Below are 144,179 nucleotides of genomic sequence, written 5' to 3' on the forward strand. Positions count from 1 at the left end.
TCTCTCTCTCCCCACCCAAAAGCAAACTCAGGGAAACAGCAAACATGGTGATGATAAGAACTCTCAGATTCTATTTGTTTAGCGTGATCACTCACCCAAACACCCTACCGCCTGTGTCCTTTTCACTTACATGAAAGTGAAGTCGCTCCATCATATCCAACTCTGCAACCCCATGCACTGTGGTCCACCAGGTTCCTCCATCCATGGAATTTTCTAGACAAGAGGATTGGAGTGGGTTGCCATTTCCTTCTCCATCTGTCAGAAAAACCAAGTGAAATGCCAGACTGGTTATAAAAGTAGGGACCACAGTTGAAGGCAGGGGAGGAACAGTTGGAGCAGGTGGGCACTCTTGCCTGAGTCGGGACAGGTATGAAGGGAGGGCCCTGGGGACCAGCGCCTGACGATCCCACCCAAAAGGCAGGCCTGACCTGTGTATAAGGAGCTCTGGGCCTCCTCTTCACCTCTTGATGGAGAGGCAGCCAGGAGAGGGGGTGGGGCTCCCCTTAAGGATTGTAGGGCAGTGCCTGGCAGGGGCACTAGGAACTGGGCATATTCTAAGGCAAATACTTGAGTGAGCCAGGGGGACAGTGCGCAGTGGGAGGCTAAGAGAAAGAGGGAGAGGCCAGACCAAGGGCCCGGAGGTAGCCAGCGGCTACCATGGATGGATGGAAGCCAAACAGTGCCTTGTCTAGACAGACGGCTCTTGAGCAATTCTGACCCTCCATAGGCAGGTCCCCTGGTCAGGCCACAGCAATAAGAAGAACTAGAAAACAGAGAAAATGACTTTCACCACCTCACCTTCCTCCATTCCCCTGCCCAAATACCTAGGCTTCAAGGACCCAGTGCCATGAGTGGGTAGAGCCCCACCGGCCCCTCCCGTAGAGGGTGGCCACAGGCTCTGCATCAGCGCATGTGACAGGGGATCCAGACTGGTGGACTACAGTCCACAGGGTGGCAAAGAGTCAGAGACGACAGGTGAGTAGGCACGCACACACATATACGTATAACTGATTCACTTCGCTGTTCAGCAGAAACTAACACAACATTATAAATCAACTGTATTCCAATAACAATTTTTAAAAAAGAGCAGTAGCAAACCCAAGCCTAAAGCCAAACCCTTTCCTTTACCGAGAATGGTAGCCTTCCCAGCAGTCCTTCAGGGGCACATTTTTATTGGCAATCTCCTCCCAGTTTGGCGTCCGCTAGAGGCCCTGGCAGAGTATCCAGTGAGCTCCTGATACAATCAGTTCACAGGCCAGGGGGCATCAGTCTAGCATCAGCAGGCTGTCCTGGGGGCAGTTCTCAGGCCACTGGTTCCCTCCCTGACCCCTCCCCACTTCTCTAGGACAGGCTGATTTCCAACTCCAAGAGCTAACTCTGATCTGTCCCCAAGCTACGGGAAAAAGTCCAGAAACCAGCAGGCAGTCCGGGCTGTCCTGGAAATCTTTGCACAGGAGCCAGAGTGCAGGAAACCACAGAGCCCCGGGCTGCCATTGGCGTGCGCGTAGGAGTGCACATTGGAGGGGCTGGTGTGCGGTCTGTGTCCAAGGTTGTGCCCACCACGGCAGGTGGTGGGTGGATGAACCAAAATGTTTACTGTCAGGGATGCCCCTCTGGGCTTTAGTGACCTTCTGTAGAGGAACAGCAGCAGCTAACAGGTTAGGAGACTCAGCAGGCAGCCGTGGGGGATGCCTGGCCAGAGGTAAATGTACAGTCACAGCCTCTATTTTTATCCTCTCACTCCTCTCACCTGCTGTTGTCTCTGTGTCCTGGAGCCCTTTCGGTGACCAGCTTACCCATCCATGGCCACATTCCCTCCTGGGATCAGAGACCAGCCAACCGCTGCCTGTTTTCCCCACACAGTGAGGTTTCTGTATCATTCATCCGATGGACCTCATCCCTTCTCCCTCCCAACAGACTGTGTAATCAGGCCCTCCCTGGCAGTCCTGTGGTTACGACTCCATTCAATCCTCAGTTGGGGAACTAAGATTCCACGTGCCTCCCAGTATAGTCAAAATAAATAAATAGAATACTTTTAAAGAGAGACTGATTACATCAAACTCTCTTGTTCACCAATGAACTACACAGGGAGGAATTAGGGTCTGTGGCATTCCCCCATCACCATCTCTGTAACCATGTCAATCCTGCCCCAGTTCAGGAAGATGCCGTACGTTAGGAATTCAGTCAGTTCAGTTGCTCACTCATATCCGACTCTTTGTGACCTCATGGACTGCAGCGCGCCAGGGTTCCCTGTCCATCACCAACTCCTGGAGCTTGCCCAAACTCATGTCCATTGAGTCAGTGATGCCATCCAACCATCTCATCCTCTGTCATTGCCTTCTCCCCCTGCCTTCAATCTTTCCCAGCATCAGGGTCTTTTCCAATGAGTCAGTTCTTCACACTAAGTGGCCAAAGTATTGGAGTTTCAGCTGCAACATCAGACCTTCCAATGAATATTCAGGACCGATTTCCTTTAGGATGGACTGGTTGGATTTCCTTGCAGTTCAAGGGACTCTAAAGAGTCTTCAAAACCACAGTTCAAAAGCATTCATTTATGGGACTCAGCTTTCTTCATAGTCCAACTCTCACATCACATTAGGAGTTATTTGATCTTAAACTCTATGACATTAGAAATTATGTGATTCTTAAACTCTAGCTCACGGCTTGAAGCTCAACTCCAATGTCATGTTCTCCCTTTTCTTCTCTCTGTATCCATCCTCACGCTGCCAGGCAAGTCCCAGCCCATCTTCTCTTCTTCACGCCCTTCTTGCAAAGAAGTGCACTGAATTAAAACCATCTCTTGACCTGACCATGCCTTGCTTATTGCATGCAGAGCCTTGGAGGAAGAGGTTAAATTACACCATGCTCTTCTCTTGCCCCACTCGAGTATATGTTGGACTGTGTTTTATGGACAGTGGCTGGTACCAAGGAAATTGCAAACTATTTCATTTCTCAGGACTCAAAGGCTAATGTTGGGCTCAGTGTGCAAGAAACAGGGCCAGAGGTGGCAGGGGAACAAGGGAAGGTGGCAGGGGCCTGAGTGTGTGGGTGGGATACATCAGACCCCAGACAAACACAGAGAAAACAGCCTCTGCCCCCACCAAAGGGGCTTCCCTGGGGTCAGAATCTGCCAGCAATGTGGGACACCTGAGTTTGATCCCTGGGTCAGGAAGATCCCCTGGAGAAGGAAATGGCATCCCACTCCAGTATTCTTGCTTGGAGAATTCCATGGACAGAGGAGCCTGGAGGGCTACAGTCCATGAGGTTGCAGAGTCGGACATGACTGAGCCCCCTGAGAGGGTGACGGACCCACAGAAGGTGGGCAGTGGGCAGCAGCTGGGAGGAAGGGAGGGTGTGGCATGCTTGCAGCCTGCCAGTCCTGAGCCTGGGACCAGGGGTGCTGACAGCTGAACAAAGTCATGGGGCCTGGGAGCCACCCTGTCTTGCCTACCGGATTCACCCTCAGTGGGAGAGAGAAGATGAAGGGCAGAGACTTCTGGGTAAAGGAGGACCACTTGGCAACTGTTTCCTCCAGACCTGTGAGACCAGGGTGGTGGGAGCCTGAGAGTCCCTGGGAGGAGAAACTAGACATCCACCATAGGCACGCGCTGGGACCCAGGGGCAGGAAAGAGTCTGCGAGGCCTGGGTCGGAGGTCAGCTTCATACCACTCTCTGAAGCATCTGTCTGGCTCCCTTACCTTCTAATTTCTGAATCTGGGGGCCTTGACCAGAGAGAGATGAGGAGCGAAGGCCTGAGAGAGACTTAGGGGGAGGCAAAGATAGTGCAATCATGGCTGCCTCCATTGCTGAGATGCCTGTGCCTCCACGTGTGTGCTGCCGTGTCACGGTCCCCATCATGGCAGGCAGACAAGTCAGAAGTCATCAGCGGAACTTCCCTGGTGGTCCAGGGGTTAAGAATCCTCCTGCCAATGCAGTGGACATGGGTTCAATGCCCGGTCCAGGAAGATTCCACATGCCACTGGGCAACAAAGCCCATGCACCACAGCTACAGAGCCTGAGCTCTAGAGCCCCAGGGGATGAAACAAGGGAAGCACTGCAATGAGAAGCCGACCCACCACGACTGGAGAAAGCCCTCATGCAACAGTGAAGACCAAGCGCAGCCCAAAGTTAAAGTCAATAAAGAAGCCATCAGCTAGCCCCATGGTGGAGTGGGCCCCTGAGACTGGGTTTTGACCTGCACCCATCACCCTGCAGGGGCTCTGGCTCTCCCCTGGGGATGAGGAAGTCGGCAGAGGACAGTGGAATGGCCCTAGGTTAGCTCAGAACCTAAGGCAGGCTGGCCCTGGTCAATGGAGGTGGAGGTGGTGGGGGGCAGGGAGGCAGCAGAGGTGGTGTTTCTTGGAGGAAACTTGTGCTGGTCCCACTCAGTCGACTCCAGCGCTTGATCAGGGAGGGGTCAGGCAAGCAACAAGCAGGAGGAAGAGAAGCAACCACTGGCACCTGTGTGCACGTGGCAGACCCCTCCTCAGATGCCCGCCACACTGCACAGGTGAGTGGGACCCCCACCTAGGCCCCACCCTGGACAGCAGCCTGACCTCGCACAGCCCCACTCTGGCCCCACGGGCAGCTCCTCGGTGCCACGGACAACAGAGAAGTGGTACAGGCCACAGGAGACCGGTGTGTCCAGTCCCGCCCAGGCGGCTCCCTCCTGGCTGCCCTCCTGGGGGCAGAGAGAGGGGCCCCTTGACCCAAGCTCCCTGTCGATGTGACACCACTCAGTGTGTCAAGGACTTCTTTCCTGGCACATTGTCATATTTTTTATGAGCCTTAAGGAACTGCAGATGGAGACTACAGCCGTGAAATTAAAAGACGCTTACTTCTTGGAAGGAAAGTTATGACCACCCTTGACAGCATATTAAAAAGCAGAGACATTACTTGGTCAACAAAGGTCCGTCTAGTCAAGGCTATGGTTTTTCCAGTGGTTATGTATGGATGTGAGAGTTGGACTATAAAGAAAGCTGAGCGCTGAAGAATTGATGTTTTTGAACTGTGGTGTTGGAGAAGACTGTTGGGAGTCCCTTGGACTGCAAGGAAATCCAATCAGTCTATCCTAAAGGAAATCAGTCCTGAATATTCATTGGATATGTTGAAGCTGAAACTCCAATAATTTGGCCACCTCATATGAAGAGCTGACTCATTTGAAAAGACCCTGATGCTGGGAGGGATTGATGGCAGGAGGAAAAGGGGATGACAGAGGATGAGACAACCGTTGGCATCACTGACTTGATGGACATGAGTTTGAGTAAACTTTGGGAGTTGGTGATGGACAGGGAGGCCTGGTGTGCTGCAGTCCATGGGGTTGCAAAGTCGGATACGACTGACTGACTGAACTGAACTGAACAGAAACAGGTGGGCCCAGCCCTGAGAGGCCAATGGTGCTAGCTCCCATGCCAAAGTCAAGGCGTTTTCTCCAATTTCGTGGAGTGATCTCGAGGCAGGAGGGCCCTTGTGTGCTGCCCCCTGTGCCTCTGATCTGTGCTCACAGGGCCCACAGAGGCAGCCCAGCATGGGGGTGGGAAGCCTGGCCCCTGCCCACTCTTCTCTGGCTGCAGGCAGAGTCCTTCCCCAGGGTTGTGCCACCATGTCACCAGAACTCAGAACCCTGTTAATCAAATACTTAGCAAACAGCTGAGAGGTGATGCGTTTTTTAAATCCAGAGCTACCTGTCCTCCCATCAGCTGCCTGCCTTTGGCAGGTCAGGTGCATGGGAGCCAGACTGTTCCACTCCTCTATTCAGGGCAGGGGGAGAGAAGGAGGGACACGGTGAGTGTTTGTGGGGGGACCCGAAGACTTCCCAAAGCAGGGACCCTGGTATTTCCTTTCCTCTGTCCCCCCAGCTGGTCCAGTCTCTGCAGTCTCTGTAGCCCATGAGGCTGGCAGCATCACCCCATCGTGTTGGGTCCAAAACACTCCTTTAACCCTCCAGCACCCAGGGGATTCTCTTATCGCATCTGTCTTGCTGCACAGTGATGCCTGGGTGTCTCTCTTTTCATGTCATACTTGGGCTCCTACAGGCAGATGCAGAAGCTCATAGAATAGAATCCCATAGATGTAGAATCTCAAGAATCTCATGCCTTGACTACTTCTTACAGCGGGTACCACGTGCCTCGGGTTTCCCAACCTTTGCCTCAGAGCGTTGCTTCTGGAATCCTTCCCTCTTTTTCTCCTTCTTCACAATATTCCACATCCCCTGCTTTCCCCCGCTCCCTTTGTCTTTCTTTGTCTGTCTCTTGAACACACGAAAGTATATATAAGCAGGGAAAATTTCCCAGTGATGACTGATGTTAGCATTTTTTTTTAATCCTTTGCAATGTGCTTCCACCCCTATGATGTCTTTAACTATTACAATCCTACACAAAGGCCAGTATTTTTCTCTCTACTACCCTTGACAGGTGAAAGAAATATCTGAAATATGTCCATAGAAGAACTTAGAATAAAAACAGGTCACTCATTCATAGATTTGATTAATGAATATTTATTACAGACTACATTGTACCAGAAATTATGCCAAGCACTGGGAACACAATACTTAATAATATGGGCATTACATTCTCCTCTGTGGAGCTTACAGTCTATTAAGGAAAAGATTAAAAAAATGAGCACCCAAAGTTCAGGATGTATAATGAAAAGAAAATATAGGTGGCTTGGAAATTGAACAGGCAGACTCCAATCTAGCCTCTGAGCCAGTCTCCCATGCTCACCCCCTGCCCACCAACACACACACACACAAACACAGTATACAATTGTTGAGACTCATAGGAGGACCAGAAGTTACAAAGATGGAAGGGAGGATGGGTGTAGAGAAGTAGAAAGATCCAGAAACTGTGAATGCTGAAAAGGAGGAAAGAAGAGGAGGAACCAATAATGATTATCATGATGAAAGAGAGGCCCAGAGAAGACAAGGGTGAAGAGGCTAGGGAGGTTGCCAGGTGTCAGCTCAGGGAAGGGCTTCCAGACCACAGGTTGAGGCAAGACTTGCATCTGACAAAGATCAGTGTAGCTCCAGTGTGGATGGTGGAGTGGAAAAAACCAAGACTGCAGTGGGAAAAAACAAGATTACAGGAACCCACTCCTGGAAGGCAGTGGGGAGACCACAGGGGCCTGTTTCGGAAGATTAGCAAAAGGGTAGAGACAAGTGCAACAGTCTTCAAAGAAGTGAAAAAAGCAAGAACTGTTCTTTTTTTACTACATTGTACTATATTGCATGTGTTTTTAAAGGCATGTATACATAAGAATACTGGAGTGGATGGCTATTCCCTTCTCTAGGGGATCTTCCCAACCCAAGGATCAAACCCAAGTTGCCTGTATTACAGGCAGATTCTTTACCTTCTGAGCTAGCAGGAAAGCCCATACATAGGTAGGCTTGGACATGCATAAAGTATTTTTGGAAGGATAAAGAACAAACGTACTACTGACTATCCCTGAGGAGGTGGATACCTGAGGGGCTGGACTAGAGGCAGGAATGCTCTTTTCTCTGTATATCTTATGTGCTCTTTGAATCTCGGGCCATGGGATGTATCGTCTACTCAAAAGTTATTCTTTTTCAAATGAGATGTTTTAGGGAGTAGAATCCACCAGACCGGAGACTGACTGCAGATGAGAGTTGAGATGGGTGTGTGGAGGAAGACGCCTCGGTTTGGGGCTTAGGCAACTTCACCTGCTTTTATCGGATTGGAAATGCTGGTGGAGGAGCAGGTTTGGTGAGGAAGAAAAGCTGTTCAGTTTGGGACATGTCGAGTTCCAGATATCTGTCAAATATCCAGGTAGAGTTGTCGAATGGAGAGGCATCTGAGCTGTCTCCTGGGGCTCAGGAGACAGAACTAAAGCCAAGATAAGAAGTCTTGAATCACAGACGTGTGTGTCAATATCATCCATGGAGGCAGCAGGAACTTCCCAGGTGGTGAGGAAAACAGAGAGCTTCATGGACCAAAACTATTTAAGAGATGGGGAGAAGAGAAGCAGGCAGAGTGGGAGGCGAGCAAGGCACTAGGGGCGTGCTGAGAGGGGGTGAGTGGTCCAGTGGTATTGAACCCTACAGAGTTTGCGCAAGACTCAGATGGTTCAACGGGGTCAGCTACGGGGAGATGACCTTGATGACAGTCCTGTCAGTAGCTGGAGGGGGAAGGTCAAACCACAATGGGGTGGGGACACACTGTGAGTTCAGCAGACAACAGTCTCCTTTTAAGAAGTTTGGCCCTGAAAAGGGAGTAAAAATATAGGGCAGGAGTCCAAAGGAGAAATTGGAAGGCGAAGGAAGGCAATTATAATCTCTTTGAGGATAGGAAAGAGCAGAGCGTGGTTATTTGCTGACTAGCATCGCCTGGGGAGAGAGAGAGGTTGAAGTTAGAATAATGAGAGGAGTTGGAGGATACAGTGGTGGACAGATCTGCCTGAAGAGAAAGAAAACTGTATCTGGAATACAGATGGGAGTTTAGTTTTACACAGGAGAGGGAGAGCTTCCATTGTGAATGAAGATAGGAGCAATCATGCTGACTGAGCACATTTAGAAACTATACCACCTGTGAACCTCTGTGTGTGTGTGTGAGTTATCCTGTGCATGTGTGTGTGTGTGAGAAAGAGTTATCCCTCACCATTCCACACTCACCTGGGCCTTGCGTGTGTATCTGGATGAACCTAGGGGCAGTTTCACAAATCCCACTTACCTTTTTGCTCTTCCAGATCACAGTCCTCTTAAAAAGTTGCTACGGCTTTGTGGTGAGGGTGTTGACAGGGCTGGGATGAGAAGGGCTGGAGACAGAAGCGAGGCTGTGATGGGTACCCCAGACACCTAGTTTCCAATTTCCTTCCTGGAAAGGGATGGCCCATGCTCTGTGATTGCTGTCCACCCCACACCTCAGTGCAGGGGCAACGGAGCTGGGGCAGAGGGGAGCTGTTGCAGGAAACATAGCTGGAAGCCTGCTACCTCCAGACACAAGGATGAACAGCTACTAACAGGCAACCTGAGCGACAAGCCAGGGATGGTCCCATAAAATAATTGATGGGGCCATCCACGCAGAGAGAGGAATACTTTACCATCCATATTTAAAACACACCAGGATGCAAATAAGATACACTTTAGACTCTAAGTCTCAAAACACAAGGATAAGACAACTGAAAAATAGCAACCCCCAAGCCCCCAAAACAAACTGGACAAAGGACTTGAAAAAACATTTCCCCAAGAAAAAAAGATATACAAATGCCAGTGAGCCCTGAAAAGATGCTCAATGTTGTTACTCATTGAAAGTGAAAGTGAAAGTCGCTCAGTCATGTCCAGCTCTTTGCGACCCCGTGGACTGTATAGTCCATGGAATTCTCCAGGCCAGAATACTGGAGGGGGTAGCCCAGGGTCTCCTGTATTGCAGGTGGATTCTTTACCAACTGAGCTACCAGGAAAGCCCTGTTATTGGGGAAATGCACAAAACCACAATGAGATACCATTGCATAATAAAAAGATGGCTACTATAAATTTTTTAAAAAATCAGAAAGTCACGTTGGTGAGGATGTGGACAAACTGGAATCCTGTGCATTCCTTCAGGAAATGTAAACCAGTACAGCTGCTGCCGGAAACAGGATGGTAGTCCCTCAAAAAGTTTAATAAAGACGTGCCATAAGATCTAGCCATTCCACTTCTAGAGAACTGCTAGAAGTTTCACAAAACTGCTTTCACTTATCTTTTAATTGACGGTTTTCTCTTTCCTACTCACCCACATTCCTCCCACCATCACGCCCCCACACAAGCCCTGCTGCTCCAAATCCTCAATGTGCAGCCCTTTGGGTCTCTATCCCAGTTTATCCTCCGCCTCCCTCCACTTCCCTTCATTTGATCCTTAGATGATCAACCGAAGTTTGGAAGTTTTCAGTATCCAAAGAAACTAAAAGCAGGAACTTGGAAAGATAATTGTACACCAATGTTCACAGCAGTATGACAACAGCCAAAGGTGGAACAACCCAACTGTCCATCAGTGGAGGGATGGATAAACACAAAGTGATCTAAACATACAATGAGATATTATATTTGACCTTTCAAAGGAATGAAATTCTGACTCACGCTATAGGATGGATGAATCTTGAAAACCTTATGCTACATCAAATAAGCCAGGCACAATGGGACTAATGTTGGATAATTCCACTTTTACAAGGTAACTAGAAAACTTAAAATCATAGACAGAAAGTAGGATATTGGTTATCAGGGACTATGGGGAAGGAATGATGAGGAGTTCGTGTTTAATGGGTATACGATTTTTGGTTTAAAAAATTCCCTGCATGAATAGTGGTGATGGTTGCCCAGCAATGTGAATGAACTTAATACCACTGAACGGTACAGCTAAAAAAAGCTTAAAATGGTAAATTTTATGTTCTGCATATCATCATACATTTTTTTAATAAAGGAAGGATAAATAACCGTTCTTGTAGTTTTCTAGTGTGGGTTTGGCTGTGAGGTGGGGAGGGGGTCCTATGAGGTACAGGAAGAGGTGAGGCTTACAACCTCAGGGCCACGCCCGGCTCGTGCTTCCTGAATCCCTGGGAGACGTCACGGCTCAGTCTAGTGCCCCGTGGGGCAGAAAAGGAGATGATGACCCAGGCTTTGGCCTAGCATCCCTACCTGGCGTCTTTCGTTGCCAAGCCTAACTCTGCTTGAACAGATACCCTCTTTTCCCAAGATGTGGGACTTCCAAGAAGCCAGAAGGTACTCATTCCTGGGAATGCTGAGGTGACAGGTGAGGTATGGATGGCCTGGGAGAATTCTTCTGTCCAGCCCTCACAGGGTTAACAGGCAGGAAGGGAGGATGCTTCACAAGCAGTGTCTCTCTCTCTCTCTCTCTGCCTTCACCCAGGCCCACCTGGAGTCAGGACGAGAGTAACAAGGGTCCTGATCATAACTGATAAACCCGATCCTCTCCCTCCCCCTCCCCAAGGTCCAGTCCGAGATTCACGTGTCCCAGGGTGTTGCGACGAATGATCTCCCAGCCTCGGTGACTGCCGCTGCTTCGAGAGGTGGTCCGGGACAGGGAAGGGGTCGGGGGGGCCAGGGAGGCTCTGGCTAGAAGCCCGCTTTCAGTCACCGAGGGCCGTTTCTCAGGGGGATGCCCTTGTCCTTCCTCCTTGTCTGAGCCCTTGAAAGCTTCCACGTAGCGACGCGCTCGCAAAGTATTCTGGTCTTGGTTGGTCTCAACTCTGAGGAGGTGAAAAGGGAGAAAGGCTCAGCTGACCTGGGGAGAGACCGGGCCATGTGGAGAAGCCAAAGTGAACGCGGCACAGGTAGGAACCGGCAATGAGAGGAGAGCGGGAAGAAGCGAGCAGCGTTGAAGCCGGAAGATCTGCTAGGATCAAATGAAGGGAAGTGGAGGATAAACTGGGAGCGAGACCGGAAGTGCTGCGCCTTCAGGATTTGGAGGGTAGTAGGGCCTGTGGTGGGGTGGGGGGGCGGTGATGGCGATGGGAATGTGGGTGAGTATGAAAGAGAAAGCAGCCAATTAAAAAATAAGCGTGTCATAAGGATGAGGAGATGCAAGTCAGGTAATACATGAGAGAGGCAAGCCACGTCAGGAGGTTGAAGGCAGGGTATGAAGGAGCAGCTTAGCTTCCAGGCTAGACTAGAAGCTCTAAAAATACACTAGAGGGCTTCCCCGGTGGCTCAACGGTAAAGAATCCACCGGCCAACGCAGGAGACACGGGTTTGATCCCTGGTCCGGGAAGAATCCCCAGTGCCACGGCACAACGAAGCCCGTGTGCCACAACTACTGAGCCTGCTCTAGAGGCCGGGGGGCGCAGCTACGGACGCACACACACCCTAGAGCCCGTGCTCCGAAACAAGAGACGCCCCCGCAGTGCGAAGCCCTTGCACTAGAGTAGCCCCCTGCTTGCCGAAACTAGAGGAAAGCCCACCAGCAATGAAGACCCAGCACAGCCAGAAAAAAATTAATTAATTAATTTTTAAAAATCTACTGGAAGCGGGGGTCAGGTGGGAACAAGACTAGACCCGTTTGAGGGACCCATGCCCACAGTGGAGCGTGAATATGCGTTTGCCGCGGTTCACACATCACTGCCCTTCAGACCTCACGGCTGGCGCTACCTCTTCGCAACCCTCCCCTAAACAGGCTAACACAGTCTCACTTCAAGGGGTGATGACTTCCCCTTCGGGTCCAATTTGGGATCCCGAGAATGGAGAGGAGGGTCATACGTGCAGAACCGGGCACCCTGGTTCCCACGGCCTCGCATGGGTGGACAGTCCACAGGTCTTCATGGTCACTCACCGCAGGAACCAGCGGTCCCCCAGCCCGTACTTGTACCCACAGATGCCAGAGCGCGGCCACAGGGTGCGAGGCATCTTCCTCTCTAGCATCACCGTGGTGGCCACAACCTAGGAGGAGATGAGAGACAGGGGAAGAACCCAGAAAGAGCCATGAGGCTGAGCGGACCCTGGGGCTACTGACAGAGGGACGCCAGAGGGGAAGGAGGGCACCAGATCAGAAGGGATGCGTGACAGCCACCATCCACCCCCTTGCCCGTGTGAGGTGCTGTGCTGCTTCCTTCCTCATCACTCACTGCAAAAGGAGAGACTATTTTATGAGAGTTTTCAATCTGAATTACCATTCAGATTCATGGAAAATGAGCCATCCCATCCAAACTAATATCTTTTCCTTTTTCATAGGAAATCCATAGACCAATTATTTGGATTTAAATAAAATGATTAAACAGAATTTCTGTGATCTTGGGGATAAAACGATAACTGCTGATACTGAGGGAATCTGCAGTGAAATTAAAAATACACCCATATCTTAAGAAGGAAAATAGTGGGTTAATGACTCCAAACTTGGCAAGGAAAATTCTAGTGGCATGGCATGAGTCCTGTCCTTTACCTAGCCCTCATTAATAACTTAGATGAGACATAAGACAAGATTATCAAATATGCCTGTGAACCAAAACTGGGAGTGATATGTAATAAGCACGATGACAAAGCAATATAAAAATGATCTTACCAGATTGGAAGGCTGGTCAAAAACCACTAATGTGAAGTTTAAGTAAACCCAATGCAAGGTCCTACATTTATAGGACTAAAGTGTCAGTGTTAAGCACAGGAAAATCTGGTAAAGGGGCTTAGTCAAATCAATCATGTAACAAAGTGAGGGTTCTATTTGATCATGAGCCAATTGCATGTTTGATAACAGCCAACTGCATATTTACAAAAAGACCTGACTCCATTTTAGGTGCTATTTATAGTTTAGTGTTCAAAGCCAGAAAAGGGATAATCCCTCTTTATGTTGCTTTCCTCCAATCACATCAAGATCGTTCTAGCTTTGAAAGGCTCAGGATCAAGGATCTAGGTCTGAACAGAGGATCATTCAGGATGGATTGGGTCCAGAAAGCTTGACTGATGGAACAAACTAGGAATCCCTCAAATAACTTAGTTCTCTACTTCATCTTCTGCTCCCATCTTTCTCAGCACTCCATGATTTTCTTGGTCTTCTCTCTGCTCCTGAGTTGTGCCACATTCCCCCCACCCTCAGGACTTTCAATCATTCTATTTCCTTTCCCTAGATAGTGCTTTTTCTTTATCTTGAAAGGGACACTTATTCTTTCTTCCTGCACCATCATTCAGCCTCCCCATCTTCTTCTGGGAACAGAGCCCATCTGATGTTTAGGAAATCACTTCTTCTCTACTGTCAGACTGGACCTCACACAGTCCTGGTTGATTCATCTATTCTCCCCAAAACTCTAACCACCACCACCAGTTCTCCAGTCCTTGGCCTTAGGCTTAAATGGAAGGATCCACCTATGATCAAACTTGTTGCAATGAAACGGGTTCAGCGGACAGAAGGCTACAGAGCCACAGCATCAGGAATCACCTAGAATACAGTAAGAAAGGAGCCCCTTGAGACTTTCCTGGTGGTCCAGTGGTTGAGAATCTGCTTTCCAGTGCAGGAGACTGAGGTTGGATGCCTGGTCAGGAAAGTAAGATCCTGCATGCTGCAGAACAACTAAGGTCACTGCAAATACTGTACCTTGGAGCTCTAGAACCCTTGCTCTGGCAACTAAAGAGGCCCCCATGCACCACAACTAGAGGAAGCCCCCATGCCAGAACAAAAATCCAGTGTAGCAAAAAAGAATAAATAAAAAGAGTGGGGCCACTGGAATGGGCGTATCTACTCCCTCCTTTGTCAGTTTAGAGCTTCTGTAAGCTATCTCAGCAACATGATGCAAGAGACTGACTTAGAGGAGTCAGGACAAAAGAGAACAACAGAGAAACTCATGTATCGGGTGAGATGGAGTTCTTAAATGTTCCAGTTAGGATCAACACATCTTCCCACTGTCTTTTTTCTCAAGTCTATTTGAGTTTGGTTTTCTGTCCCCATAGCCAAGTGTCCCGATGGATAAAAATTCTAACACCCATTTTCTCCCCATATTCTTTTTTAAAAGAATATTTACTTGACTGCACTAGGTTTTAGTTTTGGTGTGTGGGATCTAGTTCCTTGACCAGGTATCTAACCCTGGCCCTCTGCACTGGGATCCCAGAGTCTTAGCTACTGGACCACCCAGGAAGTACTCCCTTATTCTTCATAATTGATGAATTATTACCCATGTTTAGAGGCTCATCTTAAATGTCAGTCTATCAGGAAAGCACTTTCTAACTTTCCAGTCCAACTCTTCTCTTGCCTCCTGTTCTTAGCATCTTCATTTCTCTACAACACATTTGATCTTCTAATTACATGGCTTTCTATGAAGTTTTAATGTCTGTCTTTCCAGCCAGCCTGTAAGCCCCATGAGGGCACAGACTACATCATCTTGCTCGTGCCGCCAGATCCCAGATATTTCCCAGCACAGGAGAAGCCTCCAAATAATTAGTGCTAATGAATGGAAAGTCTGAGGGGACAAACAATGTCTCTCTTCAAATATTTTAAGGGTGCACGGAAGGGAGAATGTGTTGTGCATTATATAAGAGGAAAACACGGGGGCCAAAGAGTGGCCCGGTTTTTCTATCTTATAGAAAGATAGGTTTCAGCTCAATACAGTATGGACTTTTCTAATAACAAAAACTTTTGAAATATGAAAAAGCTCTCTCCTCCCAACCTCTACCCAAATCCACATGATAATAAGGTCTTACTTAGCATTAAAGAAGACACTGAATTACCCTCTGACCAATAAATGAGTATACAAGTATATGCTGGGTAGGAGCTCAACTAGAAAACCACTAAAGACACTATCAACTCTAAGATTTTATTAGGCTATGGTGATATAAAGAAAAGATAATAGAAAAACAGTTATAAAAGCAAATACAAGATAAGGTTCAAATGAAAAACTAGAATAGATAAGGACAAGAAAGTTAAAAGGTGAAAGATTTATATGATCTGAAGAGAAATCAGAGTATAGAATACATAAGAAGAAAGTTTCTAGTTGCCTCTGGAGTCAAGGATGACTCTTGAATCTACCCTGCTCCTGTGGTCAACACACAGTTCCTGGGTGTTGATCCTAACCCTATGCTACCATCTTATCAACTTCTTCTCCTCCATCTATTCAAAAATTCCTCTGTTGAGGTGACCACCCCCATTGGGTTGTTCCATAACTCTCCTAAGTGTCATCTACCATGACATATTCTACTTTGATTTTTCTCTCCAGCCCCTGACCCTCAGTAAGACTGACACTAACAAACTTACCTGGGCCCTCCAGAGCTCGTCCTGTTCGTGGGCCACCCGCCAGTGTGTGTCGCCCATCATGGCGACCAACAGGTTGATCATAAGCAATGTGGCGATGATGGCGAAGGCAAAGTAGACAATGCTGTACATGAAGGGCAAGTCCACGTCATAGTTGGCAGGCCCATCAATGATGGTGAGGAAAAGCTCAAAGGTGCTGAACAACGCCATGGGATAGTCATAGAATTCCCCCAGAGCGGATGGGTCCTCTGTCTGGAAAATGATATAGAACGCTGCTCCGCCCAGGAAGAGGGCATGGAGATCAGGAAACAGGGAGTTATCACAATAAGCCTGGGCCTGGTCAGTATTCATTCTACCACCAATATATATCTCCATACAATTACACACACGCACATGCATGCATGTGTGTGCATGCTTGCTCAATTGCTCAGTCATGTCCAACTCTTTGCAACCCCATGGACTGAAGCCGGCCAGGCTCCTATGTTCATGAAATTTCCCAGGCAAGAATACTGGAGTGGGTTGCCATTTCCTACTCCAGAGAATCTTCCCCACCCAGGGGTCGAACCCATGTCTTCTACATTGGCAGGTGGATTCTTTACCACCTGGGAAGGCCACATACATGCACACACACATACACAAATGTAGATGTATAAATTATACATATTATATAAGTCGCAATTTCCCTGTGTACTTGGCTAACCCTGAGACTATGACCAAGTTTATCACTCTGGATAATGGCAATACTCAGAATTTAGCTAACATCTATCATCTATCTATCTATAAATAGATATATATATAGTATATGTCACCTAACTGGTTTTTACATTTTTAGAACCAAATATTTAAAAGGGAAATTGTTACAAGAATGCATGAAATCTCCAACAGCTTTCAAGAACTGAGCACATGAGAAGTCTAAAAGAAAAGAACCTAAGACAGAAAAATCTCAGTGTTCTCTAGATAATCATCCATTACCCTGAGATTTCCTGAGTGTTCTGGACCACTGCAAAAAATGTGATGTGTAGACTACTGGATGGTATTAGGCATCCTGGAAACTTTACTACAACATCAGAACCTCTGAAAGCCTCATCCCTGTGTGGGGAATGGAGATCTAAATAAAGGGACCCCGAGAGCAGAGCTAGGGTCTATGACAAAGCACGGTTTTGCAAGAACCAAGAACAGACGCCTCGGGAGGTCTGTAGAAAATGGCTCTGCTACATCCCCTCATTCTGCATACACACAGATGAGGGGGGGGGAGGAAGGGAACATGAGGAACCCTCCAAACGGACAAAGTTTTACCCTCTCAGAGTTCCCAGCTTGGTGTAGTTTTTCCGTCTACTGTTTTCTGGGAACCCCCATTAAGCAAGGGGATGCCTAAGACAGGAATGGCATCCTTTGTACTAAAAGCCCAGGGTTGGGGTCTTCACACGTCACCCTGTACATCCACCTGCCTTCCAGGGGTTCAGCCGCAGACATGGAGAACTGGATTAGAGGCCCCAGTGTTTGCTTTTCCTTCCTCTCTGCCTTCTCCAAAGAGCTTTCTTCTCCTTGTTCACTTGTGCTCTCCCTCCCTCGCTCTGTCTCATCTACCCTGTTCTGGATGTTTCCTCTCCTCCTTTCCCTGCTCCTTGGGCCACGACTGGGTCCCCACTGGCCCTTGTGCTTCAAGCCTCTCTTCACAACCGTTTCCTCCCTCATTCTTCAAACCCTCCAAACCCTTTTGTTGTATCTCCTTCTCCAAATTCCTTTCTTTTCTTTAACCTTTGACTACATAAATGAAAAAAAAAGGGGGGGGCACTTGATGTATTATTGAATGCTTTTCATTTATTCTTCTGAAGTGTCAACATAGAAGAATTAAATAGTGAACTTTTTGCCTATGGCACCTTTCACAACTGGCCCGTCTTTCCTGTTTCATATCCGTCTCTCTTCAAGCCCTTTATTTATCTCTCCTTTAAAGATGCTGCAGGGCAGTTAGTCAACACAAACATGATTGACCCAGAACTTTAGAGCACATGAGTTCATGCTCTAGGCCAACCTTAGTGACCCTGATCCTAAGCATATGAGCATGTTTTCAACTCACTTTCCACTAGGAGGGGAAAAAAAGCAAAAGGGAGTACAAACAAGAAATAAGTGAGAGCAAGATGAGAGAGAACCTTCTGGAGAACTGAATCCCACGCTCTGGGGGAGAAGAGAGTGACGTCCTCACCTGAGGCAAATCCCACGATAACCACAGCCATCAGCCAGCAGAAACGCAACAGGTCTCCAAAAATCATCTACAGAGAACAGAGAGGGGAGGGAGGATGGGGGACTGTATCTCCACCTGCCTTTTAGCAGCTACTGCTGCTAGATGGCAAGTCGCCAGAGTTCCACCAGATCTAGTAGGAGCCTCATTTTTTGTTGTTGTTGTTGTTGTTGCTCCTACTCCCTCCCTTGGTCTGGAAAAGTCCAATGTCTGAAAGTAGAAACTGTGCAGAAAGCACTTTTTTTTTTTTTTTCAATTTTTGCTCCCACTCCCTCCCTTGGTCTGGGAAAAGTCTGATGTCTGAAAGCAAGAGAAACTGGAGAAAGCTCTGACCTTCTGGATCATGATGGTGAAGGGGCCCAGCATCTGGAATCCTCGCGCAAAGTACATGACGCTGCACCAGCCCAGCACCAGGGCGAAGGACATGGGTACCACCTCCCCGCTGGTGTTGGTGAGCCGCATCACCATTGTCACCAGCACCAGGAAGGAATAGGTGATGCTGGGAGGAGAGAGGGGAGGGGGCCATGAGAGGAGGGACTGGGAATATTCTAGGTCCTTTCTAGCATGGCGCTGCCTTGCCCAGAACCCACCACACAACCTCCTAAACACATACACAATCACACCCACAAACCCACTGGAGAGAAGTCCCTGGAGTCGAGGGTCCCAGAGAGGGGTAGGGAGACCTGAAATGCTTCTGGAAAGGGAAGGCAGGGGCCCAGAAGGAAGAACACTCACGTGATGACGTGGAATGGCCCCCCAAGGACAGTTTGTCCAAAATAGCGGGAGAAACCGACCCTGAAGATATCCGGGATCTGGAAAAAGGCCGGGCAGGGAAAGAAAACTGTAGACTTCAGTTCAATAAATCACAGCAACATCTTTTTAAATCCATTTCCCAGAATAATCGAAATTAAAGCAAAAATAAACAAGTGGGGCCTATTTAAACTCAAAAACTTTTGCAGAGAAAAGGAAACAAAAAACAGACAATCCATAGATTGGGAGGAAATATTTGCAAATGATGTGATTGATAAGGGATTAGTCTTGAAAATTTACAATCAGCTTATGATACTTAGTAGCATCAAAACAGAGAAGGAAATGGCAACCCACCCCAGTATTCTTGCCTGGGGAATACCAAGGACAGAGGAGCCTGGTGGGCTACCATCTATGGGGTCGCACAGAGTCGGACACGACAGAAGCGACTTAGCAGCAGCAGCATCAAAACAAACAACTCACTCAAAAAATGGGCAGAAGACCTGAATAGACATTTCTCTAAAAAGGACAATAGGCATGTGAAAAGATGTTCGACATAGCTATCTATTAGAGAAACGCAAATCAAAACTACAATGAGATATAATCTCACACTGATCAGAATGGCTATCATCAAAAAATCCACAAACAATAAATGCTGGAGAGGGTATGGAGAAAAGGGAACCCTCCTGCACTGTTGGTGGGAATGTAAACTGGTCCAGCCACTGTGGAGAAAAGTGTGGAGGTTCCTTAAAAAAACAAAAACGGAACTACCATATGACCCTGCAATCCCACTCCTGGGCATATATCCAGAGAACAACAGGATCTGAAGGGATACATGTACCTCATTGTTCATTGCAGCACTGTTTACAATGGCCAAGACACAGAAGCAACCTAAAAGTCTGTCAACAGAGGAATGGATAAAGAAGATGCGGTGTATATATATAAACACACACACAATGGAATATCACTCAGACATTAAAAAGAATGAAATGAGGCCATTTGTGGCAACATGGATGGACCTAGAGAGTGTCATTCTGAGTGAAGTGAGTCAGATGGAGGAAGAGAACTATCATATGACATCCTCTATATGTGGAATCCAAAAAGAAATGATACAAATGAGCTTACTTGCAAAACAGAGATCCACAGACTATGGTCACTGTGGGTGGAGGGGTGGTTGGGGACTTCAGGAAGGTCATGTATGCACTGCTGTGTTTAGAGTGGATAACCAATAGGAATCTATTGGACAGCACAAGGAACTCTGCTCAAGGTTATGTGCCAGCCTGGATGGGAGGGGAGTTTGGGGAAGAATGGATACATGTCTATGTATGGCTGAGTCCCTTTGCTATTCACCTGAAACTACAACATTGTTAATTGGTTATGCTGCTGCTGCTAAGTCGCTTCAGTCGTATCTGACTCTGTGCGACCCCATAGATGGCAGCCCACCAGGCTCCCCTGTCCCTGGGATCCTCCAGGCAAGAATACTGGAGTGGGTTGCCATTTCCTTCTCCAATGCATGAAAGTGAAAAGTGAAAGTGAAGTCACTCAGTCATGCCCGACTCGTAGTGACCCCATGGACTGCAGCCTACCAGGCTCCTCTGTCCATGGGATTTGCCAGGCAATAGTACTGGACTGGGTTGCCATTGCCTTCTCTATAGTTAATTGGCTATACCCCAATACAAAATGTTTTTGGTGTTTTAAAAAAAAAGATAAAAGACTTCAGTCTGACGGCTCAGCTGCACCTCACCTCTAGGAATAGGATGATTGCTGACCCGAGGACTGTCATCAGCTCCCCCACCAGCCGGATTTTATCCTGCTGAGTCACGTAGGCTTCCTGTGGTGAGATATTCAGGATCAGAAGTGCTTTCTGATGGACTGAGAGGCAAATCTTTTTGAGTAAGTGGTCTAAAGGGACTCAACTCTATCCGAGATGAATAAGAGCTCCCCTTACCACCACCGTTACCACCATCACCACCCACCCCCACTGTATTTGTCATTGCAGCTCAGTCTGTGACCAAGGCATGAGTCTAAGTAAACCAAGATGCAATATACTGGGCCGGCCAAAAATACATTTGGGTTTTTCCATACCACCTTATGGAAAATCTGAATGAACTTTCTGGTCAACCCAATACAATATATATGTTCCATATGCCAACAACTTGAGTTACCACCTAACAACTCACTTCTTATGCTGTTGAATTATAACTAACGATGATGTGTGTACTGAGGGGCTGAGGTCACATTTACGTACATCAAGTTAAGAAAGTTAAGTTATTAGTGGCTTGGGCTAGTTTCAGGTATGCTGAAAGGCCAGCTTTTCCAAACTTGCTGTGGTTCCCAGCAGGTAGAATATAAACACACCACAGAACTCGGGTTCTGGGATGGACCTCCAGACCCTGCTAGCTCCAGTGAGACCTTGAATCAGTCACTAAAACTCCCTGAGCTTGGGATGTCTCATCTGTAAAATGGAGACTATAATGGTTACCTCCTAGGGTTATTGTGAAGACCAAATCAGATAATGTATTTGGACGTATTATAAGCCACAGAGCACTATAGATATATTCATGCTTTGTGCTAAGTCACTTGAGTCATGTCTGACTCTTTGTGACCCCTGGGACTGTAGCCCACCAGGCTCCTCTGTCCATGGGACTCTCCAGGAAAGAATACTGGAGTGGGTTGCCATGCCCTCCTCCAGAGGATCTTTCTGATCCAGGGATCAAACATGTGTCTTTTATATCTCCGGTGTTGACAGGTGGGTTCTTTACCACTAGTGCCACCTGAGAAGCCCCATAGGTAAATTCATTGTGGTTTTATTATGATTTGGCAATATAGAAAAGGGCTAGAGACACTCTATGGTTTTCAGTTCTAAGAAAGAACTCTGTCTTATCCTGGATGGTAGGTGTCAAAGGTATAGGCCTAAAGTCAACACAAATAAAAAACATCCTCCTCTGCACTCCTTACTTCACAGTTAAAACCTTGCAGTGTTACCCAGATGCAGCAATCAAATTCTACAATAATGCTCCTTAACTTTTTTGAAGTAATGAGCCCATCTGAGAATATCATGAAGACCACAGGCCCTCTTTCTGGAAAACTGATCACATACATATAACCTCCAGATGAAATTAAACAAATAACTTCAACACATGCGAGTACCCCTTAGACTTTTGGGAATTCTGTTCTCCAAGGTCATGTCTTTGAATTGTGCACTCAAGATAGGACTTGAGAGTCCCTGGGGATGATCTCTGCTGAAAAGGATGGGATCCCTCGTTAGGCATGAGAATCACCAGTCATCTCTGTTCTACTGATAAACAGAACCTCTATGGGCTACTTCGGTAGTGTACTCACTAGTCCAATGAGAGGCATAGCTTTTGAAACAGGAAGAGATGCTATGTAGTAGGGAGGTGCTCATGGCTCAGTCAGTAAAGAATCTGCCTGCGGTGCAGGAGACCTGGGTTCCATCCTTGGGTCAGGAAGACTCCCTGGAGAAGGAAATGGCAACCCAGTCCAGTACTCTTGCTTGGAGAATTCAGCCTGGACAGCTAGTCAGTGGGGGGGGGGGTCACAAGAATCAGATACAACTTAGCAACTAAATCACCACCTCAGGAGGTGCTCTAGGTATAAAGAAGGCACCCATCGAGTATCCTGTGGCCTCTAAGAGGGTGTGTATCAGCTCAGAAGAAGCCAAGGATATAGTCTTTAGGGAAGAGTAGAACCAGAGTTACTAAGAGATGGTAGAAATGTTTCAGAAAAATCGTATGGGACCAGGGAAGAACAGGAAGGAACTGGTGACTATGTACCTCTAGTAAACAATGTTCTCTAACAATCTGTGACTAGACTTCAGTTCTTTTGCCTTTGCTGTTCCTTAAAGAACTGATGTCCTGCCAACTTTTCTGATGTTTACTTTTCTTGAGAAACTGGACAATTTTATTTTATCATATAGTGAGTGGTTTCCCTTTTGCTTTGCTTCCAAGGAAGCTCAGAGTTCTTTCTTTCTTTTTTTTTAATCTCCAGCTCTAGCAACTGTCTTTGAATACCCTCTCTTCCATCCAAAGATTCAGATCATAGATCTTGTTCTTTTTCTTTATCTTAATGTTCCTGTTGCATCTGACTTTCACTGTAAAACAGGCCAACTCCTTTGGAGAATCAGGTGGTAGGATAAATAATAAGTTTGTTAATTGTAGGGACAAAATAACACTAGATATAGAAATGAAATAATGGCATCTGTGCCATGTATGTGTCTATACACAATTTTTAAGAAAACTTTGGACCTTGGTTGCATGAAATTGAAGTTGCTCAGTCGTGTCTGACTCTGTGACCCTATGGACTATAGCCCACCAGGCTCCTCCATGCATGGGAATTTCCAGGCAAGAATACTGGAGCGGGTTGCTCTTTCCTTCTCCAGGGGATCTTCCCAACCCAGGGGGTAGAACTCGAGTCTCCCACATTGTGGGCAGACTCTTTATCATCTGAGCCACCAGCGAATCCAGGACCTTGGTTGCATACAGCTAGAAAATTGCCACCAACTTTTTCTTTGGCTCTACTAAGAAGAGGAGGATACCTGTTGGCCAGGAGCTTTGTGGGGATTAGAGTGCCTCTAGAGGACAGCAGGAGAATGGTATCAACACTCTTGGGATGAAAATGTAAAAATCCAACTAATGAAGAACACTGGGAACAATTTTGTTTACCATATACTCCTCCTGGGTCTGCCCTTCATGAGCATCGCTTTGCTTGTTCAACAGATTCCTTTCCGAGCAGGAGTTACCCTGCTCAAGTTCACTAGTAACAAAGGTGTCCAGAGATGCCAAGCTTTGGCCTCTGTTCCACTTGGTTTGGGGTTTCCCTGGTGGCTCATCGGTAAAGAATCCACCTGCAATAAAGGAGACCTGGGAAATGTGGGTTTGATCCCTTGGTTAGGAAGATCCTCTGAAGAAGGAAATAGCAACACATGCCAATACTCTTGAATGGAAAAATCCCATGGACAGAGGAGCCTGGTGAGCTACAGTCCATGTGGTTGCAAGAGTCGGACATGACTCAGCGACTGAACACACACACGCACTTGATGTCCGACTGCCCTAAAGTAGCTGTCTCCACCTCTCTGTCACTTAAAGTAGCCTGCAGAGCACCACACTATCCTGCAAGCCCTCTTCCTTGCTGCTCTCCAAGACCACCACACAGACCCTTTCATAAGGTGTGTTTTTTTTTTTTTTTAATAAAACCACTCTCTCTGGAAAACAAAGAGTAACATGCATGTGTGAAAGTTGGAATGAAAAGAATAGCAGTTTGTACAACTCAGCAGCAAAAAAAAACAAACAATCCAATTAAAAGCTGGACAGAGCACCTGAACAGACCTTTTTTCCCAGAGAAGACATACAAAGGGCTGACATTTGTATGCCAAAGGTACAGAAAAGATACTCCGCATCGCTAATCATCAGGGAAATGCAAATCAAAGCCACAGTGAAATATCACCTCAGACTGACTAGGATGGCTATTATCAAAAAGACAAGAAATCACAATTGTTGACAAGGATGCAGAGAAGAAGGAACCCTTGCATACTACTGTACACTACGTAAATTTGTGCAGCCACTGTAGAACACAGAAGGGAGGCCCCTCAAAAAGTTAAAGTGGAATTACTACATGATCCAGCTTCTAGGTATATATCCAAAGGAACTGCATCATAAAGCAATTATCCTCCAATTAAAAATAAATTAAAAAATAAAGGAAACAAAAACAGAATCTGGAAGAGATATCTGCACTTCTGTGTAAATTGCAACATTAGTCACAGTAGCAAAGCTCTAGGAACAACCTAAGTGTCCATCAATCAACAATGGATAAAGATGTGATATATATATTACACACACACACACATATGGGCTTCTCAGATGGTGTGAGTGGACAAGAACCCGCCTGCCAATGCAGGAGACATGAGAGATGCAGATTTGATCCCTGGTTTGTGAAGATCCCCTGGAGTAGGAAATGGCAACCCACTCCAGTATTCCTGCCTGAAGAATCCCATGGACAGAGGAGCCTGGTGGGCTACAGTCCATAGGGTCGCAAAGAGTCCAACACGACTGAAGTGACTTAGCATGCATATACATACAGGTACACATATATATGTGTGTATATATGTACATACACACGCCAGAATATTATTCACCTATGAGAAAAGAGGAAATCTTGTCGTTCTCAACAATATGGATGACTTGACGGCATTAAGTTAAGTGAAATAAGCCCATCAGATTAAGACAAATACTTCATGGTATCACTTACATGTGGAATAAAAAAAAAAAAAGGCAAACTCCTAGAAAAAGAGAGTAGAAAAGTGATTGCCAAGGGCTGGGGGCATAGACAAAATAAGGGGAGATTGGTAACAGGATGCAAAATTTCAGCTATAAGAGGAATAAGGTCTGATGGTAAAACAAGATGATTATAGTTAATTACACTGCATTATACAACTGAAATTTGCTAGGAGAGCAGAACTTAATTATTCTCACAAAAATAAATAAACATGTGAGGTGATGAATGTGTTAATAGATGAGAGGAATCCTTTCACAATGTATATCAAATCCCTGCGATGAACACTTTAAATACCTTACAATATCAATATCAATTGTCAATTATATCACAGTAAAGCTGAAAAATAATGATAGTAGTGAACTTTTAAAACATTTTCCTTTCTTTGATTTCTAGAGGAATTCTAGTATTTCACACTCATGTGTAATATTGGCTCTTGTTTGGAAGAAATACTCTTTTACAAAGTGGAGAAAGGTTTTAGTGTTTTAAAAATGGACAGGGGCACTGAATTATAATGAATGACTTTCTGAGGTCTGTTAAACTAACAATCAGAATCTCCTTTTCATCAACCACCCTTGCACTTCTAGAATTAAACCCTAAACTCAAAGTGGTAATAAGTTTTTCTTTGAATTTTTCAGAATTTTACTCTTTGGGGATTGCATTCAAGATTTCCTATCTACAAGGAAAGACCCATCTGCAGCTCTCTAGATTTGTGGTGCTTATGAAAAGGTTTGGGGACCAAGGGTATGTTTAGCAAAGTGAATTAACTGTAAATTCACTTTACTAAAGTCCTGTTCATTTAGCCTCCCAAATTCTCTCAAATGCTCCGCTGGCTCTCAATCCATAGCACCACTGCCTTAAAGCAAACCCATGGCGCCCTGTACCCACTGCCCACTCATTCAACCCACTCCTTACCTGGTTTTTGCATATATCACGACCTGGTTTCTCTGCTTAATACCTTTCCTAGTTCCAGCATGTCTTTGGAATAAAAATGAGGGGGGGAGATGGGAGTGATGAGTATCTCTAAATCTGTATCATAGTAGAAATTCAGTAGCTAATGTCTAAATTTAGTTAATGAATAGAGATAGAAGTGTATTATTCAGTGGTACAGAGGTAACAACAGGGACCCTAAAGAGGTAACAACTGGTTGCCTCCAAGAAGTAAGGCATGAGTGAGGTGGGCAGGCCAGTGCGCTGGTGGTCTTCATTATACTTGCCACTGGATTTTTTAAGTCATGGGCATGTATTCTTTACTTAGAAGTGCTCACTGTGAAACAGAAATGAAAAATATTCAGACTACCAAGCGTGATGCCCAGAACCCTTGCTGGGGTTGCACATGTGTTCTTTTAGTTAGAACTGTGCTTTGTGAGATAAGAATAAAAACTGAGGAACTTTGCTGCAGGTTTAGTGGTTGAGACTCTGCACTTCCATTGCAGGGGGCGCAGGTTCAATCCCTGGTCTGGGAGCCAAGATCCCACATGCCATGAGGTGAGGCCAAAAAAGAGAAAACAAAGTTTCCTCTTTTTCCTCTATTTTTAAAACATAAGGCTCAGCACAATGGTTTTGCTTGTCTGGTTCCTGCCCTGGGCCCTCATATTCTGTGTCAGCTCCAGCCATGTTGATTACTAGGGTCCTCAACTGGTAAGACAGGTCTCCATATGAACTGTGCCCTATTCTCAGAATGCCTTCCTCCACCAGAGTTTTCTGATTCACCGTTAACCTTAAGACCCAGGTCACAGCATTCCACCTGGGTCTCCTTCCCTGCCCGTCTGCCCAGATCAGCTGTCTCCCTGCAGGAACACGATGTCAGCCTCCGGTCATAGCCCTTCCCCAGCACACTGGAGTCATCTGGACGTTTTCTTTCTCGCCAGGAATCTTAGAGTTCCCTTAAAGCAGGGGCCTCTAACTCCTTCTTTTTATCCAAAATGCACACACAGTAGATGCTGCATTCACAAGGAAGGAAGGAGAGAAGGAAGCAGGTAAACAGACAGGCGCTTGCTGAGCATGATCTAAGAGCTGGAGGGAGGCAGAGGGGAACCAGGAAGCAAGAGCAGGGAGGTAAAGGGAGAAAGGATGATGACGAACTGGGCTCGCCTGGAATTTCCAGATTCCTAGCTCAAGGTCACCTAAGCAGGCTTAGTTAATAATGCACTGAAAAAATTCTCCCCCCAGCTCCTTTAAAAAAATAAGCGTCTTTCAACAATGACTAGAGTTCTTAACCTCTTTGTATGGCTTAGAATTTCAGGAGTTGTCAATGGCCAGAGCCCCTTGGAGGCTGACCAGCCTTACTTTGTTAAGAATCTGCTTACAGAGAGTGTCCCGCTCACCAGCTGGTTGAGCTCATTGTCTTGAAGGAAATGCCCAGAGAAGGGTGGGCCTAGCAGGGCCCAGGTACCACTGTGTGGAAGGGTGGGGAGCAAATGCAACCACTAGGAGGGGGAAGGCACTGGAAACAGTTGTCAGACCCCATCTGAGACCCTCTCCTTCTCCCCAAGATTCTTGCAGAGGAATGAAGCTCCCAGAAAGAGACATGCTTGGTCATCATTCATACAGTCATTCCTCTCATCTTCTAAACTGTGCGGGGATTCCTAACCAGGTTACCCACCAGAATCAGCTGCGGGGGGGTGGTGGTACTTGTGATCTAGGGGGTGAGACTCCACGCTCCCAATGCAGGGAGTCCAGGTTCGATCCCTGGTTGGGAAACTAAGCAACTGCACACGTGCTGCAACTACTAAGCCCACACCTGCTCACTGCAAAACTAGAAAAGCCTGGGCGCGACAGTGAAGACTCGGTGCAGCCAAACATACACACCTACACCTACACATACATACACACACACACACATACATTCACACACAAACACATACATACACACATACATACATACACATACATTCACACACAAACATGCATACACACATACACATATACATACATACATACATACATACATACAAGAATTGACTGGGAAGCTTTGTCACAACACATATGCCTGGGCCAAACCTGGAGACTCTAATTTGGTGTAAGAATCAAGCATCTTTTTTTTTTTTTAAGATGCAGATCCCCATGTGAGAACCACTGGGCCAAAAAGGGAGGAAGATCTCATGGTTACCTTATAAGTCCACCTTCCAGGGGCTTATTTTGTGTCCTAATCTCTGTGTTTTTTCAGGAAGATTAACCCAGCAGATGTCTTCTCTCTACAGAGACATCCTTATCCATTCCCACAGAAGCAGGATTTACCCTAGCCACCAAAAGGTTAATCACATAAAAACTGGGGCCCATGTTGATCAACAACAAGCTGAAGAATTGATGCTTTTGAACTGTGGTTCTGGAGAAGACTCTTCAGAGTCCCTTGGACTGTAAGGCGATCAAACCAGTCAATCCTAAAGAAGATCAGTCCTGAATATTCATTGGAAGGACTGATGCTGAAGCTGAAACTCCAATACTTTGGCCATCTGATGTGAAGAATTGACTCATTGGAAAAGACCCTGATGCTGGGAAAGATTGAAGGCTGGAGGAGAAGGGGATGACAGAGGATGAGATGGTTGGATGGCATCACCGACTAAATGGACATGAGTGTGAGCAAGCTCTGGGAATTGGTGATGGACAGGGAAGCTTGGTATGCTGCAGTGCATGGGGTCACAAAGAGTCGGACACGACTGAGTGCCTGAACTGAACTGAACTGAACTGATGATCAACACTAGAGCATAGGCAGTACCTCAATGGCTAGAGGTCAGAGGCAACTCCATGTCTGACTGACTCCCAACTCCTGCACTCCAGCACAGCACCTCTTATCTTGCGGGGGAAATATCAGGTGTGCCCAGGTACAGGTGAGTGTGGCAGGAGCTGGTTACTTATCGAAGCCTGGAAACAGGAGTTCCTCAAGCAGCGGGTCCCTCTGAGGAAGAAACCTGGAATTCAGCATATTTCTCTGGAGGGAGAAATGACCTGACCTGGCTTTGAATTAAAGTTGAAGCTTCTGAAGTGAAGCAGACCGGAAGCCCAACCAGCACTGCCCTTACTAGCTGAGCATCTTTACCCAAGTACTTAACCTCTCATGACTTCAGATTCACCATCTTTAAAATGGTTATGAGAATTTCACTTACTTATGAGGGCATCTATGAGGATCACCCAGTAAAATACTTTAGCAACCAAAATGCGGTCCACAGAGTCACACCACCAGCCTCACCCAGCAGCGAGTCAGAAACGCAGAAACTCAGGGCCTACATCAGCTTTCCTCTCCGAATCTGCCCTTTCCCAAGATCTCAGAAGCACCAGCAAACGCATGGCAAGTGCTCAAAGCCAGCTCCCGACAGATGTTATTTTTACCTCCTGGGCTCTCTGCTTCTCCCACCTCAATCTTCTCTTTAATTTGCTGTACTTGTTCCAAAGGGAGTTGGGTAGGACCCCCAAGTAAAACAGTGTCGAGCTGGCGTACAGCTGGGTTTCAAATAACTCTGGTACTTTGAATAGTGGAGTTTGTGAGGAATTGTGACATGTAGGAAAAGCAGTCTCCCTGACCATGACAGCTAGAGAATGATTTCAGATAAAAAGAACCCATGAGTCGCTCCGGCCACGCCCTCTCCCTGACTACCTACATCCCATCCATTGTATAGTAGTGACGATTCTACCTTCAGGAAGTGCCCTGATGCCAGCCCTTTCTCTCAAGTCTCCCCACCACACCTTAAGGCCAATCCACCACTACTGTCTTCCTTCACTGAACTGTAATAGCCTCTTAGCTGGTCCCCCACATCTTCCCTGGCCCCCTCAAACCTGTTCTCTACCCTACAAACAGAGACATTGTTCTGAAACAAAAATATTATCAAGTGTCTCCCCTGTTTAAAATCCTGAGCCTCCCATTAACTTTAGGATAAAAAGTAAAATCCTTGGAATGGCCAGCAACGTCCTATATGATTGGGGAAAGATCTGCCTGGACAGCCTAATCTGGAGGCTCCTGCCCCAGCTCCTTCTATTCTAGCCAGCCTTCTTTCGGTTCCTAGACATTCACAAGACTCTTCCTGCCCCAGGGCCTTTGGATATGCATTGTCTCTGCCTTGAATTCACTTTCCACCTTGAATTCACCAGTGCATGCATGCTCAGTTGTGTCTGACTCTTTGTGACTCAATGGACTATAGCCTGCCAGGCTCCTCTGTCCATGGAAATTTCCAGGCAAGAATACTGTAGCAGGTTGCCATTTCCTCCTTCAAGGAGTCTCTCAGCATCCTGTCTTCTGATCATAAAAAAAACTCATGCGAATTGTTAACAATCAGTTTGCATTGAAATATATATTCATTTTGGAAAAGGCAGTGACACCCCACTCCAGTACTCTTGCCTGGAAAATCCCATGGATGGAGAAGCCTGGAAGGCTGCAGTCCATGGGGGTCGCTGAGGGTTGGACATGACTGAGCGACTTCACTTTCACTTTTCACTTTCATGCACTGGAGAAGGCAATGGCAACCCACTCCAGTGTTCTTGCCTGGAGAATCCCAGGGACCAGGGAGCCTGGTGGGCTGCTGTCTATGGGGTCGCACAGAGTCAGATATGGCTGAAGGAACTTAGCAGCAGCAGCAGCATCTATTCATTTAATTAATGTCAATGAGTCTGCAAATGCCAAAGGGCAGAGGTGAAGTGTGTTTTGCTCAGACCAGGTTGAGTTTCCAGTACCTACAATAATGCTTGGGGCACCCTAAGGCTCTCGGTAGTGGTTTGTTTAACGAATGAATTAGCAAAGTAATTTGAAGCAAAGGGCATTGGAGAGATCAAGGAAAATCATCAAAATGCAGAAAGGAAATCTGATGATAGGAGATCAATACCCTCTTGCTGAACAGCAAATCAGGGGTCTAAACAATCAGAGTGATCGGTTTCACCTTAGAAAGCTTAGCAGATCTCAAGCCAAGCTGAGTATGAGAATCAATCAAGGAATTTCTTTAAAATACCACTGCCAGGGGCCACTATTTCAGACATTCTAATGCCTCAGGTATGAGGCAGCTTAGGGATCCATAATTTTTTTTTTAACCAGATTTCCGTGTTTCTAATGTGTCAGTGTTGTTTAGTCACTAAGCTGTGTCCCACTCTTTGTGACCCCAGGGACTGTAGCCCATCAGACTCCTCTGTCCATGGGATTTCCTAGGGAAAAGTACTGGAGTGGGTTGCCATTTCCTTCTCCAGGGGGTCATCCCAACCCAGGGATCAAACCTGCATCTCCCACATTGGCAGGCAGTTTCTTTAGCACCGAGCCACCAAGGAAGCCTTAATAACTAGTCTTGGTTAAAAAACTACTGATCTAGCAAGACATAGGATCTGCTCAAGTCAAACAGCTATTTGGTTTTAGAGTTAGGGCTTAAATCTAAGCCACCAAATCCCAGACTTCGAACTTTCTGCTCACTTGGCAGTCTAGGAGAACTAGGATTATAATGCACTTTGTTCTGCCTAAACCAAGTAAACATTGAATGAAGGCAAGAAATTAAGTCATTAATTTAGAGAGTTCTTGGGAAGTCTGGGAATAGCATAAATTTTATGGCTGAGCAATGGAGCATCCTAGAGTGAAGACATTTCTTAGAATATCTCCAAAACTCCACCCTTTCCCATGACTGCTTTTGCCTAGTTTATGCCACCTTGTATAAATAAAGGAGTATTTTCTTTCCTTTCCAGTGTTTTGAGATGGTGCTCTGGGCTACTGTTGTGAAGTCCAGTGACTTTTCTAGATCCCATGAGACCCACAGAGAAAATCCTACAGTGACTGAGGGCTCTGTGTGTCCAGATTTATTAAATACAAAAGTACTCATTTATCTGAGAAAAAGCTCTGTAGGCTAATTAATATGGCAACAACTGCATTAATCAAGTCAAGACCCTATGTTGGTACATTTTCATATTTCTAAGACTCTCAAGTAATAGAAATGTAGAAAAAAAGAATTCCATATTATTCAATAAATGTGGTGCATCATGAAAGCAGAATCTTTCAAGTCATGGTGATAAGTTTGGGAGCTCCTGATCTAATCCGAATTGACTTCCTACTAAGAGGAACATATGGGCCCCATCAGCTCAGGACCAAGGCCCAAGGGCTCATGCCGAAAAAACACAGACCTTTGCTGATGCTCTTCCCCATTCAAACTGCTCACAGCTGCTTTCTTAAGCCCCACCTACCCAACCAAGAAAAGAATATTTGAAAGTCATGAGTCTTCTATTTGGGCTAATGCAGATTTTATCAAAGTGAGCAAAAGGGTAAAAATGCTGAAGGGGGAAAAGAGAAGAAAAAGAGAGAAGATGGAAAGAAAGTTAGAGCACTTAGCTATAATTATGCTTCATCTAGTCCTGAGGCAAGGGGAAGTAGCTGCTAATAATTTAGACTATCTGGGTCAAAGGAACATTATGTTCACAGGGACATAACTAGTCCTCCCCCAGAGAGAAAGAGACACGGTGGTAAGAAGAAGGTAAGAAAGAAGAAGGAGTCTTGATGATAATCAGTTGCTCAGCATCACCCAACTTTTTGGCTAGAAGGCTATCTACATTCTGGATCTGCATTCTAGATCCAGAAAATCCCCCCAGTCAGCCTGAAACAAAGGAAGGCTGGCAAAGAGTGCATCTGAGGAATCAGAGTCAGGAACACTGGAAATGTCCAGCCACCCCCATGTTTATCCATTTCCTTCATTGTTATTGCTGGCCCATCTCAGTTGGCCAGCCCTTCCATGTCCTTATTTCCTGGTGTATGGTCTCCATACCAGGGACAATCTTCATGTCCCATTTGAGATGCAGGGAACCCAGCTTCCCCCGAATGCACCTATGCCCACCTCGAACAAGGCAGCCCCACCATACTCAGCCTTGTGTTCTGCAGGCAGCAAACCCTGCTTTGTGACAGTCAGAGGCCCTGGACAAATGGGCACACTGTATATACACCAAGAAGTAATTCTAAAAGCTTAGAGTGATTTGACCTACTTCAGCATTTAGTAAGGCTCTTTGCCCTGTCCTTTCTTTGAGTATCCACTGCCTTTGAGCTAACTCGACTCAGGTTATTTGATCCTTAACTCCTCTAAACTGCCCCTCTCCAAGTCCAGGTTGAGCTATTCCTGTAGGGGACCCATTCTGCATTGAGCATAAATCTCTAGCCATTGAGCTCTTACTTGCCTGGCAAAATTGTTCCCCCTGTGTCTTTTGCTTTCTGCCCACATGCCTGCACTCCCTTTTAGGTATTTTCAGGTCACTAGGACAAGAATTTTGGTTACCTATTAAATGAACCCAGTGTTGAATGTATATGCCTAGAAGCACTCATGAGAGCCTGCTCATTCTGTCACACCAAGGAGTCTCCTCCTTTCAACAGCAGACCTGGACATCTACTCCACATCTCTATCCAGCTGTCCTCACCCCAGGTCTCTGAAGGTGACTCACAGAATGGCAAGCTAACCAGAGTAAAAGGGACCCCAGAGACTATTTCCTTCTAACTGCTACCCAATCTAGGCATTCTCTGCAGCACATTTGACAGGTGGTCAGACAGCTGATACCTCACTTTCAATGCACTCATATTGACTGTGTTCAGAAGTGAATGCAGGTCAGAAGAATGTCTGTGTTACCCTAACAGATTACGGGCACACTCAGAAAATGGACCTGGAGCACACTCTTCCTCCCTTTAGAACAACAAAGCTTCTGTTGAAGGTCATATTTATAAAGTTCTGGTCTACAGACCTTTGTGAGTAACAAGGGATTTTACAAAGGTACAGGTAAACTAAGCATTCTTCCAAAGTTTACAAGAGAGCCATCACTCCCTGGACAAGTCCACTTGTATTCATTAAGCCCCAGCTTTGGTCCCCTTAACTCCTGCCTAATTTCTGTCCAAGTGATCAGGAGCCTGCCCTTGCCAGAGTCAAGGGACTGGCATATTTCCTGGGCAGCGTGGCTCTGGTTTCCAGAGCCATCACCCCATGCTATCAGCCCCTCTTATCCCCTTATCCCCTCTAAGAGTCACCTGGAGCAGCTTCTGCTGGAATATGGTGATGTCTCGGGAATCTGTGCGGTTGCCACTACGGGCCTTGAGAGGACGGTGGATGCAGCACATGGTGAAGCAGATCATATAGAGCACATACAAGGCCCCCAGGATGCAGAAGTAAGGCCGCCCGTACTTCCTCCACTTGAAGTTCACCAGCTGCTTCACTGGGGTCTGCTCCAGGATCTGACGAGCCTGCGGTAGAAGAAGAGGGCAGCAGGGGATGACCAACATAGTGAGTTGCAGCACCAGGTTCCCCACAGGGTCCCAGACAGGCAGCGTCATGATCAGCACAAGTGTCATTCATTCAGTTCATCTTTTCATTCATTTCTTTTACAGACGACTAGTCAGTTTTTACTGTATGCGGTGCCTCATGCTAGTGCTGCAGATAAACCATGGCAGAAGTAAATACCAGGACCTCTGAGCTCCTCAGAGACTCTGAAGGATGAGACATAGATGGGCGAGATAGCTGAGTGAATGGAGAATTAGGCAAGTTCTTTTATAAAGTAGCAGCAGTTGCCAAGGCAGGAAGAGGTGAGAAGACATTGGCACATGAGGGGGATATGGCAGAATCTTTTGGAGGGCGCAGGGATTATCCTGTATGAAGCGGCTGAGGGCCAGATCATGGTACCTCATGAATGCCAAGCTAAGGAGTTGGACTTTATTTTCTGAATGCAATGGAAAACAATTGGAAGGTTCAAGCAAGCAGGTAGTCAGATTCGCTCTACAAGTATTATGGACATGAGAGGAGCAACAGAGGACTCGGAGAGTCGGGTGTGGCCATAATCTAAGCTGGGTGGGTTAATGCTCAGATCTAAGTAGCCAATGAGACATTAAAGATGCTCCTGAAAGAGGATGATAGATGGCATGATGCATCTAAGAAAGTAGGAAAAGGCAAAGTCAGAGTTTAGCTAGAGGGATTTCCCACGAGCAGAAAAAGTACCTTTTCCCATCGAGCCTACAGAGTAGGAGAGAGATGGGTGGTGGGGGTGGGGGGGCAGTTTCTAGACCTGCTGGGCAGAACAAGGCAGGAAGCTGAAGAAGCTCCAGTGAGGGAGCCTCTATTTTCATCATAATGAACAAATCTTGGTTGCCCGATAGAACTGAAGGTGAAGGCTGGGCTTCCAATCCCTAAGAAATCCTGCTCTGAAGAAGTTCATACCAACCAGCCACTTTGTTCATCAGATCCTCTGATAAACCAGATCCCCTGTTTGTTAGTACCAGCGATCATCTGAGTTTTGTGGCTATTAAGTGAAGTGAAGTGAAGTTGCTCAGTTGTGTCCGACTCTTTGTGACTTTGTGGCTCTAGAGGGTTCCTAGGAAATTGTCAGGTGGCAGATAAACAATAAGAACTGTATTTTGCCACCATCTTGGAGGTTCTAGAAAGCATCAGTATTTTCTTCTCTTTATAAATCTTCAACAAACTTCCCTTTCCCTCATATCACCCAATCTCATACTGTCTGAATGATCCATGTGTTTTTCCCTCTCTGGAAAGCTCTCTTTTTCCTCATCTGCCTGGTGATTCCCAATTCCTCCTAGAAGCCCCAGCTCAAGCACATCTCCTGTGACATCTTTTCTGGTCCATCCAAGCCAACATAAACCAACCTCCATTCTGTTGCACCATTATGTACCATTCATAGTATAGACCCCAATGTTTATCTTGAAGGCTATTACAGTTACTGAGAACAGGGATGGAAAATTGACAAAGCTGTCTGCAAGGAACTGTTTTTTAATTTATTTCTGTTTTCTCAGTTCTTGGTACAGTGTCAAGGACCCAGCAAGAAGCTCAATATGCTGAACAAATAAGTGATAGGAAGCAACATCTATCTGCAGGACTCCTCATATGCAGTGTTAGTATGAGAAAGGTAAGCAGAAGGGACCAAAGCTAAGCAGAGAGAGCAGAGTTAGGGAAGGGGTATTGATCAGCATTTTCTCCCAAAGTCCCAGGAGTCTATCCTCACCCTCATCTATTACAGGGAAGCCTCTGGAGCCAAGGATCTTGGTAAATAGATGGGCTCTGCACAGACGCCTGACAGCCCCTAATCCTCCCTGTTGCCCATACCTCCCGTTTCTTGGAGGAGACCACAAGCTCTAGAAAGGACACGTCTTCTCCCCAGGAGTCGATCTCTGTGAGGTCGTAGAGAGTGGAGGTCAGTGGCCCGCATGTCCACTGGATGTACTTCCGCTTCTGCATCAGGTGTTGGAACATCTGGGTGGACACAGGAGTGAGACGGAGGTCAGCATGTAAGGAGCAGGTCAAGGGCAGCAGCACGGTTGCTTACTCGTTGGATCTGATGGACAGCTGGGAACTGACAAGCCTCTGTTGACCTGAACCTTTTAATCTGAGGCTGTCTTTCCTTCCCACAAATCCTATAAATATCTGAAAGGAGAGAATAGGCAAGGGGAGTGGAACTTTGGGTTACCATAGCAGATATTCTCAGGTAAGATTCTGTAATCCCCCTGAGTCAGAAATTCCTGATGCTGAGGACTTTAGTGATGGAGATGAAGGTAAGGGACCACCACCTTTTTGGGGAGGTTGGGAAGAAGGATCAGGAGAAGGACCCCCGTGGGGTTGAGGACGGGTCCCTCACCACAGTGTTGCCCTCCACTCCGGCCAGCTTGAAGGGGGTGAGGCCCTGGTGATTGAGCATGAGGTCCAGGGACTGCAGGTGGTCCCCTCGCCTGTCGTAGGACAGCAGCAGGTTGTACATCTGGCAGGCAAAGGTTTTGTTGGGCTGGAGGACGAGGATGTGCAACACTGTGTTTCCTGGGAGAGGACACGGGGTGTCACATGACCCCTGGGACCAGAGTCCCTGCTGTTCCCCAGGACCACCCCCCACCCCGAGGGGGCCTGAGGGCGGTCCCAGCCCCTCCCCTCTCCCCTGCCACCCCCAGCCTGCCAGCGCCCGCTCCAGGCCAGCTCTTACCCAGGGAGTCCTGGGCCCGGATGTCAGCGCCGTGCTCAATGAGCAGCCTCACAATCTCCTCGCTGCCCATGCAGGCGGCAAAGGACAGAGGGTGCTCCCCTGGGGAGGCAGAGGCCCAGGCGGGTGGGCGTGAGATGCAGGCAGGGAGGGGCAGTGTCTCCAAGCAACCGCCTCTCCTTCCCCCATCTCCGCTCTGGGCCTGGGGACCCTTGTCAGCAGGACCAGAGGCAGGGATGCTGGAGGGGGCCCTGGGGTGGGGCTGGAGGCTTGGCTCTGGCCGCCCCAGGCACGGGGCCTCCTCAGCCCGCCCTGCCTTGACTGGTGCCCCCCTCCTCATCCTCCCAGCCCCGGGCCTGCTCTCACCAAAGTAGATGAGGTTGTGAGGAGTGAGGTGGAAGGCAGAGCCTATGGCCCTCGCAGAGACGCTGGCCCCGTGGGCAAGCAGGGCTTTCACCAGGTTCACGTTCCGGTTCATGACCGCTATGTGCAGGGCCGTCTGACCTGGACAAGAGAGCGCTCCGTCAGGGTGTCTGTTCCCAGCTCTCTCGGAGACACGGCATCCCCCCTGGCTTCCAGGAGATCCCTGACATCCTTGCATGGATTTCCTCCCTTGACTCAGCAGAATGGTGTGAGACTGACCCCAGATGTCCCCCAGGCAGCTTCACTTAGCTGTCGGGGCCTCTTGACTACTGGGGATGGCATACAAAGATAATCACTCTAGTGCAGCTATGAAAGAGAGAGAGTTCTGCTCTTCACGGAACATGAAAGGAGTTGAAGGGAAATAACAAGTGGCTAAAGCAGGTCCCAGACACTCACAGCCAAGACCAGGACCTCTGCCTTCCTCCCACACTCCTGAGCACCCATCACTCCTTCCCCGACCTACTCTCAGAGGCTCATTGTAAGAGGTGACCTCAGACTCTCCCCTGCTTGGGTCCGCCTTGCAAAACCGTGGAGATGCCTCACCTACAAATGGCTCACAGATGGCGGGCTCCTTGACCAGCTCGGGGGCAGCCTCCATCAGCACCATGGCGGCCTCCAGGTTGTCATAGAGGGCGGCCACGTGCAGTGCCGTCTCCCCGACGGCCCCTGGAGCGGAGGAGATAGGGGCATCAACATTTCCCAGAGACACGCTCCACCGCCCCTCAGCAGAATCCCTCAGAGTGCCTTGCGGGGCATGGCCGGGGCCTCTGCCCCATCTCCAACACTTCAAATTCTGGTCCCACCTCGTTGGCGGAAATCACAGTTTCGGTCCAGCAGAAGTTTCTTCAGGACACACAGGTCGTTGTCCTTGGCTGCCCGAAGCAGAGGAGACTCTCGAATCCTGGAAGAGGATGAACGGGAGTCAGGCAGAGACAGAATGGGAGAGAGGCCAAGAGCAGAGAGGAAGAAAGTCCTTGTCCGCCTGGACAGACAGCGGCCACATGGAATGCATGCTGACACGTTGCAGTGTTGTCTTCTGGACTCTAGCTTGGGGTCAGATGGGGGCAGGAGTCTGGCTCAGGGTCCCCGTGGGGTGGCATCGCTACCTCTTCCCACCGGTGGTGGGGGGACTCCTGGCTCAGCTGACTAAGCGGCAGAGTGCCTGAGGGAGGGGCCCCAGGGGAGGGAATGGATGGTCCTGGTGGGCCTGGCCAAGTCATTCTAGCTGAGTCCATGTTTCAGGAACTTGGGAATCAGGAGTGGGTGGAGGAGAGGGAATTTCTGCCTGGTTTCATCCCTGCTCCCAGGCCTGCTGAACTGGCTCTCTTTAGCCAAGAGGAGCTGGAGAGACCGGGAGGGGGCTGAGAGAGAGGCCAGCTATTGTTCTGACTCCCTGGGGGCTGTCCAGATGCACATTCCTGCTGCAGGGAGGGAGAGTTCTGAGATGGACTATGAAGGATCCATCCCTCCCTAAGTGTCACCCTTCGACTCAAGAGTCTGAACGCGCTGTCTGCTGTCACAGCGTGGCTGTGAGCTTCTCTGAGTGTGTGCATCTCAGAGCGGGTGGGAGGAGCCCCACGGAGATACACCTCCTGTGGTACCTCTGCGGGTTAATCTTTGTCTCTCCCCTGCCTGGGTGAGCCAGACAAGAGATAACGCCGAAGCCGGTTCCTGCTGGGCAAGTATGTGTTGGCTCTGAAGGTGGACACACGGATAGCAGGTTGAGGGGCAGGAGGGGAGAGGTGAAAGGCTGGTAAACAGACTGATGGCGGGCAGTTCCCGTGATGACCCCTAGCCCCCAGTTCCTCTCTTCCAATGGTCCCCCCCAGCCAAGGGAAAGAAGCTTTTTATCTGAAGAAGCTTGTGATTTCAAGGTAGGGCTCAGGTCCGCCCCTCACTGAAGTTCTCTCCAGAGAGAATGGGTAAAGTGGTAACAAGCCTGCTGCCCATCTCACCCAGATCCTCCGTGTGAGTGCACCCAGCTCAGGGCAACTAAGCCAGGACTGCAGAGTCCAGAGGCCCTGCACGCAGCCTCCGTGCTCCGGCCTCTGGCCTGGAGAAGCCACTGCTCGTGAGTCTAGCCCTGGCTGCCAGCTCAGATCTGCTAATGGCAGCTCTCTGATGGGAGCCAAGTCCCCCAAACACCCCGAGGGAGAAGCCTGCCTTCAGGATGGGTCCCTGCCCCCATTGGTCTCCCGGGGGTCTAGACCTCAGGGCTGACCATGAAATGCTCAGCTCCTCGGAGTCACCAATCCCAGCGGAGGTGTGCCAGGGCTGACCATGAAATGCTCTGCTCCTCGGAGTCACCAGTCCCAGCTGAGGTGTGCCAGGACAGGCTCAGCCTCACTGTCTGCTCCGGATCTAGTACAGCCTGCGCACAGGAGACTCAGGAAACGCAGATGGGCTCTAGGAGTTCCCACTGGGACTCCTCAGGGTCCCCTGGTTTCCACAGTCAGCTGGTCAGTTCCAGCTGTTGCACAAACCAGAGCTGTCCCGTTGCCAGGCCATCAATTTCATTCTCATTAACAGTAACTCCTCACTCTTTCTTCACCCAATGAGTGTCCTAAAACCCACAGGATCTGAACCCTCCCCCAGCACCCCGTTCCCCACCAGCCTGTACCCGCCCTGCCCCACTCACCCCTGTCATACATGCTGGCTTCTCCTGTCTGGTATCTTTGGGTCCCCAGCACCACCACCCCGCCCTCCCCCCCCCCCCCCGCCCCCCGCCCACCTTCACTAGGTGAGAGCCCAAGCATCACCCTGCCCCAGCCTTCCCAGGACCCAATGCCACACCCCTCCTCCACTGCTGACACAGGAGCTCGGCTTCCATAACAGATGCACGGGCCCATCCCAGCACTGGGCACTGAACTCTGGGGTGCTCTGGTGGGCAGGACAGACTGACCCTAGTGGGCTGAGGGCCTGAGGCTCGGGCAGAGGGGGGCAGCCTACTTCTTCTGCTGCAACATGTACATCTCGTCCAGACGCTGATCCCAGTCTTGCTGTCCCACCAGCCAGGAGGTCAGCAGTTTCTGGAGTTGGATCGAGAGACCCCTGGCCTTGGACGGAGGCGCTCCCATGTCTTCTCCTTTCGGGCAGTGGCCAGTCGCGAGGAGGAGGTGTTTCAAGGGAGCAGGGCTAGGACTCAGCCGGCAGCTGAAGCGGAGACGAGGCGGAGGGATGGGTCGCAAGTGGATCTGGCGTGGTGCTGTGCGGGGCTTGCACGTGCACGGAGGGGACTGGGGGCCCTGCCAGGAGAGAGAGACTTTACCTGGAGGGGAGGAGCTCTTTCTAGAGAAAGCCCCTGGGGCACACAGCCTGCCTCGGAGCCAGCGGGGGGAGGGAGCTCTTTCCTATCAGTGAGCTAGGGCGGCTGAGACCGGGCCAGGGGAGGGGTGGGGCCCAGGAATCTGACCTGGGAGCCGGGATAGAGCCCAAAGGTGGGTCCTACAAGCCCGCTGAGCGATTACCTCAGATGCAGGACAGTAGAGAAGCAAAGCCCTCCAGCTCTGCAGTCAGGCAGGTCTGGGTTTGAATCCTGGGTTTCAGTCCTTGCAGGTCAGTTAGGTGAGCGTTCTGTGCCTCAGTCTTCTCATCTGTAAAATTGGGGTGATACTTACATGCTCTCACAGCAGAGTCTGTAAAGCATAGTCATAACAGCTCGAGGACAGTTGATTCTTCTTCCACAAAGGGGGCTCAAAACCCCCCAGAACGGCTTGCTCTGCCTAGTACCCCACAGCCCCGCATCCAGCAGGTCTCTGGCTGCCCCTCCTCCTGGAGAAGCCCAGGGCCTCCTCTTCCATTCCAGCTCCTCCCTTCCAGGCAGAGGAGACCCCAGTGAGCCCTGAACGTCCACAGAGGCTGGGCAGCAGGGACTGAGCGGCGGTGGAGGAAAGCACAGGACTCCCTCCAAGAGTGAGTCAACAGGAGGAGCAGGGGTAAAGATAAGACAGTGGTAAATCATTTTATGGTGTAACAGTTTCCAGTTTTCTTCCTGATTGTTTTCAAAGAGATATATTCAGATATATCCCCTGAACCATGGTCATTCAAGAGATCCCCACGTTCCCTGGGTGCAGGCCGAAGCTTCTCTAGCTCCTAAGTGAGAAGATGGAGCAGAGAGAGATGCGTGTGACTCCCAACAGTCGGTGAGAGGCAAAACTGGAGCTGGCTTGCCAGGTGGAACCTCAGGTCCAAGTCACCCATCAGACCTCACTGCTCCTTAGGAACCTTCTGCTTATAACAATGAGAGGCGTGGGTGGAGATAGGCTGGGGACCCTCCGCCTTGGGGGTCTTCCGGGGCAGGGACCCCTCACTTCCTTTGCTGTAGAGAGAGCGCTTCTCTAGAGACTGAAGGATGGGCAAAACCACCTTTCGAGAAGGATGAGAACTGGAAGGAAAATAAGTAAGGAAAGAAAGAGGAGGTGCCCGAGACAGCAGGAAGCATGGGCTCCCCCAAGGAGGGGGCAGATGCCGGCTGGGAAGGGGGAGGGGTCACCTTGCGGGACATTTTTCTGCTTTGCTGGGGGTGGGGCAGTGTGGGGCTGTAATGATCTCCAAGCCTTGAGACTTCCAGTCTAAGGAGATGGAGGGAGCGATAAGGGTGAGGTGGGGGTGTAGATATGCTGATAAGCAGGGCTGCAGAGGAAAGGAGCGCCTGCCTAGTAATACTCAGCCTATAATGCTAGTCCTGGAGGGAGTGGGGGCGGGAGGGCCCGGTCCAATCCGCACAGAGCAGGTGTGCAGGCTGCCACCAAGGGCACTATCCTTGGGTGCCGGAGGAGGGAAGGGGCCCTCCACCTCTGGGTCTTCCCTTCCTACTTGCACACGCCTTTGTCTGGACTGTTCTTTTCAGTGGAGGGGTGGGGAGAACAGGAACAAGCCTCCTGAAGGAGACCAAACTGTCCCCTCATCCCACCCGGCAAGCTGGAGATTTAGAAATGACTTTCTGATCTTTGGGCTTCCCTGGTGGTTCAGCTGGTAAAGAATCCGCCTGCAATGCAGGAGACCTGGGTTCGATCCCTGGGTTGGGAAGATCCCCTGGAGAAGGGAAAGGCTACCCACTCCAGTATTCTGGCCTGGAGAATTCCATGGACTGTATAGTCCATGGGGTCGCAGAGTCGGACACAACTGAACGACTCTCACTTTGCTTCCTTCTCTTCGGGGAGCCCTCTCCTCTTCTGTCCTCTGGCTTCTCTCCCCAGTCCTCCATTCCCTTTGTCAGGTCCTGCACGGCCACCCTCCCCTCCCTTCCCTCACCAGTCTTCACCCTCCGAGAGCTTTCTGCAAACCAGGAGTCCTACAACCTCCCTCCCGCAGGCAGATGCTTCCCTTCACGAGGGTGATGCCCCAGGGTCTCGCGAGAGTAGATGAGAGCTGGTCCAGGGCCCCTGATAAAACCTCACTGTTTTATCTCAGAGCCCATTGGCATCAAAGGCACCAGACCTCTTATTCTGATATGATAAGGAGCAAAGTGTGAGTCACTCAGTTGTTTCCGACTCTTTGCATCCCTATGGACTGTAGCCTGCCAAGCTCCTCTGTCCATGGAATTTTCCAGGCTATACGTACTAGAGTGGGTAGCCATTCCCTTCTCCAGGGGATCTTCCCGACCCAGGAACTGGACCCAGGTGTACCTCACTGCAGGTGGATTCTTTACCGTCTGAGTCCAGAAAGGAGGAGCCCAGAAGAAAGGAGCCCGGAAAGGAGGACAACATGTAAGCCTGGGTCTCAACATTTGGGTCATGCACTCCCACCCTACCCGCCCGCAGCCCTGTAGGGAAAGGGTTTGAATGCCATCTTATTGTCATTGGATGGTGGAATTATTTGTTTTTCCATAATTTTTAAAATATACTTTTGTAATAAGAAAAAAAAAACCATGAAGGGATTCCTGGTTTCCCATGAAGATTTATCTCCTAGGCACAGGGCATCGGGCAGGTGTCTGGTGAGGAAATTAGAGTTGTGGTGGTCGGTGCCAGCCAGTTGGTCCTTTCGGCTCTAGCTGCTCTCCTAAGGCAAGCCCAACCCCAACCATCCAACCCGTCCAAACTCACAGAGTTGGAGATGGCTTCTCAGTTAGCCAGGAACACAGAAGCTTCTCCCCCAAATAGCCAGGAGGAGGTTAGTGATTTCTTTCCATGCAAGCAGCATTTCCTGGACCTGCAGGTCAAGGAGTGCAAGGGAGGGGTGAACAGGGTCACCCGCTTACTGAAACCTGCCTATCCCATCATCAGGTGACCTCCTGTACTGCTCCGCAGTCACCCTGTCACCAGGCTTGGATCACGGAAGTATGTAGGAGGCTGTGTTGGCCGTCCAGGAGATAGTCTCCCAGTAAGCCTGTCGGCTGGCACAGGCGGCATCCTTGGGAAGGAGGCTCTGCTGGCCCTGCCGTTCGGCCATCTGCCCTCTTTGAGGAAGAGCACACATTTCTGGACACATTTGACGGTTCATTCAGGCGTGCATGTGTGGATGCCGGGAGTGATGTGAGCTCACGGTCCTGGCACCCGGCTGTCCCTCATGGCCTGTATCTGACTCTGGTTTTCCAGAGCTGGCCTTCATCTCGTCTCCACAGCCCTCTGCTCCAGGAAGCAGATGTCAGTTAGCCCCAACCTATTATTGCCAACGGGTCTGTGCCCAGCAGGGTTACGGGCAGGGCAGGCACTGGGACGTGAAGGCAGGTTTCTTGAGATCCATTCCTTGGGATCCTCGCCTCTGCCATGCCGGTTTTTCTGTGAAGACTCTCTTCCTTCTGCCCTTTAGAGACTGAGATTAGACACTGAGTCTTTAAGAGCTTTGTCTGAGGACAGGAGGATGTGAAATGAGGCAGGACGCATTCAGTGTGTCAGCACAAGAGGGCAAAGCTAGAACTGAGGGTAGTCAGGGGAGCACAAGGAATGAGAGGGCAGTTCCACTTGGGTCCAGAGTACTCTGTTCTCACACCCAAAGCAGTTATCTACCTCCTCCTCCAATTAGGTCCTCCCCTGCCCTCATTTTGGATGGACTGAGTTTCACGCACAGCCCAGGACTTGAAGAGATTTGTTTGGACATGGGTCTGGGCCTCAGTTTATGCAAGTCGCTTTCCTTTGAGAAAGGCCGCACAAAAAAGTGGGGTGGGAAGGTGTGATCTTTAAAATCTAAAGAATCAGCAAGAGCCCTGCTCTGCACCTTATTATCTGTGTGACCTTCAATGGGCAAGTCATTTCTCTTGTGAATCTCAGTTTCCTCATCTATATAATGGGTATGGCGATGCGGATCTCATGACATAATGGCCGTGAAAGGACTGCATGGACTCTTCGGTCACTGCCGTGGCCCTCCACTGCCGAGGTCCACGGCGGTCCTCCCCGGAGCCTCTATTGTCCCCTGCAGACTACTCTCCATGCTCCTGCCTGCCAGTGGAACTCTCTAGGGAGCTGGGATGAGCGTTGAGCCCACAGCTGTGATGTCACAGAGCTCATGATGTCAGAGGTCCTCTGGAAGGGAAGGGGGAAGGGCCGGGACAACAGACAGGGGAGGGAGGAGGCGGGGGAGCCAGCTGAGCACTGGGACAAGCAAAGACCAACGGCAGCGGCTGGGTAGGCCCATGAGCTCCTTGGGCTCCCAGCTCTGCAGGGCAGCATTCCTGGGCGCCCTCCTGCTGCTGCTGCGAGTCAAGGGGGTGAAGACCCAGAGAGGGAGCCCAGGCCTAGACGAGAGGGGTCAGAAAGAGAAGACACCCTCTACAGGTAGGGGAAGGAGGAGGATGCCTGGAGCTGGGGATCAGGGCTCTGTGGAGCCAGATCACTGGTCAGGCCGGAGGGGAAGCTAAGCCGGGTTTGCATTATGGGCGATCGCCCCGGCCCTGTTGCACTGCTGCAGCGCGAGTGTCCCGTAAACGGTCTAGAGGCATGGCTCCTGGCCAGAGCCGTGTTCAGGGCACGGCGGGGCCAGCTGATGCGCATGGGGCCCTGTGGAGGTGGAGAAAGGGTCTTTGAAGTTCATCCTTCTCTAAGATGGCCCCTCACTCCCCAAATGAGGTGACACTTTGGAGGAGGCAGCGTGCATTGGCAGTGGGATGTGTGTGTCCTTGAGTGGGGACTAAGACGGCACACAGACCAGGAGAGACTGCACCCCACCCCTCGCCAGGAGCATCACCTCTGTGGTCAAGGACAAGGGTGTGGGCCGAGGGGTACCCACGTTCCCCAACTCCTTCTTGTCTCCAGGGCAGTGCAGGAGCACGGGAGGGCAGTCAGAACCCCTCCTTTCATGCCGTCCCCTTGCCCCATTCCAGACCAAGATCGAGAACAGTTCGAAGAGCACTTCATGGCCTCCTCCGTGGGCGAGACGTGGCAGGTGGTGGACATGGCGCAGCAGGAGGACGACGAGGCCTCGGAGGTGGCGGCGATCCGTGACCACCTGTTCGACCTCGCCTTCTGCTTTAACCTGGCCAGCATCGTGGTTTTTTTATGAGGGACGTTGAGGCGGAGGTGGTGGCCTGGTTCCTGGACGAGGACCTGGACATCTACCTCCGCTTTATGATAGCTTACTGAGCCTCTCCCCCCGGGGCTCCAGGGTGATTCTCCCAAGGGAAACGACCGCGTGGCTTTCTGGCTCCCGCCAGCGGCCCTCTTCCTGAGGTCGCAGCATCAGAGAGACCCCTCGCTGGCCTGTGGGCCGTCCACGGCCACTGCCCACTTGCCTCCCCATGCTCTGAGTGCCATCTCCAAGAGCTGAGACACCAGACCCCTGCCCTTCTCTCCCCTAGCCTCTCCTGGCTCTATTCAACAGGGAGAGGAGGCAGCAACAATGAAAGTAATAACAATCAACTCCTGTAAGCAGTAATAACAATCAACTCCTGTAAGCAGCTTCATTCTGTTTCTAAGCGGTCTGCTGAGTGGCGCGACCTTTGGCCCACCAACCTTCAGCTCAGTGATTGCTTCTTTAGCTGACGTCGATGGAACTCTGCTTGGTCTGCTCTCATTTTTTCTGACTTCTAGGCACAAGGCATGTCTGAGAGTAATGATGGAGAAGGCAAGGGCACCCCACTCCAGTACTCTTGCCTTGAAAATCCCATGGATGGAGGAGCCTGGTGGGCTGCAGTCCATGGGGTCACTGAGAGTCGGACACGACTGAAGCGACTTAGCAGCAGCAGCAGCAGCAGGCACACGGCATAGCAGGACAATGTTCTTAAGAGACAGGCAGAAGCCAAGGGCCAGCTTTTATTTTTGGAATGGAAGGGCAGAGGACCTGTTGCCCTGATTGCTGGGATGGGGCGCAGAGATGCCGATACACCTGTACTGAGATCTCTTTGGGAACCGGCCAGGTTACCAGAGTTGGCAGCGGCTGGAGGGGTTCAGGAGGGCCCCCTCGGGACAGCGGAAGTGTCTGGTGAAGGCTGGACTGTCGCTTAGGGGACCGTGGACTCGAAGGGTAGGAGGGCTGTGAATGTCCTGAGGATCCTGGGTGCTGGGGTCCCTACACATCACCTGGGGAGAAAAAGAGGTCCACACGGGGTGAGGAGAACAGCAGAGCATCGGATGAGCAGGACACAGCAGGCCTGGTGACCAGGGACAGCAGACAAAGACAGAAGCACGGACAGAGTGCTCCCAGCCTCGGGGAGGAAGAAGATATTTGCCATTTGTAGGTCATTTAGTCTGGCAGCGGGTATCTGGTGAGGGCGGAACTGTGTCATCATAACATCTAAAAGTGCCCTAGAGGCAGGTCTGTTGTGAGAACTCTGTGGGGGTCTTCAAGTGTCTTGGGGAACTGGGGACAGTGTCTTCTGAGGGAATACAGGGCACTGGGCAGGGGGATATGTCAGGTGGGGACCCCACCTAGGGGCGGGGTCTCCAAGGAGGAATATGATCCGTGGATAGTCTGTTAAGGCTCTTTTGGAAGGCATCTGTATTTCTAGAAGAAATGAGAGAAGACAAAAGTTGGTCTCATCTCAAGGAGGAATTTAGGAATGAAGTGTTTTTTTTTTTCTCTCTCTCTCTTTTTTTTTTGAAGAGAGTGCTAGACTCGGTAGAAGAATTTATAGTAGGATGAAGGATGGTCCCCAGGGCACAAGTGTGAAAGGGTGACAGTGTGGATTTGTGCAGCAGAGGGTTGGGGACACTGGGGGGAGATGTTTCAGGCAGGAGAGATTCTCTGAGCATTAATGGGAGGGTATTTATCTGACGTGGATTAAGCCCTGGTGGGAGATGTCGGTGGCTTACCTGGGCATAGCTTTGGAAGAAGAGTTGCCGGGGGCTGAGGTCTAGGCCGGGCAGGATGGTTTCCCCACGGAACAGTACTAGCCTCTTTTTGTATGCCTGGATATGGGGGTGGGATGGAGAGTTGCTCTTAGGCTCCAGACCTGTAGCCAGCTGGAAGTCTGATGCCCTATATACAATATCCAAAACCAGCTCCTGGTCCTTCTGAAGTTCAGCACTGACACACTGATCTGAACCAGGAGAAGACATCCTTGCTGTAAGACCAGTGGATAGCCTCGAGAAGAGGGCTTGTGGAGTGGGGGTGGGAGTCCTCAAGTTGCCAGCGGTTCAGTAGGGATGTGAAGGGCAGAAAGCTTTGCATATTTGCATGAGGGATGGTGGAAGGAAACACTAGCGACAGGCTGTCTGTTTGATCCCAGCCCTTGGGATGTGTTACCTTCAGCGCGATGGCCAGTGCCCCGGCGTCTGCAGCATCCTCCAGGAGCGTGCGGGAGACATCGAAGGAGGTTCCCCTGGGTGACGGAAAGGCAGCATAGAGGTGTTCCAGGCACAGCAGTGCCTTCTGCAGGGCACGGGTGTCACAGGCCGGGCAGCCCCCGGGGAGTACTGTTGAAAATGGGGCACGCAGGGGAAACGGTGAGGAGTGATGCCCAGATGAAGACGGGGGGCTTCTGCAAACCATGCTGGCTCCTGAGAGAGCTGCAAGAGCTCCAGGACACACCCAGGGCTGGAGCCCTGGCACAGCCTCCCTGCCTCCTCCTCTGGGCCAACTTTGGGGACCTCACCCACCTTCCCGATGGCCCCACCTGCCAGTCCTGCCAGTGGCCTGCTGCTACTCACAGAGCTGGTCAAAGATGTGCAACAGCTCACGGGCCATAATGCTGCCAGCAGCGCCAAAGTTCACAGCTCTAGGGAGACAAGGGCTCGTCTGACCCTCAGAATCGTTCCAAGGTTTGGCCCCAGTTCTTCAACCACAAGTCCCGTCCATCATTCATTGTAACACTGGTCCATGACTCTCAGGAGACTTCCTGCCCACCTCAGAGAATGGCCCATACCTGGGGTAGCCGGGGTGGAAAAATGGGGGTTGGAGGAGCCCGGCTGGGAAGACCATCACGTTGTCAGGTATTGAATAGGAAGCCTTGAGGCCCCAGGGAGGCACCTGCCACCTGCGGGAAGAGCACACCCAAACTCCAGCTCCATCATTTACCTGAAGCCCTTCCTGAAGGACTGCTGCTGTTCCCCTGAACCTCCGTGTCTTTCCTGGGAATTATGGACAGCTGTCTCTGGGTGTCTGTGTCTCCCTGGCTTTCATACCTGTGACTGGAGAAAGGCTGCAAGAACTCCTGGATGACTCTGGCTTGGCGGGAGCGGACGCAACTCAGGAAGGTCTGGAGGAAGCTGGGTCCAAGTTGCACCTGGGAGGAGCCAGGATGGGACTCAAATACATGGAGACAAATGCAGACACACACTGATACACCCTGATGTGGCTGTCTGAGGCAGGCAGATAAGCCCTGACCCAGACACATCCCCACAACGGTGGAAAGCTGGAGCCAGGACACCACTGTGTGTTACTGCAAACCAGCTTCAAGAGCATCAGTACACAGACATACATACACACACACACTCAAGTTTGCAGTAACACACCAGTTTGTGTGTTACTGCAAACCAGCTTCACATATATTAGCACACACACACACACACACACTCAAGCAAGTCACACAAATGCATGGGTGTGAGTGTGCACACACACACACCATTACCTGAAAAAGTTCTGTTCTTCTGCTGGCAAAACCTACAGTGTGGCTGTGCGTGCTAAGTCACTTCAGTCATGTCTGACTCTTTGCGACCCCACAGACTATATAACCCACCAGGCTCCTCTGTCCAAGAATACTGGAGTGGGTTGCCATGCCCTCCTCGAGGGGATCTTCCACACCCAAGGATCAAACCTGTGTCTCTTATGTCTCCTGCACTGGTAGGAAGGTTCTTTACCACTGAGCGACCAGGGAAGCCCCATTGTGTGGCTGCTCACCCGTTGAGCCCAGTCATTACCAGGGCAGGGAAGGGGTGGGTTAGGGTCAACCAGGGAAAATGACTGCCTGCTACTCAGATAGCGCAGAGGATGAGGAAGCTGAGGATTAGAAAGGGCCTGGCCAGGGGGTACTCACGTCATCGTATTCCTGTCTGGCCGGGTCTGGCTTCAGGGCCCACTCTGAGGGCCCCATGTTCACCTGCAGTTGGGTAAGCTGGGAAGGCATGAAGGCAGAGGACTCTAATGACCTCGGGTCCATGATAGGGGCTTTCTCCGGCTCACTGCCCTGTCCCCTCCTCTGGTGGTGTCACCAGGGTGTCCGTGCGGCACGTCGGCGGTGACACTTGCCTGGTGCACTGAGCACCCTTCCCCAGTCACTGTGCTGTCCTGATCCCAGCTCCGCTAACACCCACTACACATCCCCATGCTGTCTCCTTCTCCTGGCCTTACCTTGTCCTGGGCCTCTGCCCGGGTCTCTCCATCCATCCAGGGAACTGTATGAAGGTGAGAGATGAGGGTATCCTTGATGGTAGTGAATAATTCCATGGCCTGCAGGCAGGAGGGCACAGGGAGAAGAAAATGGGATCAGGATCAGTCTTAGTCCTGGGTCCTGCCCACCAGCCCTCCAGGAACGGGCCTTGGCCCTGAGGAGCTGCCAGGAGGAGGAAGACCTCGGAAAGAGGAAGTGGTATCTGCTGGGTGAGCAAAAACTCAGGGCACAGAGAGCTGTGGCGATGGAAAGGAGGTACCAAGCACAGAACAGGAAGGTGGGGACGGGTGACTCCTAAGAGCTGACGGGGGAGACACTTCCTGTCTGTGGGGAGACCTCAGCCTGCAGGGGAGACACCATCCTTTTGGCCAGGCAATCCGTTCAGAAAGCTGGGGGAGGAAGAGGACCACCATCCCCTTCTCTGCTCTCAAGAGCCCTCCTCAGCCATCTTTCTGAAGGCCTGCATTTCCTCTCCCCATCTTCCCGGGTTCGTCCGCTTCCCAACAAGCTAAAGCCGTCCCAGCTGTGCAGCCTGACTGTGGAGTTACTTTCTCCGCCGTCTACCATCCTGCATACTTCCTTTCTAGATGGAGGAAAACAGATGACAACATCGGCAACCTGAGTTCAAACCTTGACTCCACTATTTGGGGTAGCTGTGTGGTCTTGGGCAAATCACTTAACCCCTCTGTGATACCAGGAATTAAAGCAGTTCGTGTGAATCGCTTACCAGAGTACCACGCACATGGTAGCCACTGCGAGGTATTCAGTAGTTACCATGGGTGGTCCTTACAGTGATAGCTTGCCATTCTTACATAGTTTCACAAGTAGTTCAAAAATCATAGACAGACAAGGAGTAGGCTGAGAGGTCACGGAGTTCAGTTTTCTCATTTTATGGTTGAAGAAACACATGAGCAGTAAAGCCGGGTGGCTTGTTCAGGGTGGTGTGTGCCGCGCGGACTCTGTGCCTCGGGACTGAACCATGCAGACTCTAGGGGTGCTGCGTGTCCCTCTCTGGATTCTCTAACTGCCTGGTGCTCTGACCATGGAAACCATCAGGAAGGGCAAAGTCGAGAAGATGGGTTGGGTGGGAAGGGGTGGGGGAACGTCGGCTGAAGAGGAGCCCTCACGCACAGCACTATGGGTGCTGGATCTGAAAGTCTCCTGGATGAACAAGGCGGCCAGTGTGGGCTCAAAGAAAGCTTCTGTCTTCTCCACGCACATCATCCAGCGAGGGTGGACCGGCTGCAGAGACAAAGCTGAAATGAGCGGCTCCTGTCAAGAGTTCTTCCTCATCCACTTGTCCAGGCCAGGCTTGCCTAGACCCTCTCCCCCAGGGGATGTTCTCTTTTCTGGACTTCCTGCATCTGTCTCCCTTTGGTCTATAAACCGTTTTGGTGACACACATGGGGGGTTTGCTGCTTAGCACAAAGGGGCTCAGAACTTCTCCAGCATTAGTCATGAGCCTGGGCTGGGCAAACTATCCTTGTTTATTGCCTACTGAATTCGAAAGCAAGGCCTCTGGGAAGCATCCCTCTGGGTAACTAAAGGGCTCCTGGGAAGGACAGGACTAGATTCAACCCTAGTAGCTCAGACGGTAAAGCATCGGCCTGCAATGTAGAAGACCCCTGGCTTGATCCTTGGATCAGGAAGATCCCCTGGAGAAGGAAATGGCAACTCACTCCAGTATTCTCGCCTGGATAATTTCATGGACAAAGGAGCCTGGTAGGTTACAGTCCAGGGGGTCTCAACGAGTCAGATGCGACTGAGCGACTACTACACACACACAGAGCCAACCCTCTCACTTTGGCAGATCTGCGTGCCACCTCGTCCCTGCCTACCACACACCCCTCCCACCATGCGCACGGCTCAGGGATCCCAGTGAAGACACCCCTCCTCCCAAGCTTCTTTACCTAAACTAGGAACTGAAGAAGGAAAATTTTCCCTGCCTCCTGCCTTCCTCCCCGACTCTGCAAATGGTAAGACCTTCTCTTATAAAGAAGAAAGTTATCAGAGCAAAATTGAGTTTTAGATACCATATTGCTTGGTAGGAGCAGAGGAAAAAAGAAAAGACTAAATATATGCAATTCGGAGAGCTAAGGAGATTTCTGCCACATCAGGGAAAAGAATATAGGGTGAGGGGCTTCCCCGGTGGCCCAGTGATTAAGAATCTCTGCCTTGCAATGCAGGGGATGGGAACGTGGGTTTGATTCCTGGTTGGGGAACTAAGAGCCCACATGTCACAGAGCAATGAAGTCCATACCACAAATACCGAGCCCATGTGCTCTGGAGCCCACACCTTAACCAGAGAATCCAAGTGCCACAACTAGAGATCCCACATGATGCAACAAATGTCCCGTGTGCTGCAGCTAAGGTCCAACACAGTCACATAAATAAAACAAGAGAAATACATTTTTTAAAAAAGAATATAGGATGGGATGATGGATACCTTCAAAGGTGGAGAAACAGATAGATAAAAACTCAAAGAGGACTTTGGCGATCAGGGTGGTTTTAAACAGCAGGATGGAAAGAATAAGGAACAAGAGAGAGATGCTGGTGTGGATGGCGTTGAAGAGATGAGGCAGGGCATATGAGAGACGAATTGAAGGAAGCAAGAGTAAGGAAAGCTGAGTGGGGACTTAGGAAAAACATGTTAATATGCTAATTTGGGTTGAGTGGGATGAAGTCACAAGACTTCATTCCTGTTGCTTCTTTACCCTCCGGGGTCCCTGGCAGGAAAGTGACATAGGCTGCCACCATACATTCTGGTCCTAAGGTTGGAGATTGCTCATGGGGCTTCCAGTGGAAGAGAAAAGAGAAAGGAAAGCCACTACTGTTGTTGAAGACACTCCTGGGCCTGCCTATTAGAATGGCTGCCTTTTTGGAGGTTGCTCCAGACCAGTTGCCCACGTCTCTGTGTTCCTGTCTGCCCCCTCGCCATGAGGTCTATTAAGGACCTTCTGCTGGTGAGAAGGGACTCAGACACTTTTGATACTGTATTAGCTGATGCTCTGAAGCCCACAAACATGAAAAACAAATAGAAAGGCCCCTGGGTCTGACAGCAATGCTGGGGACAGGTGCAGACTCTGCTGGCCACCTTTGGGTTCATCTCCTGCAGCCTCCTGAGGACAAGCTCAGTTCTGAGACTGCTTCTCAGCAGACAGCTGAAGCGGGTGGAGGGCTGCACCCAGGACAGCAGCGAGCACATGAGCCTTGAGCTTGATCATGTGGATCTGCCTGCCCTGTCTGCCCCTCCTGGTTCTTGAGTTGTTTCTGATCCCTTTTGCCTATACTTGCCCTTAGCAGCCTTTGTCAGCTCCATGCTAGAGCCCGTAGCCTGGGCCATGGTAGACCCTGATTGGTTCCTGAAGCATACGGAGACCACCTTGGACCACTCACTGCTGTCCCTGTGCCACTCTGTGACTCTTCTTGTCACAACTGTGCTGAGTCGTATGTTCTATATGCAGGAAAGTAACTTCCAGGATCTATAAATGAATGTTAAGTCTCAGGGGTGGAGGCTGACAGGTTATGTATTCATCTGCTGGGGGTTATCAGTATCTGAGTTGTCTCTCGAGACATGAGATGATAGAGTATACCATATTAATTGTAGAGAAAGAAAAAAAAATCACTGTTAAAATATAAAGGGTGGAAGAAATACTTCAAATCCAAGATAATAAGGCTCAATAGGTCAAGAGACAGAAAAAAAAAATTGTAGGGATGTGAGTAAGGAATGGATTGGGAGTTCAGGATTAGCAGATGCAAACTATTATATAGAGAGTGTATGAACAAGGTCCTATTGTATAGCATAGGGAACTATATTCAACATCTTGTGATGAGCCATAATGGAAAAGGATATCAAAAACAATGTGTGTGTGTGTGTGTATACACACAGAGCTGCTTGGGAGAACAGGGGAAATACTACCCAGAATGTGCTCTACAAATTATATATATATATAAAACTAAATCACTTTGCTGTATAGCAGAAATTAACAAACACTGTAAAAACTGTACTTGAATAAAATAAATTTTAAAAAAGAAAGAAAAATATTTGCAGATAGAACCTTTGAACCATGGGTAATGACAAACATGAAAGAAACAAGAAAAACTCCAAGAGTCTGGAGGGGAGTGGACTTCTGTGCAATTTTCAGTAAGGGGAAAGTAGATTTTAGAGATTACAGGTGAGCCAGGAATCCTTAATGCGCATTTTGAAACACAATTCTAGAATGAATCATTAAACCAATTATTTTTGAACACCTGGAAACTCATGTGTAACTTCTGGGGTCCCTGGTGGCTTCACTGGTGACTCAGACAGTAAAGAATCTACTGGCAATGCAGGAGACCCAGGTTCCATCCCTGGATCTGGAAGATTACCTGGAAAAGGAAATGGCAACCCACTTCAGTATCTGGGACACAACTGAGTGACTAACACTCTGAGGGCCAGTGTAGGATAACTGGGGATGAATAATGTCAAAATTATTTTCAAATGTCATCATTTTTAGGGGTAACCAACAAGGACCTGAGGGCTTCCCAGGTGGCTTAGTAGTAAAGAATCTGCCTGCCAATGCAGGCATCACAGGAGACGTGGGTTCAACCCATGGGTTGGATCCCTGGGTTGGGAAGATCCCCTGGAAGAGGAAATGGCAACTCACTCTAGTGTCTTTGCTTGGAGAATCCCGTGGACAGAGGAGCCAGGCGGGCCACAGTCCACAGGGTTGCAAAGAATCGGACACGACTGAGCAGCTGAGCAATAAGAACCTACTGTATAGAACAGGAAAGTGTGAACAGTGCTATGTGGCAGCCTGGATGGGAGGAGGGGTTTGGGGGAGAATGGATACACGTATACGTATGGCTGAGTCCCTTCGCTGTTCACCTGAAACTATCACAATACTGTTAATCAACTATAGTTCAATATAAAATTGTTTTTAAAAGTAATGTGACTATAAGAATAAATATATTTATAGCACTAAAAATAAATGTCATCATTTTTAAAGAGTCACTAAATTAGAATGAACAGTTGATCAAGAGTCACAAACTCAAATAGGGGCTGTGAGGTACCATAAATAACAGAAGCAGGCCAACATCAGAACCCTAGGACCAGAAGGGGTGATGGCAACCCCATATCCAGCCCTACTGGCTGCATCCCTCAGTTCCAGTCATTTGTTGCCCTGGGAAGAGGCTAACTCAGCACTCACGTTGAAAACAACAACCAAAAGGGCTGGAACTCTCTTTGTGTGTCATTGCCTAATTTTTGAAAGTCAGCCATTCAAGACAAGTTTGTAAAAATCTTTAGAGTCCAACGAAACACACCCATGAGCCAGATTCATCCTCCAGGATCACGGTGGTTCTCCCTCTGCATAGAGAATTCAGCATTTACTAAATGTGAATTACTGTAATAACTTACACCCTCGCACTTCAATTACACAAGCTGTATGTAGGAGCCTAATGCCTGTTCTGCCTAGCTCCCAGAGCTGCTTGGGAGAACAGGGGAAATACCACACAGAACATGCTCTGTAAATTCTCAAGCTCTATTCCATTCTGTTGGTGCTATCTTGATTTCAAGATACCATCTGGTACAACCGTAAGTTATGTCCTTGTGAAATCGATGGAAAAATCCATGTTAAATAACAGTGTTGTTTGAGTGAATTCTGAACTGGCTGACCGGGAAGGGAATGTCAGTGATTAATGTCTCCAATTTAGTATAAGCTTCCCTGACTGCCCCACTGAACATTGTAACATATCCACTCTAGGTATCTCTCTCCCGCTTTCCTTTTTTTACTTTTTCATAACACTTAATACCATCCCCTGGTGGCTCAGATGGTAAAGAATCTGTGTGCAATGCAGGAGACCTGAGTTTGAACCTTGAGTCGGGATACCTTGGAGAAGGGAATGACTATCCTCTCCAGTATTCTTGCCTGGAGAATTCCATGTATGGAGGAGCCTGGCGGGCAAGTCTATGGGGTCACAAAGAATGGGACGTGACTGAATGACTAACACTTTCAGTTTTTTTCAATACCATCCAATGTATTTTATTTAGCTTATAGTCTTTCTGTCTCTATTAGAATAGAAACATTTGAGGACAGAGATTTCCATCAATTTTGTTCATGAAGAATCCAAAGAATCTGGAGAAGTGTCTGGCATAAAATAGGGACTCAATTAATATTTGTTGCATAAATGGATTGCTGACTACACTGGTCTTCAATAACCTGAATTAATACTCTTTCCTCTGCAGAATCTTACCAGTAATCCAGATGAAGACTCAGTAAATAAAACCACAAATGACTCAAGGCAGAAATCACAGATCACTGAAACAAAGGCTAAAATCCCCTGAGTAAACACAGATGTTGGCGTAAACCTAAAAAGTTTACCCTTAACAGACACAAATGTGAAGTTCTGCTTTTAATTTCCCAAACTCAGCTTCTCAAGTTTAATAAGAGAAAAACTTGGCTTAACAGCCATTTTCACTGACTACGTATACCCAAAATTAATAAACAAAATATGGTCAGATGAGACCTGACAGCCCTTCAGAATAAGAGCATTACAAATTGGAATTCATTCAGAAGAACATAGTGAGACATCTGTAATTCATGACCATCAGATGGAAATACACATTTTGGTCCAATTAAGGCCAAAAGCTGCATGGTGTCTTTGACTCCACTCCCCCTCTCACACCAAACATCCATCAGGAGACTGCTGCTTACCTACAGAATATGTTCTTTTAAAACATAAAACAGATAAATCCTTCTACAGGCCCCTGTTACATGCAGAGAAAAACCTAAGACCTTATGGTGACCGACCAGGGCCTGGTATAATCCCCTCCTAGGTCGCACAGAGTCGGACACGACTGAAGCGACTTAGCAGCAGCAGCAGCAGCAGCAGGAAATGGCAACCCACTCCAGTGTTCTTGCCTGGAGAATCCCAGGGACGGGGGAGCCTGGTGGGCTGCCGTCTATGGGGTCGCACAGAGTCAGACATGACTGAAGCGACTTAGTAGCAGCAGCAGCAGCCCCTCTCTGATTTCCTCCTCCCCTCTTTTCCTCCACACCCCCCCACCCCCATGCTTAGTCGCTTCAGTCATGTCTGACTCTTTGTGACCCCATGAACTGTAATCTTCCAGGTTCCTCTGTCCATGGGATTCTCCAGGCAAGAATACTGGAGTGGGTTGCCATGCCCTCCTCCAGGGGATCTTTCTGACCCAGGGATCGAACCCATGTCTTCTGTATTGCAGGCAGATTCTTTACCCAACTGAGCCACCCGGGAAGCACTGATTTCCTCCCTATTCTTACACTTTGCTTTCTCTGCTTCAGTTGCACTGGTTTCCAGGCTGATTCTCAACCCTCCAGGCAAGCAGGACAGCCTTCCAGCAAGCCCTGTCACCTCTTCTCAGCCAGAGCCACCAAGAGGGTCCCTCACACTGCACCAAACCTCAACTAGCTTTCCCTTGTCGCAATGAGATGGCATTCTTTCCTTTCCCGGAAAACACTTTCCTCTCCCTAGACACTGCTTGCTTATGGCCTACCTCCTGCTCAGCTGTCTCACTGACCATTTAAACCCTGATCTCTCCCTCTTGGAAATTCAGAGAGCATCTAAACAAGACCTTTCTTAGAACACAGCTACACCCATTCATTTACTGAGCATATGATTGCTCTTATGTTACAAAGACAGAAATAAGTAGTTGCAACACAGCTCACACAGACCACTAAGCCAAAAAAATTTACTATCTTGATCTTTATACAAAGAATTTGCCAAAGCATTTTTTGTTACCACCCACTATTTCTCAATCCTGCAGTTTGTTGTTAAAAATGTGACCTCACAGGTCAGGCAGACCTGTTTTGGAGTCTGCTTCTTCACTTACGAGGTGTTTGGTCTTGGGAAAGTTACTTGTCCTTTTAAGGCCCTCAGAGCTTTTCTGAGAGTAGTAAATAAAATAAGCACTGCCTGATATAGAGTAACTACTCAACATATTTCAGCTATTATTATTATGCGTCATATTTGGTACCATTCCAGACCAGGGAAGGGGCTTCGTCAAGTCACAGAACTATCTGTTGGTAGAGTCTGACTCAGCTTTTAAGTCGAAGGACAATTACATATCCTAAAAGCTTCCCTGGTGGCTCAGCAGTAAAGAGTTCGCCTGTTGAATGCAGGTGATATGGGTCAGAAAGATCCCTTGGAGAAGGGAATGGCAACCCATTCCAGCATTCTTACATTGGAAATCCCATGGACAGAGGAGCCTGGTGGGCTACAGTCCATGGTGTCGCAAAAGAGTTGGACGTGACTTAGTAACTAACCAGCAAAAAATGGGGAGAGATAAGGATTATAAAATATGTATATGAAGGGTGTATGTGTGTATAAAGAGTGATGACTTTAGAGATTTGCGAGCCTGCTAAATTTTTTAAATGTCAATGTCAACGTTGGCATTCTTACACCCTTCCAAAAGTACTACCAGGCCTCGGTTCTGGAATTTACACGAACTTGTTTGTTGCCAGGGATTTTCTAGCAATCCCAACTATGAGGGCCTGGGGCACTGTCTCATCTGAGTCAAGAGAAAGACTGGGCAGAAGGCTCTTGGGGACTAGCCCACCTGAGAGAATATCCTAGAGAATTTTTTTTGTTTTGTGTTTTTTTGTGTTTTTTTGTTTGTTTTTTGCAATGATTAAGCACACAGATGCTGAAGCCAGAGTTCAAATCCTAGCTCTAACGAGCTAGCATCTATACTGCCTTGAATGAGATCCTTAACTTTCGGATCTCAGTTTACCTACCAATAAAACAAGGACGGCATGGTCTGCCCTCCTCATGGAACTGCTGCGAGGATCAAATCAACTCCTACATTTAAAGGGCTTAGAAAAATGCTTAGCACAGTTTAAAGTCTCCATAGGCAATAACTACATTCCACTCCCTGTGTTTACAATTCCCTTCTTCAAATTCTATAGATAGTTCAGATTTGCCAAAGCCACGAATTCCTCCAAGGCAGAGAAATGATCCACAAATTACTAAAAAAAGAAACCCAGTGATGAACAAGATTGCCCTGAAGCGTCACAGAGGCTGGAGGCCATCTAATGTTCTAGATGCTTCCACTTACACTGGGATGTGTCCACCTAGGATTTCAAAGTTCACGGTCCTGAGTACAGTCAGAGTGGACTTCGGTTAGTGGAGCACGTTTGGTACACAGCCCTGTGCTCTGATATGTCAGAATCGGCACCACGAAGCCCACAGTGCGGCTGACAGACCCCAGGGGTACCAGGGATGAGCTCTTGATGAAGCACATCTGGGCACGGAACACTGGAGCCACCTAGACAGAGCGAAGGCTCCTGCCCGCCACACCGCGTCTTGCTCTAGGGCACCTCCTGCCCGCCACACCGCGTCTCACTCTAGGGCACCTCCTGCCCGCCACACCGTGTCTCACTCTAGCGAACCTCCTGCCCGCCACACCATCTCTTGCTCTAGCGAACCTCCTGCTCGCCACACCATCTCTCGCTCTAGGGAACCTCCTGCCCGCCACACCGCGTCTCACTCTAGGGAATTTCCTGCCCGCCGCACCATGTCTTGCTGTAGCGAACCTCCTGCTCGCCACACCATCTCTTGCTCTAGGGAACCTCCTGCCCGCCACACCGCGTCTCACTCTAGGGCACCTCCTGCCCGCCACACCGTGTCTCACTCTAGCGAACCTCCTGCCCGCCACACCATCTCTCGCTCTAGGGAACCTCCTGCCCGCCACACCGCGTCTCACTCTAGGGAATTTCCTGCCCGCCGCACCATGTCTTGCTGTAGCGAACCTCCTGCTCGCCACACCATCTCTTGCTCTAGGGAACCTCCTGCCCGCCACACCGCGTCTCACTCTAGGGCACCTCCTGCCCGCCACACCGTGTCTCACTCTAGCGAACCTCCTGCCCGCCACACCATCTCTTGCTCTAGGGAACCTCCTGCCCGCCACACCGTCTCTTGCTCTAGGGAACCTCCTGCCAGCTACACCGCGACTCGCTCTAGCGAACCTCCTGCCAGCTACACCGCGTCTCACTCTAGTGAACCCTGTATGTACAGCTCCTCAAGTCACAGCGCTCAGGATAACCCGGTGAATAGTTTGGAGATCATGACAAAGGAAAAGCAGTTCTTGATCAGCTTAGAGCTTTCTATCTAGATTTTAATACTCAGCAAAAAGCCCCTGGAGGTAGCCAGACATGTGCCCAAGGGTCTGCTCCCCAGCGTCCCAGCTCTCAGCGTAAGCGCTGAGGGCTTCTGCAGAGGGCCCAGATGTTGGGGCCCTTCCCAGGGAGCGTGTATCCCGCCAGATGGCAGATACTTGGTCAGTGCCCCACCCAAGAGAATTTCTCCCCTGCTCTCCTCACCATGGGTGGGCGTCCTGTCAGTTCCCCCACTTTCTGGCTCAGCAATCTTTGTGCCTCTTGGAACTGACTGTCCAGGGCTGGTGAAAGTGTCCTCACCAGCCCGAAGATCATGTGGCTTTGCAGGAAGTCCCTGTGGAGAGAAAAGAGACTGATGATATACCCCCAGGCTCTGGGAAAGCCACCAGAAAACCCTCCCTTTGTACGTGTGTGTGTCAGTCGCTCAGTTGTGCCCGACTCTTTGCAGCCCCCATGGACTGCAGCCCACCAGGCTCCTCTGTCCATGGGATTTTCCAGGCAAGGATACAGGAGTGGATTGCCATTTCCTTCTGCAGGGGATCTTCCTGACCCAGGGATTGATCCTAGGTCTCCTGCACTGCAGGCAGATTCTTTACCATCTGAGCTACGAAGGAAACCTTACTAATAGAGAATAACTACTCGGCATGTGACCATGTCAAGAAGAGCTTTTCTTTTTTTCTTGTTTGCCCTAATTTAAAAACACTTCATTGTGAAAAAAATTCCAAAATGATTGGGATAGTAACATCAAAGCTCACGGATCACAGATCACTTTAACCATTAAAATAATACTGAAAAGGAGTGAGAAATCATGAGAATCACCCAAATGTAACTCAGAGACATGAAGCGAGCAGAGGCTATTGGAAAAATGATGCCCCCAGACTTGCTTGACACAGGGGTGCCACAGACCTTTAATTTGTTGAGAAAAAAAAAAAAAAGGAAAAACAGTATCTACAAAGTGAAATACAGCAAAGCAAAATTAAATGAGCTCTGCCTGTAATATGTTATCAACTATAGTTGCCATATTATATTGGGTTGGCCAGAAGGTTCGTTCAGGTTTTTCCATAGTTGTTGTTCCGTTGCTCAGCCATGTCCACCTCTTTGTGACTCCATGGACTGCAGCACGCCAGGTTTCCCTGTCCATCACTATCTCCAGGGTTTGCTCAAAGTCATGTCCACTGAATGAATGAGGCCACCCAACCATCTCATCCTCTGTTGCCCCCTTCTCCTCCTGCCCTCAATCTTTCTCATACTATATTACAAAAAAACCAGAACAAACTTTTTGACCTACCCGATACACTGGATCTTGAGAGTGTTCATCTTATAACTAAAAGTTGGCACCCTTTCACCAACCTTTCTCTATTTCTCCACCTTTCAGGCCCTGGCAACCACAGTTCAAAACTTTTGTCTGTTTTAAGAAGAGTTTTTCTATCCTGGTGGCTCAGATGATAAAGAATTCACCTGTAATGCAGGAGACCTGGGTTTGATCCCCGGGTCAGGAAGATCCTCTGGAGCAGGAAATGGCTACCCACCCCAGTATTCTTGCCTGGAGAATCCCGTGGACACAGGAGCCTCGTGGGCTACAGTCCATGGGGTCACAGAGAGTCAGACATGACTGAGTGACTAACACTAACACTTGCTTGCTGTAGTTTAGCTTGATGGTGGAGAATGACGGAAGAAAGAACCAAATGAAGGAGACCTCTCAAGTCACAGTGGGGAGAAGGCTGGACTTCGATTTAACAAAACAGATTCAAATACTTCCACAACCAAGACACCTCAGGTCCTCTTAAGAGGCATCTTTTAAGAACACCAAAGCTGGGACCCAGGATGTTTCTCTGCCCTGCTGGCAACTCTCACTGGGTTTGACTTTTATCCTCACACAGACCTGTTCGCACCCGTGTGAATGGTTGTTTGCTTCCCTCTGAAGAAGCTTCTAGATGTTGCTGCCACTGAGTTACTATGAAGAAAAGCTTAGAATCCAAGGTCCCGGGAGGAAGCCACTGTATCCAAGGGGCGGCCACACAGTCTCAGGGCCAGCAGTGAGCCCAACACGGAGCCTCACCCTGCCTCTCCCGACCTTCAGGGTCCATCAAGAGCTTCCTGATCTTTCCCACAGTGGGCTTAGAATCCTCAAATACAGCTGAGAAGCAGCCTTTCCCCAGCTTTCCCAGCCTTCGTCTCCTCCACCAACTCCTCCATGTGCCTCCTTCTCCCGCCTACACCCCTCAGCTGCTAAGACACAAATGCCGAAACCGTCCTCTGCTCCATTCAGCACACCCTGTGTCTTGCTGGTTACCTGGATCCCTCGTTTCGTGTGCGTTTTCCTTACCCATGCCCTCCAAGCCCCTCTTCCTGTTTCCTCTATGCCCTCCTAGGCTGTCCATCCCACCCACTCCCTGCCCTCACACGGCCCTGGATTGCTCCTATCTTCCTGCAAGGCCCTTACTAGCCTGCCTCCTCCAGTGTCCTTTGTCTCTGAGACCTCCAGGTCCTCAGACCTTCTTTCCATCACCACCCCCGACGTGGGGCAAACCTGTGCTTCAACAGCTGCTTCTCAAGCAGTTGCGACATGTTTTTCAAATACTCCAGGTCATGGACTGCGACACGATAAGAGGGGCTCAGGGACATCGGTGCAAACGTTGCTTGCAAGCAGGACAACCAGTCGATGGCAGGGGCCACTCTCTTAAAGGAGAGAGACAGAGGTTGAGGGGGGACCAGAAAAGAGAGGGGGGGTTCCCCTCCCTTGGGATAGAAGAGGGATTGGGAAGGGGAGCGGTTGGGGAAAGGATGGAGTCAGGAAAGTTAAGGGTGGACTAAGAATTAAAGAAGTGAGGAGAAAGAAGACATGAAGATCAAAAGGTTTGGGAGTGAGACCCTCATGCCCATTTTCCCTCAGCCCCTGGCTCAAGGCACCTGCAACTGGTCAATCGTGACCATCTTGAAGACTTTGCCCTGGGCCCGCTGCTGCTCCCCAGACTTCAGCATCTGGTTCAGCTGTGAGTTAATGAAGATGAAAAAGGAGGCGTCATCATGCACTTGGCTTGGGTCTCTTCCCAGCAAGGTTACCAGGCGATTCAGGTAATGCAGGTATTCCCGCAGGATCTGGGGAAAAGGCAACCTCAGTCACAGCCACCATCGACCCCTGCCTTTCTCCAGCGTCAGAGGTCAGGACCTTGGTCTGTGGCACCATCTTACCTGGGCATAGTTTGTTTCCTGTTTTTGCTCGAGAAGAACGTCAAACTCTGGCTGGTCTATCTGGACACAAGAGAGGCTGAGAGAAGTGGGGAATGTGGAGGAAGGAGAGGCCAGGTGTGGGGCTATGGGGATGGACCAGGAAGGGATACTCAGGTAATGGACTGCAGGGGGCCAAGAGGAGGAGTGGGAAAGCCAAAAAAGAGAGAGACTGGGGCTAAGGGACCAACATGCAAATGTACCAACATGCAAATGTACAAAGAAGGTATTTCAACCAGCTTGGGGGTGCTCAGCAAGAGAGAAGCATAATAACCCATGTCCTGTAGGGAACTGTTGCCTGTGCCAGAGCCAGGTCTAGGATAAATGTTGTGAGATGCCCATATTGGGTGCAAATAGCCAGGACACGGAAGCAAGCTAAATGTCCATCGACAGAGGAATGGATAAAGAAGAAGTGGTACATATATACAATGGAATATTACTCAGCCACGAAAAAGGAATGGGATGGGGTCATGTGTAGTGATGTAGATGGACCTAGAGTCTGTCATACAGAGTGAAGTAAATCAGAAAGAAAAAATATACATCATCTATGAACACATATATATGGAACCTAGAAAACTGTTACAGATGAATCTGTTTTCAGGGCAGGAACAGAGACGCAGACATAGAGAATGGACAAGCAGATACTGGTGGGGGCGGGGGAAGGGGAGGATGGGACAAATGGAGAGACTGGCATTGACATAATTACACTACCATGCGTAGCACAGATAGCTATTGGGCACCTGCTGCACAGCACAGAGAGCTCATCTCGGTGCTCTGTGACGACCTATAGGAGTGGGATGGGGGCCGTGGGAGAGAGACTCACGTGGGAGGGGATATATGTCTACATTCAGCTGATTCACTTTGTTGTACAGCAGAAGTTAACGCAACATTGTAAAGCAATTATGCTCCATAAGAAAAGAGAGGTGCTGAAAACTCAGTAATCAAGATCAATCATATTTTCATTGAAATTTTTAAAATCTAAATTAATGCTTTAAAAAAAACATACAGAATGTAACAGCAAAACTTTACTCATCATGCGTTTCCCCCTAAAATCCACAATGTATTTTTGATCATTTTAAAAAATCATCGCTATCTCCCCAAAAGTCTGCAATAGAGTTTTGATCCATTTGGGGAAGGAAAAAAAAAATTTTTTTTTGATTCACAATGAACAAAAATGTGATATTTTGTTCATCGTGTTTTTGCATTGATTTTGACATTTAAAAAAATATTTATTGAAATACTATTTGATTACTGAGTTTTTGATACCATCTTAAATTCTGCACCCCAGGATGATAGCCCACTCCCCTTGTGTGCCTCACCCTAGTTCTGGCACTGGTGTGTCCTTATCTCTGTCCTGAAGGTTTTTTCTCCCATGTTTTTGGCTTGTCTTATCTGACTTCAATCCCCTACTTCTACCTGGAGCTATAAACTTTTCTGCTATCTTGAAAAAAGCTTTCACTTGACTCTTTTGTCACATTTCATGTCCAAACTTTAAAAAACTAAAAGTCATCTATGTGGCTACTTCAACTTCCCTCCTTCCTAACTCCATACAAGCTGAATCCATTTTCATGATTGTTTTGATGTTATGTCTAGAAAATCAAACCAGCCAATCCTAAAGGAAATCAACCCTGCATATTCACTGGAAGGACTAGAGCTGAAGCTGAAGCTCTAATGCTCTGGCCACCTGATGGGAAGAGCCAACTTATTGGAAAAGTCCCTGATGCTGGGAAAGATTGAGGGCAGGAGAAAAGCAGGCAACAGAAGATGAGATGGTTGGATGGCATCATCGACTCGATGGACATGAGTTTAAGCAAGCTCTGGAAGATGGGGAAGGACAGGGAAGCCTGGTGTGCTGCAGTTCATGGGGTCGCAAAGAGTCAGACAAGACTTAGGGACTGAACAACAGCAACCAGAAGGTTTCCAGTGGTGTCTCCTCATTCCTTACTTTTCTGAGCTCAGAAGTGTCTGGAATCAAAGATAACTCCTCCCTCCCGAACTGTCCTCTCCCCTGTTCTTTGTGACTCAGTGGAACTGGTTTGACTCCCACTTCCTGGCCCTTCTTCCTCCTCTCTGACCCCACCTCACTGGGGTGTCCCACTTCAAGTCATTTTCTCCACCTGCATTTCCCCTCAGAGACCATCTAGTCTCAAGGTTACGGGAGCCACCCTCCTTCCATGCACACCAAACCAACTCTGTGGGGTCCTTTTCTAATTTCTCCACTTTTTTTTATTGATTTTCAGCCAGTCACCAGGTCCTCTTGAATCACCATGGACCATCAGTCACCACTAGGATGAAGCTGTCTACATCCTTCTGGCCCCAATTTCCATTTCTGTCATAATCATCTCCATTTGGAATCAAGGTTGCTCAACTAGATTCCTCAGCACCTCCGGGCTGACCTCAAAAACCGCTGACTCTACCTGGGCATTATGTAAAACCATCACATTTGAAAGGACTCCATAGCTCTCCCCCCCACCCCCCACCCCCGCCGCTACTTATTATGTCAAAAGTTATCACCTCAGTCTGATGTTGTAGGCTGGGAAGAGTCAGGTTCAACCTCATGTCTTCAGCTTTAATTTGCCTCCCACCGCACCCCACAACCCCAAATCCTCTATTCAAGAGACCAGTCTCCTCGCTGACCCGCAGAGGGGTCACACTGTTCCTGGCTCCTCTCTAATCTCAGGACTTCCCTACAGCCCTTTTAAGTCCCTTTAGCTTCACTGTCACCTAAGTGAATCAACCAGGCTTCAGGGCTCAGCCCAGTTCTCCACTCTGAGCTTCTCCTTAACCATTTCAGATCTTAACTAATTTCCCAAGGCTGCACCAGTTACACTCCTCAGCACACCCTGAGAGCTGAACTTGAGAATACCTCACAAGGATTATCAGTTCTTGTATATTCATGCTAGTGTAACTTTGTGGAATTTTGGAAAGTAGGGGCCAAATATATAGCATCACACTGCCTCCCACAATACCGCTGCCTCCAAGGTTTTATTAACCCACTCAACAAACACCTGGCATGGGCCTCCAGATGTCTGGCCCTGTGCCAGGTCTTGAGGACCAGAGATGAATAAAGTGTGAACCTGTCCTTAAGAGGCTTAGTCTTCAACACAGGGTTCAAGGCTGAGAACACGTGAAATGGGAGAACAGAGAGGGCCCACCTCCATTGCAGTCAGGGGAAGGGTGAGGACATCCTGGAAGGGATAGTCATCAAAACCAAAATGTGAAAAATAGGAATTTTCCAGGCTGAGTGTACAAATTGAGGAGTGGTGTTGCAGGCAAAGGGAGCCACACATGCAAAGAACAGAGAACTATCCTCGGAGCTATAAGTGCACGAGCTTGCCTTAGGGCATAAGGAGGAAATAAGGCTGGAGGAGTTTGTAAGAGGGAGACTTGCAAGGCTTCCTTAAGGATTAAGAACCAGATCCTGACGACCCAGTGAGCCATTTAAGGCATTTAAACAGAGACAATAGCATAATCAGCTCTTGGTTTTAAAAGCTCCCTCTGGGGAAACTGAAAAGTAAATAAGAGAAGAGCAGTACAGGCACAGGAGGAACGAGTCCAGTGTTCCAGGGATGATTCAGATAAGCAACAAGGAAGACCAGAAAGATGGTCTTCCCAGAACTGGCCCTGCTGCTCTCTTACCTAATCTCACCTCAAGTCCCTGGTTCCAACATTAATTAATGTCTCTAAAGATAATGGTGCAGTCACTCACCTAGAGCCAGACATCCTGGAATGTGAAGTCAGGTAGACCTTAGAAAGCATTACTACCAACGAAGCTAGTGGAGGTGATGGAAATCCAGCTGAGGTATTTAAAATCCTAAAAGATGAGGCCATTAAAGTGCTGCCCTCAATGTGTCAGCAAATTTGGAAAACTCAGAAGTGGTCACAGGACTGGAAAAGGTCAGTTTTCATTCCAATCCCAAAGAAGGGCAATGTCAAAGAATGTTCAAACTACTGCACAATTGCGCTTATTTCACATGATAGCTAGGTAATTCTCAAAATCCTTCAAGCTAGGCTTGAACAGTATAAGAACTGAGAACTTCCAGGTGTACAAGCTGGATTTAGAAAAAGCAGAAAAATCAGACATCAAATTGCCAACATTCATTGAATCATAGAGAAAGCAAGAGAATTCACAAAAACATCTGCTTAATTGACTGTGGTAAAGCCTTTGACTGTGTGGATCACAATAAACTGTGGAAAATTCTCAGAGATGGGAATACGAGACCACCTAACATATCTCCTGAGAAACCTGTATGCATGCCAAGAAGCAACAGTTAGAACATTACATGGAACAACTGACTGGTTCAAAATTGGGAAAGGAATATGTCAAGGCTATATATTGTCACCCTGTTGCTTTAACTTATGTGCAGAGTACATCATGCGAAATGCTGGACTGGATGAATCACAGGCTGAAATCAAGATTGCCGAGAGAAATATCAATAACCTCAGATATGCAGATGATACCACTCTAACGGCAGAAAGTGAAGAGGAACTAAAGAGTATCTTGGTGAGGGTGAAAAAGGAGAGTAAAAAAGCTGGCTTAAAAATCAATATTCAAGAAACTAAGATCATGGCATCTGGCCCCATCACTTCATGGGATATAGAACGGGGAAAAGTGGAAATAGTGACTGGTTTTATTTTCTTGGGCTCTGAAATCACTGTGGACAGTGACTACAGCCACAAAATTAAAAGACTCCTGCTCCTTGGAAGAAAAGCTCTGCCAAACCTAGATAGTGTATTAAAAAGGAGAGACATCACTTTGCCAACAAAGGTCCTTATAGTCAAAGCTATGGTTTTTCCAGTAGTCATGTATGGATGTGAGAGTTGGACCATAAAGAAGGCTGAATGCCGAAGAATTGACGCTTTTGAGTTGCAGTGCTGATGATTCTTGAGAGTCCCTTGGGCAGCCTGGAGATCAAACCTGTCAATCCTAAAAGAAATCAACCCTGAATATTCATTGGAAGGATGATGTTGAAGCTGAAGCTCTGATACTTTGACCACCTGATGGGAAGAGCTGACTCATTGGAAAAGACCCTGATGCTGGGAAAGATTGAAGGCAGCAGAAGAGGATGACAGAGGATGAGATGGTTGGATGGCGTCACTGACGTAATGGACATGAGTTTGAGCAAACTCCAGGAGATAGTGAAGGACAGGGAAGCTTGGTGTGCTGCAGTCCATGGGGTCTCCAAGAGTCAGACAGGACATAGTGACTGAACAATAACAACAAAGTTAAGTCGCTTTCCTGGATTGCACATTTTTTTGGTCTAAGAACAAATCTGAGGCAGGCCTGCATTTTTGCCAGCGCATCCCTCACCTGGATGACTGGCAGGTATGGAGGGGTGGGAAGAGGTTGCAAATAGGCTCTGAAGAATGGGAAGTGACCATATTGACTCATCAGAAGGCTCAGAGTTTGGTTAAAATCTAATGGAGTCGAGTTACCGGAGACAGTCCTGTTACTGGAGATCGGCCAGCCGCCAAGCTGGGAAGAAAAGAAACAGCGCTCAACACAGGGATACAGTCTCTCACAACACAGCCCTCACCACCATTGCTACATCCTGACTTCTACCCTGAGTCCCCTGTTCCTTCTGGGGCTCCAGCTTTGTCCCCCTTTTCCTACCCTCAGCCAAGGTCTTGATGTGTCCACCAATCATTGCCATGTCCACTTCCCTCCCAAACCCCTAGGAAAGAGATCCATCCTCTGTGGGGAAGAAAAAATGGCAGCCCTGAGCACACATTGGTCTTGTGTGCTTTTTGCATCCAGAAAAGTAGGCGTGCCAGTCTCACCTCCTCAATAACCTGTCTGAGGGGACCGGCCCCTGCTGCCTCAATGGCACCCGTGTTCATGCAGGAGTTGTAGAATCCGAAGGCTTTCTCCTCCCCAGGGGCCAAGTGCCAGGAACCTGGGGTCTCTAGAAAGGAAGTGGGGGAGAATTAAAGGACTGAGGCAGCTTGGAAACAAGCAGGGAAGGTGGGAGATGGAAAGGTTATAGGAAAGGAAGGGAGGATTCTCAGGGAAAAGGAAGGAAGGGGAAGAACCCAGGGATGAGGATGAGGGGAACAATTTCTTTTTTTCCTTTTTTGCTCTGCTGTGTTCATGAGGTGTGTAAGCTTCTTTAGTTGCTCCATGGCATATGGGATCTTAGTTCCCAAACCAGGGATTGAACCCACGTTCCCTGCCTTGGGAGGCAGATTCTTTACCACTGCACCACCAGGCAAGTCATGAGCTGGATCAATTTGTTGGAAGAGTAAGAACATGGAGAAGACAAAGAGGAAGATAAAGGAAAGGTGAGGAAATTCCCTGGTAAGGACTCTGCATTATCACTGCCAAGGGCCCAGGTTCAATCCTCGGTTTGGGGGGGTGGGTGTGAGTAAGATAGATCTCATACTCCACAAGACAAGTGGAATGTCTACCATAAGAAAAAGAAAAAAAAAAAAAAAAAGGAAAGGAAATGTAAGAAGGGCAATAAAGAGGAAGAGACAAGGGTGTGGGGGGAAGAGATGGAATAACTGGAGTATGGAAAAAGCAGAAAGAGTAGAAACGAGAGGCAAGAGGGAGATGAATGAAGGAATTAGAAAAATCAGGGAAATCAGAGAACTTTCAAGGGATTGGAGCGGAAGAGCATGAGGAAGGGTTTGGCAAAGCCAAGAGACCGGTGTGGGCTCCCCTAGTCCAGACTCTCCCCTCTCTCTGATCCCAGGAAACAAACACACACGTGACAATTACCCAAACACACACCACTGGAACCCTCCACCCTCTCCTATCTAACCCCACTCACTCAGGCCCCCTGAAATCTTTTTGTTCTATTGTGAGCCACAGAATCTGTCTGAAGGGTACATTTTCTTTTTATCTCTGTACCTTACCTGAAAGCCTGGCCCTCTGCTATGCGGGGAACACCCACCTCCACTCTTTTCCATCAGAAGAAGGAGGGCAAAGGGATAATTTTATTTCTTCCAAATTCCAACTGATACTGTCAACAGGGTCTCTGGGCTCCTTTATAGAGAAAATGCATCTCCTTGGTTGCATTGTCATTCCTCAGTCCGCATCACGATCCACCAACATCCTGAGATCACCTTCCTACTTCCTGGTGGCCTGGGTTCCTGCCTGACGGTTCGCCTCTCAGTTCTTTTCAAAAGAACCACCAGCTACAGAAATCTTCCTACCTCCAGGGTTTTTAACTTGGTCCTCCCCTTCCTCCAGCATGTCTTTTGTGTCCTTCTATAGAGTGTTGGACTGTGAAGAAGGCTGAGCACCGAAGAATTGATGCTTTTGAACTGTGGTGTTGGAGAAGACTCTTGAGAGTCCCTTGGACTGCAAGGAGATCCAGCCAGTCTACTCTGAAGGAGATCAGCCCTGGGATTTTTTTGGAAGGAATGATGCTAAAGCTGAAACTCCAGTACTTTGGCCACCTCATGCGAAGAGTTGACTCATTGGAAAAGACTTTGATGCTGAGAGCGAGTAGGGGCAGGAGAAGAAGGGGACGACCGAGGATGAGATGGCTGGATGGCACCACGGACTCGATGGACGTGAGTCTGAGTGAACTCTGGGAGTTGGTGATGGACAGGGAGGCCTGGCGTGCTGCGATTCATGGGGTCGCAAAGAGTCGGACACGACTGAGCGACTGAACTGAACTGAACTGAACTGATATTCCTTCCCTTACACACTATCAGATGAAGCCCCTCTATCACGTCTCACCCACTCTTGCCCCTTCTTTCCTCCCACCATCATCTCCAATCACCCATCTCCAGCACCCCAGTTTCAGCTTCCTTCCAGTTCAACTGGCATGCCATGGTCTAAGATTTCAGAGAGGACAGGAGATAACTGTGAGAGTGGGGATCTGGGGAATGATGGGAGTGAGAGGGTAACACCTGCAAGGGAGCATTAGAGGACAAGAAGGACTTGAAGGCTGGAGAATGAGGGCGATGGGGAGAAGGATTAAAGTGCAATAGGTGTTGAGGAGACGCCAGTGTGGGAAGACATCGGGCACAGGGTAGAGACTGAAATTTTAAGGGAGATAACACAGATATCTGTGGATGGATGGGAAAGGTGAGGGGGTAGGGACCAGGTAAAGAAATGAGGAGGAGAGGGACCAGGAGAGATGGAAGAGAGGCAGGATCTGCCATGAAATGCATGGGGATGGAGAGGCAAACCCAGAAGTTCCCTAGGAGCCAGTGGAGCACGGCACAAGCTGGCTGTTCCTCAGCCACACAGGCTTGGGAGGGACAGTCGTGATCATTCCAGGCTCCACGGCACATCCAGCACGAGAAACTTCCATCCTGATTCCCTTACCCAGGATTCTTCGAACTCGGCGCCTGTTCTCCTCTGCAAGAGCCTGAAAAGGACTGCCAGTTCTGTTGATGTTTCCACAGGCAAAGCTAAAGAAATCAGTGCAGGGGGCCACACTCGTGTTCCCAGAGGCCAGGTAGAGATCCAGGATGTCCTGACACACAGACGTCTTGCAAGGGGCTGTGGGGAAAAGCTCAGAGCTGCGAAAGAGGAAGCAATGAGGACTCCCCCCAAGGGGCTAAGCAAAGAAGTGTCTGGTTAGGGAAAGGGACAGAGACCCTGATGAGGAGGAAATGGTCTGACTGATGGGCAGGAGAGGGATTCACGGGGCATGAGGCTGGGAACCCAGGGCCCCCAGGGGTCAGGATGTATGGTGGGTCTTGGGAGGATGGATGGGTGGATGGAAAGTGGGCTGTGGGGGGATCTAGGATCTTGCTTACAAGGACCACAGCCCTGGAACACATAGCCCCAAAGCAGCAGAGAAAGACCAAGGATTATACTGAAGAGCAGAAGGGTCTTTAGCGCCCGCAAGGTCTTTTGCCACCATCCATCCTGTGCGGTGGGTGGCTCCTTTTCTGGAGATCTCTGTGCCAAGAACCGGGAATAAAAAACACACAATGGAGAGAACTGGGATGGGGGAGGGAAGGGGAAAGGAGGAAGAAGGAACAGTTACTTGGTGCTGGGGCCCCCTGGTACAGAGATAACACCTCTTATTCTCCTGAACCCAGTCTTTTTTGGACCCCTGGGTGCTGGAAGGGTTGTCAGAGCTCTGCCCGGCTAGTTGGTGCTGGGACCCCCTGATACAGAGATAACGCCCCTTATTCTCCCAAATCCAGCCTTGTTTGGACCCCTGGGAGCTGGAAGGGTGGTCAGAACGCTGCCCTGCGCACTTACCTCCCGCCTCCTGCCTGTCCCCGATCCACTCGCTTGCTCAGTCCACATGGCTTTCCCCACCAGCTCTTTGTGTCCACCCTCCTGAACTGGATGAGCAGGAGGCAGGGCAGAGAAGCTGGTTCAGGAAGGGGGCACATCACAGAGAGTTATATCAGGTCATTTTGAGACCTCCTGTTGCCCATCTACCCCCCTACCTGCACCCCCCCTGCTCCCCCCCACACACATACATGTATGTTCATCCCAGAGCAGTGTTCCTAGGCGGGCTTCAGAATGAAACTCTCTTCCTGAGGTTCCCCCCGATCCCTCGGTCTCCCATCACCTGCCTCTCCTCCCCGGTTCCTACTCTCCAAGTCCCACATCCCTCCTCTCTGGAAGGGGACAGAGAATGCACACACACACACACACACACACACACACACACACACACACACCAGCTGGCTCCACCTCCCACCCTAGGCGTCTGACTCCCAAAGGGAATGGGCTTCTCCAGGGGACTTGCCGTCTGTCTGGCCGTCTCTCTTGCTCTCAGAATCCGTCCCGCTTCTGCTCTAGGTGCTGAGTCTGAGCACGGGGATTCAGGAAATAACCTCGCTCTGACCCCCACCCCAGTTCCTTTTTCCTGAAGAAAGAGCGCATGTGCCACCCGCAGTCCCTGACCCCACACACATGCTACTGGCCTCTGGGTGGAGCCTGTTTATCGGTCTGGAGACACCCCAGCCTCTCCTGGCTCCTTTATCTCAGCCTCTCAGGGGAGGCAAAAGGAGGCAGTCTCCATTCCCCAAGCAATCCTGCCCTAGGCGGCTCTTCTTGCCTTGCTCTATGCCTCTGCTCACAGCCTTTCTTTATTTCTGGAATATTCTTTCTTCTCTCCTTTCTAATGTGATGGAAACATCTTGAGCCTTTTAATTCTCAGCTCAAATGTCCCCTCCCCTGGGAGGCCTTCCAGTTCCATGCCCATTCCCTCTGCTCCCAAGCATGCTTAATGGCTTCCCTGGGAGTGTCACAGCCCTGCAGGATGCAGGCAGGCCAGCCCAGGAAAAAGAACGACAAGCCAGGAGACCCTAACCTGCTCATTACTAGCTCTGTGACTGTGAATGACCACTTAAACTCTCAGGCAGGTAAGTTTCACCATTTGGAAAGTGAGGATGATATTTCCCTTTGAATACCTCACCCAGTCTCACATCCTCCCACAAAGAATGAAGTGTGGACAAAGAATGTCACCTGTCATATCGGAAAGCAAAGGATGCTTCAGCCATCAAGCCATCAGCCGCTGCAGCTGCCCCAACGGTGCATGCTGAGAGGATTCAGGATGGAGGAAAAATAGGATACTGGCCCTAGATAGTACCGTACATATCAAAGGAATAATGTCAATAAGTCCTGACGACTGCATCTTCCCATACAGAGACAAGCATTAAAGTCATGAACTTGAGATGTATGGTGTTTTCTTTAATTAGCAGTAATCTTTTGATGGGCTTCCCAGGTAGCTCAGTGGTAAAGAATCCACCTGCAATGCAGGAGACCTAGGTTCGATTCCTGGGTCGGGAAGATCCACTGGAGAAAGAATGGCTACCCACTCCTGTATTCTTATCTGGAGAATTCCATGGACAGAGGAGCCTGGCGAGCTATAGTCCACAGGGTCACAATGAGTCAGGCGCAACTGGGTGACTAAGATACTTTTGATATTCTACTACCTTTTTTGTTGTTGCTATTTTTGCAACAACTCTTATATAACCTGGCTCCTCCATTACGTCTTTGGAACAGTCCCTCAGAGCTATCTAAGAGGCTGTACCCTGGACTCAAGTCCTCATTAAGTCCACCAGATAAAACATAATTCTCAACTTTCGAGGTGTGCATTTTTTTTCCCAGTTGAGAGAGGCATGACTGACCCTCTTATGCTATTACCCAGTTGCCTTGTATGGCAACCCACTCCAATATTCTTGCCTGGAGAATCCCACACACAGAGGAGCCTGGTGGGCTACAGTCCATAGGGTTGCAAATAGTCTGATATGACTGAAGTGACTTTGCAAACTTGTATATCATCTCTCTATTGATTACAAACTTTTTGGTAACAGGAACAAGGTTCCTTTCTCTTTCATACCCTCATAAGATGTTTTGTAAAGACTTGTAGGAATGAACTGCATTCTAAGCCAGAAATTCTCTTTCCCACATCATACTGAGTCCTCACCTAGGGTCTTAGCACATTTCTGAAAGAAAGTATTTCATCATCATTCTTTGTTTCCCCATCTCAGGCAAAATGGGATTCACTAGGACAGTCACACTAATGATACCTCGGCAGTATTTCCTGACCAGTACTGTGTTATGGTATATTTGTTGGAATGTGGACGGTCAGCTCCACGGCTGGAGATGAGGAATAAAGTTCCTATGTTGACAGACACCATATTGTAAAGCATCATGAAAGCTTTGAAGAAAAGTCACAACTTCAACGTCAGAAAAAAAGTGACCAAAGGCTTTTGGGGAAGAGTATGACATGATGAAAATAATCCCTACAAATGGCTGGCACTAGGATTCTGGATTGATAAAAGACAAGAGACACAGTGCTGGTGCTATGGAACAGGAGTGATATAGAGAGGCCTAGCGCTGGGTGAGGGCAGAGGGGAGAACACATGGAAAGAAAACACCTACAGAGGAAAACAAAGTCATGGAAACCAATTAAATGGGGGTGGGGTGGGGTGGAATGGGGTGGGAATCAGTGCATAGCAGCCACATATGAGCTTCCCCATTTTTTTTCTGAATGTCTAAGAGAACAGTGATCCACTGAGTTGATTCTTAAAATTCATCTGTCTACATTAGGGGGCTTCCTAAGCTGGCTCAGTGGTGAAGAATTAGCCTGCCAATGCAAGGAGACTCAAGATGCAGGTTCAATCCCTGGGTTAGGAAGATCCCCGGAGGAGGAAATTGCAACCCACTGCTGTATGCTTGCCTGGAAAATACCACAGACAGAGGAGCCTGGCTGGCTATTATAGTCCGTGGGTTCACAGTCAGACAACTGAGTGCCTGAGCACACCTGCAGAACAGTCATGCCAGCAGGTTCAGTATTGAGAACAAAACGATGACTCAGGACTTTGAGAGGTTTTGGTCTGTTTAGATACAAATCCACCATGCTTTCTCTGTTCCCTTCCCTTCCCCCAAAATCCAATTCTCTACAGATGGACTTCTAGCTTCTTTCACACCTACCACCCTCCCCGATCCTTTTCCACCAACCAAGTCCTCTGGGCTGCAGTTTCTCGAGGAAATGATAACAAGGACAATTCAGATTAGATAAGAGCAAGCTGAGGCACAAGCGTGCCCTATAACCAGCCCTGTAAACAGCCACTTAGGCTCCGGGCCAACCTCAGAGATAAGGCTGCCAGGCCAGCCCTCCCCATCCCGCTGCCTTAGTGAAGGCGGAGAAGCCTCTGTTCTGGCTGCTGCCTCTGGAGCCTAAAGCACCTTATCTTCCACCTTGCATCATCACCAGCATCCACGCCTCCCTGGCCACGCCCCGTCCCTCCACACCCCCGACTGAACTCCAAGGCAAGGCAGCTCCAGCTCACAACCAACGCAAAGCCCAGGGAGCAGACGCTCACTTATCTTCACTGACACTACCTCCGGATTGCTTTCATGGTTCTGTGCATTTCAATCCCAGGATCTTTTGTTTGATACTATAATGATGTCAAAAATCATAGCAGCCACATTCAGAACAGTTTTTACTGAGCACTTCCTATCGTTTAGGGGCTACAATGAACGCTTTGTTTCCATATATGTTCCCATTCAGTCTTCACAGTAATTCCATGAGGGAGATAAGATCCTTTCCCCACTGCATCTTATAGATGAGAAAACTGAGCTACATGGAAGTACAGTAAACTTTGGTCAGTTCAGTTCAGTCGCTCAGTTGTGTCCAACTCTTTGTGACCTCATGGACTGCAGCACACCAGGTCTCCCTGTCCATCACCACTCCCGGACTTTACTCAAACTCATGTCCATTGAGTCGGTGATGCCATCCAACCACCTCATCCTCTGTCGTCGCCTTCTCTTCCCGCCCTCAATCTTTCCAAACATCAGGGTCTTTTCAAATGAGTCAGTTCTTCACATCAGGTGGCCAAAATACTGGAGCTTCAGCTTCAGCATCAGTGACTTAGCATGCATGCATGCATTGGAGAAGGAAATGACAACCCACTCCAGTATTCTTGCGTGGAGAATCCCAGGGACAGAGGAGCCTGGTGGGCTGCCATCTATGGGGTCACACAGAGTTGGACACAACTGAAGCAACTTAGCAGCAGCAGCAGCAGCAGCTTCAGCATCAGTCCTTCCAATGAATATTCAGGACTGATTTCCTTTAGGATGGACTGGTTGGATCTCCTTGCAGTCCAAGGGACTCTCAAGACTTCTCCAACACCACAGTTCAAAAGCATCAATTTTTCAGTGCTCAGCTTTCTTTATAGTCCAACTCTCACATCCATACATAACTGAAAGAAAAAACCAGCCCTTGACTAGGACATTTGCTGGCAAAGTAATGTCTCTGCTTTTTAATATACTGTCTAGATTGGTCATAACTTTTCTTCCAAGGAGTAAGTGTCTTTTAATTTCATGGCTTCAGTCACCATCTGCTGTGATTTTCGAGCCCAGAAAAATAAAGTCTGCCACTGTTTCCACTGTTTCTCCATTTACTTGATATGAAATGATGGGACCAGATGCCATGATCCGAGTTTTCTGAAGGTTGAGCTTTAAGCCAGCTTTTTCACTCTCCTCCTTCACTTTCATCAAGAGACTCTTTAGTTCTCCACTTTCTGCCATAGGGGTGCTATCATCTGCATATCTGAGGTTATTGGTATTTCTCCTGGCAATCTTGACTCCAGCCTGTGCTTCATCCAGCCCAGCATTTCTCATGATGTACTCTGCATATAAGTTAATTAAGCAGGGTGACAATATACAGCCTTGACGTACTCCTTTTCCTATTTGGAACCAGTCTGTTGTTCCATGTCCAGTTCTAACTGTTGCTTCCTGACCTGCATACAGATTTCTCAAGAGGCAGGTCAGGTGGTCTGGTATTCCCATCTCTTTCAGAATTTTCCACAGTCTGTTGTGATCCATACAGTCAAAGGCTTTGGCATAGTCAATAAAGCAGAAATGGATGTTTTTCTGGAACTCTCCTGCTTTTTTGATGATCCAGCGGATGTTGGCAATTTGATCTCTGGTTCCTCTGCCTTTTCTAAAACCAGCTTGAACATCAGGAAGTTCACAGTTCATGTATTGTTGAAATCTGGCTTGGAGAATTTTGAGCATTACTTTACTAGCATGTGAGATGAGTGCAATTGTGCGGTAGTTTGAGCATTCTTTTGCATTGCCTTTCTTTGGGATTGGAATGAAAATGGACCTTTTCCAGTCCTGTGGCCACTGCTGAGTTTTCCAAATTTGCTGGCATATTGAGTGCAGCACTTTCACAGCATCATCTTTCAGGATTTGAAACAGCTCCACTGAAATTCCATCACCTCCACTAGCTTTGCTTGTAGTGATGCTTCCTAAGGTCCACTTGATTTCACATTCCAGGATATCTGGCTCTAGGTGATTGATCACACCATTGTGATTATCTGGGTCATGAAGATCTTTTTTGTACAGTTCTTCTGTGTATTCTTGCCACCTCTTCTTAATATCTTCTGCTTCTGTTAGGTCCATACTACTTCTGTCCTTTATCGAGCCCATCTTTGCATGAAATGTTCCCTTGGTATCTCTAATTTTCTTGAAGAGATCTCTAGTCTTTCCCATTTTATTGTTTCCCTCTATTTCTTTGCGTTGATCACTGAGGAAGGCTTTCTTACCACTCCTTGGCTGTTCTTTGGAGCTCTGCACTCAGATGGATGTGTCTTTCCTTCTTTCCTTTGCCTTTCGTTTCTCTTCTTTTGACAGCTATTTGTAAGGCCTCCTCAGATAGCCATTTTGCTTTTTTGCATTTCTTTTTTTTGGGGGGTGATCTTGATCCCTGTCTCTTGTGCAATGTCACAAGCCTCCATCCATAGTTCATCTGGTACTCTGTCTATCAGATCTAGTCCCTTAAATCTATTTCTCACTTCCACTGTATAATCATAAGGGACCTACTGACCAGGAGAGTTCATCTTTCAGTGTCCTATCTTTTTCCCTTTTCATACTGTTCATGTGGTCTCAAGGCAAAAATACTGAAGTGGTTTGCCATTCCCTTATCCAGTACAATAAACTTACCCAGAGTTGTAAAGTCAATAATTATCAGAGCTGGGAATGGAAACAAAGCCTTAACAATTAAATCTCTTAGTCACTAAGATTTAGTGTTTGGAAATCTCTTCCTAGTCAGTTTTTGTTTAAACTCTTTGAACTATCTATCCTTGCTGACCTGACTTTATTCTGTGACTGCCTTGAGGGATGTTATTCTCCAAACGCTCAAACATCTAATCTTTGGAAAGCCGTGGTCTTTGTTGTGGGTATGCAATCAGCCACCATCCACAATGGTTAAGGTATCAAAATCAGGAATGTGCCATTTTTCTACACATGATGGCACTCTTAGGTGTATCCATCAGTGGCAATTATCTCCTAAGACTGCTTGATTTTGGTACTAGCAACTAAGAAGCTACCTCCTAAGGGGCAATAAACTTGTTTCTGAATGAGCCAGAGAAAGACTTGTTGTAGGCAATGCTGAGGAGTTTGATAAAACAAGGAAGAAACACATTCCTGGATCAGTTTGGAGCATTTTGAACTGCTCTTTCAAAAAAAAAGCCATTATTGAGAGTTGAGGATCACATTTGGTAAAGAAGAATTTATGGCTTTTCAAACAATTTAAGTGGCAAGTAGATGGAATGCTCTTAGTATTTTAATTTGTATACATATTTTTTCTTTTATAGGTATGATTAGAATACATATGGAGAAGGCAATGGTGACCCACTCCAGTACTCTTGCCTGGAAAATCCCATGGACAGAGGAGTCTGGTAGGCCACAGTCCATGGGGTCCCAAAGAGTCAGACATGACTGAGCGACTTCACTTTCACTTTTCACTTTCATGCATTGGAGAAGGAAACGGCAATCCACTCCAGTGTTCTTGCCTGGAGAATCGCAGGGATGGGGGAAACTGGTGGGCTGCCGTCTACAGGGTCGCACAGAGTCGGACACGACTGAAGCGACTTAGCAGCAGCAGCAGCAGCAGAATACATAGCTTCCCTGGTGGCTCAGCTGGTAAAGAACCCATCTGCAATGCAGGAGACCCCGGTTTAGTTCCCTGGTCAGGAAGATCTGCTGGAGAAGGCATAGGCTACCCATTCCAATATTCTTCAGCTTCCCTTGTGGCTCAGCTGGTAAAGACTCTGCCTGCAATGCAGGAGACCTGGGTTTGATCCCTGGGTTGGGAAGATTCCCCAGAGAAGGGAACAGCTACTTACTCCAGTATTCTGGCCTGGAGAATTCCATGGACTGTATAGTCCAAGGTGTTGCAAAGAGTTGGACATGACTGAGCAACTTTCACTTTCACTTTCACTTTTCACTTTAGAATACATAATCCCTGTTCAAATAAAATAGTAAATCAACCAAAATATATTTAACAGTAATAGTTTGGTTGGTATTGAATATGGCAAAAACTTGAAGGTAACACCCCAAAGCCTGAAGTTTGTAACGAGTAAGTTGACACACCTCAAAAGGGGGATCCTCATCCTCACTTTTCTTGGTATCTACTCCAAGCTGCCACTCTCTTCAGGCTTTTTAGTGGCACTAGTGGTAAAGAACCTGCCTCCCAGTGCAGGAGACAAAAGAGATGCAGGCTCGATCCTTGGGTCAGGAAGATCCCCTGGAGAAGGAAATGGCAACCGACACCAGTATCCTTGCCTGGAGAATCCCATGGACAGAGGAGCCTGGTAGGCTACAGTCCATGGGGTCACAAAGAGTCGGACATGACTGAAGTGACTTAGCACGTGTGCACCACTCTCTTCTTCGCAGTTCAACAGATGTCCAGGGCAATACTCTGGATGTAGGAGACTCTAATCAACACAGGTTTCAATTCAATATATGTGTCCTCAAAAAGAATTTGCATAAGATCTTGCTAAGTCTACTGTCTTAGTCAACTAACACTATAATAATGCCTGATAACAAATCATGCAAAATTCAGTGGTTGCAAAAACAAGCATTTGTCCTCATGTTCAAAGATCTAGTGTGTCTCCGCTGATGTAAGCCATGCTCATCTGTGCTCTGGGCTGCATTTGGGAAGGGCCTGGATCTAGGCTATATGTTTCTGTAAGTCTGCTGCGTGTGTTTCTTCCAGGGCCCAGGCTGAAGGGGCAGAAGCTAAGCAGGCCATGTTTTCCCATAAAGAATCACCAGAGTGCAAGGTTCAAGCCAAACCATACCAGCAATTAAGACTCGGGCATCCCAGGTGGGTGGCTCAGTGGTAAAGAATATGCCTGCAATGCAGGAGATGTGGTTCAATCCCTAGGTTGGAAAGATTGCAGGGATCTTAGAGAAGACAATGGCAACCCACTCCAGTATTCTTGCCTGAGAAATCCCAAGGACAGAGGAGCCTGGTGGGCTACAGTCCATGGGGGTTACAACGCACGGCTTAATGACTAAACAATAACAACAATTAAGACTCAGGTTTATCAGGGTTCCTTTGGCTGAGAGGAGCTACCCAAGTCGGAGGTCAGGGGCGGCAGCTGGGAAGAGCTACCCCATGTCCGAGGTCAGGGGTGGCCGGGAGAAGCCACTTCACACCCGAGGCCGGGGCGGTGGCCCTGAGGAGCCACCCTTCACCAGAAGCCAGGGGCAGCGGCCAGGAGGAGGAACCCGAGGAGCAGTGGCTGCTCGGGCGTAGGAGGCCCTAGAGGAGCTATCCCACGTTGAAGGTCAGGAAGGGCGGCAGTAAGGAGATACCCCTCGTCCAAGGTAAAGAGCAGCAGCTGTGCTTTGCTGGAGCAGCTGTGTAGAGATACCCCATGCCCAGGTAAGAGAAACCCAAGTAAGATGGTAGGTGTTGCAAGAAGGCATCAGAGGGCAGACACACTGAAACCATACTCACAGAAAACTAGTCATTCTAATCACACTAGGAGCACAGCCTTGTCTAACTCAATGAAACTAAGCCATGCCCGTGGGGCAACCCAAGATGGGCGGGTCATGGTGGAGAGGTCTGACAGAATGTGGTCCACTGGAGAAGGGAATGGCAAACCACTTCAGTATTCTTGCCTTGAGAACCCCATGAACGTATGAAAAGGCAAAATGATAGGATACTGAAAGAGGAACTCCCCAGGTCAGTAGGTGCCCAATATGCTACTGGTGATCAGTGGAGAAATAACTCCAGAAAGAATGAAGGGATGAAGCCAAAGCAAAAACAATACCCAGTTGTGGATGTGACTGCTGATAGAAGCAAGGTGCGATGCTGTAAAGAGCAACATTGCATAGGAACCTGGAATGTCAGGTCCACGAATCAAGGCAAATTGGAAGTGGTTAAACAAGAGATGGCAAGGGTGAACGTCGACATTCTAGGAATCAGTGAACTAAAATGGACTGGAACGGGTGAATTTAACTCAGATGACCATTATATCTACTACTGTGGGCAAGAATCCCTCAGAAGAAATGGAGTAGCCATCATGGTCAACAAAAGAGTCTGAAATGCAGTACTTGGATGCAATCTCAAAAACGACAGAATGATCTCTGTTTGTCTCCAAGGCAAACCATTCAATGTCACAGTTATCCAAGTCTATGCCCCAACCAGTAATGCTGAAGAAGCTGAAGTTGAACGGTTTTATGAAGACCTACAAGACCTTTTAGAACTAACACCCAAAAAAGATGTCCTTTTCATTATAGGGGACTGGAATGCAAAAATAGCAAGTCAAGAAACACCTGGAGTAACAGGCAAATTTGGCCTTGGAATGCGGAATGAAGCAGGGCAAGGACTAATAGAGTTTTGCCAAGAAAATGCAGTGGTCATAGCAAACACCCTCTTCCAACAACACAAGAGAAGACTCTACACATGGGCATCACCAGATGGTCAACACCGAAATCAGACTGATTATCTTCTTTGCAGCCAAAGATGGAGAAGCTCTATACAGTCAACAAAAACAAGACCAGGAGCTAACTGTGGCTCAGATCATGAACTCCTTAATATGAAATTCAGACTCAAATTGAAGAATGTAGGGAAAACCGTTAGACCATTCAGGTATGACCTAAATCAAATTCCTTATGATTGTACAGTGGAAGTGAGAAATAGATTTAAGGGCCTAGACCTGATAGATAGAGTGCCTGATGAACTATGGAATGAGCATGATATTGTACAGGAGACAGGGATCAAGACCATCCCCATGGAAAAGAAATGCAAAAAAGCAAAATGGCTGTCTGGGGAGGCTTTACAAATAGCTTTGAAAAGAAGAGAAGCAAAAAGCCAAGGAGAAAAGGAAAGATATAAGCATCTGAATGCAGAGTTCCAGAGAATAGCAAGAAGAGATAAGAAAGCCTTCTTCAGTGATCAAAGCAAAGAAATAGAGGAAAACAACAGAATGGGAAAGACTAAAGATCTCTTCAAGAAAATTACGGATACCAAGGGAACATTTCATGTAAAGATGGGCTCGATAAAGGACAGAAATGGTCTGGACCTAACAGAAGCAGAAGATATTAAGAAGAGGTGGCAAGAATACACAGAAGAACTATACAAAAAAGATCTTTATGACCAAGATAATCATGATGGTGTGATCACTAATCTAGAACCAGACATCCTGGAATGTGAAGTCAAGTGGGCCTTGGAAAGCATCGCTACGAACAAAGCTAGTGGAGGTGATGGAATTCCAGTTGAGCTATTTCAAATCCTGAAAGATGATGGTGTGAAAGTGCTGCACTCAATATGCCAGCAGATTTGGAAAACTCAGCAGTGGCCACAGGATTGGAAAAGGTCCATTTTCATTCCAATCCCAAAGAAAGGCAATGCCAAAGAATGCTCAAACTACCACACAATTGCACTCATCTCACATGCTAGTAAAGTAATGCTCAAAATTCTCCAAGCCAGGCTTCAGCAATACATGAACCTTGAACTTCCTGATGTTCAAGCTGGTTATAGAAAAGACAGAGGAACCAGAGATCAAATTGCCAACATCCGCTGGATCATCAAAAAAACAGGAGAGTTCCAGAAAAACATCTATTTCTGCTTTATTGACTATGCCAAAGCCTTTGATTGTGTGGATCACAATAAACTGTGGAAAATTCTGAGAGAGATGGGAATACCAGACCACCTGACCTGCCTCTTGAGAAATCTGTATGCAGGTCAGGAAGCAACAGTTAGAACTGGACATGAAACAACAGACTGGTTCCAAATAGGAAAAGGAGTGCATCAAGGGTGTATATTGTCACTCTGCTTAATTAACTTATATGCAAAGTACATCATGAGAAACACTGGACTGGAAGAAACACAAGCTGGCATCAAGATTGCCCAGAGAAATATCAATAACCTCAGATATGCAGATGACACCACCCTTATGGCAGAAAGTGAAGAGAAACTAAAAAGCCTCTTGATGAAAGTGAAAGAGGAGAGTGAAAAAGTTGGCTTAAAGCTCAACATTCAGAAAACGAAGATCATGGCATCTGGTCTCATCACTTCATGAGAAATAGATGGGGAAACAGTGGAAACAGTGTCAGACTTTATTTTTTGGGCTCCAAAATCACTGCAGATGGTGATTGCAGCCATGAAATTAAAAGACACTTACTCCTTGGAAGAAAAGTTATGACCAACCTAGATAGCATATTGAAAAGCAGAGACATTACTTTGCCGACTAAGGTCCATCTAGTCAAGGCTATGGTTTTTCCTGTGGTCATGTATGGATGTGAGAGTTGGACTGTGAAGAAGGCTGAGCACTGAAGAATTGATGCTTTTGAAGTGTGGTGTTGGAGAAGACTCCTGAGAGTCCCTTGGACTGAAAGGAGATCCAACCAGCCCATTCTGAAGGAGATCAACCCTGGGATTTCTTTGGAATGACTGATGCTAAAGCTGAAACTCCAGTACTTTGGCCACCTCATATGAAGAGTTGACTCACTGGAAAAGACTCTGATGCTGGGAGGGATTGGGGGCAGGAGGAGAAGGGGACGACTGAGGATGAGATGGCTGGATGGCATCACTGACTCAACGGATGTGAGTCTGAGTGAACTCCGAGAGTTGGTGATGGACAGGGAGGCCTGGCATGCTGCGATTCATGGGGTTGCAAAGAGTCGGACATGACTAGTGACTGAATTGAACTGAACTGAATTTGGTCAAAGTTAATCATATGGTCAAAGCCAACATCAATGGACCAGGAAGGAGAATACTTTGCCCACAGGAGAGGGAGAATAATTAATATCTGCTAAAGGCAATGGCACCCCACTCCAGTACTCTTGCCTAGAAAATCCCATGGATGGAGGAGTCTTGTGGGCTGCAGTCCATGGGGTCGCCCAGAGTCGGACATGACTGAAGCGATTTAGCAGCAGCAGCAGCAAATAATAATCCAAACCATTGCACCTACTTTATTGAAAACCTCACATACTTTCTAGCTGGTGTGAGAGGGTTTGGTTCACTTGTGTGGTAGCAGAAATATTAACACCTAAGTGAAACCAGCAAAAACTATCCAGGAAAGAAATGGCAGGAATCTAAATGGGTCAGCCTTCTACGTGAGGAAAGCCTACAGACTCTATGCCACATAAATGGTGGCTCTTGTTCTGCCCTCAGGCACTGCAGGGCATCTCAGGACATGTGGTGACATGGCATTCCTTCCTCCGTGAGACTTTACACCAGCATGTCCACTCATGCAAATGCCACCCTACTTCCGCAGAAAACATTTTCTTCAAAACTTCCCAATTTCATTTAGACCTGGATCACTTAATTTCTTTCTGGTTCTCTGCTGACTCTTGGCTCTGTCCCCTCTTTCGGGTCTAGCACACATCCTTCACTGCTGATCCCTGAACCTGATTTGCTGTTCTTGTTGTTCAGTCACTAAGTTATATCTAACTGTGTGACCCCATGGATGTAGCATGCCAGGCTTCCCTGTCCTTCTCTATCTCCCAGAGTTTGCTCAAATTCATGTCCATTGAGTCGGTGATGCTATCTAACCATCACATCCTCTGTCTCCCCCTTCTCCTCCTGCCCTCAATCTTTCCCAGCATCAGGTCTTTTCCAATGAGTTGGCTTTTCACATCAGGTGGGTCAAGTGTTGGAGTCCCAGCTTCAGCATCGGTCCTTCCAATGAGTATTCAGGGTTGACTGAGCTTGATTATGCAGATTTAAACTTGTACAAACTGTGAGAATTTAGGCTTACACTCATGCCTTGGATCTTCAATTGCCGGCAGAATCAGGAAAGGTCCTATAGTCTATTCCACACCCAGACAGCTTTATTCTCAGTCTGCAGCCCTGGTTGGATAATACCCCATGTGGACCATAAGTGGGGATTACAGATGGTGGAGATCCTTTGGAAAACATGAGTAGAAAAACTCCAAAATCGAGGCCAAGTCATCACTAAGCTGTGTTGAGTTCAAGAACTAGAGATGGAATGAAGCTGCCAGGGGTTGGCAAGGAAACTAGGCTCCAGAAGAAGGTGTCCTGACAGGTAGTTCTTGGTTTTTGTAATTCCTTTTTTGTGATGCAAGTGCCTGACTTAACATTGCCTAGGTGTCCATTTCAAGTGATGTCCACTTCAAAGCCAACTATCACCAACCATAGATAAAGGGCCAGGCCGCCTCCCCTACTGAGGACACTTTGTATTAGAGATCCTGGTTGGTTTCAGTAACTGACCATTTGGGCTACTTGTTTTATTCCTCTTCCCATGCTTTAAATTCTCCCTTTTATGTTTTAAATTCACCAAATCAAGAGCAAGCCAGAACAAGGAGCGAGCCCCCGCCCTTGACCCCAATAAAAGCAGAACCCCAAGCTTCTGTGTTCTCTCTCTTCCTAATCTCAACCTCACCGTGTGGCCCCAGGTGTGCTATGTAATTTCCAGTTCTTGTAAGTAATAAACCTTTATTTTGTTCAGAGCTTCCTGGTAGTTATTGCTAAAAAGTATCTTGCCATCATAGTAAGCACCACAAGAGCTGGTTTAACATTAGTTATTGATAGGCTGGGACAACACAAAACAGTGTCTAACTTTAGAGCCTGGAAAAATTTGCATAGATAGCAGTCAGCTGTGTGTGATGTCTTTGGTGTCCAAACAACCCCCTTTGTCTGGTCGGATGCCCTGACTTGGTTCCCACTGCAACCCCACTTCCGGTTTTTTTTTGTTTTGTTTTTATTGATACATAACTGACATATAGTACTCTCTTAAGTTTAGGATGTATAATATAATGATTTGACTGAAGTATGTCACGAAATGATTATCACAACAAGTTTAGTAAATATCCATCATCTCATATAGATATGTCAACCGGAAAAAGATACGCACAACCTAAAAGTTGAGAGTTCGGTTTTATTCGGTGGGAATGTAAGGACTTGGGCCTGGGAGACAGTATCTCAGGTGACCCTGAGACAGCTGACTCGGAGGAGGCAAGGGAGAAGCCAGGTTATATACAAGTTTGCAGCAAGGGGCAGGTAATCTGAATATTGAAAGGTTAAGTAAGAAAACCTAAATCTCTCACATGAAGAGATTTAGCGATCTTCTCTGTATGGGAAGATAAGTGTCCAGGCTTGGTGACATCATTCTTTTGCATGCATCTAGCTATCTGGGACCATTCCTGCTTTATTGTTCACTTCCTAATTCCTTGTTTGCTGTAAAAGATGGCTGGTGCGGCAGATGGCTGAGACTTGAATCCCCCCAACTCTCAGCACTTATTGGAGAGGAAGAAGCTGATGGCTTCCAAAGTAGCTGGCTTCTTTTAACCTGGGTTCAGACATCTGCATTTTGAAAAGCCTTCTTTACTGGTAGAGCATAGAGCAGAAAATATTTCATGTCACAGATACAGAATGAAAACAACAGGAAACTGCAGTATAGCGCATGGAACTCTGCTCAGTGTTATGTGGCAGCCTGGACAGGAGGGGAGTTTGGGGAGAATGGATACGTTTATACCTGTGGCTGAGTCCCTTCTCTGTTCACTCGAAACTATCACATTATTAGTCAGCTATACCCCAATACAAAATAAAAAGTTTTTTAAAAATAAATAAAAGGACAAGGAAAAAATACAGAAATTGGAAACAAAACTTTGCCTTGTGAGGCGAACTCTTAGGATTTTTTATTCTCCTAACAATTTTTATATATACCATGCAGCAGTGTTAATTATATTTCTCATCCTTTCGTACTTATCTACCTTATAACTGGAAGTGTGTGCCTTTCGACTACTTTCATCCAGTTTCCCCTCCCCCACCTCAGCCTCTGGTAACCAGAAATTCAGTCTCTTTTGAAATTAGTTTGTTTTTGAAGTATAATTGATCTGCAACACGATGCTAGCTCCTTTTCTACAACATAATAATTCAATATTTCTATGCATTTAAAATGATCACCATGACAAGTCTAGTTACCACCTGCCACCACACAAAGACATTACATTGGTATTTACTATATTCCCTACACTGTACATTTCATACCATGACTCATGCCAGAAGTTTGCATGTTTTAATCTCCCTCACCTACTTTTTCTTCTTCCTCCCAACCCCTCTCCTCTGGTAAGCACCTATTTGTTCTCTGCATTTATAACTCTTCCGTTTTGTTAAGTTTGTTTCATTAGTTTTGTTTCTTAGATTCTGCATACAGACGACATCATACAGTATTTACCTTTCTCTCTTTGACTTATTTCACTCAGCATGATACCCTCCATCCATGTTGTCATAAGTGGCAATGTTTCACTGTTTTTTATGGCTGTTTTGCTGTTGTTTAGTCCCTGTTTTATCCGACCTTTTTGCAACCCCATGGACTGTAGCCCAGCAGGCTCCTCTGTCCGTGGCGTTTCCCACGTTAAGAATACAGGAGTAGGTTGCTTCTCCAGTGGATCTTCCTGACCCAGGGATCGAAGCCATGTCTCCTGTATTGCAGGCGATTCTTTACCACTGAGCCATCAGGGAAGCCCTTTTAATGGCTGAGTAATGCCCAATTGTGTGTGTGTGTGTGTGTTGATATACATGTAGATATTTCTGTCTATATACAGCTACAGCCTCATATGTGCATGTGTGGGCTGCATCTTTTTTTTACTGACACCTGATTCTTAAGTTAGAGCATCTGCTACCAATATCATTTACTAGCTGTTGATTACCTGTATTGTCACCCAAAAAGGGAAGTTTACTCTGAATTGAAACTGAGAATCACAGTCATATCTCCAACCTGGGAAGGTATTCCCTTTACTCTTTTTCTTCCTTTGTTTCTCCCTAAAATTCAGTTAATCCCTTTACCTCTACTGAAACACATACATGCACACACATACAACATCATCTAAAAAATATCGCTTCCTGGATTGTAATTTTCTGTTTCCTTTATTTCTAAAGATCTGCCTTTAGCTGGAACTGTTGACAGACTGTTTAGATCTTCTCTCCCTTTTTCCTTCCCAGCAGCAGGGCAGCGAGGTTGACATCTCAATACGTCACATCTTTCCTGTGGTCTAACCTCCCCCATCTCCCTGTTTGTCTTGCTTCTATCATTCTTCACCCGACAGCCTTAGTAAATACATTCAGTGTATTTTGCAATAGAAATGATGCAGTCTACTGTAAAGCAAGAATTTTAGCTCTAGACACGCAGGAGTTGATTTGAATCTGGGTTCTATTGGCTACAGTCATGCAATCTTGGGAAAATCTCTTAATAAATCCGTACCTTTAATTCCTGTAAATCATCTTAGCTTCCATGATTGGGGCTGGAGCTGTCATGGGAAGGAAGGAGAAGGCAGAAGCTGAAGCTCCGATACTTCACCTGATGTGAAGAACTGACTCATTTGAAAAGACCCTGTTGCTGGGAAAGATTGAGAGCAGGAAGAGAAGGGGATGACAGAGGATGAGATGGTTGATAGCATCACTGAATAAAATGGATGTGAGTTTGAGCAAACTCCAGGAGATAGTGAAGGACAAGGAAACCTAGTATGCTGCGGTCCATGAGGTCACGAAGAGTTGGACAGGACTTAGCAATTGAACAACAACACCTTTCATGACAGATTACCATAAGGACTAAATAAAGAAAGGTGTGTTTTGTACACTGCTCTGCAAATTGTAGACCAACAACCAATGACTGCTATCACCACTTGCGTGTATTTGTTTATATCATCTCAGAGTTTCCAAGAGCAATGCAATCGTATCAGATCATCTGTGCAGTAAAGGATAAAAGATTCTGAACCTGATTGTTCCACTTCTGGTTTGTCTCAGATCCTGATGGAATATCAGACAAGACTAAGAATTTGCTGAGAGGTTGAAGGCATTCGAGAATGTCTTCTCTAAAAAGAGTTTGGAGACACTGTGGGTTTTTCCTTGCCTCACCATGAATCATGTTTACCACTCACTTTGAGCCAAATATGGAGATAACAGAGAATGATTTGAAGAACTTGAAATGTCAGGAAGTAGCAAACAATGTGTCTGAACATTATAAAGACAAAAGAATTTGTCTGGATACCTGTACAGCAAAGAACACTGCCGTGGACACAGGCGCACTGTTACAGACTCAGGGCACCATCTGTGCTCTGTGGATGCCGTGGAAAGGAGCTGGCCAGGAGCTGATATGAAATGTACGTGATGCAGGACTTCCTGCCAGAAGAGGACCCACCCAGAAGGAAGAGGGTGGACAGGCACCTTTGGAATTAAAAATAAAGGCAAAATTATGAAGGGCAGGAAGCTCAGTTGGTAAAGAATCCACCTGCAATGCAGGAGACCCCAGTACAATTCCTGGGTCGGGAAGATCCACTGGGGAAGGGATAGGCTACCCACTCCATTATTCTGGGGCTTCTCTGGTGGCTCAGCTGGTAAAGAGACCATATGAAATACGGGAGACCTGGGTTCAATCCCTGGGTTAGGAAGACCCCCTGGAGAAGGGAAAGGCTGCCCACTCCAGTATTCTGGCCTGGAGAATTTCATGAAGTTTATACTCCATGGGGTCGCAAAGAGTTGGACACGACTGAGCGACTTTCACTTAGACTTACTTACTTAAGCCAAGTCGTGAAGTAGTGAAGTCGCTCAGTCATGACCGACTCTTTGCGATCCCATAGACTATAGCCTACCAGGCTCCTCTGTCCATGGGATTTTCCAGGCAATAGTACTGGAGTGGATTGCCATTTCCTTCTCCAGGGGATCTTCCCAACCCAGGGCATGAACCCAGGTCTCCCGCATTGTAGATAGGCGCTTTACAGTCTGAGCCACCAGGGAGGTCCTCAGTTTGGATGATTTGAGACATGTGGTTTTAGTGAAAATAACTCTGAAGAGCCCACAAAGGAGTCCATAAGAGAGACAGCTTTGGATAACGGCCTCATCCAGAAGGCTCTAGCACCAGATTAAAAGTGAATCCTTTTCCATCCCTTACTTCTCCTTCCTTCCCAAGCATCAGCCTGCAAGGAACCAAAGCTGCAGCTTCAAGCTAGAAAGGAGACAGGCAGAGAGAGAGGCCTGGCCATGACCTGCTTTTGCCACTGTAGCCATGAAGCTCGAGGCAAGTGCAAACTTGGGAAGGGGAAAAATTTTGAAAGCAACAACAGTCCAAAGTTTGGGGGGTAGACAAGAATGCCCTCGTTATTAGCTAGAAATGACTGGAGTGCTTCTTATTACCTAAAGTAACTGAAAAGCTACTGGACTTCCCCAAGATTTTCCCCAGAAGAGAAAATTTTCACCCAGTTGTTATGAAAAAGCTAAACAGAGCAGATTTTATGGAAACAGTTGTAAGAGAGAATACAGGCAATTGGTCTTGGGACTTGGAGTCTAGTTCCTTTATTAAACCAACTGCATTAGCTGCATGATCAAGGACAAGGAACTTGACTTTCCTTATCATGTGAAGAATGAGAGAAGTATACTTATACATGAAAAGTGAAAGTAAAAGTCACTCAGTTGTGTTCAACTCTTTGCGACCCCATGGACTATACAGTCCATGGAATTCTCCAGGCTAGAATACTGGAGTGGGTAGCCTTTCCCTTCTCCAGGGGATCTTCCCAACCCAAGGATTGAACCCAGGTCTCCCACATTGCAGGCAGATTCCTTACCAGCTGAGCTACCAGGGAAGCACACACTTATGCATTGATCTGTCTTAATAACATGAATGCTATAAAGCATTTAGCATGGACTAGTCATATTTAATGCTCAGTGAGTATTCTGTTTTGCTTAAAGGATTGGTGAACAATGATTTTCCCACTTGGAACAACAGAAAATAGGAGAGTTGAGCACATTATGTGGTCTTCCTTTGTGAAGCTTAAAAAAAAATCCACAAGAAATATGATCAATTAGCTCATTAAGGAATATACAAATTATTTGTTGTTCCATAGGAAACAATGTCCAAATTTGGTACCTTAAAAAAATGTAATGTCTCTCCATTCTTCGGCTTGGTAAATTAGGTACAGTTAGAGTGTCAGCTGTGCTCATTTATGTGTTTGGTTTCAAATGGCAGTTCAAGGCTGCCTTGTCCAGGATGGTCTCACTAACCTATTTGGTGGTTGGCTGGGGTTGTTGACCAAGGCATCTTTAATCTCCTCCATGGGACCCCTCTAGAGGCCCCATGGCAACTGGATTCCAAGAAAACTAGAGGGGAAGCTGCAAATCTCCAGAGACCTAGGCTTAAAATTCATGTATCACTTCTGCCATATTCTCTTGGCCAATGCAAGTTCAATGCCTGCCCAGACTCAAGGAATAGGAAAGTAAACCCCACCAGCTGAGGAGAGGACCTGCAGCTGAATTTGTGGCTATGGGCTTCCCAGGTGGTTGAGTGATAAAGAATCCACCTGCCCAAGGCAGGAGCCACAGGAGACACAGGTTCTATCTCTGGGTTGGGAGATCCCCTGCAGGAGGAAATGACAACCACTGCAGTATTCTTGCTTAGAAAATTCCATGGGTAGAGAAGCCTGCCAGGCTACAGTCCATGGGATCCCAAAGAGTCAGACACGAATAAGCGGCAGAACGACATGCCACAGGGAAAACAAAGAACAGTCTTCCCGGTGAGGTGATACATCATAAAGAGATCACTGAACTAGGGATCAAAAAACCTGGTTTTCAATCTTACATTTCTTATAAACTATCTGTGTGATTTTTACCTAAATTTCCACAACTGTAAAATCTAATACTCAAAGTTTGTGAGTTTAGGTTTCTGTTTTAGTCTCTATTTCTTCCTTCTTTGGAGGTCTTAGAAGTCTCTATAGATACAAGGTCAGAGCATCAGCATCAGCTTATGGGAACTGTTTCTCTTTTCCCCTTAAAAATAAGCAGAAACCAGAGAAGGAACAAGCTAGGCCCTCTCACCCTGACTCTTGGAAGTTCTGACCAAAGGTTGCCCAAGCAGAAGTGCCATGTGGTAGCTATTTGAAATCTTCTTTAGGAGATATTTGGCATTTTCCCATTGCCTAGCCCCTCCTCCTGCTTTTTTTGGTCTTTCCTTCCAGTCTGCTGTCTGGAAGTGACATGCTTCATGGATAGTAGGAATAAGTTTCACACTTGAGACACAGCAAATCGGTGAACTAGAAGGAACCCAGTGTCTGGGTGGCTGTGGACTTTGTGGAGATGACGATCCATACCAGCCCTGAACTGCATCCCTACAGACTTATTTTTTAATACTGAATATTGGTTTATTTGGGGCTTCCCAGGTGACTCTAGTGGTAAAGAACTGCCTGCTAATGCAGGAGACATAGGAGATGCTGGTTTGATCCCTGGGCCTGGAAGATGCCCTGGAGGAGGGCATGGCAACCCACTCCAGTATTCTTGCCTGGAGAATCCCAAGGACAGAGGAGCCCGGTGGGCTACGGGTCTGTAGGCACATTGGTTTATTTATCTTTTTTTTTTTTTTTACTTTACTTTACTTTAAAAGTTGTTTAGGGGCTTCTCTGGTGACTCAGTGGAGAAGAATCTACCTGCCAATGCAGGAGACACTGGTTCAGTCCCTGATCAGTCCCTGATCCAAGAAGATCCCACATGCTGTGGAGCAGCTAAGCCCATGCACCACAACTACTGAGCCTGTGCTCTAGAACCCGGGGCTGCAAATACCGAAGCCTGCCTGCCCTAGAGCCTGTGCTTCGCAATGAGAAGCCCACACACCGCAACTAGAGTGTAGCCCCTGCTCGCCACAGTGGGAGAAAAACCCACGCGGCAGCAAAGACCCAGCACAGCCGTAGACAAATAAATAAAAATTTAAAAACCGGTCAAATCTTAAAAGAAATATGTTGAAGTCACCAAAGTAGTTGGTAATTTTGAAAAATTCTCCATTATGAGGTTTTGGTTGCTGCCATTTTTTAACTTCAGTTAATGAAATAATCCACTTCCGTTTCACAACTACTTAAAAACACAACTTGTTTGTTTGTCTTTGACAGCTCTTTGTTCCCATGGGTCCTCACAATCTGTCTTCATACTGCCCACTGGATACATTTATAATATGACATGCACTTTCCATTTGCATCCTTCACCCTACACACTTTTATATGTGAGAAAATTAGTTTTATTTACTTTTTTTTTCTGTCTATCTCTCAGAGTTGACTTTAGTCCTACTAATAACCAAATGTCACTAACCAAGAAAAATGATGTTTGGGTAGTATCTACCTACCCAAGCTTGTTAGACACAGGTGACCATGCTGTGAACTGCACAACACTAGGGAATGCCAGGTATATGGAATAGAATGTTTTTTCATATCATTGTGTCACAAAGCAACCCTATACTTAACAACTAACATAATGCGAAAGAGAGTAGCTCTCATATTGCTGTTATTCCTATACTGCTTCATGGTTCACCAAGAGACCTTGATGTCCTTGTTCAAACTGTTCAACTTGGCATTATTTTTATAAGAGCCTTTAATATTTGGAGTCCTCCCAGGAAAACAGAAACCACTCTAGATATTCCAAACAGGAAATCTGATACATGTAAATGGATGCACAGATGATGCAAGAATTGAGAAGTCAAATGGAGGGTGTGGGGGAGGGAAGAGACAACCCAAAAATTAACATCAAGAAGTTACTGCGATCCTTTAGGCTTGGAGAACAAACGGATGAAAGTTACCAGAGATTTCGAGTTGGGGCTGCCCAGCAAAGATGGAGTCATGTTGGATCTGCTCAGCAAGCTTGGACAGTAGGAGAAAGAGCAGTCCAGTGGGAGCTATGACTGGCACTGGAGGTGCTACCTGAAGCAGAGAGAGAAGGGTAAATACCCTGGCTTTAACTCCACCTCCACCCTCTTCCTCTTGGCTGAATGTCCCTAAAATTCACAGAGGAGGGAGGCTTGGGAAACTTAGATCCTTATGACACAGAGAATGACAGAAGAGGTCAGGTAACCAATCTGCAAACAGAATCAAGTGATTGGAAGAGTATTTGGCTTTGCAAGGCACTGGGCACATGCATTGTTGCTTCAAGGCCCAGATAGTCAGTGTTGACTCAAAGCTGGGAAGAAAATTCTATCTTCTCTTATACAAATCTCATGCGTATCTTGAGATTTAGATGTTTTTCATCATCTAGAAATAGCGTCCTTTGGGTGAACATGGTTATTCCTCTGATACTCTGCAATCTACAGATTAGATACAATCTCTATCAAAATTCCAGAGAAAAAAGCAATCCTAAATTTCATATGGAACTACAAAAGACCCAGAGCATCAAAGTGATCTTGAGAAAGAAAAACTAAACTAGAAGCATCATGCTTCCTGACTTCAAAATATATTCAAAACATTATGGCACTCCATCAATGGACAAACAGAATTTGGAATTAAAAATGCAATAACATTTACATCAGTACTCCCCCCCTCCATAAATACATAGGTATAAATAGAACAAAATATGTACAAGATCTATATAAGGGAAGCTATAAAACTTTGATGAGCAAAATCAGAGAAGAACTAAATAAATGAAAAGGCATTCCATTTTCATGGAAAGAAAAACTCAACATTGTCAAGACATAAGTTCTTTCCAACTGATCTATAAATTCAGTGCAATCTCAATCAAAATCCCAGCAACTTATTCATGGATTCATCGCAGCACTGTTTATAATAGCCAGGACATGGAAACAACCTAGATGTCCATCAGCAGATGAATGGATAAGAAAGCTGTGGTACATATACACAATGGAGTATTACTCAGCCATGAAAAAGAATACATTTGAATCAGTTCTAATGAGATGGATGAAACGGGAGCCGATTATACAGAGTGAAGTAAGCCAGAAAGAAAAACACCAATACAGTATACTAACACATATATATGGAATTTAGAAAGATGGTAATGATGAACCTGTATGCGAGACAGCAAAAAAGACACAGATGTGTAGAGCAGACTTTTGGACTCTGAGGGAGAGGGAGAGGGTGGGATGATTTGGGAGAATGGCATTGAAACATGTATACTATCATGTAAGTAATGAATCGCCAGTCTATGTTTGATGCAGGATACAGGATGCTGGGGGCGGGTGCATGGGGATGATCCAGAGAGATGATATGGGGTGGGAGGTGGGAGAGGGGTTCATGTTTGGGAACTCATGTACACTCGTGGCAGATTCATGTCAATGTATGGCAAAACCAATACAGTATTGTAAAGTAAAATAAAGTAAAAATAAAAATTAAAAAAAAGACAAATTGATTTTAAATTTATATGGAGAAGCAAAATACTCACCATCATAATATTGAAAGAAAAGAATAAAGTTAGAGGATTGACACAATTCAAGGCTTAGTATATAGCGACAATAATTAAGACAGTGTGGTAGTGGTGAAAGAATAGACAAATAAATCAATGGAACAGAATAGACAGCCAAGAAAAAGACCTACATAAATGTAGCCAATTGACGTTTGATGAAGGAGCAAAGGCAAGAGAATGTAGCAAGAGAATTTTTTTAATTTGTATTTTATATTGAAATATAGTTGATTAACAACTTTATGTTACTTTCAGGTATACAGCAAAGTGATTCAGCTACACATACACAAGTATCTATTCTTTTCAAATTCTTTTCCCATTTAGGTTATTACAGAATATTGAGCAGAGTTCCCTATGCTATATAGTAGAGAGTCTTTTCAACAAATCATGATAAAACTAGTAGATATCCAAGTGCAAAAGAACAAAAAAAGAATCTAGATACAGACCTTATACTCTTCACAAATGTTAACACCAAACCACAGACCTAAATGTCGAATTTAAAGCTATGAAACTCCTAGCAGATAACGTAGGAGAAAACCTGGATGACCTAGACTATGGCCTTGCAAGAGCTTTTTAGCTAAAACACCAAAGGCATGCACGATCCATGAAAGAAATAGCTGACTAAGCCAGAGTTCATTAACATTTAAAACTTCTGTTCTGTGCAAGACAATGTCAATGGGATGGAAAGATAGGCCAAAGACTAGGAGTAAATACTTGCCAAAGACACATCCAACAAAGAACTGTTATCCAAAATGTACATATAATGCTTAAGCAAACAAGCAACCTGGTCAAAATATGGTTCCAAAATCTTAAAAGACACTTCACCAAAGAATATATACAAATGGCGAACAAGCATTTGAAAAGCTACTTCACATTACATATCATTCAGCTCGGTTCAGTTCAGTTGCTCAGCCGTGTCGGACTATTTGTGACCCCATGAATCGCAGCATGCCAGGCCTCCCTGTCCATCACCAACTCCCGGAGTTCACTCAAACTCAGGTCCATCGAGTCGGTGATGCCATCCAGCCATCTCATCCTCTGTCATCCCCTTCTCCTCCGGCCCCCAATCCCTCCCAGCGTCAGGGTCTTTTCCAATGAGTCAACTCTTCACATGAGGTGGCCAAAGTATTGGAGTTTCAGCCTCAGCATCAGTCTTTCTAATGAAGGACTGGTCTCCTTTATTGACTACATGTCATTAGGGCAATACAAATTGAAACAATAGTGAGATACCACCACACACCTAGTAGAATGGCCCAAATCCAGAACACTGACCACATTGAATGCTCGTGAGGACGCCAAGCAGCAGGAACTCTCGTTCACTGCTGGTGTGAAGGGCACAGCCCCTTTGGAAGACAGTTTGGCAGTTTCTTACAACACTAAACGTACTCTTACTATATGATCCAGCAATTGTGCTCCTTGGTATTTACTCACAGGAGTTGAAAACTTTTGTAGTTGTTCAGTTGCTAAGTCGTGTCCAACTCTTTGTGACACCATGGACTGCAGCATGCCAGACTCCTCTGTCCTTCACTACCTCCCAGAATTTGCTCAAATTTATGTCCATTGAGTCAGTGAAACTTATGTCTACACAAAAGCCTGCACAACATATGTTTATAACAGTTCTATTCATAATTGACAAAGCATGGAAGCAGCCAAGATGTTCTTCAGTAGGAGAACGGATTAAAAAGCTGTAGTGTACCCAGTCAATGGAATATTATTCAGTGCCAAAAAGAAATGAGCTAGCAAGTCATGAAAAACCATAGAGAAACCTTCAATGTATACTACTAAGTGAAAGAAGTCAATCTGAAAAGGCTTCACTCTGTATGATTCCAACTATGTGATATTCTGGACAAGGCAAAACTATGGAGATGGTAAAAGGATCGGTGGTTGCCAGGGGTTTCAGAAGAGTAAGGTAGGATTAATAAGTGGAACAAAGAGAAATCTGGGGACAGTGAAACAACCATGATGAATACATGTCATTACAATTTTGTCCAAACGCATATAATATACAATGAGTGAACTCTTGTAAACTGCAGATTTTAGGTGATTGTGATGTATCAATGTAGATTAATCAATGGTAACATATCACTCTGGTAGGGGATGTCGAAAATGGAGAAGCTTTGCTTGGATCGGGTAGGGAACTATAGGAAATCTCTGTACTTTAGTTTCAATTTTGCTGCGAACTTAAAACTAAAACTGCTCTAACAAAATGCAATCTTAAAAAAAAAAGTTTGATACTGGCATAAAGACAGACATGCAGACTACTGGGCTGGAATAGCCAAGCCAGAAATTAACCCACACATATATAGTCAACTGATCATAGACAATGGAGTCTAAAATTCACAATGGGAAAAAGATAGTATCTTCAATAAATGGGATATCCACAAGTAAACCAAAAAAATGAAATGAGATCTTTATCTTAAACCACACACAAAAATCAATGTAAAATGAGTTAAAAATTTAATTTCAGGTCTTACACCTAAAACTGTGAAACTTTCAGAAGAAAATGTAAGTTAGAAGCTTCTTGACATTGGTCTCAGCAAAGATTTCATGCATATTTCACCAAAAACACAGGCAATAATAGCAAAAATAAGTAAATGGGACTACATCAACCTAAAATGCTTCTGCACAGCAATAGAAACAATCAACAAGATGAAAAGACAACCTATAGAATGGGTGAAAATATTTTCAAAGTGGAAGTGTTAGCTGCGCAGTTGTGTTCAACTTTCTGCAACCCCGTGGACTGTAGCCCACCAGGATCCTCTGTCCATGGCATTTTCCAGGCAAGTATACTGGAGTGGGTTTCCATTCCCTTCTCCAGGGGATCTTCCCAACCCTGGGATCAAACCTGGGTCTCCTGCATTGCAGGTGGATTCTTTATGGTCTGAGCCACCAGGGTATATCAGATAAAGGGTTAATATGCAAAATGCGTAAGGAACTCATGTGACTCATTACCAAGGAAATAAATAATTGCATGAAAAATGGGCAGAGGAATGGAATAGACATTCACACAAAAGGACATCAGATATGTGAGAAGTTGTTCTACAACAGCAATCATCAGAGAAAAGAAAGTCAAACTCACAGTGAGATATCATCTCACACCTGTTAGAATGGCTACGACCAACAAGACAGACCCAATCCACGGCTCCTGCATTTCAGGCAGATTCTTTACCATCTGGGCAGCCCATAAATATATACATAGTATATATTATGTATATGTATATATAAATATATACATAGTATATATTAATGTGGTAGAATATATGTGGAATACTATTCTGCTGTAAGAAATGAGATAATTCTGCCATTTGTGAGAACATATATAGACACTGAGGGTATTATGGCAAGTGCAGTAAGTCAGAGAAATACAAATATTATACGATACCACTTGCATGTATATGCTAAAAACAGTCGAACACATAGGGACAGAGATTAGAATGGTGGTTGTCAGTGACAAAGGGTGGGGAAAATGGACTGATGCTGGTCAAAGTGTAAAAACTTCCAGTTATAATATGAATAAATGTGGGGGATCTATTATGGTGACTATAGTTAACAATACTGTATCAAATATTTGAAAGTTGTTGAGAGTAGATTTAAATGTCCTTTGTTTGTTGTTGTTTTAGTTGCTAAGTCACGGAGTGGATTGCCATTTCCTTCTCCAGGGGATCTTCTGGACCCAAGGACTGAACCCATGGCTCCTGCATTTCAGGCAGATTCTTTACCATCTGAACCACCAGGGAAGTCATCTGTACATGACACACATGCACACACACATACACACACACATTGAAAAACTTCTCAAAGCTCAACCTTAAAAAGATAAACAAGCCAGTTAGGAAATGGGCAATATATATAGTGGAACCGGGCTTCCCAGGTAATGTTAGTTGTAAAGAACTCCCTGCCAATGTAGGTGATGTAAGAGGTGGGGGTTATATCCCTCGGTCAGGGAGATCCCCTGGAGGATGCTGTAGCAACCCACTCCAGTATTCTTGCCTAGAGAATCCCGTGGATGGAGGAGCCTGAAAGTCTGCAGTCCATAGGATCGCAGAGTCAGACATGACTAAAGCAACTTAGCCACACATGCACGCACCCATAGTGGAACTATATGTAACTTTGTTCTGTATTTTCCAAGTCTCCTGTAAATGTGTTATCATACTTTCATAATTTGAAACAAAAGAAAGAAAAATTAATTAATTTGAAAAAAGAAAATGGGCGGTAGACATGAAAAGGTATTTCTTCAAAGAGGATATAAGGATGAGAAACACATCAAAAGATGTTCAATATCGTTAGTCATTTAAGAAATGCAAATTAAAACTTAAATGAGATATCAGTACTACATATCAGAGTGGCTAAAACAAGCAAACACTAGTGAGCACGAAGAGAAATTATATCACTCATATGTTACCCATGAATGTAAGACGGTATAGCAATTCTAGAAAGCAGTTGGCAGTTCATAAAAAAACTAAATATGCAACTCCTAAATGACACATCAATTGCACTCCTGGGCATGGATCTCAGAGAAATAAAAGTTTATATTCACACAAAACCTGTATACAAATACTTGTGGCTGCATTATTCATAACAGATAAACTGGAAACAACTCAGATGTCCTTCAATGGGTGGATGATGAAACAAACTATAGTAACCCACACCATGGAAATTTTATCAACAATGAAAAGCAACAAACTATCGATACATACAACATGCTGGATAAATCTCCAAAGAATTATGCTTAGTGGAAAAAGTCAATCCCAAGAGATTACATACTATATCATTCCATTTACATAACACACTTTACAGGCCAAAACTATAGCAAGAAAGAGCAAATTGCCAGGAGTTAAGGAGGGTAGACATAGTATGGAAGTGGGCACAGCTGTAAAAGTGGAACATGAAGACTAGAGATCTCTTCAAGAAAATTAGAGATACCAAGGGAACATTTCACGCAAATATGGACACAATAAAGAATGGAAATGGTATGGACCTAAAAGAAGCAGAAGATATTAAGAAGAGGTGGCAAGAATACATATAACTATACAAAAAAGATCTTCATGACCCAGACAATCACTATGGTGTGATCACTCACCTAGAGCCAGATATCTTGGAATTCAAAATTAAGTGGACCTTAGGAAGCTTCACTATGAACAAAGCTAGTAAAGGTGATGGAGTTCCAGTTGAGCTATTTCAAATCCTAAAAGATGATGCTGTAAAGTGCTGCACTCAACATGCCAGCAAATTTGGAAAATTCAGCAGTGGCCACAGGACTGGAAAAGGTCAGTTTTCATTTCAATCCCAAAGAAAGGTAATGCCAAAGAATGCTTAAACTACCACACAATGGCACTCATCTCACATGCTAGCAAAGTAATGCTAAAATTCTCCAAACCAGGCTTCAGCAATACATGAACTGTGAACTTTCAGATCTTCAAACGTGATTTAGAAAAGACAGAGGAACCAGCGATCAAATTGCCAACATCCATTGGATCATCAAAAAAACAAGAGAGTTTCAGAAAAACATCTACTTTTGCTTTATTGACTATGCCAAAGCCTTTGACTGTGTGGATCACAGAAAACTGTGGGAAATCCTTAAAGAGATAAGGTACCAGACCACCTGACCTGCCTCCTGAAAAATCTGTATGTAGGTCAAGAAGCAGTAGTTAGAACTGGACATGGAACAGACTGGTTTCAAATCAGGAAAGGAGTACATCAAAGCTGTATATTGTCATCCTGTTTATTTAATTTATATGCAGAGTATATAATGAGAAATGCTGGACTGGATGAAGCATAAGCTGGAATCAAGATTTCCAGGAGAAATATCAATAACCTCAGGTACGCAGATGACACCACCGTTATGGTAGATAGCGAAGAAGAACTGAAGAGTCTCTTCATGAAAGTGAAAGAGGAGAGTGAAAAAGTTGGCTTAAAGCTCAACATTCAGAAAACTAAGATCATGGCATCTGTTCCCATGACTTCATGGCAAATAGACAGGGAAACAATAAAAACAGTGAGAGACTATTTTTCTGGGCTCCAAAATCACTGGAGATGGTGACTGCAGCCATGAAATGAAAAGACACTTATTCCTTGGAAGAAAAGTTATGACCAACCTAGACAACATATTAAAAAGCAAAGACTTGACTTTACCAACAAAAGTCCATCTTGTCAAAGCAATGGTTTTTCCAGTAGTCATGTATGTATGTGAGAGGTAGACCATAAAGAAAGCTGAGTGCCGAAGAATTGATGCTTTTGAACTGTGGTGTTGGAGAAGAGGCTTAAGAGTCCCTTGGACTTCAAGGAGCTCAAACCTGCCAATCTTAAAGGAAATCAGTCCCGAGTATTCATTGGCAGGACTGATGCTGAAGCTGAAACTCCAATGCTTTGGCCACCTGACGTGAAGAACTGATTCATTGGAAAAGTCCCTGATCCTGGGAAAGATTGAAGGCAGGAGAAGGGGACAACAGAGGATGAGATGGTTAGATAGCATCACCAACTCAATAGATATGAGTTTGAGCAAGCTCTGGGAGTTGGTGATGGACAGTAAAGCCTGGCGTGCTGCAGTCCATGGGGTCACAGAGTCAGACACGACTGATCGATTGAACTGAACTGAACTGTGGTGATGGATGTGTTATACATGTTGATTGTATCAATGTCATACCAACATCAATCTCCTGGCTGTGAAATTTTATTAGAGTTTTGCACGATGTTACCATTGTGTGAAACTAAGTAAAGGGTATATGGATTTCTCTATACTGTTTCATACAACTACCTGTGGATCTTGAGATATCTTAAAATATAAAATTTAATTTTAAGATGATTGCCAAGTTGCAAGATAGGTCCAAAGTTGTCCCATAGAACAAACTGGCTAATGAAGCAATTTGATTCCTTATTACAAGCAACAGAATTTATTCTAGATCATTTAGTCAGAAAGAAAATCTATTCAAAGATATTGAGATACCAGAGATAGGCAGAGTCAGAGCCTATTCAGCAATAACACTAGGATCACCATGCTCTGGCCAAAGTACCCGCTCCTGCCACCTCTGCTGCCAGGATCCTGCGGTCACCTTGAGCGATGCTGGGGCCAGACAGCAGAAGCTCTACACAACGTTTGCCCAAAATTGATCCACACTCTACACTCTTTCTCCTATTGTTTATTTTACCACTAATATCTGGTACAGGTGTCTCTGCTGTGCCTGACTGCAGGAGAGTCTCGGGGAGCATGACCTCGGTTCTACCCTAGAAAAGAGGGGTTTATAATATGGGAAACTCTCCCTGAATAGTAAGGTGTTCAAAAGATACTTGTCAGACCCAAACATGGCAAATGTCTACCCCAGTCATAACACCATGTTCTGCCAAAAAGGGATCATTTACTTTTTGAATTTTAAAGAAAATTTTCAAATTCTGTTGAACAGGGTAGATGGAGGGAGGAAGTTACATATTGTACCTTTCATTTCTTTTTATTCCTTATATCCTGATTCAGTATTGATATATTGTATTTTAATTAACAAGTCATTCATTTCACTGAACTTTTCGATTGATTTCAGTGTGCCTAACATTTCTTAGTTTCGACATTTCTTCCATTGCTACAGATTCTCTTTACTTTTAGTTTTATTTTTTATTTCAGCTCTTTTTTAAATTACAAAATACAAGGTCATTGGAGCCAGTTTGAAAATCAAAAAAAAGCCCTAAGAAAGAAGACAAAATCATTTGAAATTTAGCATTCAGCAATAACTTCAATGAATTCCTCAATACCTATTCTACTCATATCCCATGGTAAATGCAGTTTAGGTGAAATTAATTCTACCACCATATAATTTGACCTAAGGCAATCAGAGTGATTTCACACACACACACAGACACACACACTCCAAAGCCTCGCCAAGGTGATTATTTCAGTTCTAATCAAACAGTGCTAGACTTTCTTCTGGCCACAGAATGGTTCAACAGCACATATGACCTGTGCTATGCTGGCCACAGATTGGTTCAAGAGTGAGCATATGCCCTAAGTTGGTCCAGTTTTAAGTTTTTTCCTTCTACTACCATCCAGGTCTGACTAGTGTAATGGAGAAAACACATAGCCCCAGAGCTGTAGGAAGCCCATATGAAAATAGAGCTTATATTCAGGAGATGGAGTTAAAAGTAGAGAGATAAAAAGTGTCCTCATCCCACCATTTGACCAGATTCTCATAAGTCTACTCCCAGGTGGTTTTTACTTCTCAACAAAATAAGATTTTCAGCTTTGTCATGTGACAACAAGAAAACGTGTATTTTGCGTCCATCCCTGCTTTAGACCTACGTGTGTGATCAATTATCTTGGTAAGGGCTCTTCAGGACAGCTCTTTCCTGGGGACTGGAGTCGCCCAACCAAATGCTCTTCTGACATAAAATTCTCTTACTTTGCTTTCCAGATTGTCCTCTACATTTTCTAAAGCCTGTGGTCCATAAATATAGAACTGGTGGATACAGCTTGATTTTAGTACAGCAGTTTGGGTTTTGGTGCCAATGCTATGTTTGAAATGCAAGAGTGTTGCTGGATTTTTACAGTCTATATTTAAAAGACTAGTGAGTTAAACTGTGCTTGGAATGCTTAGCTGCTCTTGCTAAGGGTCAGAACCACACTCTGTGGTTCTCCTAAAAAGAGGTGATCCAGAGGCTACCTGTCTGTGGATATTTGAAGCCACGGGACATGCACCTCTGTGCAGGCTACTACTCCTGAGCTTCCTGAGGTTCGTGAAACATACAGCCAACTTCCTTGAGGGCGTGCAGACCATCAAGATGATGACCCCCAAACTTCTCTCCCAGCACTTCCATATATTGTCTGTCCCTGGAGTACTGAGAAGTCATAAAATAATTCTCTCATCCTTTCCTTGATCTAAGTTTCTCCCCTGAAAGGTGGGTTAAAGCTGGTACACTTTGTTAACATCTTGAGATGCACTTAGAGAAATATACCCATTCTAGCTCCACCTCAGTCAGTTTAGTTGCTCAGTCGTGTCCGACTCTTTGTGGGCCCATGGACTGCAGCACACCAGACTTCCTTGTCCATCACTGACTTTCGGAGCTCACTCAAACTCATGCCCATCGAGTCAGTGATGCCATCCAGCCATCTCATTCTCTGTCGTCCCCTTCGCTTCCTGCCTTCAATCTTTCCCAACATCAGGGTCTTTTCCAATGAGTCAGTTCTTCGCATCAGGTGGCCAAAGTATTGGAGTTTCAGCTTCAGTATCAGTCCTTCCAATGACTATTCCAATGACTATCCAATGACCCTTATTTCCTTTAGGGTAGACTGGTTGGATCTCTTTGCAGCTCAAGGGACTCTTAAGACTCTTCTCCAACACCACGGTTCAAAGGCATCAGTTCTTTGGCTCTCAGCTTTCTTTATAGTCCAACTCTCACTCTCTCTCCATACATAACTACTAGAAAAATCATAGCTTTGACTAGATGAACCTTTGTCCACAAAGTAATGTCTCTGCTTTTTAATATGCTGTCTATGTTGGTTATAGCTTTTCTTCCAAGGAGTAAGTATCTTTTAATTTCATGGCTTCAGTCACCATCTGCAGTGATTTTGGAGCCCCCCAAAATAAAATCTCTCACTATTTCCATTGTTTCCCCATCTATTTGTCATGAAGTGACCTAGGAACTAGAAAATCTAAGCCAATGACCTTCAGCTCCAGTTCTCTTATTTATGGATTGCAGGGAGCACTTCCAAGCCTTGCCTATATTTCTAGCAGGTATTTATTACTACACTTGTTTTCAACTGAGGTCATAGCTTCTTAACTTTGTGTAAAAACTCTAACCTCTGGAGTGTGTTGAAAGTACTGCTCATTTTACCTGCCTCTGACCATGACACACGGAGGCTTCCCACAGCTTCAGACCATATATTACTTTCTAGATTTCCATGCCACCTTTCTGCCTGTTTTTGGAAATTGCTGTTCCTAGATTTTTTATTTTTCTACGTATTAAAGGTGGGGCAGGGGCAGGGTGTGTGCAATGCTATGGCACCCAGAGGGACAGACAAGCAGACAATAGACAATATGCAAGTAAACACTTCACTTTTAGGTAGTTATAACTGCTATAACTGTTTTTGGTAGCTATAACTGTGAGAAAAAATAAAGCAGGAAAAGGGATTGGAGAGAGATGGGGAGGCTGGTGATGATGAAGTTCCATTTTTTGATAATGTGTTCTGGCGTTAGATTGAAGGAGTCAGTCAGCTGTGCAACTGGAAGGAAGACTTCGAACTTTCCTTTATGTCTGATGGGAAGACATTGGAAAGTTTTTTTAAAGAGTCACCCAGTCTCCTGGGGGAGGTAGTGCTGAATAGAAACAGGAGGCTGTTAGAATCATTGCAAAATCCAGGCAAGAGATGATGAAGATATGGATTAAAGTGATAGCAATGGAGGTGGTAAGAAGCAGCTGAAACCTAGATATATTCTAAGACAGTGCCAATAAGATGAATTGATGGATTCCATGTGCAACGAAATGAGAGAGAGAGCGAGCTGTATCAAGCATAACGCCTAAGTTTGATACCAGAATAGCTGGATGATCGTGGTGTCATTTCCTAAGGGAAAGAGCATTGAGAGAGGAACAAACTGTGAGTGGGTGCCTGGAGAAAGATATTAGGCGTAGAAGCTGAGATGTTGAGTAGGGAATTAAATATAAGCATCTAGAGATCTACAGAAAAGTCAAAGATAGAGATAACACATTGGAAATTTGACTTTTAAAAGACTACCTTTAATGCCAAGTGCCTAGAGGACATCACACAGGGATCTATCTAAGAGGTGAGAGCACGGCCTCTCCAATACTTGGTGACCAGAAAGAGAAGAAGCCAACAAAGAAGGTTAATCGGGGGAAGGTTATGACTCCTCATCTGTATGTGCACTTGTGCCCTCGTGTGTATGTGCTTTGATATTTTTAATAGGTAGATGTTGCGACAATCTCAGAGATGGGACAGGAGACGTGTGGGCATCTATCCAGATTTCTCTATGCACTAGAATTAGTCTATGCCTTAATTTATCAGAAGTTTATTAATTTTCCCCTCTTCAAATAGCTAGTTCTTAATTTTATAAATAATTTATACCAGTTTTTTCCATGTTATTCATTTATACTTTTACATTATTTTTCTACCTTGCTTTAAATGTAAACTTCATTCTGTTCTAGAATTTTACCATATCGTGTTTTTTCTTTAATATCTCTTTTTAAACATTTCTTCTTATTAAAGACCTTGAAATGAGTACATTTTCTTCTAAACACTGTTCTGGCCACATCCCAGCATATTTTGATATATAGAATAATATGTTTATTATTACTTTAAAATAGTTTTTATTGCATTCTTAATTTCTTTCCTAAGCTAATTACTACTTACTAAAAGTATTTTTTAATATACCAAGAAATTAAACAATTTGTTAATATTTTTATTATTCATTTCTTCTTCAAATGGATTATGGTTAGAGAATTTCTTAGCAGAATTCCCACTGTTAGGAGGTTGGTGGCTGATATTTTAAAAATACATCTATGGCTTGTTTACAATTTTTTCGGTGACAGTATATTCAAGTGTATTTTGCATTTTCTCATCTAATTTCATAAGGATTTATTTAAATTGCCTGAATAATTGGACCCTCTACATCCTTAATATTTCATTCATTATTTTATAATGTTGGTATTGTCCATCTCTGCCTTTCCTGTCTCTAAGAATCACCATCCTGTGGAGTAATCCTAACCAATAAGATTACATACAGGTGTTTGTACTATGAGAGTTTTCAAGGAGTGGTCCTAACAGATGGTTGTGGTGGCTGGATGAGCTTCCTGGGTCATCACTTTCCTAGTGTGACCTCTACAATGACCAGTACCATAGAACTTCGGTGTCCATTTCTGCCTGTGATCCCCACCCACTGGGACAGCTGTTCCCTGGGAAGCTTGATCCTGCTCCCTGAACGCTCAGCTCTCAATGAATAGATGAGCCAATTACCATTATGTGTCCCTGGTTACTACCTGGTGCTGACATGTCCTGCATTTGAGGCCCCATTTGGGACCTTCTCAAAGTGCTGAACTCTGCTTCCCCCAAATCTATGTTTGCCCTGGGATCTACTCACCTTGGAAAGTCACTAGGTTGGTAAGTCTAATTCGTGCTGCCTTCTGCTGCCACATCTAACACGTGAAGTTTCTAGCATGCCTGCTACTGAACTTGCCAGTCACCTGTGTCCTGATACTATGCACTCTGACAGTACTGAGTACTGGCTGAATATAACATACAATTCAAATGCATTGTTTTGTCACCCTCTCTGCCTCTTATCCTTCTCCATCAGAAGACAGAGAGACTGAAAACCACAATCACAGAAAACTAATCGATCTGATCACATGGACCACAGCCTTGCCTCACTCAATGAAACTATGAGCCATGCTGTGTAGGGCCACCCAAGACAGATGGGTCATGGTGGAGAGTTCTGACAAAACATGGTCCACTGGAGAAGGGAATGGCAAACCACTTCAGTATTCTTGTCTTGAGAACCCCATGAACAGTATGAAAGGCAAAAAGATAGGACACTGAAAATGAACTCCCCTGGTCAGTAGATGCCCCAAATGCTACAGGAGATCAGTGGAGAAATAACTCCAGAAAGAATGAAGAGATGGAGCCAAAGCAAAAACAACACTCAGTTGTAGATGTGACTGGTGATGGAAGTAAAGTCTGATGCTGTAAAGAGCAATATTGCAAAGGAACCTGGAATGTTAGGTCCATGAATCAAGGCAAATTGGGAAGTGGTCAAACAGGAGATGGCAAGAGTGAACATCGACATTTTAGGAATCAGTGGACTAAAATGGACTGGAATGGGTGAATTTAACTCAGATGACAATTATATCTACTACTGCAGACAAGAATCCGTTAGAAGAAATGGAGTAGCTCCATAGTCAACAAAAGAGTCCAAATGCAGTACTTGGATGCAATCTCAAAAACAACAGAATGATCTCTGTTTGTTTCCAAGATAAACCATTCAATATCACAGTAATGCAAGTCTATGCCTGGACCAGTGATGCTGAAGAAGCTGAAGTTGAATGGTTCTATGAAGACCTATAAGACCTTCTAGAACTAACACCCCCCAAAAGATGTCCTTTCCATCATAGGGCCCTGGAATGCAAAAATAGGAAGTCAAGAGTTACCGGGAGTAACGGGCAAATTTGGCCTTGGAGTACAAAATGAAGCAGGTCAAAGGCTAACAGAGTTTTGCCAAGAGAACGCACTGGTCATAGCAAACACCCTCTCCCTACAACACAAGAGAAGACTACACATGAACATCACCAGATGGCCAATACCGAAATCAGATTGATTATATTCTTTGCATCCAAAGATGGAGAAGCTCTATACAGTCAGCAAAAACAAGACCAGGAGTGGACTGTGGCTCAGATCATGAATTCCTTATTGCCAATTTCAGACTTAAATTGAAGATAGTAGGGAAAACCACTAGACCATTCAGGTATGACCTAAATTAAACCCCTTACAATTATACAGTGGAAGTGACAAATAGATTCAAGGGATTAGATCTGATAGAGTGCCTGAATAACTATGGACAGAGGTTCGTGACATTGTACAAGAAGCAGCGATCAAGACCATCTCCCAGAAAAAGAAATGCAAAAAGGCAAAATGGTTGTCTGAGGAGGCCTTATAAATAGTTGTGAAAAGAAGAGAAGTGAAAGGCAAAGGAGAAAAGAAAAGACATACTCATCTGAGTGCAGAGTTCCAAAGACTAGCAAGGAGAGATAAGAAAGCCTTTCTCAGTGATCAGTGCAATGAAATAAAGGAAAATAATAGAATGGGAAAGACTAGAGATCTCTTCAAGAAAATTAGAGATACCAAGGGAACATTTCATGCAAAGATGGGCACAATAAAGGACAGAAATAGTATGGACCTAACAGAAGCAGAAGATATTAAGAGGTGGCAAGAATATACAAGAAACTATACAAAAAAGACCTTCATGACCCAGATCATCACGATGGTGTGATCACTCTCATAGAGCCAGGCATCCTGGAATGCGGTCAAGTGGCCTTTGGAAACATCACTATGAACAAAGCTAGTGGAGGTGATGGAATTCCAGTTGAGCTATTTCAAATCCTGAAAGATGGTGCTGTGAAAGTGTTGCACTCAATATGCCAGCAAATTTGGAAAACTCAGCAGTGGCCACAGGACTGGAAAAGGTCAATTTTCATTTCAATCCCAAGAAAGGCAATGCCAAAGAATGCTCAAACTACCACACGATTGCACTCATCTCACATGCTAGTAAAGTAATGCTCAAAATTCTCCAAGCCAGACTTCAACAGTACATGAACCATGAACTTCCAGATGTTCAAGCTGAATTTAGAAAAGACAGAGGAACCAGAGATCAAATTGCCAACATCTGCTGGATCATGGAAAAAGCAAGAGAGTTCCAGAAAAACACCTACTTCTGCTTTATTGACTACACCAAAGCCTTTGACTGTGGATCATGGCAAACTGGAAAATTCTGAAAGAGATGGGAATATCAGACCACCTGACCTGCCTCCTGAGAAACCTGTATGCAGGTCTTCTTGTTCTAGCAACAGTTAGAACTTGACATGGAAAAATAGACTGGTTTCAAATAGGGAAAGGAATACACCAAGGCTGAATGTATACATTTCCATGTTACTCTCTCAATTTGTCCCACTCAAGTTTTTAAATTAAATTATGCACATTATATATAGAACAGTTGAGACTGAGGTTGATAGCATTTATTCCTCAAAATTGGCAAGCCTTTTTTGGAGGGGGATCCACTTGTAAGTTTGAAGGGTCCAGTTAATCTGATAAGAAAGCTGAGCTGGATCGGAGGTAGTTTGTTACCGTTAGTGAAACTGTGCTGAGAGAAGACTCTTAAGAGTCCCTTGCCCTGCAAGGAGATCAAACAAGTCAATCCTAAAGGAAATAACCCTGAATATTTATTGGAAGAACTGATGTTGAAACTGAAGTTCCAGTAAAAGATCTTGATGCTGGGAAAGAGTGAGGGCATGAGGAGAAGTGGGTGACAGAGAATGAGATGTTTGGAGAGCATCACCAACTCAGCGGACATGAGTTTGAGCAAACTCTGGGAGATAGTGAAGGACAGGGAAGCCTGGCATGCTTCAGTCCATGAGGTTGCAAAGAGTTGGAGGCAACTTAGCAACTGAACAACAACAACAACATGTTTAAGGCTTACACTGACTGAATGTAAAATTGTTAAAATGTTCTGCTTTTATTGTGCCTTTTCACTATGTGTTCAGTGACTATTATGATTAATAATTTATGCATTGTCTTCTAGTATATTGAATGCCATTTACACTTTTTCTATAAATTAGTAGTGAGGTCTTAGTCCATTTTCTATTTCTAAACTTTATAAGTTGGCTTAGCTTTTAAATATAGAATGAGACTTTTCTTGAAAAGTGAATTCTATCTTTTTGAAAATTAGTAGTTAAGCCTGAAATCTACTCGACTAAATTGTTTTTCTCCCTTCTCTGCTTGTCATTTTGTTTTTCTTTAACAATTATGCCTTTTTATACACAGACTGCATTTACATGTACTATTTTCTAAAATGGGTTGAAAATAGCTTTATTTAATTCAATTCTAAAAGGTTAAACAACAAAAACATTCTTATCTCTATTCACATTAGACACCAGAAACAGGAACTTTGGACTCCATTCTCTGACATGAAGCTTTGCACTAACTGTGCCATGTCTAAATGTGTGTTTCGCTTATTCCTTTTTTTTTTTGATCTCATACATTCTTTCAAGCTCAGCATTGTAGCAATTATGAGATTCACCTAGAAGTTGTTTTCAAATTAGTTTTTTCACACAGTAAGCTGCTGAAAATAACTTCTAAATTTATTTATAGATGAGATATGTGGTCAGATCGCTCTCTAGTCTTTGAACCTGTGAATATTCATCCTACTATTTTTCATCAAATGATTGATTACTCAACTAGAAAAATGGCCTTTGGGGAAACAGATATTCTTTAAGAATATACAAATACTCTCCTATTCCAGAATTTTATGATTTAGATTCTAAAAGTTATAGTTATCTTAATCTGTAGAGTTGTGAATATTATCAGCTCCTTTTTAGATTCACATAGTGGTAAAGAACCCACCTGCCAATGCAGGAAACATAAGAGATATGGGTTTGATCCCTGGGTTGGGAAGATCCCTGGGAGTAGGAAATAGCAGCCCACTCTAGTATCCTTGCCTGGGAAATACCATGGTCAGAGGAGCCTGGAGGGCTACAGTCCATGGCGTCGCAAAGAGTCGGACATGACTGAAGCAACTTAGCATTACTACACTGTCAATGAAATGAAGTTGGAAGCAAATAAATGTATTAGTGTGCCCATCCTTTTTTGTTTTGTTTTGTTTTAGTTAAATGGTATGTTTTTGGTTGTGAAGGACAGAAACTCAGCTTGAACTAACTTAATCAAAAAGGAAAAATTTTCCCCCATGTAACAGCGAGAAGGAATGCAAAGCAGTAGTTATAGCTGGATTACTTTGCTCTCCATCTTTCTTCATAGCTTCTTTCTAATATTGGCTCCGTGATCTTCTCCGGCCTGGCCTCCTTCACATGTGTAGTTACAGTTCCAAGGATGCATGTCTCTTAATTCTCACTGTCAAAGAAGGAGGGACTCTCCTCCTCCAAGTCCAGTTTGAAAAGTGATGAAAAAAACATGTGAATGGCCTTGCCAGGGTCAGCCAGATACCTATATGATCAATTATAATTGGAGTGAGGTGGTTGGTTACACGACTGACTCAGTTTGGATTAGATACCTGCCTTTTGGACTGACTATTATGTTTGTGGGGAGCTTGAAGTTGGAAAGAAAATTACTTATTTTTTAAGCCAAATGTTTGCAAAGGGGAAAGAAACATTTACCAAGAGAAAGAGGTGCTGCCTCAGAGAAAGGAGGGAGGAGTTTTAGGCAGACAAAACAATCCTATTCATGATAATAACTTCTACTGATTTAAAGGAGAAGTCATTATCCTGGAGAAGACTCTTGAGAGTCCCTTGGACTGCAAGGAGATTGAACCAGTCAATTCAACCTGGAAATTCAAGAAATCAACCCTGAATATTCTCTGGAAGGATTGGTGTTGAAGCTGAAGCTCCAATACTTTGGCCACCTAATGTGAAGAGTCGATTCATTGGAAAAGACCCTGATGCTGGGAGAGATTAAGGGAAGGAGGAGAAAGGGATGACAGAGGATGAGATGGTTGGATGGCATCATTGACTCAGTGGACATGAGTTTGAGCAACCTCTGGGAGATAGTGAAGGACAGGGAAGCCTGGTGTGCTGCAGTTCATGGGGTCGCAAAGAGTCAGACATGACTGGGTAGACTGAACAATGACAATAACTGATTTAAAACCACCTATTCAGGAATTCTTTTTAAAGCCAAGACATATTATTATACACCATTCTCAAGCTCAGTTGCTTTTATTACTTCATCTTACTACAATTATAGTTCAGGTTTAATTTCCTAATCTACTCCATCAATTGAACTTTTAAGAGTTAACAACAACATCCTTCTTTCTAAACACTTAAAAATAAATTTTTAAAAATCAAATAGTATTGCTATGGGTAAAATAAAATACAGTTTCTGGTATGTTGCCCATTCTCCCAAATGTCCAATCAATTGATGTAACAGTGTGGTATGTATCTTTCTAAGTTTTTTTCCCATTCATATCCTAACACACAAGTGTATGGACATACATACACACACACACACACACACACAATACACACACAGAGATATACCTTTTTAACATAATACTGTTTTACATAATATTCTGCAACTTATCTTTGGATTTTAAAGTGCTCAGTTTTATACATCAGTGTAAATACAGTATTCCGTTTAATGACTACACAGAATTTTATTGTATAATTTTATTTTATTGTATATATTGTATTGTATACAATTTTATTGTATTGCATATTGAAAGTTGTTGTAAAGCATAACTTATGTAAAGCCCCTTGTCAGTTACTAGCCGAGTTATCCTAGATTCATTATTCCAAAGCAAAGGATAAGTATGTTTCCAACAAGGGTACACATATCTTTGTGACCATATGTCTGCACCCTTGTTTAAGTATATCTAAAACAGCAATTCTTAGAAATGGATAGTTAGGTCAAAGAGTATGCCAGTAATATTCTTAATTACCCTATGATAGTTAATAATTATGTTTCTGCTTCTTATCTCTAACCTGCCCCGGTTTCATGACTGCTACAACTCCTCTCATATCTTTGCTCACAGGTTTCCATTCCTTACACTCTTTCATGATTTTTGAAGTCATTCCATTACAAAGAAATGAGAATTTCTTCTGGGCTGTTACATATTATGTGACTGTTTTACTGTGCTAGAATATTGATTTTGTCTCATTTTTGCGTGAAAGTCGCTCTATTGCGTCCGATTCTCTGCTACCCCATGGACTTTAAGGTCCATGGAATTCTCCAGGCCAGAATACCGTAGTGGGTAGCCATTCCCTTCTCCAGAGGATCTTCCCCATCCAAGGATCATACCCAGGTCTCCCACAATGCAGGCAAACTCTTTACCAGCTGAGCCACCAGGGAAGCCCAGCCACTGTGAATTTTAGGTGTTGATGCTTTAATTTGTTGAGAATTTGTGTTGGGATTTTCTTGTGTTCATTAGAAAAAGGAATCTCTGACCAGTTATTATGCCATTCTGATGACAGAATAAGCATTTTTAAATAATATACTCCAAACACCATCAATATGAAATCTGCCATCTCATTTTCCAAAGAGCCTAACTTTTAAACTCTTTATTGTCAAAAGCTTTTCTATTTCACTTAAACTGCAGGTATGAAAACTAGTCTCAGCAGATCCTGCTGAGTACCTGAATGTGATTTGGTCCCTCATGACCACCATTAGAAGCTCATCATCACAAAGATTTGATCTCCGAGGTTTGTCCCTGCACAGAATGAACCAGTATGTTGTGGTCTTAGGTCCTGAGATTAGCTTTGTAGAGCTTTTCCTTTCAACATGCCTCTTGGAATGTGAGCTAACAGTCTCAGGGCTTTCAGTAGACCCTGTCCCTTTCTATTGATTTGCCATGAGTAAAGCATATTATCAAGCTTGATATAATTATCTTGACGAAATACATTAAACTGATAGAATGAAGGAATCCCAATAGACTTCTGGTGAGTGACGTGCCTCAGTTTTATTTCGTATATGGACTCAGACATCTAATTTGCCTGCTTGATGGCTTATTTTTCCATTTCCTGATCATAGCTCGAATCTAGAAAGGAGAGGTGAAGCTGTAGTTGAATTTTGGAGGAATAAGATCTTACTATACCTATAAATTAATGATGCTAAAGCTGAAGCTCCAGTACTTTGGCCACTTCATGCGAAGAGTTGACTCATTGGAAAAGACTCTGATGCTGGGAGGGACTGGGGGCAGGAGGAGAAGGGGACGACCGAGGATGAGATGGCCGGATGGCATCACGGACTCGATGGACGTGAGTCTGAGTGAACTCTGAGAATTGGTGACGGACAGGGAGGCCTGGCGTGCTGCGATTCATGGGGTCGCAAAGAGTCGGACACGACTAAGCGACTGAACTGAACTGAACTGATACATATAAATTAGCAAACCTACAGAACTAGGGTTACAGGATATACTAAACATAGAATTTTTAACTGTCAGAATATCAAAGGAAGATATAACCATATTCAACTATTAAAGCATCAGAGTATAATATATTCACATGGTTCAAAATTCAGAAAATATTTTGAAACATTTTTCTTCCCATCTGTCCCTATCCATTTGACTCCTCATCCCCCACAGTCAATCAGTGTTATCAAGGTTCTAGTGTACATTTATAGAAATATTTTAAGCATATATATGCAAATACATGCAAACACATTTTCCTTTCTTGTATAAATGGCAGTATATTAAACATAGCCCTACACCTGGCTATGGGCTTCCCAGGTGGTGCTTTTGGTAAAGAACCCACCTGCCAATGCAGGAGACATATCAGACGCGAGTTCTATCCCTGGATCAGGAAAATCCACTGGAGGAGGGCATGGCAACCCACATCAGTATTCTTGCCTGGAGAATTCGATGGACAGAGGAGCCTGGTGGGCTACAGTCTGTAGGGTCGCAAAGAGTCAAACACAACTGAAGCGACTTAGCACACGTGCACAAACGTCTGGCTACATATCTTGCAAATTACTATATATTCATACATGGAAGGATCCCTCTTTTTCTTTTGGCTTTATCAATGGTTCCAAACCATTCCATCATATGGATGTGCCATTATTTATTTCCCTACTGATCAATATTTAAGTTGTTTTCAATTTGTTGCCTTTACCACCAATGCATTTAATAATCAAATATAGAATTCATGTCCTCATGTCAGAACAGCTGAATGACAATTCCTAGAAGAGGAATTGCTAAGTCACAGGGTACGTTTGTAACTTTGATAGATTACAAATTACAAAATTGCCCCTTTTGCAGGTTATTTCACTTTACATTACCTATATTCCCACAGCGTGTTATAAACCCTTGATATTTGCCAATTTAATAAGTGGAAATGGTATCCCAGTGTGGCTTTAATTTTCATTGTACCTTTTAAAGTGAAGATGAAGTTATTCTTGCATGTTCTTATTTTTTGAATATTTTTTTCTACTAGATTGTTATACAGTTTCTTATTTATTTGTAGGATCTCTTTATCTATTAGGCAAATTAACCTATGATATGGTTTCTTGGTTTGTCATGTTTCTTGGTTTGTCATCGTCTATTTACTTTATTTTTGGTGGTCTACAAAGGTGATTACACTAAAGCCTTTGACTGTGTGGATCACAACAAACTAAGGAAAGCTCTTAAAGAGAAGGGGATAGCAGACCATTTTACCTGTCTCCCGAGAAACCTGTATGTGGGTGGAAAAGCAACAGTTAGAACCCTGTACGGAAGGACTGATTGATTCAGATTGAGAAAGGAGTGTGACAGGGCTATCTGCTGTCACTGTTTGTTTTTCCTATATGCTAACCTAGACAGCATATTAAAAAGCACAGACATTACTTTGCCAACAAAGGTCCATCTAGTCAAGGCTATGGTTTTTCCAGTGGTCATGTATGGATGTGAGAGTAGGACTATAAAGAAAGCTAAGTGTCGGGGTCCAGCTCTGGTGGATCCAGGGTACTTCGAAGGAGAGATGGAGTAGGTGTCCTAGGAAAAAACTTATTTAATTACAGATATATAGAGAGATTAGAAACAGATAGTGTAGTAGGAAATATTAGTGGAGAAAAAGAGGCTGAATAACTCGGTTTACATGGAATACCAATCAAGAGCACCCACGCTCCAGATGGGAATTCAGCCAGAAAAACAGAGAAAGAAAGACACGAGGGAATCAGTCTTTCCAGAAACTGATCCCATTTCTTTATTTTTTAGGTTTGCTTATATACCTTTTGTTATACATAGGGATGAATACAGAGTCATGCGGGGTCAGCAGTCCTGACCGTTATCAAAACCAAGTGCTTCACATAAATGTATAAAAAAAAGGTCTTAAGGGTTTTACATCATCTTCTGGCCATGAGGCCTGCTAACATTTTACGACCCTTTCTTTCTGATAACGGTCAGTTAACCAGAAAACTTATTTTTTCCAAGGGTGTTTTTTCTTAAACCAGGCACCACCCTCCAAATAAAGTTGCATTCCTATAGGGTGAGGGTGTAGTGGGTTACAACTAAGAAAATAATTTATTTAACCTAAGGTTAACATGATTAATCTTAAAGGTTAATACTTATTTCTCCTATATGCTAGTTATATTCATTATAAGGGCAGGGAATATGGAGATTAAGCAGTAAACATCAGCCCAACAAATGAAAACCCTTCCCCAATGTTCCCCTTAAGATCTATTTAGTCTTAAGATTGTGATAAAGTTACATTTTTATATAGCAAGGACACAGTGATTTATAACAAAATACAGTGATCTATAACAAAAGAGAAAATTCAATAATTCAAAAAGTCTAGTATTGCTAACATCAAAAACTACTATATTTCCCTTTCTATATTCCAAATACATTGATTAATATACTCCCAGGTGCCTAAGGATATGGAGGCCTGGCGGCAATCTGACTCAAAAATGAGAAAAGTCCTATGCTAATTAAGACTTTCAAAATACTCCAAACTCTCTGTGCTGTTTATGGTTGAGAGGTAGTAAACAATCATGGCAGGAGCACGGATAATCCTGTCACACAAGCTAGTCTGCCAGTGGAGAGGTCTGGCCTGAGACACCCTTGTCACACCCAGGGCAAGGAATTAGCAGCAATTATTGGCACAAAAAATGAAAAACCCTTCACCAATATAATTCCTAACCAACCCACTATACTAATAATTTCTAACTTCCCAAAAGAATCTGCCTTTAGTAAGTCTAAAACATCTCGTTCCTCTCACGACTGGGAGGCTGTAAACAATCACATGTGGCCGGACGAACCTGTACAGGCAGGTTAGATAACCTTCAGAGGAGTTCGTAAGTTGAAACACTCTTGTCATGCCCAGAAATTTTTATTGACTTGGAGCTGTAAGTTAACTCCTTCTCCTAGAGAGGTAATGGGGGTTAACCCCCTGTAAAGTCAGAGGTATAGGTGAGAGCATGAAACAGTAAAGTAGGTAGACTCTGGTTTTGGGGGTAGATGCTCGGGAACAGGGGGTTTCCTGAGGCTCGATCCCGCCTTTGCATATGCCGAAGCCTCCTTCCTCATGACCTTTGCCATGGGCGGAGTTCCTCACGCTGGCTCCCCGCAGCTAAGTGCTGAAGAATTGATGGTTTTGAACTGTGGTGCTGGAGAAGACTCTTGAGAGTCTCTTGGACTGCAAGGAGATCCAACCAGTCCATCCTAAAGGAGATCAGTCCTGGGGTGTTCATTGGAAGGATGGATGTTGAAGCTAAAACTCCAATACTTTGGCCACCTGATGGGGAGTGCTGACTCATTTGAAAAGACCCGATTCTGGGAAAGATTGAGGGCAGGAGGAGAAGGGGACAACAGAGGATGAGATGGTTGGATGGCATCACTGACTCAATAGACATGAGTTTGGGTAAACCCTGGGAGTTGGTGACAGACAGGGAGGCCTGGTATGCTGTGGTCCATGGGGTCACAAAGAGTCAGACACGACTGAGTGACTGAACTGAACTGAACTGAACTGAGCTGAGCACATTAGGAGAGATGGCTGAATGAGTTACAAGCTGGAATTAAGACAGGTGGGAGAAACATTAACAACCTCAGATATGAGGATGATATCACTCTAATGGCAGAAAGTGAAGAGGAACTAAAGAGCCTCTTGATGAGAGTGAAAAAGGAGAATGAAAGAGCTGGCTTAAAACTAAATATTAAAAAAACTAAGATCATGGGATCCGCCCCCCATTGAAAGTGAAAGTGAAAGCCGCTTAGTCAAGTCCAACGTTTGAGCCCCAAGGACTATACAATCCGTGGAATTCTCCAGGTCAGAATACTGAAGCAGGTAGCTGTTCCCTTCTCCAGGGGAGCTTCCCAACCCAGGGATCAAATCCTGGTCTTCCACATTGCAGGAGGATTCTTTACCAGCTGAGCTACCAGGGAATCCTTTACTTCCCATGTAATCCCTACATGGCAAATAGAAGGGGAAATGGTGGAAGTAGTGACAGATTTCCTCATCTTAGGTTCTAACACCACTGCAGATGGTGACTGAAGCCATGAAATCAGATGCTTTTTGGCAGGAAAGCTATGACAAACCTAGACAGTGTATTGAAAATCAGAGACATTACTTTGCCAATGACGGTCTGTATAGTCAAGGCTATGGTCTTCCCAGTGGTCATGAATGGTTGTGAGAACAGGATGGTAAAAAAGGCAGAGCACCAAAGAATTGATGCTTTCAAATTGTGGTGCTGGAGAAGACGCCCTAAAGTCGCTTGGAGAGCAAGGAGATCAAATTGGTCAATCTTAAGGGAAATCAGCCCTGCATACTCACTGAAAGGACTGATTCTGAAGCTGAAGCTCCAGTATTTTGGTCATCTGATGTGAACAGCCAACATATCAGAAAGGTCCTTGATGCTGGGAAAGATTGAAGGCAGAAGGAGAAAGGGCATTAGAGGATGAGATGGCTGGAATGCATCACTGATACAACGGATATGAATTTGGGCAAACTTTGGGAGATGGTGAGGGACAGGGAGGCCTGGCGTGCTGTAGTTCCTGGGGTTGCAGAGTCAGACGTGATTGGGCGACTGAAAAACAACAATCATATTTTTAAAAATTCTTAAAATCAGATTTGTTGATCTTTTCTTTTTCAACTTCAGTGTTTTATGTCACGCTTAGAAAGGGCTTGTCCATTCCTATAAGCATTCTTTAATTTCTTAAGCTAACTTTATGGTTTATCTTTTATATTTACACCTTTGATCCATTTGAAATTCATCCTGGTATAATGTATGCAGGAATGGATTTAACCTATTTTTTTTTCTAGATGGCCACCTAGTTGCCTCACCATATACTGAATAATCCACTTTTTTCAAATGATCATAGTTGAGTGTTTTAGTTATAATTACATGCTCTTCTTCTACAGGAGTTCTTCCTCATCACTCTCTTTCTGAACATTTTTGGCTATTTTTTCCTTATATAATCATATACAAATTTTAATCAGATCTCTAGCTTAAAAATTGCTGTCATTTTAATTGAAACTTTATAATTCTTATGGATAAACTTTTAATGGAGAATTGATATTTTTTCATTTTGAGTTCATCCTTCCCTTTGTTCAAGCCCTCTTGTGTCTCTTGAGCAAATTTCTTTATGTAGATGTTGAACTTAAATTATAAAATTTATATAATCATTATATTTCTTTGTTGTTGTTACTTTTGTAAATGAGGTCCTTTTCCTTCATCCTGTCACCTAATTAGATTTTTTTTTCTTTTGGTTTATGTGAAAGATTTTATTTCTGAATATCAATTTTGTATCCTGCCATATATCACTGAGTCATCTTACTGGTTTTTAGTTTCTTTTCTTGAGTTTTTCAGATAGCCAATCAAATTATTTGAAGTTAAGGTTAACTTTGTCCTCTCCTTTTTAATATTTTATACCTGCATTTTTTCCTCTTGTCTAATTGCATTGGCTAAGTTGCCAGAACTTTTCATTAACTTACTCACTTACAAGGGAAGTATATAAATTTTGATTTAAGGCCTGTCATTTCATGAGACATGTAACCTCTGATCCATCCCTTCACCAGGAGCACAGGCAGCTGTGAAACTCTGGGAAGAGGGCCAGAGAAAGACACAAGTCCTGAAAGTAAAGACCTGTGTAAATGCTGGGTGAAAGGTAAACATCCCTTCCTAGCCAACTGCTTTGCCTCTAGGGAACGGGGAAGACTGATATCACTGTCTTTGCTGACCTCTTCTGGAAAATATGAAATCACTCAGAAGATGGCATGTTTGAATATTTTCTCCAAGAAGTAACTGCATTTTCCTGGCCTGCCTGTCTGAAAGGATTTTTCAATATCCTGAAAGCTATTTTTAAATTCTACCCTTTTCTTTAACTTCTCTGCCTCTTTCTTCCCTTACTTTTGTAAAATTTTCATATTTTTTATCTCCTTCTTTTCTCCCTTAGATTTTTGGCTGTTCCCACATTCCTGTATCCACAACTATCATCCCTGGTTGACTTTACTTCTGAGTTCCTAACACACACAATTATTGAAATAGAGCAGTTCAGAAGACAATGACTGCCTTGGCTGGAGCAGTTTGAATGCAGTGGGGTAATGGGTCCATCTTGCTGTGAGTAAATAAATGAATGAAAAGTATGGGGGAAATAACAGTGAATTGCACTTCAGAGAAACTCACCAGGCTTTTCTGTCCATGGGATTCTCTAGCAAGAATACTGGAGCGGGTTTCCATGCCCTCCTCCAGGGGATCTTCCTGACCCAGGGATAAAACCAACATCTCTAACATCTCCTGCACTGGTGGACAGGTTCATTACCATCAGCACCACCTGGGAAGCCCAAGTAAACCAAAGGCATCGAGTACAATCAGTGGACTCTAAGGTGGCAACTATCATACCATCCTGTAGTTTTGTTTCTTTTATGGAAACGTTGCTCATTTTCTGATTGTCCATATAATGACATATTGAATGGACATTTCATTTCCACAGAGTTTCAAAGGCCAATGTGCAGCAAAGAGAGGCTAAATATCACAAATTTTAAAGGAGAAATGCCTGATGCAACTCTGTAAGGCTTACTAAAAATGGAATGACAATCCATGGACCTTCGTTTCACCATCCATCCAGGCTATAAAGAGAAGGCTATACTAGAGGGAAGAGATTTACAGGGACAGAGTTCTACAGTTCATCCCCCACCCTCGTCCCTCATGCCCTAGGCAAGTAGAGGCAATCTCCAAGATAAAACCACTGTGGAGATTAGAAATGCAGGCATGGTCTATTATTTATCCCACTGCCCGGTTGCATGCAAAACTTCATGGGCCCACGCTGGTGCCATTAGAACAGCATGGTGACAGTTTTAGAAAGAAACTGCTGACTTAAAAAAATGGGCACCATGAGAGTTGCATGTTGAGTATTATTGGGGGCAAAACGAGGACTATAGCCTGGGGGACAGCATCTCAGATAGCTCTGAGAAACTGTTTCAAAGAGGCGAAGAGGGGAAGGTCAGTGTCTATGTGATTTTGGTGAAGGCAAAGAGTTTGTGCAATCAAGCAGATATTTTTTGCAGCTTTTTGCTAGTTACAAGGAGCAGCTGTCACCATGAAGGACTTTAGTGCTTTTCTAGATATGAGGAGATACAAGAACTGAGATCGTAAAATCGGCTCCTGAAAATACCTAACTATCTGAAGACCTGTTCTGCCAGTTTTTCTGCGAGCAGAGTGCTTCATTTCTGCCCTCCACCCTGAACTCCTTTTAGGGGTTGTTGAAAATCAGCAGCTGCAGCAGCACAAGATTTAATCCTTGTAGAGGAAGATGGCAAATGCCAATTTGTAGCTGAAAGAATGAACAACTATCCTCAGAGTGTGAGACAGCAGGGAAAACTCCTGCCTCATCAAATATGGCAATGAGAGCAAGCCTTCATTCCTATCACTGATATGGCAAAAAGGGCCAAGTAGATACTGTGGAAAATATGAACCATCTTCAAGTTTCCTGGTCTAAAAGGGCTACCTCCTGGGATGAGGAGCTCCTGGCATTGAAAGGCTGAAAATTGAACAAGCCACACATGAAGCAGAGAGGATCACTAAGCAATGTGAAATGCAGATGTCCTTTAGGGATATTTAAAAATCCACAAATGTGCCCAAGAAAGACATATTATTTGGACCCCTACCCCACAAAGGGAATTAGTAGCTTCAGTTCAGTTCAGTTGCTCAGTCATGTCCAACTCTTTGTGACCCTATGGACTGCAGCACACTAGGCTTCCCTGTCCATCACCAACTCCTGGAGCTTACTCACCGATTGGATGTCCATCCGGTCAGCGATGCCACCCAACCATCTCCTCCTCTGTCATTCTCTGTCGTGCCCTTCTCCTGCCTTCAATCTTTCCCAGCATCAGGGTCTTTTCCAATGAGTCAGTTCTTCACATCAGATGGCCAGCGTATTGGAGTTTCAGCTTCAGTAGCTTAGGAAAGGACAAACAGCTCCAAACAAGTGAAAAAAAAAAAAACTCCAGTCCCCTTCCCCCTAACCTCTTCTTCCCTGTCCTGACATCGGAAGACTCAGGGCAGAGAGGGAGAATGGAAGTAGATCAGCAAGGAGGAGAGAATGAGCAAACTGTTCCTGATCTCCACCTGCAAGGCTCCAAGTCACAGGTCAAGCATGACCAAGGGAGAAGAAACACTTTAAATGAGATGCAACACTGAAATTCTAACATAGACTGGGGCGCATGGTTTAACACCAGATAATGGATCTTCAGGAACAATATGAAGCTGTCGTTATAAGTGAAGTGACTAGAAAATTGCAGAAGCTACCCTAAATGTCACACAGAAGGGAAGGGAGATCTGAAGGAAATAAATGTTGGGGGGAAATATAGCCATTTCCTTTTCCTATTCCATTAAGTTTAGTTAATTTAGTAAATCAGCTACACACACCTTGAAATGTCCTTGCATTAAAAAGAGCATAGATTAAAAGATCCAGCCTAACTGAGTTAATGGAAGTGTTGTCAGGGCCTCTCGAGGGAGTCTTATATCTTATTCATAGTCCACGTCATTCCTCTTTAGGGACAAGGGTCTTCCAGAACCAGGGCCTCCTTCAACTTTGTGGACATTGGATTGCAAAATCCCCACATACACTGTGTTCTCTAAGAACAGGGCTCAGGCAACGATGAGCAGGGTTCATTTTTAAACTCAAGTATTCTTTGTGGTTTGTTTTTTGATTCTGTAAGACCAACCATATTCATTCCAATCTGGCTGGAGCTGTATACAGTCAGGAATATGAAAAAGCATACTGTTCTAGTTAATCATCATGTATTATGTTAAATATTAGCTGGTTACAATAAATTAATGGTTGCTTGGCAACCAAGGAGCTGAGATTTAGAAAAGAAACACTCCATTCTTGCTCAAATTGGAACGGCAAGATTGCTTTGGAACATTCTGAGTTCTGTCGGATTCTTTCTGATGGAACCAAACCTTGGCTCAAAGGGAAAAGCAAGGGAAGCTCACATTCTACAGCTTAGTTAATTTTAGGAGAGGAGAGGGGAAGTAAATTGCATCTCATCTCCTGGCTTGGGTTAGAACTGCCCGATTTGAGAACAAGTACTAATTAGCTGAAAGTGAAGCTCAGCTGTGACTTAGCTAAAAATGGGAGATCTTGCAAAAATGTACTGTAAAGCCGAGTGTGGTGGATCTGATTCACTTCGCATGTGAAAACTGGACTCATACTGGCAAAACAACATGTGGGAAAAGAGTTTTAGAGCATCTTAAAAACTTTAAGACATTTGGTTGGAGAAATGACCAGCTAGCTGACTCATAATATAATCCAGAAATAAAATCAGACTTCATTTTGGGCTCAGATTCCTTGATGAGAGTGTCGTTAGCCAAAATCAACTTGATTGGATAAGGGTCTATCTAATAACCAAGAAAAGGATTCGGGAATAAGAACATTTTTAATAAAAGAAAGAGAAGGGATACAGACTCTGGGTGATTTGGAAGCTTTGCAAGAGGGTGTTGAGAATGTATATAAGCTTTAGTGAAAAATTAAGCAATCATTTTAAAGCCTTACATTAGTTGTCAATCAAAACTATTCAAGTGAGTGAATGAAATGATGAATTACATTTTATTTTTAAAATACTCTATACTTAATTTTGATTGAATTCTAAAGTCTATTGGAGCAGGCAAGGGAGTTTTGATTTTGAGGCTTAAATTAATTAACCTCCTGACTTTCTGCCTTAATCATAAAATTTGCTCTAACACTGAAGACTCAATCATTTTGATGTTACCGTTTCTTAATTACATACATGGATAAAATACTCTGGAAAGGTATACAGCAGGCTGGCAAGAGAGGAATGCCTTAGGAGGAGGAAATGAAGGTTGGGGTAGGAAAGAGATTGCTTTCACTTGCCCTTTTTGTTTTCATTTGATTTTCACTTGCTCTTATACTTTTAGACATTTTGAACTTTATACCAACTGAGCTTATTGATAATTCAACAAAGAAGTACAATTTAAAATAAACATTAAAATGCATATGGTTCAAGGAAAAGCAACATGATGTGGTGGAGAGAATGGGATCTGGTATTACAGACCTGAATTTGAACCCCATGTTGACCTCTGAGTACTTAGGAAAGTGTAGGCAAGTAGTTCAGAACCCGTTTAACTCCACATTTCTCGTCCTTAACATGGGGCAACATGCTCAGTAAAAACAGTCTGCTGTCTACTCCCCACAGTCCCATGTTTATAACCAGCCCAGTTAAGTACGTGTCTGAGAAGCTGATTTTCCCAGACATAGCACCCGGGGTTTTACAGTTGTAACCATTTCACCGACATGAGTCGCTAATTCTTCCGCTTATCTGGAGGGAATCAAAACAGTACAGAATCTCTTTCAGTTATTCTACTTTCCTAACCATCGTCCAGTCCAGCTGCCACAAGTCGTTCAATTGTGTGTTCCTGTTCATGGAAATAACCCGTTCTTCTCAGGTAGTCTCTCTGCTCATAAATCTCCCTCAATTTCTGAAAATCTAATTTATGTCAGAAGTAACTACTAGTTTATTATCAAGTTTTCAAAAAACCGTTTCTAAAATTGTCTTTCTTTTCTTCACTCCCTTCCCTACTCCGAAAAAAGAGCATATGTTCTGGTTCTCGCTTTTCCTATGACGTCATCCCTGGACCCCACTTTGCAGAAGATTGCCTGAGAGATCAGCACTGCCGCTGCATTATTTAGAGCCGCCACTAGGTGGGAGTGTACACACATTTCTGAGAAGGTACACGCCTGTGATACTTGGACTCGATCTCTGAATATTCAGGTTCTTAATTTGGAAGGTAGGCAGTAACAGTAATAGTTTATTAACATTAATTAACTTGGACAAAACGAGATAAATATGAATATGGGGCTCCGCAGGTGCCTCGGTGGTAAAGAATCTGCCTGCCAGCGCAGGAGACCAGGGTTTGATCCCTGGGTGGGTAACATCCCCTGGAGAAGGGCGTGGCAACCCACTCCAGTATTCTGGCCTGGAGAATCCCATGGACAGAGGAGCCTGGCAGGCTACAGTTCAAGGAGTCGCAGAGAGTCGGATTTGACTTAGCAATTCAGTTCAGTTCAGTCGCTCAGTCGGGTCCACCTCTTTGCGACGCCATGAATCGCAGCACGCCAGGCCTCCCTGTCCATCACCAACTCCCGGAGTTCACTCAAACTCATGTCCATCGAGTCGGTGATTTCATCCAGCCATCTCATCCTCTGTCGTCCCCTTCTCCTCCTGCCCCCAATCCCTCCCAACATGAGTCTTTTCCAATGAGTCAACTCTTCGCATGAGGTGGCCAAAATATCGGAGTTTCAGCTTTAGCATCAGTCCTTCCAAAGAACACCCAGGGCTGATCTCCTTTAGAATGGACTGGTTGGATCTCCTTGCAGTCCAACGGACTCTCAAGAGTCTTCTCCAGAACCACAGTTCAAAAGCATCAATTCTTCGGCGCTCAACTTTCTTCACAGTCCAACTCTCACATCCATACATGACCACTGGAAAACCATAGCCTTGACTAAACGGACCTTGGCTGGCAAAGTAATGTCTCTGCTTTTGAATATGCCATCTAGGTTGGTCATAACTTTCCTTCCAAGGAGTAAGAAATGTCTTTTAATTTCATGGCTGCAGTCACCATCTACAGTGATTTTGGAGCCCCCCAAAATAAAGTCTGCCACTGTTTCCACTGTTTCCCCGTCTATTTCCCATGAAGGGATGGGACCAGATGCCATGATCTTCATTTTCTGAATGTTGAGCTTAAACAAGAACAATAATGAAGATGCCTATAATCAAGCAGAAACTATTTCAAGCCAAACACATCTTAAATTATCTCTGGTCACTATTATTAACAGCATTCGGGTTCTAGTTAAACAATTGAGACTCAGCCCACTTGCCTTTCTTTGTCATTTATTCCATAATGTGTTCCTCATGCACCACATAGTCACACATCTGTGTAAAGAATACAACACATTTTTTGCACACAGAAAGGGTGTATGCTCTGTGCCTGTTATCGGTCTGCAGGTTATACACAACCTGGGCTAACGCGGCTGACTTGGGAAAGGCAGATGCAGCCCTTATGTTATGAGACTCCCTTTGAAATGGTAAAAATTATGAAAATCCCTCACTTGACACTAAAAATTATAAAGCAGGTCATTTTAATATCCCCTACTTGAGAACCCCTGGAGTTCATGGGGTTGCAAAGAGTCATACATGACTTAGCGACTGAACAACAACAAATTGAGAAAATGTTTACAATACTAAAAAGCAAAATCATCAATGTTTTTCAATAGATGGGTATTCCATTTATCTGGGGCTTCCCTCACAGCTCAGTTGGTAAGGAATACACCTGCAAAGAATCCGCAAGAGACCCCATTTGATTCCTGGGCCAGGAAGGTCTGCTGGAGAAGGGATCAGGCACCCACTCTAGTAATCTTGGGCTTCCCTTGGGGCTCAGCTGGTAAAGAATCCACCTGCAATGTGGAAAACCAGGGTTTGATCCCTGGGTTGGGAAGCAAGGAACTGCTACCCACACAGTATTCTGTCCTGGAGAATTCCATGGACTACAGTCCACGGGGTCGCAGAGTCGGACACTACTGAGTGACTTTCACTTTCATTTATCTGACCACTCAGTCCATACATGAAACATAGCCATATTATTTGTTCACTCGACACATTTCATGGCCTTAAGTGGCCATGGCCTCACTATCAGATCTCTTCCTTGACTCTCCAGTTTCCTATTCAAATTTATACGCACACATAATACTTTAACTCAAGAAAAAGAATTATAATTGTAATCTACATATAAGTAAGAGATTGGTCAATTTATCATGCCAATAGACATAGATAACATTTCTCTCATTTTTTTTAATTTCCCTAAACTTCTAACACATTATTCCTGTACCCCAACTTCTTTCATAATGCTTATTTGGATAATTCATCCCATAATTCGTTGAAGTCTGTCTAGACAGCTTATACTCTGTCTCTCATACATACAATGTTCTAGAAGCATTGCTCACCATCACTACCACCTCTCTTCCTTAAGAGGTCACCAAGTCATGGTAGAAAACATTTTTGGTGTTTTTCTTTCTGACTTATATAGTATATTAATGCATATATATGGAATTTAGAAAGATGGTAATGGCAACCCTATATGCGAGACAGCAAAAGAGACACAGATATAAAGAACAGACTTTTAGACTCTGTGGGAGAAGGTGAGGGTGGGATGATTTGAAAGAATAGCATTGAAACATGTATATTACCATATGTGAAATAGATTGCCAGTCCAGGTTCGATGCATGAGACAGGCTGCTCAAAGCTGGTGCACCATGGGACAACCCTGAGGGGTGGGGTGGGAAGGGAGGTGGCAGGTGGCATCAGGATGGGGGACACATGTACACACGTGGCTGATTCATGTCAATGTTTGGCAAAAACCACCACAATATTGTAAAGTAATTAGCCTCCAATTAAAATAAATTTTAAAAAGAAAAAAACCTAATTATGGATGGTGGCAGATATTAACTAAGCTTATTGTGGTAGTCATTTTGCAATATATACAAATATCAAATCATTATATTGTACATTGCTCAGTCATGTCCAACTCTTTGCGACCCCATGGACTATATGGTCCATGGAATTCTCCAGGCCAGAATACTGGAGTGGATAGCCTTTCCCTTCTCCAGGGGATCTTCCCAACCCAGGGATGGAACCCAGGTCTCCCGCATTGCAGGCGGATTCTTTACCAGCTGAGCCACCAGAGAATCCCACATTGCACATCAGAAGCCAGTAAAATGTTACATATTGATTATATCTCAATAAAAAGAAATAAAATTAAACTTATAAATGAGAAGAAAACATTGTTGGTTCCCTGTCCTTTTAGCATGGTTTGGGCCTTGAGTGTCTCGCTTATAAAGAAAGAAATCTCAGGACACGTAGGAAGAGAACAGCCGTCACCAGGCTTACCAGTAAACATTGTCTCTGCACCGTGGACTCCAGCTGTCTGCTCCCATCATGTCTGCCTGTGATCTGAGAGAAGAGTCATCTTACTCTGAGTCTGTGCTCTTGTCTATAGAGTAGTCAATCGACCCCTTTGTCTACCACCATTCATCCCTTTTGCTTTTTTTCCTATTGTAGCTCCGCTTCTCTTCCCCAGAAAACTCCTTTCAGGATCTGAACATGAATCTTTCCTGTTTTCTACTGGTTCCCTAAGGAACTTAATCAATTCATAGTGTTTCTTACCATGAACTTGCATAATAAGTGAGTATACAACTTTTGTTTCCAGTTTGCCTTCTGCCTTGTAGCCCAAAGATCCAGGTTTAATTTGTATCATGGACACTGACTAACCATATAGATTTGGACAGTGATTTGTGTGCAAGGAAAGTGTGGATGGAAAAACATGGAACTTATAACCAAACTCATGCTCAAGTCTTTGCTCTACCATCTCTGAGTTGTATGATTCTAGGGCATTATTCAACCTCTCTCTGAGTATTGTCGGGTCAGACTCTTAGACAGTGGAGAAAAATAAAGTACAATACATGAAGGAACAGGTCCATATCAGATTCTCAGTAATGTCAGAACTTGGACCTGTTTCTTCATGTATTGTACTTTTATTTTTCTCCAACTGTCTAAGAGTCTGAGCCCATAATATTCAGAGAGAGGTTGAATACTGCCCTAGAATCATACAACTCAGAGATGGTAGAGCAAAGACTTGAGCATGAGTTTGGTTATAAGTTCCATGTTTTTCAATTAATCATCTTCCAAAGGCAAGATGGAATTCAGGAGAAAGAATCTGGGCTACTAAGAAGCTACTCTTCTGCATTTATAGATTCTTGAACAGCAGTAGTTTTCTGCTCAAATCATAGAATACTCTGGGAGGCCTCAAGAAGGTAGTTCATCTGTGAGAATGAACTTAAAAAAACCTGGCAGAAGCCAGTTATTTTCTAGAATCCAAGTTCCTGGAGAGAATTCCCTGCTTAAAGATGGCTTTTTTAGTGTTCTTATTGTTGGTTGAAAACCAGCTGCATCTTCCATGAAATGTCTATTTCCGTGATTAGAAATACATGCCAAGAGGTGAACCTTGAAATCCGTTAGGTTCTAGTGGAACATCAGCGGAACAGGTGAAGGTAAAGGTGTTAGTTGCTCAGTTGTGTCCAACTCTTTGTGACCCCATGGACAGTAGCCTGCCAGGCTCCTCTGTCCATGAGAATTTCCAGGCAAGAATACTGGATTGGGTTGCCATTCCCTTCTTTAGGGGATTTTCCCAACCCAGGAATCAAACCTGAGCCTCCTGCAATGCAGGCAGATTCTTTACTGTCTGAGCCACCAGGGAAGCCCTAAGAACAGAGTATTCCTCATTTTCTGCCTGATAGTGTTCACTTTTCTTTCAGGAATGAAGCCAGACATGATTGATCTGAGAAGCACTTCTTTAGCTATCCCCTCCTGGCTGAGTTGGAGCTTCCCTCCTGTCCTGCCATACCCGCTTTGCATGACTCTGGGGGAGCTTACTACAATGTGCTGCTCACCAATGCAGCCTTCTCCCTTCCTTCATGATGAGTGATCTGATGGAAGAATCTAGATTTCATCTCTTTCTCAGTACCTAACACAGTGGCTGCTGCAGAATGAGTGTTCATTGTTACTGTGTGTGTGTGCTTGTGTGTGTGTAAGAGATGGGGGGCCAGGGGTGGTGAAAGGAATCTGGAAAAGTAGAAGAGGAAAGGAAAAAAGAGGTAGAGAGAGGGGAAATGGAGAAGAAAAGAGAGAAGGAGAAAGAATGTTAAAAATGGATGGGTCCTGTGGAACCACTGTGAGATGAATCTGGTCCCATATTTCATTAATTACCTAGATCCCACAAGTTTCCCTAATAAGGGGAGCATAGGCGGTGTTTTAGATCCCCAAGTATGAGCTTCAACTCACATGCTCTATCCCACAGCTCTTAAAATATATGAATATTCCCCTTTCCTCAGTGATGGTTCCTCAAGTGAATGGTTGCAGGTTTTGGGAGCAAATCTGCGAAATCTACCAGATGTACTTGTCGTGTTATTTCGGGGCCCAACTTTTGGCACCTCAGATTCTTACATTGGATGTTACTGGGTCTGAGGACTCGTTCCAACCTGAAGACTGATCAAAGGGATCGTGACTTCACTGGGATTGGTGGTCTGAGCTTTCTTCTCATTCATTACTGATTTCTTTCAACTTTGTACACCAGGCAGTATTTGTGTTGGTTGCTCTTATCTCTTTCTCCATGAACACCACTCGCCATGCCCAAAGGTCCATGAAATCCAGGCTCCTCATGCTTGCCACTTCAACCTTGCTGACTAATAAAGCACCTAGGCATACTGTGCAGCTGACAGTTAATTTAAGTGCTTCCCCTGGGCCTCTGCATCCCAGTTACTTGCATTCCCACTGCCACTATGAAGCCCAGTTTGGTAAAAGCATCTCCTCACAACAGGTTCAGCTGATGTTTACCTTAGCCATGCATTTTTATCAACTTGCTAGCAGAGTGCCAACCAGGCCTTGCTCCCAAAGAATGTGGCCAACTTGTGGGTTTTTCGGTCCTATGTAACACTCCATAGTAGTAGTCCCACTTTTATATGCCTTTTCTCCCTTCCTTCGGAGTCTGATGAGAAAATTCTAGGCATCTCTAAATCACTGCAGATGGTGACTGCAGCCATGAAATTAAAAGATGCTTACTCCTTGGAAGAAAAGTTATGACCAACCTACATAGCATATTCAAAAGCAGAGACATTACTTTGCCGACTGAGGTCCGTCTAGTCAAGGCTATGGTTATTCCAGTGGTCATGTATGGATGTGAGAGTTGGACTGTGAAGAAGGCTGAGCACCGAAGAATTGATGCTTTTGAAGTGTGGTGTTGGAGAAAACTCTTGAGAGTCCCTTGGACTGCAAGGAGATCCAACCAGTCCATCTGAAGGAGATCAGCCCTGGGTATTCTTTGGAAGGAATGATGCTAAAGCTGAAGCTCCAGTACTTTGGCCACCTCATGCAAAGAGTTGACTCATTGGAAAAGATTCTGATGCTGGGAGGGATTGGGGTCAGGAGGAGAAGGGGACGACCGAGGATGAGGTGGCTGGATGGCATCACTGACTGGATGGACGTGAGTCTGAGTGAACTCTGGGAGTTGGTGATGGACAGGGAGGCCTGGCGTGCTGCAATTCACGGGGTCACAAAGAGTCAGACAAAACTGAGAGACTGAACTGAACTGAACTGAATTAACTTAATTAGGGCTCCAATATCACTGTGGGAATTGACTGCAGCCACAAAATTAAAAGACAACTTGCTCCTTGGAAGAACAGCTATGGCAAACCCAGACAGCATATTAAAAATCAGAGATATCACTTTGCCAACAAAGGTCCATAAAGTCAAAGTCATGGTTTTTCCAGTAGACATGTATGGATGTGAGAGTTGTACCATTAAGAAGGTTGAGAACTGAAGAATGATGCTTTCAAATTGGTGCGGGAGAAGACTCTTGAGAGTCCCTTGGACTGCAAGGAGATCAAGCCAGTCAATCCTAAAGGAAATCAATGCTGAATATTCATTGGAAGGACTGATGTTGAAGCTGACACTCCAATACTTCAGTCACCTGATGCAAAGAGTCGACTCACTGGAAAAGACCCTGATGCTGGGAAAGATTGAAGACGGGAGGAGAAGGGTATGACAGAGGATGAGATGGTTGGATGACATCACTGAATCAGTGGACATGAGTTTGAGCAAGCTCCAGGAGACAGTGAAGGACAGGAAAGCCAGGCATGCTGTAGTCCATATGGTTGCAGATTTGGACACAACTTAACAACTCAACAACAACACCAATTAACTTAATGAAGGCTGTAACTTTTTTTCAAAATTTCATGAGTCAGGAAATAGCTTTTATCAGACCCATTTCCCAGGACACTTGCCAAGGTATTAATCCTGTATGATGAATGAGTGGCTCCAAATTGACAAGCTCTCCCTTATTTAACTTTACATTCCAACTATCTCCTGATTCACCATCCTCTAGATTCACTCCTGGGATTCCCTTGTGACTCAGTGATAAAGAATCCACCTGCCAGTGCAGGAGACATGGGTTCAGTCCCTGGGCAAGGAAGATCCCCTGGAGAAGGAAATAGCAACCCACTCCAGTATTCTTGCCTGGGAAATCCCATGGACAGAGGAGCCTGGCAGGCTACAGCCCTTGGGATTGCAAAAGAGTCAGACATGACTTAGTGACTAGACAACAACAGATTCACTCCAGGCAGTGCCTGCTAGTGTGTGTTATACAGTTCTTACAGCAGCTTTGATGTATATTATTCTCTTTTCTCTTAGCAGCCTTAGCACATTTGTGGCCTTGGAAACAAGAGAAAACAAATTTCAGAGAAAGGGAAATAAAACTATTGTTTCACCAAGACCAGACTGCCTCAGCAACAATTGTTTGAGAATAATGACCAGGGTATACAGAACTATTGCTCATACAAACATATCTATCTGGCCAGAACAAGAAAACATCAACAGTGTCAATAAGAGCTGTGATAACACTTGAGGATTTTTAATATTTCACAAATGTAAAGTATTAAAGCAATCACTGTTTTGTGTTAAATCTATATAATGCATACACCCCTTCTAGAAATGCTAAGGTCAAGACTACAGCCCACCACTAAAGAAATCTGAAGTATTTGTTCTTGTTGTTATTCAGTTGCTTAGTCATGTCCGATTCTTTGCAACCCCAGGGACTGCAGCATGTCAGGCTTCCTTGTCCTGCACTATCTCCCAGAGTTTGCTCAAACTCATGCCCATTGAGTCAATCATGCCATCCAAACATCTCATTCTCTGTCTCCTACTTCTCCTCATGCCCTCAATCTTTCCCAACATCAGGGTCTTTTATTGAAGCTTCAGCTTCAGCATCAGTCCTTCCAATAAATATTCAGGGTTGATTTCCTTTAGGATTCACTGATTTGATCTCATTGCAGGCCAAGGGGCTCTCAAGAGTCTTCTCCAGCACAGTTCACTAAAGATAACAAAATACCCCCAATCCAGCTCAGCTTCCTCATCAGATTAACTGGACCCCTCAAACTTACAAGTGGATTGTCCTCCAAAAAAAGGCTTGTCAATTTTGAGGAATAAATTCTATCAATCTCAGTCTCAACTGTTCTATATACCATGTACAGAATTTAATTTAAAAACTTGAGGGTTGCACAAATTGAGAAAGTAGCATGAAGACGTCTGCATTACCATATGTAAAACAGATAGCCAGTGGCAATTTGCTGTATGACTCAGGGAGCTCAAACCAGGACTCTATGACAACCTAGAGGGGTAGAACGGGGTGGGAGGTGGGAGGGAGGTTCAAGAGGGAGGGGATATATATATATACTTGTGGCTGATTCATATTAATGTAAGGCAGAAACCAACACAATATTGTAAGGCAATTATCCTCCAATTAAAAAAAATGAAGTTAAAAAACCTTATGAGACTCATTCAAACGCACACACAACAACCCATTTTCAAGAGAAAAAACAACAGAACTAAACTCAGAGCAGATCCAGATACTGCAACTATCAGTGAGGGACTTTAATACAACTGTGACTTTCAGGGAATCTCCTCAGACTGACTGCTCCTTGGACAGGCATAATTCATGGGAATCATCATTTTAAAAAACATTTAATATCTCTGGAAATTACATTAAAGGCATATACAAATGAAGAAATATTTATCAAGAAAATCTACTAAAATTTGCTTTAAACAGCAAGAGTCTGTGGCACTTGAATCATGACCCACTAGCTTCCTCTTCTCCACCCAACTCAGTGTGATGGAAACCCACTCCAAGCAGGTACAGCTGGTTGTTTTCCCCCAGCTTCAACTCAAGGGCAATGGTAAATTCCCATAAAATGCAGGTGGTCAGCATTTCTCATCCCTCTTGCACAACTCTAAGCTGCAGAAGCTAATTTCCAGGAGAGTGCAGACAAGGGGTCTGGGACTTCCTGCTTCTATAATACTCAATTTCCATCTGTAGAACAGAAGTGCTACTTATGAGTGGCACCCTGAGAATGCCAATCACCCTTCATCAAGCTCATGTAGGATGAAGGTTCCACACCAGGAGAGGCAAGTCAAGAAGTTCAAAGGCTACTGCCAGTGCCCAGTGCCCAGCAACTAAAGCAGAGTTATCACATGGAATTGTACCACTGTCCCCATCCCCAGCTCCAGAGTCATGGCTCAGATATTTTTCCCAAGAGGAGAGCCAGCTCTGAAACAAGTGACTTTATTTGAAACAGAGTGTGGGGAAGGGTACTCTTAATAACAGTGAAGGTTGTGGTGGTGAGCAAAGGAGGAGGCTGGTAACTTCATGACAGATACAAGGCAAACTACGGGCCAGTTAACTTAACAGGGAGGACCAAAGAGAGAGCTAAGAAATACCTTCCTGAGGTTGGAATAAACCTCAAATTCTTACCTTAAAGAATATCTCTGTAAAGGAACCCAAATATAATTGGATAAGACTTTGAAGCAATTTATGCCCCAGGACATTGTCAAAAACAATAGAACAGTTATCCAGTAATTAGTGGATCTTAACAAGTGGGTGTGATCAGGGGAAGAGACAAAGAGAGCCCTGTTAAAACCAGTGTCACTTCAAGGTGATTGTGTGTTTCCCTAAGAATTTGGTCTCTGAGGAGTGACATTGAGGGTGCACAGGCCAAGGAAATTGGACTTTATTAAAATAGTCTAGGCAGGACACTAAATAATTCAGCAAGCAAACTGCAATAATAAACCCTAGGAGTGGTGTACCATATAACACCTAAAATGTTTAGTTCTCAGTGAAATATTATCAGACATGCAAAGAAACAAGAACTATGACCCACACATGACAGAAAAAGTGCAAGATAGAGACTGAAGTCACATTTAACAGGCATAGGCTTCAAAGCAGCCATTATAAATATGTTCAAAGGCCTAAAGAAAAAAACTGGTTAAAGAAGCTAAAGAAGTATGATGGCAATGTTTCTCCCTATAGAAGATATCAACAAAGAAATAAAAATTATGTTTTTAAAAGGAGCAAATGGAAATTCTAGAGTTGAAAACATAATAAGTGAAATGAAAAATTCATTAGAACTCAACAGTAGAATTTTCCTGACAGAAGAATGATTTAGCAAACCTGAAGACAGATCAATAGAAATTATGTAATTTTAAGAATCAAGAGAAAAAAAGATTATGAAAAATTAACAGAGTCTTGGAGATGGAGATGTATGGGACTCCATTAAGTACACCAATACACATGAAATGGGATGGCCAAGAGCATAGGAGAGATACAAAAGAGCATAAAAAGGAACTGATGGTTGAAAACTTTCTAATTTTAATGAAAACATCAATTTACACATCCAAAAAGATAAATGAGCTCCATGTAGGATAAATGCAAATGATCCACAAACAAACATACTAATATTAAAACTGCTGAAAGACAAAGAGGAACAAAACCTTCAAAGCAGCAAGAGAGAAATTACTTCTCAAGCACAATAAGAGGCAAACTTGATAAGATTAACAGCTGACTTACAGGAAACGATTAAGACCAGAAAATAATGGGATGATACATTCAAAGCTCTAAAAGGAAAATCATGGTCAATCAAGACTCTTATACCAGTAAAACTCTCTCTCAAAAATAAAAGTAAAAGAAAGATATTCCCAGATAAAACAGATTTTCTTGCTATAAGATTCACCTTAATAGTAATACTAAAGGACATTCTTTTAATGAAAAGCAAGTGACCCAGATAGTGACTAGAATCCAGGCTCATGCACACACAACAAGCATGGGTAAAGGTAATTCTGTAATTATAAAATATGGTATGCTGTGCTTAGTCAATCAGTCCTGTCTGAATTTTTGTGACCCCATGGACAGAGGGATCTCTGTTGTCCATGGGATTCTCTAGGCAAGAATACTGGAGTGGGTTGGCATGCCCTCCTCCAGGGGATCTTCCCAACCCAGGGATTGAACCCAGATCTCCCACATTGCAGGCAGATTCTTTGCCATCTAGGCCACTAGGGAAGTAAATGTCTATTTCTCCTCCTGCCTTCCATTAATTTATTTTAAAAAGCAACTGTATAAAACATGCAGTATATAATTATATTCTTGAGTGGGTAAATAAAGAAATGTAATATATTTGCCAATAACACCACAAAGGAAGTGAGTAGGAACAAAGCTGTTTTGGAATAAGGAAATGGCACTAAATGTCAACTTGAACCCGAGGGATATTTGAAGAGAACCAGAAAGGTAAACAAGGTTCATATAACAGATAATATAAATATTTACTTGCTTTCCTTTCTTCTTCCAGCTTCTTTAAAATTATATGAAATGATAATTATAACAATGTATTGTTTAGTTTGCTACTATATAGATGGAATGGCTTCTCTGGTGGCTCAGATGGTAAAGAATTTGCAATGCAGGAGACCCAGGTTTAATCCCTGGATCAGGAAGACACCCCCCGCCCACCCTACCCCCCTACCCCAGTGAAGGGAATAGCTACCTACTCCAGTATTCCTGCCTGCAGAATTCCATAGACAGAGGAGCCTGGCAGGCTACAGTCTATGGAGTCACAAAGAGTTAGACATGACTGAGTGACTAAATTCTGAAAGAGATGGGAATACCAGACCACCTGACCTGCCTCTTGAGAAACCTATATGCAGGTCAGGAAGCAACAGTTCGAACTGGACATGGAACAACAGACTGGTTCCAAATGGGAAAAGGAGTACATCAAGGCTGTATATTGTCACCCTGCTTATTTAACTTCTATGCAGAGTACATCATGAGAAATGCTGGGCTGGAGGAAGCACAAGTTGGAATCAAGATTGCTGGGAGAAATATCAATAACCTCAGATATGCAGAGGACACCACCCTTATGGCAGAAAGTGAAGAGGAACCAAAGAGCCTCTTGATGAAAGTGAAAGAGGAGAGTGAAAAAGTTGGCTTAAAGCTCAACATTCAGAAAACGAAGATCATGGCATCTTGGTCCCATCACTTCATGGGAAATAGATGGGGAAACAGTGGAAACAGTGTCAGATTTTATTTTGGGGGGCTCCAAAATCACTGCAGATGGTGATTGCAGCCATGAAATTAAAAGACACTTACTCCTTGGAAGGAAAGTTATGACCAACCTAGACAGCATATTGAAAAGCAGAGACATTACTTTGCCAACAAAGGTCTGTCTAGCCAAGGCTACGGTTTTTCAAGTGGTCATGTATGGATGTGAGAGTTGGACTGTGAAGAAAGCTGAGCACTGAAGAATTGATGCCTTTGAACTGTGGTGTTGGAGAAGACTCTTGAGAGTCCCTTGGACTGCAAGGAGATCCAACCAGTCCATTCTGAAGGAGATCAGTCCTGGGTATTCTTTGGAAGGAATGATGCTAAAGCTGAAGCTCCAGTACTCTGGCCACCTCATGCGAAGAGTTGACTCATTGGAAAAGACTCTGATGCTGGGAGGGATTGGGGGCAGGAGGAGAAGGGGACGACAGAGGATGAGATGGCTTGATGGCATCACTGACTCGATGCACGTGAGTTTGGGTGAACTCCGGGAGTTGGTGATAGACAGGGAGGCTGCAATTCACGGGGTCACAAAGAGTTGGCCACGACTGAGTGACTGAACTGAACTGAACTGAATGACTAACACACATATATAGATTGAAAAAGAATACAGCAGCACAAAAGGGGAGGGGGGTGAAACAGAGCTTTGTAGGAATAAAGTGTCTATATCTAACTTGCACTGTTTGTATAAACCTGAAGTCAATTCTTAGTTAAGATGTATATGGTAAGCCCTGGAGTATCCATTAAATAAATAACTGAAAAATGAAAAAAAAAAGTATTTTAAATGATATACTAGAAAATATTTACCCAATTCAAAACTAATATAACTATGGTTAATATGTTATATGATGTAGTGGAAAAGGTGGATGAATGCAAAAACAAGAGAGGAATTGCAGAAAAGAGATAAAAATTGTAAGAGAATCAAGTGATAATATTATAAATTAAGAAACATTGTCTGAAAGATTGAGTATTCCCCTCATGGGCTTATCAGTAGATGCAACACAGATAAAGAAAGAATCAGCTTGAAAATATGTCATAGTATATATGCAGTTCATGTTTACTCATTTTGCTACTTTGTAATACACAGACCATAATATTTTATTCCCATCAGAAATGAATTCAAGTCTGTTTTCCAGAATTCACATTAACACTTAGTATTCCCAGAGCTTTACTTTTTTCCAATCTGATGGATGTGATATCGTTGATAGCTGAGAAAACTTTGGCAATTTACTTAATCTGTCTGACCTTCTATTTCTCTCTTATTAAATGCACATACTACTACTTACAAATCACTGCAGATGATGACTGCAGCCATGAAATTAAAAGACACTTACTCCTTGGAAGAAAAGTTATGACCAACCTAGATAGCATACTCAAAAGCAGAGACATTACTTTGCCGACTAAGGTCCATCTAGTCAAGGCTATGGTTTTTCCTGTGGTCATGTATGGATGTGAGAGCTGGACTGTGAAGAAGGCTGAGTGCAGAAGAATTGATGCTTTTGAAGTGTGGTGTTGGAGAAGACTCTTGAGAGTCCCTTGGACTGCAAGGAGATCCAACCAGTCCATTGTGAAGGAGATCAGCCCTGGGATTTCTTTGGAAGGACTGATGCTAAAGCTGAAACTCCAGTGCTTTGGCCACCTCATGCGAAGAGTTGACTCATTGGAAAAGACTTTGATGCTGGGAGGGATTGGGGGCAGGAGGAGAAGGGGGCGACAGAGGATGAGATGGCTGGATGGCATCACTGACTGGATGGACGCTAGTCTGAGTGAACTCCAGGAGTTGGTGATGGACAGGGAGGCCTGGCGTGCTGTGATGCATGGGGTCACAAAGAGTCGGACATGACTGAACAACTGAACTGAACTGAATTACTTACCTACAGGATATTGGCAGGCTTGAATAAAAATATAGAGAAATTACAAGGTACTTGGTATACTATTAATACTGTTCCCTTCTACCTACAGGCTTTCAAAGTATTTAACAGAGTTTATTTTATGCAGTAGATATTTAATATATAAAGTACTTTAAAATGTATAAAAATTCAATATATAAAAATCAGTCATATGATATAAAAGTTATATTCAGTGTCTCTATTGGAAAAACTAATGAGAGAACAAAATAAAGAGGTTAAGAGCAAACTTTAGAGTCAGACAAACCTGAGCCAAATGGTAATTTTGTTTAACTTTGAGAATTACTATCAAATTAAGCCCAAAATTAATATTTGTGGGGGTATTACAGAAGATATTGAAGTTTTAATTATAATACTACTCTCTTCTTATTCTTTAATTCCTAATTATAAGTATTATCAGGAATAAAATTGAATATTTTACTTTGTATCATATACATCAAAATTTAGGTATCATCAAGTATGGGTATAGAGAAATACCTATAGAAAATGAAACAGGAAAAGGGACGGTCTCATCAAAGTCATGTCACAGGTATCTATCTAGGTAGGCATTTTACTTTAGCCAAGGAATCTTTCTAGAAGAGAAAATATTAAAAATTTGCTTGGTTGGAAGTAATCTTCTCTCTAGTTCTATTTTTATTTTTATTCATGAAATATCACTAAGAATACAAAGTATATCTTAACAGAGATCAGTGTTTATGTGAAGCAAAAATAGCAGCGTATTAAATCTGACATTCCTAAAAGTATACATAAGAATATTTTACAGTGTGGTAATAGTGCATGCATAAGAAATTCAGAGAAGTCTCTAATTAGTATTTCATTTTAGATACTTATGTTGATTATGACTGTGTACAATTGTGAGGAATATAGAGAAAAAATTAAGTGGAATGAAAAGCTACTAAGCTTTCATAGTGGGCGTGAAGCATTTCATTTTATTTTTATTGAGGAGATGTTTACAGCTTGGGAAACTTGAGCCCCCAGTGGACAGACATCTGTCTCTCAGCTCCCAGTGTGAAGACAAAGTAGACATTCTGGATGAGAATAAGATTGTGCTGTAGGAGCAGAGTGATGGTGTTAGAAATTGAATGTTTGTATCCCCCAAAATCCATATGTTGAAGCTCTAACCCTCAGAGCTACTGTGTCTGAAGATGGGGCCCTAAGGAATTAATTAAGGTTGCTGCTGCTGCTGCTAAGTCGCTTCAGTGTGTCCAACTCTGTGCGACACCACAGACGGCAGCCCACCAGGCTCCTCCGTCCATGGGATTTTCCAGGCAAGAGTACTGGAGTGGGGTGCCATTGCCTTCTCCATAATTAAGGTTAACTGAGGTCATAAGAGAGCTTCCCTGGTGGCTCAGTGGTAAAGAATCTGCCTGCCAATGCAGGAGATGTGGGTTAGATTCCTGGGTTGGGAAGATTCCCTAAAGAAGGAAATGGCAACCCACTTTGTATTCTTGCCTAGAAAATCCCATGGACAGAGGAGCCTGGAAAGGTGCAGTCCATGGGTTCACAAGGAGTCGGACACCTCTGAGTGACCAGGCACACACACACGAGGTCATAAGGGTGGATCCCAACTGCGTACGATGAGTGTCCTTATAAAGGAGAGTCATTCTCTCTCTGCTGCTGCTGCTGCTAAGTCACTTCAGTCATGTCCGACTCTGTGCGACCCCATAGACGGCAGCCCATCAGGCTCCCCTGTCCCTGGGATTCTCCAGGTAAGAATACTGGAGTGGGTTGCCACTTCCTTCTCCAATTCATGAAAGTGAAAAGTCAAAGTGAAGTCGTTCAGTCATGTCCGACTCTTAGTGACCTCATGGACTGCAGCCTACCAGGCTCCTTCATCCATGGGATTTTCCAGGCAAGAGTACTGGAGTGGGGTGCCATTGCATTCTCTCTCTACACATGCCCACTACAAGAAAGGCCCTGTGTGGACATACAGAGAAGGTGGCCCCCTACAAACCACAAAGAGAAGCTTCATCAGAAACTGAATTGGTCTAAACCTGGATCTTGGATCTTTCTAGCCTCCAAAGCTGTGTAAAATAAATTTCAGCTGTTTGTCACCAAATTTCAAGCTGAAGTCTGTAGTGTTTCATTATGGCAGCACAGGCAGACTGATGCAAATAGACTCACAGATTCTTTTACTTACAACCAAAGACTAAACAGAAAAGCCTGGTGACAAAAGATGACTTTAGTCCCAATCATTAACCCCTTTACCTGGAACTCTCCTGCTCCTCTCAAAGACTAACCTAGACTCGAAGACAGATTCATCTGAGAAAGTCAGCAGGATGACTAGAGTGCTGAGAGAGAGGCTGTTTGCAAACTGACTCACTGAGGAGGAGGAGGAGAATGGGATGTGGGAGGGGAGAGGGGAAGGAAGAGGAGTGTGTCACCAGTGGGAGGTCAGAGGCTAGACACCTGTGGCAATGTGGGGAGTGGAAAGAAGGGGAGAGAGAGGCAGCTGAGAGCTGCAGAACAAAGCAGACAGAGAAGAGTCAGGGAAGGTGGCAGGTGACGGCGAAGACAGAAGGGCGGGGAGTGAGGGGCATGGTGATGACAAGTGGGAAGAACTGAAGCATTACTGAAACAACAACGCTCGGCACTCTTCACTGAGTGCTGGAGTCCAGGTTATGAAGCACTCTTCCCTGGCCTGACTTGCCTCCAGCACCAGGGGACAACCTGGGACACAGAAAGCTTTTGTGTAAATTGGAAAATCACAAGCAAATAAGAACAATGGGATTCCTCTTGTGAGGACAGACCTCATGAAATGAACCGGGGCAAGGGGTATCTGTGTTCGAGCCTCCAACCCTTTCTCAGCCAGTGGTGGCTAGCAGAATATGGGCTGGTTTGACTCAGCATCTCATCCTCAGTACAAATAATTCAGAAGACACGGTGGTTTTGCCTCCGCTCACCAACAGGAAGGCATCCTCACTCAGTGCTCTCAGGAAACCTAAGAAAACCCACCCTCTGCTGGGCAGCTTAGCTGCCACTCTTAGTTCAGGGCTGGCAGAATGTGCTGAGCATCATCGTTTCAGTAAACTACCTCCAAAGCCTTTTTCCAGCCACATGAAATTTTGACAATTACACCACCAAACTGCGATGCTCTGAAATTGCCCAGGAACTGGGAATCAAGTGGAGGGTTCTTCGCTGGTTGTAGTCTGTCCACAGAGCAGACTTAACAAAGGTGCTGACCCTTGGATTTGGAACACAAAGAATCAGAACGCATTATGCAGCCTGATGTGTGAGTCTGGGAGAGGTCTAGACAGAAAGAGTTGCTTTCAACAGCAGCAAACATAGGATACTCCTTCCAGAATTAGTCACTTTGCTCCTACCAGTCTCTATCACATACACACCTCAAAGAGGAGAGGCTAAAGCAATGCCCTGAGGTTTAGCGAATGGAAATTTTTCCTTCTTTTAATCCCCAGGTGGTCACCAAGATTTG

General features: G+C 45.2%; 3 protein-coding genes across 3 annotated transcripts; 1 reads left to right on the forward strand and 2 right to left on the reverse strand.

Annotated features, from left to right (window-relative positions):
- Nucleotides 1-10,895: 10,895 nt before the first annotated feature.
- Nucleotides 10,896-40,342, reverse strand: TRPV5 (transient receptor potential cation channel subfamily V member 5). The gene is made up of 15 exons (XM_068972646.1): nucleotides 40,215-40,342; nucleotides 38,069-38,166; nucleotides 37,809-37,931; nucleotides 37,209-37,346; nucleotides 36,846-36,944; nucleotides 36,510-36,685; nucleotides 35,981-36,127; nucleotides 33,901-34,113; nucleotides 20,402-20,488; nucleotides 18,646-18,722; nucleotides 18,244-18,409; nucleotides 17,875-17,941; nucleotides 15,675-15,943; nucleotides 12,276-12,382; nucleotides 10,896-11,196 (listed from the first exon to the last, which is right to left on the reverse strand). Exons 1-15 carry the CDS (start codon nucleotides 40,340-40,342, stop codon nucleotides 10,896-10,898), a joined length of 2,196 nt encoding a protein of 731 aa, XP_068828747.1.
- Nucleotides 40,343-43,319: 2,977 nt separating this feature from the next.
- On the forward strand, nucleotides 43,320-45,770 carry LLCFC1 (LLLL and CFNLAS motif containing 1). The gene is given in 3 exon segments (XM_068972431.1): nucleotides 43,320-43,489; nucleotides 44,805-44,977; nucleotides 45,523-45,770. Coding segments are annotated over 3 exon segments (591 nt in total).
- A 785-nt stretch (nucleotides 45,771-46,555) lies between these two features.
- On the reverse strand, nucleotides 46,556-103,390 carry KEL (Kell metallo-endopeptidase (Kell blood group)). Its single transcript, XM_068972432.1, has 20 exons — nucleotides 103,195-103,390; nucleotides 73,723-73,795; nucleotides 72,502-72,616; nucleotides 72,048-72,192; nucleotides 71,611-71,787; nucleotides 69,108-69,232; nucleotides 68,638-68,802; nucleotides 63,291-63,350; nucleotides 63,009-63,197; nucleotides 62,629-62,777; nucleotides 60,303-60,432; nucleotides 51,097-51,207; nucleotides 49,926-50,024; nucleotides 49,612-49,689; nucleotides 48,761-48,861; nucleotides 48,502-48,612; nucleotides 48,287-48,354; nucleotides 47,883-48,052; nucleotides 47,450-47,545; nucleotides 46,556-46,717 (listed from the first exon to the last, which is right to left on the reverse strand). The coding sequence occupies exons 1-20, from the start codon at nucleotides 103,388-103,390 to the stop codon at nucleotides 46,556-46,558; spliced, it is 2,520 nt and encodes an 839-aa protein (XP_068828533.1).
- Between the last annotated feature and the right edge of the window lie 40,789 nt (nucleotides 103,391-144,179).

The sequence above is a fragment of the Capricornis sumatraensis genome, chromosome 5 (assembly GCF_032405125.1).
Source record: "Capricornis sumatraensis isolate serow.1 chromosome 5, serow.2, whole genome shotgun sequence".
NCBI lineage: Eukaryota > Metazoa > Chordata > Mammalia > Artiodactyla > Bovidae > Capricornis > Capricornis sumatraensis.

What these genes read in the sequence shown, in the direction of transcription:
- TRPV5 (XM_068972646.1), bottom strand. Translation starts at nt 40,342, where the DNA reads ATGGGAGCGCCTCCGTCCAAGGCCAGGGGTCTCTCGATCCAACTCCAG. An exon ending in TCACAACCTCATCTACTTTG is followed by an intron (nt 36,945 to 37,208) that starts GTGAGAGCAGGC and finishes CTGCCTCCCCAG; the next exon opens with GGGAGCACCCTCTGTCCTTT. An exon ending in GAGTGGAGGGCAACACTGTG is followed by an intron (nt 36,128 to 36,509) that starts GTGAGGGACCCG and finishes GTGTCCACCCAG; the next exon opens with ATGTTCCAACACCTGATGCA.
- KEL (XM_068972432.1), bottom strand. Translation starts at nt 103,390, where the DNA reads ATGCTCCCCGAGACTCTCCTGCAGTCAGGCACAGCAGAGACACCTGTA. An exon ending in TTTGCTTTCCGATATGACAG is followed by an intron (nt 72,617 to 73,722) that starts GTGACATTCTTT and finishes TTCCTGAACCAG; the next exon opens with CTTCTCTGCCCTGCCTCCTG. An exon ending in CCAGACAGGAATACGATGAC is followed by an intron (nt 48,862 to 49,611) that starts GTGAGTACCCCC and finishes GGCTCCTCCCAG; the next exon opens with GTGCAACTTGGACCCAGCTT.